The 111,399-nt window shown below is 34.7% G+C and overlaps 6 protein-coding genes, 1 long non-coding RNA gene, 1 other non-coding gene and 1 pseudogene across 10 annotated transcripts; 3 read left to right on the forward strand and 6 right to left on the reverse strand.

Moving 5' to 3' along the window:
• Nucleotides 1-3,411: 3,411 nt before the first annotated feature.
• LOC107643206 (ASI1-immunoprecipitated protein 2) lies at nt 3,412-12,290 on the reverse strand. Of its 3 annotated transcripts, XM_088488141.1 has the most exons (13): nt 11,936-12,245; nt 11,793-11,837; nt 11,251-11,334; nt 9,722-10,722; nt 9,506-9,591; nt 9,308-9,402; nt 8,793-9,095; nt 8,125-8,637; nt 7,206-7,896; nt 6,860-7,090; nt 6,627-6,751; nt 5,697-6,100; nt 3,412-5,122 (listed from the first exon to the last, which is right to left on the reverse strand). In XM_088488141.1, the coding sequence occupies exons 4-13, from the start codon at nt 10,682-10,684 to the stop codon at nt 3,749-3,751; spliced, it is 4,785 nt and encodes a 1,594-aa protein (XP_088344267.1). In that variant the 5' UTR covers nt 10,685-10,722; nt 11,251-11,334; nt 11,793-11,837; nt 11,936-12,245; the 3' UTR covers nt 3,412-3,748. The 3 variants fall into 3 exon arrangements, with proteins under 3 accessions (XP_088344267.1, XP_016202277.1, XP_020978929.1); XM_016346791.3 differs by having other exon boundaries at nt 11,793-12,290; XM_021123270.2 differs by lacking the exons at nt 11,251-11,334; nt 11,936-12,245 and having other exon boundaries at nt 11,793-11,926.
• Nucleotides 12,291-16,390: 4,100 nt separating this feature from the next.
• LOC107643207 (uncharacterized) lies at nt 16,391-19,080 on the reverse strand. Its single transcript, XM_088488953.1, has 7 exons — nt 18,966-19,080; nt 18,155-18,330; nt 17,621-17,974; nt 17,281-17,369; nt 17,107-17,163; nt 16,886-17,020; nt 16,391-16,511 (listed from the first exon to the last, which is right to left on the reverse strand). The coding sequence occupies exons 1-7, from the start codon at nt 19,078-19,080 to the stop codon at nt 16,391-16,393; spliced, it is 1,047 nt and encodes a 348-aa protein (XP_088345079.1).
• A 9,131-nt stretch (nt 19,081-28,211) lies between these two features.
• On the reverse strand, nt 28,212-28,646 carry LOC148563521 (uncharacterized). Its single transcript, XM_088486840.1, has one exon. The coding sequence runs from the start codon at nt 28,644-28,646 to the stop codon at nt 28,212-28,214; it is 435 nt and encodes a 144-aa protein (XP_088342966.1).
• Nucleotides 28,647-37,014: 8,368 nt separating this feature from the next.
• LOC107643208 (GPCR-type G protein 2) lies at nt 37,015-43,453 on the reverse strand. Its single transcript, XM_016346795.3, has 12 exons — nt 42,598-43,453; nt 42,379-42,508; nt 41,667-41,745; nt 41,292-41,380; nt 40,587-40,679; nt 39,968-39,994; nt 39,742-39,828; nt 39,343-39,414; nt 39,051-39,181; nt 38,545-38,696; nt 38,379-38,427; nt 37,015-37,495 (listed from the first exon to the last, which is right to left on the reverse strand). Coding segments are annotated over exons 1-11 (1,407 nt in total). The 5' UTR covers nt 43,143-43,453; the 3' UTR covers nt 37,015-37,495; nt 38,379-38,425.
• A 412-nt stretch (nt 43,454-43,865) lies between these two features.
• LOC107643209 (growth-regulating factor 4) lies at nt 43,866-48,236 on the reverse strand. The gene is made up of 3 exons (XM_016346796.3): nt 47,132-48,236; nt 46,239-46,596; nt 43,866-44,598 (listed from the first exon to the last, which is right to left on the reverse strand). Exons 1-3 carry the CDS (start codon nt 47,424-47,426, stop codon nt 44,214-44,216), a joined length of 1,038 nt encoding a protein of 345 aa, XP_016202282.2. The 5' UTR covers nt 47,427-48,236; the 3' UTR covers nt 43,866-44,213.
• A 10,751-nt stretch (nt 48,237-58,987) lies between these two features.
• On the forward strand, nt 58,988-60,733 carry LOC148563522 (uncharacterized; annotated as a pseudogene).
• Nucleotides 60,734-67,968: 7,235 nt separating this feature from the next.
• Nucleotides 67,969-68,076, reverse strand: LOC148563523 (small nucleolar RNA R71). Its single transcript, XR_015885579.1, has one exon. It is a non-coding gene; the product is annotated as a small nucleolar RNA R71 (small nucleolar RNA).
• A 9,418-nt stretch (nt 68,077-77,494) lies between these two features.
• CDI (Nucleotide-diphospho-sugar transferases superfamily protein) lies at nt 77,495-79,363 on the forward strand. Its single transcript, XM_016346797.3, has 2 exons — nt 77,495-77,952; nt 78,215-79,363. Exon 2 carries the CDS (start codon nt 78,242-78,244, stop codon nt 79,010-79,012), a length of 771 nt encoding a protein of 256 aa, XP_016202283.1. The 5' UTR covers nt 77,495-77,952; nt 78,215-78,241; the 3' UTR covers nt 79,013-79,363.
• A 3,690-nt stretch (nt 79,364-83,053) lies between these two features.
• LOC148563524 (uncharacterized) lies at nt 83,054-84,318 on the forward strand. Its single transcript, XR_015883675.1, has 2 exons — nt 83,054-83,360; nt 83,669-84,318. It is a non-coding gene; the product is annotated as an uncharacterized LOC148563524 (long non-coding RNA).
• The last annotated feature ends 27,081 nt before the right edge of the window (nt 84,319-111,399 follow it).

Below are 111,399 nucleotides of genomic sequence, written 5' to 3' on the forward strand. Positions count from 1 at the left end.
AGGAGGTCGAGAGAATTTCTGGCTGAGAAGGAGTAGGCTCATCGTCCACCTGAGAAGCTCCCTCAGCTCAGACTTCAGGAGCCTTCGGGTCAGGCATAGGAGTGTCCTCCTCATCTTCTGACACAGGAACAATCATCTCATTCACCACAATATTATCAGGACTAATTAAGGAGAGGTTCACCTCAGGAGCTACAACTTGGAACAGGGCCTTCAAATTTTTTACCAACTCGTTCATTCCCTGAGCTATGGTTTCCTCCAAATCTACATACTTCTCCCTTGACTTGGCAACCTCATCCACTAAGTCTAACTTCTTTTCGAAGACTCTAGTATAGCTTTTTTCATCTTTATTTTTCAAGCCCTCCGCCATGGCACAGGCAGCCTCAAATTGTTTCACCTTCTCCCAAGCCCTGGCAAGGTCGGAATCAAGCGCCTCCTTTTTACCCTCCAACTCCTTCTTGGACTCTCTCAAGGACGCCACTTCAGCTTGAAGGTCAGCCAGAGTGCGCCGAGTGGCACGAAGGGGAGTCTTCTCCAACTCTCTCAACATAGCAGAAGCTACTCCAGCCGTCCAAATTCCACCTCGGACAAGTACTTGAAGATGGTTCTTTATGGAAACATCATTCATACTAATAAAGCTGTGTAGAAGGATGTGTTTCTCACAGAACTCTATACCTTCAAAACCAGTTCTCGGGAGGAGGAGGCGCAGAGGGAATTGCTTGATTACCAGGGTTAGAAGGAGGAGTGAGTGGAGGAGGAGTTGCATTGGGAGTAACATTGAGGGAGGCCAATGCACCTGAATCCGATTTGGAAGGAGAAGGGATATCGCCTGATTCGCCGATTTCTTTTAACTGGATAGTTCGGGCAATAACATTCTTTCTAGCAGAACGAAGAGTTTTCATAGCAGCCAACTTGGGAGCCATCTTTTCTGCACGACATCAAAGTCGGACTACATTAGCTAACAAAGCAATCAAGAAAATTATATCTACAAAATGGAAAAAATGCTACCTAACTCGGGTCGGATTTAGCTCGAATTTTCTAAATATTTCTTGGTATCTAGATAAGAAGCTCGGCCCCAGTACTCCTGGAATAAGCCGACTACACTCTCCTCGACCTCATCCAAGTCATCTAAGTCGTACTTAACAACTACAGGGTTTTCCTCCCAATACAAGCTAAAAATAGGCTCATCCCTTTCATTCAAAAAGAAAGGTCGGACACCCTCAACAGACCGGATCTTAAAGAAGTAATTTTTAAAATAATGAAAAGAATCATAAAAAAAGGGCGAAGATCTTCCTCACCTGAATAGCTCGGAAGGAGATCCAACTATGTTTCTTGGAACTAAAAGGTTTAGTGAGAACAAAAAGGTAAAAGAAAATTTTAAGAGAAGGAGGGACGTCGTGTTCACGGCAGAGGAGTGGATAAATCTTTAAGAAATCCCAAGAATTGAGATGAAGCTGGGAAGGAGCAACCTTACATACCCTAAGGACATCGGATTCAAAGTCGGTAAAAGAAAGGCTAACCCCTAATTTCGTGAAAAAACACTCATACACATATATGAAATGGTGTTCCGAGTTACAAAGTCAGGAAAAACAAACTCTCTTCTCAGGATCGGCAATTGAGATCTCATACCTACGCTCATCCTCTCGACTTTCACACAACCTATGGTGCCTACGAAAAGTCTCGGCATACTCTTTATCAATAGGAGTAAGAACGGATATATCTATCCAGGTCAAGTTAGACAGAACTTTAGAGGACATGTTGTGAATAACTGACTGAGACATAAAAGCTATACCTACAATACAATGAAAGAATATCATCACTACAAGTCGGCAGGACAAGGATAATAACATAAGCATTTACACAGTCAAAAGATGTCGGGTCGTCATCAACCAAGAACGTCACAATTCTTACAACCCTTCATACACACAACAAATAGACTACATTTCCAAAATATGGAAATGGCATCACCTTCAGTAAGAAAAATGGCATCATTTGGGGAAAACACAAAATAAAAACCTCACACTCAGATTCACAGCAACAACAAAGAAAGAAGCAACTTTCATAATCGATTTTCATAACACAGAATTGTCAAGCATAAAAAGAATTATTGACGAAAGAAATAAAAAACAAAGTAAAGGCGCATCATCCAGAACGTAAAGAGAAGTTCAAAAGATCAAAGAAACCAACCTTGAGAAAATATGAAGCGGAGTCAATGCACAACAACAGCAAGATCACGTATGATCTAAAACTTCCAACAAACGAACAAAAACTCCCAAACAGAAATTCAAGATAAAGAAATGTGGAAGAAGAAAAGAGGGTTACGAAGAGCCTTGAAGAGGAAATGAAGATGAAATTATTCAGAAGAAGAAACGAAAAAAGAAAAAATGGTTTTTGGTATTTATAACACACTAGGGACAAAAAAGCATTTCACGCTCCTTCATTTATGACGTGCACAGTTCCCAAGATAACCGTAAAAATAACGTGTGCAGTACTATGAAAAGACGCAACGTTTGGAATTTTTGAAAAGCACGTCAAATACCTGACTTATTCCGAAAAGGTGGCATACCCGACGTAGCGCTATGTCCCAAAGATCAAGCGAATCTACAAATACTAGAGTCCGACCTCTTGAAAAGTTCGAACCCGGACAAAGACACTATTCATACCCTAGCTCAAAAACAAAGCCAGACCCAAAATAAATAGAAGCCCACTCAAGGATCCAACCTCTCCCTCTACTGCAGCCGCCATCCATCTCTCGCCATCGTTGTCATGTCTACGATGGTGTTTCACCTCCAGCCACAAGTTCGCGGAGGTCCAAATGGTAACCGTCATTGTTCCTCGTCCAACATTACCGTTCATCGCTAGAACGCCAGAACGTCGTTGCTGCAACACAAGAAATATCCCTCACTGTCGAATACGCTATTCTCACCTCCAACTGTAGCTTCTCACTGCCACAATGCAAGAAACATCCTTTGTCATCGAATACACTGTTCTCACCTCCAGCAACAACAACTCGCATATCTGGATTTTTCACTGCCACAATGCAAGAAACATCCTTCGTCGTCGAATACACTGTTCTCACCTCCAGCAACAACTTCTCACATATCTGGATTTTTTTTTTTTTTTTGAATAACTTTGAATGTTTCTTTTTGTTAGATTTTGAATGTTCTTTTTCAATAATTTTAGTATATTTCTTTTTGTTATAAAATTGACTGATTTGTTAAAGAAATTGCTGGATGAATGAAATGTTGAAATTTTAGTATATTTCTTTTTGTTATAAAATTGACTGATTTGTTAAAGAAATTGCTGGATGAATGAAATGTTGATTACTTAAAGATTTTTTCAACTCCAAATCTTAAAAATTTCATCCAAGAAAAACAAGTATGAAAATAAGGCGAAAACAAAGCACAAGTAGCATTGTCGCAAAGCCACTGCAATTATGACCGGCTTCAAGTTCTCCATCTATTTGCCACTCCATATGCAAGTTCTCCTAGTAGTAGTAGTAGTAGTAGTAGTAGTAGTAGTAATTTCTGAAATTATGACCGGCTTCAATTCTCTCTATATACATACAAACAGCCGTAAACTATGCATTCTGAAAACCAAAAGGCTAAACATAAAAACATGTATTTGACAAAGTTAAAAAGAAAAAAACTTATTGACTCTTGCTGAGGACAATGGCTCCTTTGTTAATACAGGATGATGAGCCATCTGGAACAGGATAATGTACATGATTATATCAGCAAATAGCAGCAGATTATTTGTCTGTGTATCTTCCAAAAAGGAGGAACGAACTATTCACACGATGCTCATCAGGTAAGACCTCTGCTGCTTTTGTAGCAGGTATTTTTGGGTCCTTGTTGGAAGTTGGAAATGATAGAGAAAGTGAAAGAGATGCAGCATCACCATCATCATCTTCCTGCTCGTTTGCCAAGCCATCTGGACAGATTTCTGGGATGTTTTTCCTGTCTACTGCTCCAACAAGGAAAGGAAGCATTCGCTGTCGAGGTGGAGGTGGAGGTGGTATTGTTTCGCCCCTTAAACCAAGCTCTAGATTTGGAATTGCATCATGAAATCGGTCCCTGTACTCATGAGGCCCTTTTAGCAACGTGCTGCTTAGCACCATCCGTGAGTTATCAACGGGAAAGAAGGTTCTTTCGATTGATCCAACATCCTCAGGGATGATTTTCTCCTCACAAGCTTCTTTACACCCTTTTCCCTCAACTGAAGAAGACGAACCGATTTCAAGAGAGTCCCTACCTTCAGAACTGGAACCCCCATAAATCCCACCAAAACCTGCCTTCAGCTTCTTGCTAGAGCTTCCTCCATCTTCCAATTTTCCATTTACCTCGTCCCAAGACCGTTTCTGACAACTGACTACAGGAGCCTGCATAACTGTGTCAGAAAGATCTACATATTGAACTTCCTCCTCATTGTTTGCCTCCAAGTCAATATAATGATAATCTTTTTGTTTCTTTGTTGGCCATTGCTTACCTTCGCCATCCATTCTCCCCAAAACTTCATCCTTACAAATACTGTTTGCAGAATCTTGGTCATGATTGTCTACAGGTGCCTCCAAGTCAATATAATGATAATCTTTCTGCTTCGTCTTAGGCCTTTGCTGATCTTCATCACCATTCATTCTCTCAGAAATTCTATCCTTACTGTCATTGCTTGCAGTCTCTGTTTCTTGATCTCCAACAGTTGCCTCCAAGTCAATAAAGTAAACACCTTTTGGTTTTCTCTTAGGCCTTTGCTGACCTTCTTCATCACTGTTTATCCTCCCTGAAATTTTTTGTTTAATCGAATGGCTTTCGGCACCTTTTCCTTGATCGCAAGAAGTTGTTGCTTCCAAGTCAATATAGTGATCATCTGCTTTCTGTTTCATACTGGGATTTTGCTGATCTTCGTCACTGTTCACTCTCTCTGACATTTTATGATTAACAACACTGCTTGGAGTACCTCTTTCTTGTTTGCCAACAGAGGGAATCTCTGTCAACAAGGCTTTCTCTTGCTTTACAGAAATGTCAAAACCAGTTTTTGTTTCAACAGTTCTTGTATTTACACTAATCCCAATCGCTTCAGGAGGCTTAGACTCTCTGCACTGTCCATGTTCTAGTCCATTAGGTTTCTGCACAACGTTGAGAGCATCTTTTAAAAGACAGTGAGATAATCAGCCAAAAGTAACTAAAGCTACTCTTGATCAAATGCGTTTTTTTTATTAGTGATCTCAAAAGTACACATAATCTACAGCATGATCTGCAAGCAACAACAAATTATACATGTAATGGGCCATCATGTCTGGGACTTCGTTCTACACCTACTAGCTTACCATTACTTTGTTTCTTCCCAACACAAACAGTCAACTGGGTCTCGTACCGACATTACCTCCCCAGATATAATAATCAAGAATTTCTAACACGGTATGTTAAGAAGTATTATCCTCAAAGCTACAATCTTTAAATACCAAAAAATAAGAAGTGGAGAAATGTGACTGTATAATAATCAAAATTAAGGAAATTGTACAAAGCAATGCCCATAAACAATCTAGATCAAAGTGGACTTTCTAAATTCTAACTTAAATAGTGACGGGGATCATGATCAGATCACAATATTGGGAACAAGTGCATGTCGGCAGATTTATATCAAGTAGAAAACGTAATGTTTAGTCTATCAAATTACCCTAATAAGAATAAAGACGTTACCAGTGATGAACCAGTGGATTTCATCTCGTGGCATAAAAATGTACTGTCAATTGGAACCACTGATGTAGATTTGATGTCAACTCCACTATCTTGCTTCTCCAATTTTACTTGCAAACCCAGATGTGTCTGGTCATTGTTATCATTGATCATACTTGCTGTAATCCGAGGTTGGTCTATATAACCAGATGGAGGACGTGCAGCGCATACTTCATCACAGGCAATTGTTTTTTCATCTGTGTATTTTTGGGAGCAATGTGTTTCAGACTTGGTCACAACAGCAGTAGTAGAATCCTCTTCAACTGGCACTGCATTCAGACTGGGAATACAATTTTTTTCTGTAGAATCTGAATGACTGATCCTCCTCCCCCTAAATACGCCCCATAAGAAAAACAACATATTCCAGCCTGCCAAAACATAGGATGATAATCAGCCTTAACAAGCTTGTCAATAGCGAAAATATTCCAGTATGCTACTAATGAAAATATGCCAACTGAAAATACATGGTCAAATTATCATACTTGACTAATGCCAAATTTGACACAAAGCATTATCATTCTTTGCAATCTTATATTTCATCTGTTATATTGGTTTTACACAGCATTCAAACCTCTGATGAAACAATATATATAAATAGAATCATGAATACAAATAAACGAATATCACCAACAATTAGCCATATAATCACCCAATGAACCATCCATTTACAAAAAAGAGAAAGCTAAAGTGAGCTATAGAACAAAAGCATGGTACCCCTTGTAAGAGATTTCCCATTCACTTGGAAAATTCAAAATTTCATACTAACTGAATATCTGCCATCTTTGAAAAACAATCTATGAAGGTATATACTTCAACACAAGCCACAAGCCCAAAATACTCTTTCATAACTAGCTTTCCATATTGGTTTGACAAAAATATGGAACGATTTCTTACGCTGTGAATTTTCAGGAAGTTGACTGGACGGGAATATAAGAAGTTCAACACCATCAAAAGTTCCTTTAAGTGCTAAATCACTTCTAATCATGTGATCCACTAGACCCTTGTAGTGCCTCTCATAACTGTATACAAACATCACTATAAAAGTCAATATCATAACAAATCAAACAAGAAATAAATTTGCACTTCATAGAATAATGTAAAAATATAAGTGATATTCATATGCTTGCCTCTCAATATCTTTGGCAAAGAAGTAAAGAGCAATATGATCTTCTCTTGTGCCAACTTGACGAAATTGTGAAGGCCATGTGCTCAAACGAGGAACTTCATTCAGGGTAACTTTGGGTAGAAACTTGTTCACTTCCTGACGAACCTTTGGGGAAGCACAAGAGGATAAATGTGCTTGGACTCCAGCACAAAAATTAGGAGGCTTTCCATTTCGATGCACTTCAAATACACCCCTGCATGCCAACAACAAAGATCCTGTAAAACATTTCGTTGCAAAACAGGAAAAGTAACGTAGCAAGAAAATTCCAGAATTGAAGACAAACTAGTCCATGAATGAATATTCCATACTGCCAGATATATTCATATTCTGGAATGACCAACATCTTCGAAATGGCAATTGGGATGGCCAAAGCTTTATTAGACAAATCTCTTACTACAGGCTTTCCAGCAGCAAGGCCAACAGAATCTGACTTTACTGGTTGAGAACAAAAACCAGTTGGAGAAACTTTTGGTTGCTTCAAATCATCATCAGACAAACATTTGATCGAATCAGATGTAGAACTCTCAAGGATTTCTTGCTGTTCCCGGGTTTCTACAGCTGATACAATATTCTTTGGCGAGCTCGAAACAATTGGTTGGTCTTGCAAAATGACTTCACCATTCAAGTTTGTGCCTGATGGAGAAACCCCATCAGTTTGATTAGGTGTTTCTTTCTTCTTGTATATTTCAGGCCTTCTAAGTAGGGCAGCCTGGATTGCAGCTTTCAATTTATTACCCTTATGCATATCCTCAATTGAACTACTTGAAGCAGAGAATGATACTTCAGCTCCAGATTCCTGTGTATTACCAGCTGTACAAAATTCCAGAACATGGCCATATTCTTTACATTTTTGACAGATTGGATTTTTTGAAGCATTACTAAAACCTGGCCTCACACGATCATCAGAACCACCTCTGGTTTTCTCAACCTGATTTGCTGTCTCTCGTGGCCGAGGCAGGACGTCCTGTACAGCTTCATCAATATTGGTTGATGTTTTCTCTGTAACAGTCAAAGAATAAATAAATTAGTATGATTCTCAACAGAGAACAGTTCTGACCACAAAATCAATACTGCAAGATGCTAAAAATGGGGGTAAAAACATAGATGATGGCAGATGGCTTTAGTAAAATGAAATGAACGATGTCAAGAGCAGCATATTTACACAGAAAAATAGAAGGCACAAGATACTATATAGCAGGAGTAATATGCTTCCGATTGAGGTCACACCTGAGCAAACTTGAGGCTCCAAAGTTTTCTGACTTACATTACTCACTAACTTATATGATGTATTTGATTTTCCATCCTGGTTAACCCTCAACTCTCGATTGTTGCATACTGCTGAAGGTTTAGTGGTTTCACCACGAGATGTTAGCTTCTGATCACCCTTAGCTGTAGACACAACAGAACTAGCTATTGATGAACTAACAACAGGCCGATCAGTCCTAGCTGGAAATTTCCTGTCAAATGCACCTGATTCTTTCATATGTTTTAGTCCTTTCGGCTCCTGGACAGTTGCAGACTTGGGCGAAAGCATTTTAACTTTTGGTGCAGTTGTACTTGACCTACCCAAACTTGAGGATTTGAATAACGTTGATTTTCCTGTCATGCGCGCAGGCATCTCCATATTCTTGGAAGACTGATCACCAGCCCCTTTCGGTTTCTGGGGAACAACATCATCAACAATTTTGACTCTAGGCTTGGAACTCAAGTTGTTGAAAGAACTACATTTCGATAATGTACCTGCTCATAAGAAGAAGGGGAAAAAACATTAAAATGAATAAACATCTGCAAAACAATGATAGAAAACTATCAAAGAAACTAACTGCTTAAAAGACGCAAAAAGAACAATATAGTGTGTTACAATGAAGCAACCCGTATGAAAGATAAATCCATACTCTTAGGAATTTGACTTCGGGGACCAATGGAAGGAGATCGAGCAACTTCTGTGTCATCACCGCTAGAATGATTATGAATAGGCATCAGATGACCAGGCTTCACCTTTCCTTTATCTAAGTTCTTAAACGAAGATTCACGAGACAGAGGGACTAATCTTTTAGGACTCGATGCCTTTGGTGACCCTGTGCTTGATTCAAGAGCTTGCCTTTTTGCTGCAGAAGCTACTTCAATGTTTTCCAAAAGTCGTTTGTTAGAAACTTGTGAAGTTAAACTACCTTTAAGAATTATTTTCTCCTCAGCTTCTGGATCACAAAATTCAGTTCCACAGATATGTCAGCACATAGCCATAGGCAAGCATGGTTGCTCTACTGCTTTTATAACCCTCAATATCAGATAATGCAAATTTTCAGTTTCTAGAAAGAAATTATTATGATACACAGAGAGCATAAAGGTTCTAAAATGTCAATCCCCAGAACAATTTATTTCTTAGTATGAAACACTACTTGACACTTACCAAGCCCTTGATTTCTAGTCTCCTCTGCATATTTACATTCTTCACATAACCATTCCCCTTCAGGGACCTTCTGAAGCATTTCTCGCATGCAGTAGCTGATTCAAATAAATAATTATAGTAAGATTCATTTTAGGTAAAGGAATCTGTAACAATATGACAAAAGTGATGAAGGAATAAGGGGAAATTTCTTATGCATACGTGTGCTCAGCACCATCACTGCACCTACTGCATATAGCTAGTAGATCCTCCCGACCAGCATCTCCACATATGTCACACACTTTTACCTGTTTCCCAATCAAATGAAAATCAGAAATTGAAGTAGAGGTTAAGCATCTACACATGATATAACATTCCAATCTTCCATTATAATCCTCATCAACTTTAATTTCGGGGGTAAAAGGGAATAATACTCACGTCATGTTCCACAGCATCCAATTCATCACTCTCATCTTCAGATTGAAGTTCCTGCTTAAAAGGGGATTTAACCAACTCCTCAGTCTTCTCATGCTGTCCATCACGGACTGAACCTTTAAAGCTTTCATCTTTAGCATCACCTATGTTATCAGTACCTGCTTCTGACTTTGGACAAACTTCCGATGAAACCTTGGCAATACTGTCATTAGGGCTATCATTACTGGCAATTGATTTCTCACCAGATACAACAGTAGATGCTGCCTCTTTGTTCAATGATGAATTAGGGTTTTCATTAGGGCTTTCTAACAACTTTTCAGGGATACGAGACAATAATTTCCCTTCTGGATGAATTAACCTTGCACTATTTGAGAGAGATTTACCACTTTGAGATTGTCCATTCATGCTTTGTACCTTAGATGTGCTATGCCCACTATCTGCATCTTTAGAGGATGGAATCTCAGACAAACCAGACATATCAACAGATGGAGTACCAACAGATCCTTCTGCGCCTACATGACTAACTGAAGCTGAACTACAAGCATTTATTCTTTCTGCATTTCTTTGATGGCTGGTGTTCTCTAAATTAGAATCACTGGCTCTACTAATACTAGAAATGTTATCATCATGGCCTTCTAAATATTTTGAGCCCTGATACTTATCTGACAAGACCTGCTTACTCTGGGCATTTTCAGATAGAGAATCCTGACTAGAATTAACACTGAGAATGTTACTGGTTTCACTAACAGCATGCTGCAAGTTTTCAGAAGCTTTACTCCTAAGAGAAGATAAATTGCTCTGGTCCATAGAACAGTGATTATTGGCCTCCCCTAAACGACAGTTTTCATCAGAAAATTCTTCAGCCTTTGACCCCATGAGAGAATGGTTATATGTGCAAGATGAACAAGGAGCTGAACACACATTACAAGTCCCTGATTCAAGTCTCATATCAGCAGTCTGAATCATAGAATGTTTGGCAAACTTCTTTCTGATTTGGGTGATACCTACTCAAAACAAAGCATGAGTTAAAGATAGATGGAACATGTTCTCTAATCGGATTTTAGTTATCTGATTAAGGATCCCTCCAGTGTCAAAGATTTACTATGTCACTTTAGAAGAAGAGCACAATATAAATTATTACAAGCACAAAAACAACATCAGCAGGGATCCCAATCCTTAATAGCTATACTTTTCCAGAAATTAAACAGAACGAAAAACAAAGCCAATATTTAATAATAAAACCAAAATAAAATAGTGAGACCACCAGCCATACTTGATGCATCCGTATTCATATTTCGTACTTGCCCATAAATTTCATATAAAAATTTCTACTGTGGCTCGAATAATAATGACAAAATTACTGTTATAGAGAAACATTAGACTGATGGCAACTCGTTGGAATGATGCCAATCATATTTCATTTTCCCATTCTTCCATCAGACAACAATGTGATTTAAATATCGCTGCTACTTGAAATATTCAAAACAGTAACAAGATAAAAAAAAAGGATAGCAATAAAAGAGAAGATGTACCCCAATATCTCAGAACATTCCCCTCAATGTTACCATAACTCAGCTTGATGTCCTAGTGTCCTGCCTTCAGGAAACTACTCAGCACTACAACACATCCAAATATCAAATACTCAATAGCAGATATTTCTTCAACATTTTAAAGAAATATACAATCCAAAAATACTAATCATTACACAAACTTATCCCTAAATCAACAGCATAACAGCAATTGCAAATTTCCAAGAACTATCTTAAGTGAGCTCACAGACCCAAAGCAGGAAAATAAATACTCCAAATACCCAAACCCCTTCCACTGGATGAAATCAAACCCTAAACCAGCAACACACTAAATTAACTCACCATCATCAACAAGCACACAACTTTTCAAACGCATTCACATCACCACCAGTGAAAACAGCACCTCAAAAACAAATCACACAATACTTGTCACAAAAAAACCCCTTAACACTCAAAACAAAAACCCTAAGTGGTAAAAGTTTACATGTCAATACTCAATAGGCTGGGGAACAAAAAAAGAGCCTTGGATGCATTGCAGAGCTTACCTTGCTATGGCGACAAACAACAAAGTGCCCGATGTGATTTTAAATCTGTGGGGTTATAACCAGAACTTTCAGTATTTTGTAGAGACCCACCAAATGGTGATTCAAAGTGAAAGGGGTTTCAGATGAGATGAGCATGCACTCACACATACGCAGATTACATATGATGCAGGACGATCTCTTACAAATTACAATCCCTCCGCATTTTTTATATGTAATAATAATAAATTACAGCTCAATTATATAAATTTTCTTCCTTTTTTTTCCCTCTCACTTTCTCTGTCTGTGATCTGAGAAATTAAAATATAAAATTGGAAATGGGGGCTTTGGTTTCAAGAGAAATTGAGAATCTAAATCCATCTAACCCAGCTGCCTTAAACTTCTCTCTTTCTCTTTCCCTCTCTCTGTCATTCTCTCTCTAAAAATTTTTCTGTGTTCCTAAACTTTTTCTGTTTCGCTCTCTAGATTTTCTAAATGAAATTAATTAATTAATCAATGTACGAAACCTACATAAGAAAATCTTAAATTCTTAGCACTTGTTTGGGTAAATTTTAAAAAAAAAAATTTTTTTTTTGAGTTATCTTTTTTTAAAAGATTTTATAGAGAAGTAAAAGTAATTTTATGTTTAGATATCTTATGTAAAAAGGTCTTTTTATCTATTAATTATGTTTGAGTATAACAGTATAAAAGTACTTTTTTATTCATTTATTATATGGAAAACATCTTTTTTTTAAGAAAAAAAGATCTTTTAAAAAAATATGTAAATTACAGCTTCTCAAAAAAAATCTTTTTTTGATTTTACTAGTACTTTTACTTTTATTACTAGAAATTTGCCAAATACGTTAAAAAATAAAAAAAAAGATCTTTTTTCATTCAAAAAAGATCTTTTTTTAACAAAATAATAGCGCCCAAACATGCACTTAATACTGTAGGTTCTTTTTTTTTTCATTTAAGATCCTTTTTCTCTTTTTATTTTTTGTTTATTTAGGTGAACTATTTTTATTTTGATTTAATTATTTTATTGATTTTTATAATTTTGCGAAATTTTTAATTAAATTTTTATATTTTTTATTTAAATTTTTGTACTAATTTTTTTTAGTTAAGCCCTTATATAATTAAATTAATTATTATTAAAAAATTTAATTGAAAAAAAAATTAATACAAAGACCAAATTACAAAATATATATAAAAATTTAATTAAAAATTTTAAAAATTATAAAAATTAATAGAATAATTAAATTTTTTATTTTTTTTTAGTATTATTATTTTATTATTGTTATTTTTTTCGAATAGACTTTGGGCTGCGGAAATAAACAAGTCAAGGCAAGGTGATGTTCCGCACGTGTAAGATGCGGTAACACGTGTTGTCGTGAATGAACGCGTGGGAAAAGGGCGCGTGAGGATGGCGTGGGCCAGTAGAACCGCCTCAGTGGCATGGGTCCGTGCCTCACATTTTCCTTATATTTTTTCTTCCATGTCTTCTAACTTTATTCGACGGCTACTAGGACTAATAACTAATAAGAGAATACTTTTTAATTTAATTAATTGACCCTAACATTGTTCAGCTAATTTTTTTTTTTTTTTTATCTAGGAGAGTTAGACGAGTGATATATTCCCTTAATGTAATTCTTGGTATTTTTTAAAATGATAGAAGAGATTAAAATTGGAGAATTTAATTTTTGTATTTCATAATTTTTAATTTTTTAAAATAAAAATATAAGAGTTTAAAAGGTCTAATTTTTATACTTTCAGAATTTGATTTATATACTTTTAAAAATTAGAAAATTTGAGTTTAGATTTTTTTTATCTTAAACTAAACCATATCAGATTTGATATTAACATTTTATTCGTCGGTAATTCTAAAAAATATTATTGTATTTACTTTTTTAATTTTATGTTAATATAGTAAATCTTTTATTTATATAATTAATAATTTTAAGAGTTTTACTATATATCCAAGTATTTTTTTTAATTAAGTTGGCTGAAATTTAACAAAAATTACTTATATAAGGTATGCGTGAATTGCACATTTCTTCTTTTTGACGTTCTTATTTTTTTTGCGTGTTTTTTCATTCTTGTCATTTTTCTATTACTGCTACTATTATTACGTTTTTTTATTTCTTGTCCTCTTCTTTTCGATATTACATATTATTGCAGTATTTTTTTATTTTTTTCTCTTTTTTGTTTTTATTCTTTTTAAAAGAGTAAAACTAAAAAAATATGAGAAGGTGAAATAAGAAGAAGATAAAGAAAAAAAAAAGAAGATAATGAAAAAGAAGCAAAGGAGAGTTTTAAATTGTATAAAATTTTTTAGAAAAATAACACAAAAACAAAGTTAGCATCGAAATTTCTTAAAACTATCATCAAAATTTTTCAACTATAACACTGAAATTTTTTCCACCATATCTTTTTCTTCTACTTCTTTTTCTTCATATTTTATATTCTTTTTCTTTCTCCTAATATGTTCTTCTTCTTTTTTTTCATGTTTTGTTATTGATACAAAATTTTTCTATATCATTTTATCATCTTATGTTTTACTTCAAAAATAGAAGATTTTATCTAAACAAAATTATTTTAAAATTAAATTGTATATTCCTAAGTCCTAAACAACAAACTGTCATGGTGTAGAGATAAATTCAAATTTTGTGTATATCGTAATAAAGTTTGTGTGTTTTATATAAAAATTTTCGGTGTCATTATTCTTCTTCTTCATTATCATAGTCATTTTTTGTATTCTGTTTGTTTTATTCTTCTTTTTTATAAAAATTTAAAAGATATACAAAAAAAATAAACAAATAAAAAAGATAAATAAGAACAAAAAAAAGTATAGAAAGAAGAAAAAAAGTGACGACGACGATGATATGATAAAAAAGGAGGGAGAAAAAAAAGATTGAGAAAAAAATTGAAAAAGGAAGAAAGAATGACGAGGAAGAGGAAAAAAACAAACCAACAAAGAAAAAAGTATGTAGTATTGTAATTTAATTACATAAAATGTTTAGTTGTCTAAAATTACATTTTAAATTCATTTATAAGAAAAAGACAAAATAAAATAAACTAACACATGACTAAGTTAGGCATGTTATAAAATAAATAAATAAATAAATAAAAAAGAGAAAATAAATATAAAATAAAGATATGTAAATAAAACACTACAAAAAATGTCGTTAAAATTGACGGCCAAATCGACGGCTAAGCCGTCGATAATATTGAAATTCGACGGTAAAATAGACGGCGCAGTTGGTCACTATAAAGCTTGTTGATTTTTCAAAATGCTAATAAATTTGACGGTTTTCATGGCCGTCGATAATAATTTAATAAAATCAACGTTTGTTCCGTCTGTAATATGGGTGTGAGAATTTTACATTTTTAATAAAATCGACAACATTGCCGTCGATATTATAATTTAAAATCGACGTCTTCTTTGTTGATAATTGATTCAATAAAATCGACAGCCTTTGTGTCGATATTTAACTCAATAAAATCAACAACACTTTTGTCTATAATATGTTTAATAAAATCGACGACAACGCCGTCGATATGTGATTGAATAAAATCGACTCAGTTGTCGTCGATTTAATTATTTAGATTTGTCTATTTTAACTTTTAAAAGCGACAACTTTGCCGTCAATTTTAATAGTTACATGTTTTCATTATTTTTTATTTGAAAAATAGTAAACCTTTAATACAAATAAACTTTTAAATATAAAAATAAAATTTATACAGAATATTAGATAACAAGACAAATAAACTTTTAAATATAAAAATAAAATTTATACTAAATATTAAATAATGAGTTTACAAACTTATCAAAATAATAAATAATCCTTTAACATAAAGATTTAAGATAAGATAAATTTTCACAGTAGCCCTTTTTTATTAGTCAACTTAATTCTTAACGAAAGCACTAAAATATTAAACTACAAAACTTTAAAAGAATCATTATTATAAAAATTAACTATTATAGTTGAAGGATCAAATTCCTCTAAAGTAAAAAGGTTAATAAGATGATAAAATAATACTCTAATTATCTTGAAATACCCTTTGCTGGCATCATTTACTTGTCCAAGTAACTCAAATAGATAACAACGGTAAATCCTATATAATAGACTATAGTCACAGAATACCAGTTACAAACACCAATCCAAAAGTAAGTCAACTAATTAACTGAACTATCAAATTCCAACCATGAAAAACTACCATTCCATTGCAAGAAAATTGGTACAAACTAAGAACTGTTACCCTCCATGAAAATGATCCTATCAAATCATGTTAGGCCTCTGTGGTAGAAGGAGATTATAAAACTTATCATGCAAGAAGAAATTCTTTTCCTTGCTATCAACAGCTTTCTTCCACCCACACCATCCACCATTAACGATCTTTTTCAGCCTTCTTTGCCTAGGGCTCAGCATATGTTGTCCAGTTAGAACAGAAAAACCAAAGGTTAACGTTTAATCAATTAGCGTTTAATTAACCTAAAGGTTAATGTTACAAAATACGGAACATAGTGAAAATTGAGTGGTAAAGGATGACTTGCCTTGTAACCTTGAAGGCCCTCTAAGCTGCTTGGCTTAAGTTTTGCATCATACCAATCACCTTTTTTATTAGCAATGAGTCGCCACATGACACCCCATGAGAGAATTCCACCAATCAGCAGGGATACATTGATTATATAGGCAAATCATCCCAACCCCAACATAAGTAGCGGAAAAATCAAAGTAGAACCTATTATGCACAAGAAAATAACAAATAGATAAGCAAGTGGTTAAAGGAAATGAAAAACAAAGTACAAATCTATTATTATATAACAATAAACAATTAATAAAAAATGGCATTATTTCATTCAGGATCAATAAGTGCTACCCCATCAAGCTAAGACTAACACTAGAAGGTGAAATACTTCATCTTAGTTTTTCTTTTATTGGTTTATTATTATTACAATACAAATTTGGCTAATATTTGACATTCAAAAAGCATATTTTTTAGAGGATAGAGGTTTTACGAATATATTTACATGTCCTTTATTGAAATAAGTGTTTTAAACACTTCTTCTGTTTGATACTTTGATTCATCAACAAGATATAGAGTGAGTCACATACTTGTTCTTATAGGCCTGTAGACCAAATGTAGGAAAGCTTGAAAATCCGCAATCATCACCAGCAGTTAAAAACCATTGGAAGAAACTCCATAAGAAGCTAATGGAGAAAAATCTTCCCAGCTTTGATACTTGCTTCCTAAAAATGAAAAGATCAAGAAGAAATTAGGAGAAAATATGCCAATAAAAGTGAAAATTCTGCTGTTCAAAGCCCTGAATGCTCACTTATCTAGCTCTGCGCCTTCTGGAGTATGGAAACCATTGATAAGATTGGCTGTAAACCTGAAGAGAAAATACAGAAATAAGCTAAGATTAAATTACTTCTAAGAAATATTAAAATAAAATAACATATCCCCTAGTAACAAAATCCATCCTTAAGATGAGGCAAACTGAAAATACCTATGAGAAGGAACCTCTATAGATGAATAGTTTTGAAGTCTGAACCATGAAATGATAGTCTGAAGAGAGCGATAAGCACAACCACATCCCTATAAAATCAAAGTAAATGATTTAATTTGTGATACTACAAAGAAATAGAGTTAAGAGCCATTTTGCTTTAATTATATTCAATTTCAAGAAGTGATTTACAACTGCATAAAACCAGATTATCTTTGTCTGATAATTTAAAACCAGTTACTCAGTAATTGTTTTCTTTAGTGCAAGACATTATTAGTTGTAACTTGTAACAATTGTGTCTGTGTTATGATGTGTTAAGAAGAATAAAAGATGAAGAAACTACCGTTGGAATGACGAACTTTTCAGAGAGAAGGCAAATTGCTGGCAAGGAACAATAAGCAACAAGAGGAAGTGATGTGAAAGGATAGACAATGGTGTTTATGTAAGCTAGTCTCTGAAGCCATCTGAGGCGTCCACCTGCAAATCCATACCACAAAGGGCAGTGTCTGCTAAAGAAGACTTCAACTGATCCAAGGGCCCACCTAAGAACTTGGTGCAACCTATCAGACAAGTTGATTGGTGCTGACCCTTTGAATGCTGGCCTTAATGGTATGCAGTAAATTGATCTCCATCCTCTACAGTGCATCTTGAATCCAGTTAAGATATCCTTTGTCACTGATCTATAAATCCAACCAATCTGAATGAATACACAACAAGAACAACACATTTTAGTTAGTAAACAAGTCAACAACACATGAATGAAACGTTTAAGCCTCATCTCTTTTCCCCATTTAGTCTTCTCTTCATATCCACAGCCAATTACATGAATGGCCTCCTTGATCAATCCATTAACCAATATATGAATGCATTGCCTCACCTGAGGGTGTTGTCTCAAAAGGTTAGGCAACATTGAATTCTGCAATACATTTAACTGATCAGCTAAACCAGGGATGATTAATCTTGAAACTGCATGCCTCAAGGGGAGCTTCTTAGAAGCATAGCAGAGTACATCTAGTTTAATATCCACAACAAGGAGCCTGACTTCATTCTGGGCTGAAGGTAATAATTCAACTTCAGTTAAAAAAATACCCAAAAAAAAATCATGCTAACATATAGGATTTAGGACATTAATATGACCCTAACTCCTGATTTCTGACTTGGAATGTACTCTGCAACAGGCACAGCAGACGCTGATAATGGCTCTAAGCAGTTAAAGAGAACACTAACTTGGATGGTATCTACATTCTAAGAAGAAGAAAATATCACAAAATAGATGATTGAATTCATTTCACAATTCACAATGCGCATGATTCATGGTAGCAGGCCAAAAAAATAAATAACCACTAAAAATAAATCACAAATACTATCATATAACATCAGCAGCAATTAAACAATTAAAACGAAGAATATCATAATTAACAATTTTACTTGGAACTAAAGTTTTCATTGCATCTCATAAGTCCTGTGCTCTATAACTTTCATCATCAAAGTATTATCAATTAATGCTACTAGCTCACAAACCCCAATTTCTAATCTCTAGATTACTTCATTACATGGGAATGCAAAAACAATGAATTGATTGAAGTTAATTTCAAAATACAACCCCAGCAGAACATGCAAAGCAAAATTAACACCAATCCAAACTAACACTTAAAGATTAGAAGAAACAAAAATTGAATAAAACTAACCACTCGTATTCTTGAGAGGATAATATACTGGAAACTTGATCGGAAGCTCACAACGAATCAAGCAACTATTCTCCCACACATTTCTCCGAATGTTATTCTTCAACAACTGAATCATCCTCTTCGAGGCTATTCGATTTTCCACTCTCCGACATGAAAAATTTTAGCACGCCAGAACCGGCGGCGACTGCTCCGATCACCGGTCCATTATCCCCTTCCTCTTCACCATATAAAAGCTTCCTCAGTCTGCGAGTAGCATGAACTGCCGCTTGAGCGTCGGCGCCGGCTCCGTAAGCAAATGCTCCAATTACTTCAAAGCCTTTAGGAATCAATGTCCGAAGCTCCTCTGTTTACAAATTCCAAAACGCGAGACAGAGAAAACAAATTATAGAGTTAAGATTCAATCTAAAACAAAAGAAAACAAATTAAAGTCGCTCAATACAAACAGAATCATTGAAAAAAGTAGTGAATAAAAAAAATTGAGTTTATGCTACAGAATAATTGAAGTGAATATGAGAAATTAGGGATTGAAGAAATTAGATACTAAGTTCTTCTGTGCTTTTTAAGTTGCTTCAGGATCCAAATTAGATTAATGATTAGTACCAAATCAATCTTTGAAGACCTATTCTGTAGTAATGTTGAGCAAATTTTTTATCCAAAAAATTGATGAAAAATCAATGAAGAACAAGAGAGAGAGAGAGAGAGTAAGTGAGTAACTAATTTTGATTGAGCAGCAACAACAACGGCGCAGAGAGACGAAGCGACGGCAGCAGCGGAGCGACGGCGGCGCGGCGGCGATGGAGAAGGAGGGTTGAAGTATGCGAGGTGAATTCAGGGGTAAAATAAGGGTTGATGAAAATTGAAAGGGTGAATTTGGGGAAATGAAGGAAACGCGGGGAGTGAGTGGGGGGAGATTTATTTTATTGATAAAAATCAACAGCATATCCGTCGATTTTAGTTTGAGAAAAAACGACGTCCTAAGCGTCAATTTTAAACATTAAATCTATACCATCCATTTAATTTTAAAAAGTGATCAAGACCGTTTAAATTTATCGACAACAAAATGTGTCGATATTTTAAATATTAAAATAGACGCTATGTTCGTCGATTTTAAAATAAAAGTATTTTCGTGCTCACGCTCCGTCGACAATGTGTCGATAATAAGAAAACGGGTAATGGATTATCAAAGAAATCGACGATTTTGCTGTCGATTTTAATATTTTATTTTTAATTATCTTTTTTAATAATATCAACAGCAAGCCGTCGAAAAATATCGACGGGAGAGATAGCCGTCGATTTTTAGCGTCGAAAAATACACCTTTTCTTGTGGTGAAAGATTCTAATATTAATATTCACCAATATAATTAACTCAATATAATGAAGATTATTCATATACTTATTTAATATATGTAGTAACATAAAGAGAGAAAGATGAATATATAAAGACTGCGTGTTATTGTGCTCCAATCTTTTAAAATCAAAGTATATGGAGGTTTGTGTTATAATTAACAAATGATTTATCCAATAATTTTGTCTTAGAATTTCTAATCTTTGAATTATTTTGTAAAATAAGTTATTGTACTTATATCTTTGTTTTATCTTTGGGTTTCTTATTCAGATGAAGTATGTCTACAAAATGTGTTGAATGTCTCAGATATTCTTATTAATCCAGATTTACAAGAAACTGTTAGATTTCTTGAGAGGTTAGTTATTTGATTTAAATTTTTTCTGTGTTTTAATTCTATCTTTGAAGTTTTTTCTATTAGTATTATAAATTAATGATTTATTGTTGTTATATGTAGGCTTGATGTTGCTTCTTATCATTTCTTTAGCTTTAAGAAAAATATTCACAGTTCTTTAGTTTCCTATATTGATGATGATTCATTCGATTGGAGGCGCATCCGTACAATTCAACTAATTCAACAAAAGATGGAGGTAATTTTTCGTTTGTGTGGTTCATACCGTCATATTTTTAACTTGAATTTATTTTTTAAACTAGTCTTGTTTGTCAAACTTTTATAATTTCATTTTATGTGCTCAATTCTTTCCAAAATGGATTGTTCTTTGTTGCAGGTAAAATTAAAAAAGTTGTTAGTGATGATCATTGGTGGTCTTTCTCATGTGTTTGACAAAATCTGTTCTTGCTTTTTTCTTTTTTTTATACGTTTAAAATATAATATATAACTATTTTTATGCATTTCTTTAGATATAGAGTAAAAATAATTGTGGAAGATAGCACTTCAAGTGAAATCTTTGTTCTCCTTAATGCTGCTGCAACTAAATTATTTGAAAAATCTTGCTCTGTTGCTTTGGATCAGTTTGAGAAAGAGTTGAATGTGAGTTATGTTTATTTTTTTTTAAAAAATCATCTATTTGTCAGTTTCAAGTCTATATTTAGTTCATTATGTAGTTTATATCTTCTTATTTGTGTATGTCAGGATTTTAATCATCCATTGCATCCTGCTTTTTTTGAGGTTGTTGTTGAAAAAGAATTAATTCTCAAAATTGAGAATACAGAGTTGATTAAAGAAAAATTTGGTGGAATGTTCAAAGTTATTACAATACTGGATGACAGATAGACAGATTTAGGATTGAATGTTGATTCACATATAAATGTATGTTTACATTCTATTTGTAACTTTTATATAATGCTTCCTTCATAAATATAAATTTGTCAATTTTTGTTTGCAATGTATTTTTTATTTATTTTTTTATGTAAATGTACTCATTTGGTATTTTATCTTTATACTATAGGATACTTTTCAAGCACTTGCGTACACTCTAATATGTGAAGCTCATTTACATTATTCTGAAATAGAAAAATATATAAGTCGAATTCCATTTGATGCTTCTATTGATGCTAACAATATTGATGAGATGTTGCTGGATTCTATTTCAGCTAGTTTCAATAGTGCAACTCCCGATCCAGTATATTCTAATATTTATTATGTGAATTTTTTTTATTTATTAAAGAATTAAGAATGTTAATTGTTTTTTGTTACTGCCATAAAAAATGAAATATTCTTTACAAAAATTATCTATTGAGCAATTTTGTCATATTTATTGTTATTAATCATATGTTTATCTTTTCTTAAAATGGACTCTGTAACACCCTAATACACAGAGTTTTATGTTTAAGTCATAGAGCAGAGGTAATGTGATATTACGGACCTCTAAACAGCAAAATAAATACATAATAGAGAAGAAGATAATATACTAGGAGTCTTGAAACAAAACGGGTAAACAAAAATCGCAAAATGAAAAGCGCAACGCTCAAAAGAAAGGATTACATGTGTGCTAAGAAACCTAATAGGAAATGATAAAGGTAAACCAGAGAGTAAAGGAAAGCCAAGGAAACAGTATAACTAGCTCCTGACTCAGCATGCGAAGCTAAGGCTGGCCGGAGGATATATATATATACATATAAACATACATAGGCATCCCCAAAATACACCAAAATACCAAAATAAACTCCTATCTCCCCCTCAACCTCTAAGAGGAGCAGCATACACAAGTTACTTGGAGAGTAAGCTAAATACATATAGACGCCTAGCAAGGAGCCTCCCGACCTGCATCTGAAAAATAGCAACACAGTATGGAATGAGAACCGGAGGTTCTCAACATGGTAAAAGTGCCACGCGTATAATAAATAAGATCCTGAGAATGCCATAGGCAATCCTAGAACTTCGTTATCCAATTATCCAACTTAATTACTAAACAGAAGCCATAAACATGGATAGGTATTCTAAATCTGCCTAACTTACTCAATTTCAAACCTAACCTAACACAAAACCATTTCACCTTTTCCTTCATCCCTCCATCATCCATAATGCAACAGAAACAAGTAACCAAACAAGTTCACGCACAAGTAATGAGCAGATAGTACAAGTAGCAAGTATAACAGGTAGCAGGTGGTATATATCAATTAGGCAAACCCAGGAAATGCATAGCAATCAAAACAAACAAATGCATATGATGCATGCCTGTCCTATGGCTGATGGGGCCCATCTGTCGGTTATCCAGCCAACCCGACAAGTCCGAAAACCTTAGACTATCCCCCGTCGCGTATCCCCAAGAGTCTATGCATAGAGTTCACATTCATTCATCATATAATCACTCAATGAGGATTATCCATACCTGAAAATTTATACGTGCCCGGTCACCCTTACGACGTAGGGTCAACAGAGTATCGAGATTCAACCTGGAACACGTGGTGGTGAGCCACGGTTCTGTTACCCAGGAAAACTCATATCTCAGATATCACTCATAAGCCATTCCATATTTATAATCAATATATCATCATTTATCAAGCCTTGGCATTAAACTTCTTTAATATTCTTATCTTCTTCATATAAGTCATCATTTACCTCTTACTTCACCTTCAAGTTATCTTATTTTCCTAGCTTCTTTTATCTATTGGACCTAGAACCATACTTTAAGCCTTAAAGGGGAGGAAGTGGAGGTTTAGAAGTGGCAAAATTGGTTTAAAACAATCAAAACCAGTTTTTGCAACAGGCAGCAGCCACGCATACGCGTAGGCCAAGCGCACGCGTGGAGCATACAGTAAGTCACGCGTACGCGTAGAGCATACAGCAAGTCACGCGTACGCATGCTTCTCGCGCATGCGTCGCCAAAATTCCACACCCCGCGTACGCGTGAGCCATACGTACGCGTGGATGGACGTTTTTTCAAAAATGGGCAGAATGCCTAGAAAGCTTGCTGCAACCAGTTTTAGCCATCCTGAACATAGATTATTGCACCAAACTTTCAACGTCCATAACTTTCTCTAGAAAGTTCCATTTTTCACAAAATTGATATCAATCAAAAGCTCATGAAACCATCTTTTATTTGCAACAAATCACAACTCAATCCAAAATTTGAGGAGAAAATTATGGACCTTCAAAGTTCACCCAAAATCACTTTTTACCAAAATATTTCCAAACCTCATTTTTACCACATTCATAAATCTTTACCTATAAAACCTGCATATAGCTAACATATCCAATCCCAACTCATCAACAACCACTTCTAGCTACCTTTAACCAATCCAATGAGCCATAACCACAACTTTGCATTAGCATATATCATATATACATATATGAGCAACCCTTCACATATACCATTCTATTAATACAATCATCAACCCTTCACACACAGTATTCCATTGACACATTTATCAACCCTTCATATATTAATCCATCAACTCATATAACAACTCTTTATTATCAAACACGAACCATAATCCATCAATACATATACCAACATCAACATAACCCATCATAAGTAAATCCAAGAGCATACAATTAATAAATTCAACACCTCATAATTCCAATACATATTTACCAACAATTTATTCTAACAACATTACAAGACTAATCATTACATGCAATTAACCAATTCAACTTATCATATGGTTCCTCTAACCTAAGTTTTCACAACACCGTAAATATTAAACGTGCGAAACTTAAACCATACCTTGGTCGCTTTTCTTTATTGTCCAAAGCAACCCTTAAACCATACTCACAGCTCCTCAATTCATAAGATCACCAAGACTTAACACCAATCCAAGGCCTCGAATGTCCACAACATCAAATTCCACTTACAAACACACCACTTAATACAAATATACAACATATATGTATACCCAACTCAATATCTTTTACCCAAATTTAGAAATTAGATAGAGCTATGGTTTTCTCACCTTACGCATTGATGATTGGAGTATAATCCAACAATTATCCAATGTTAGATTGCACCTAAACCACCAAAATCATCAAAATTACTCAAAGCTCAAGCCAATTTCGCACATAAAGGGGAAACAGAATTCTGGGCACTAGTTAGAGAGAGACATACCTTTTTGTTTAGATAAAATTGAAGAGGACTCCAAGACGAACGCATGGTCGCAAATGGCTCGTCAATCGGAGCTTCGGATTGAAAGTTACGGAGGATTGAAGCTATGCCAAGGGTTTTGAACCCTCTTCCCCCATTGTTTGCATGCTGCACGATTCTTCTTTGAAGAAGAAGAAGAAGAATGAGCTGGGCTCATTTCATTTAAATGGAACGGTTGGGCCCACGAGCCCGATTCAATCGGTTCGACCGGTTCGGTCCGTTCGGCCCAATCTTGGACCGAATTCTTTGAAATTAGTGTCGAAATTCTCGTTTTAACGAGCTCTATTCTATTTTGATATTAGTTTTGCATTTTTTATTTTCCTAATTAAAATTCAATTTATTGACTAATTATTTACCGATTTTAGCGGAGTTTACATCCTACTCACCTAATTAGGAATTTTGTCCTCAAAATTCAGAGTGAGTTATCTGAAAAGAGGTGTGGGTAGTCCTTCCGCATATCTGACTCAAGCTCCCAGGTATACTCTTCAATACCAGCTCGACTCCAAGCTATTTCCATCAAAGAAACTTCTTTTCCGCGTAAGCGCTTGATGCTAGTGTTATTAATCCTAACTGGAGTTACCGGAAGCGTAAGATCTTCTTTTACTTTAATCGTTTCTGGTTCTAGAACATGACTAGGATCGAAAGTGTATTTACGAAGCTATGATACGTGAAACACGTCATGCTGGTTCGATAAATGTGGTGGTAAAGCAATCCTATACACCATTGGTCCAATTTCCTTTAGGATTTCTAACGGCCCAATGTAACGGGGGTTTTACTTTCTAGTTTTTTATTGCTCACCTGATTCTAGTTCGTTGAAGCAATTTTCAGAGATAGATGTCCTTTTCCTTCCAACTTGAGAAGTCTCCTTCTTAGATCTGCCTAACTCTTTTGTCGGCTTTCATCATGAGAATCCTAACTCAAATTTACATAGCTTTTTCTATGTTGTCTCGGCTATCAAATGCAGGAATAAAGACGTTCGATATTTCAGTTTTTGATCGATACAGAGGTGTTTAGCGTACTATGAAGTCTCACCTTCTCCCTGATGTATAGTCTTATTACTATCTCCAATAAGTAATTTTCTCCGAGAGGCAAACTGGACTTGCTCACTTGATCCATGATTTTCTAACAGCATCCCCTTTTGTCCTAGACTTCGGCAACCTATTACGAGATCGATAGTTATTCTCTTTTACCTTTAATGTAGAATTCTCGACGGTTGTAGCCTTTCACACGTCTTCTGGTAGTCTCTCTTTTCTTTCTTATGCGTCGAACATGTAATCACATAGATTGTCACTTCGTTCTTCACTTCTGGAGGCTCAAAATATCTTCTTGGATTTGCGATACATTTTAGAAATCTCAAAGTAACTTCGAAAATCCTCTTTTGTAAGCTTCGGACAACAGTTTCTTGTTTCAACCTCCGATTTTTGCATATATCCCTCTCTTGGCATCTTTTTGATTCAACCGGCTTCAGTACTCATAGTAACTCCTTATCACCAGTATTGCACTCCCTAAGTTCTTGACTCTACGATCTCTATTTCGGCATTTGCATTAGGCATATAAATCTCTTTTTAATTCTCCTTTGTTTACCAAACTTCAATATCTTTGGTGGCTCCTTTTTGTCTCGTTACGCGTCCGGTATCTCATCGTTACCATGTTGTAAACTAGCAATGGATTTAGACCGATACTTCCAATCTCACTCTCACTCTTCCAACTTAGAACTTTAACTCATCTAAAATTTTCTCCTTTGGAATTAACGTCCAAGAATCCCTTAGAAACTTCTGGCTTAGGGCATCTACTTTGATCTCATAATGTTGTTTTAGCTCGCATCTTAAGTCCTCCAATAATGCATCGTAGTCATTCCCTAAATGGTTCATTAGGCTCAAGTGATACAAGCATTGGCATGAAGATCAATCTTCTTTCCATGGCTCGAAGGCTTCCATCGCATCCTGGTATTTCAATCACACGGTGCACCTCATTGCATCTATTTAGTCACGAGCGATACGATCAGCGAGGATTAAGGCTCTAAATTCCCTAGTAATGTCGCTTGTTCATTTTCATGTTCAATAGTCTTGCCCTAAAGGATTGACACTCTAATAATTTCATCTAAGAATTATGTGCGACACAAAATCCAATACGAGTCGATTTTTTAAAGAAATGTTATGTTCAAAGGGACGAACGAGTAACACGAACGGTGTTCACGAGAATTCAAAAAGAAAGTCTTGCATACAGTTAACTGGAGTTGTACAGAACTAATAGAATGCACAAGAAGAGAAACCTAGTTGCATCTCAGGGAAGAAGTTCGGATCAAGCTTGAATGGAAAGAATAAGATATGTCGAATTGAATAGGTTCTAGTTGGCTTTAAAGGAATGCAAGTTTCCACAAGAGAGCAACTCCACGCACCACAGGTTTCCAGGATTCAAGGATTATATGATTATATCAGGATGAGTTTAGGATTATTTCAAAAGAGACAAACTTTATACAAGTAAGGAATAAATTTGGAAGAACGATGAATTGGGCTTTTACAGAAAAAGATTCAAGATAGAGCTTTCAATGTAAACTATAAGAGAAAGGTTAGATTAAGTCATGAAGATCAGTTGGCACTCTCACAAAGAAACACTTAATTGGATGATTCTCTCTTTCAGTACTCCCTCCAACTCGGTCCCGAGTTTTACTGATTATAATGACATCTTCACTTGTGATGCAATCAACACTGATCCGGCTTTCACCACTAAGTCTATCACAAACTTATGTTCTCTCTATGGTGGAAATTCTGGTACATCTTCAAGAACGGTCTCGAGAACTCTCTCGTGTAGGAATCTAGTCTTACTTTGACTCGTCTCTTAATTAATTCGCAACTAAAGGTTGAATCCGCTCTATTCCTCTTCCTCGAAGTCTTAACGTCACTAGATTTCAAACAGTAACTCCGCATAGCTCTCGACAGTTCCAATTCCTTAGGCATAATCCACCCTACTTCCACTGTGTCATTCTGATTCTCATCCTTTAAGTCACTCATCTAAGTTAGCTAAGTATCGCTCCATCTTAACAACTAATTAATAGTCTTCGACTAACCATCGGCTCGGACTCCATGATCATCAAAACTTGTCATGCTTCACAAATTGATACTATACATTAATGATATGCAAGGTAACTAAAAATCCAACTGCTATTTCATTGTTACCTCGGGTCTAAGAATTGGATTCGGCTGCATCCCGGTGTTTCCTATCTGGAGCTGTCTCTCCATAGCCTTCCTGTAGCATTGCCCTCTTCATGGAGTAATCTTCCGCGAATTGACTTTTCTTAACCAATTCAGTGAATTTTGTTAACCTTTGCGGATACATGTAGTTGAAGATGTCTCTCCTAAGTCATTTCTCATACTGAGCACACTTCCACGCCTCATAGTCGGCTGGATTTCCTTGACAAACTTTTGAGAGATGACACAGGTTATCGAATTCATGAGTATAGTCAGCAACAAACATATTCTCTTGCTTCAGCTGCATTAACTCTAACTCCTTTGCAATGCGAAGTGCATGTAAGAAATATTTCTCGTAAAATTCCGTCTTGAATTTATTCCAAGGGATATCTGTTAACTTCATCTGCAAGGTATGATATAGCTCCTGCCACCATTTTCGAGCATCTCCCTCAAATATGTAAGTCACTATTTCCACCGACTGTACTTCCGGTATGTGCTGAGTGTATAAAAACCTCTCCACATTTCGAAACCGCCGATCAGCCTCTAACGCATTGGCATTTCCATTAAACCGAGGTGGACCACTCTTGAGGAAATCAGTGAGGGTCATAGACCTATAGTGTCAACCTATGTTGTTTGTACCAGCACCCGAGCTTCCATCTCGGGGTCCTCGCATCGGTTCGATCCTAGGATTTTTCCTCCAGTTACCTCGCTCGGATCCGCGAGTTGACATTTGGTCCCTGTTCACACCAAACCATTGATATTAAGGTGATCAGTCTCAATATCTCAAGTTTAGTGCTTAAGAGTCCCAAATGCATGCTCACAAGCATGTATGCTACTTATATCAGTTATATATCCTAATAGCACATAGACACATACACAGAGGATGCAAGAAGCATAATCAGTCCGTCCTCAGGCTTTATAGAAACAAATTGCTCTGATACCATAATGTAACACCCTACTACACAGAGTTTTACGCTTAAGTCGTAGAACAGAGGTAATGTGATGTTACAGACCTCTAAACAGCAAAATAAATACATAATAGAGAAGAAGATAATATACTAGGAGCCTTGAAACAAAACGGGTAAACAAAAATCGCAAAATGAAAAGTGCAACGCTCAAAAGAAAGGATTACATCTGTGCTAAGAAACCTAATAGGAAATTATAAAGGTAAACCAGAGCGTAAAGGAAAGCCAAGGAAACAGTATAACTAGCTCCTGACTCAACCTGCGAAGCTAAGGCTGGCCGGAGGATATATATATATATATATATATATATATATATATATATATATACATATAAACATACATAGGCATCCCCAAAATACACCAAAATACCAAAATAAACTCATATCTCTCCCTCAACCTCTAAGAGGAGCAGCATACACAAGTTACTTGGAGAGTAAGCTAAATACATATATACATATATACAAACAGAAATCCAAAATACACCCCAGAACTACTTCGCTTCAAGGATCCAGATGCCTAGCGAGGAGCCTCCCGACCTGCATCTGAAAAACAGCAACACAGTATAGAATGAGAACCGGAGGTTCTCAGTATAGTAAAAGTGTCACGCGTTTAATAAATAAGATCCTGAGAATGCCATAGGCAATCCTAGAACTCCGTTATCCAATTATCCAACTTAATTACTAAACAGAAGCCATAAACAGGGGTAGGTATTCTAAATCTGCCTAACTTACTCAATCGGTAGCATTCCTGGGATCCGGAAAGTCTAAACCTTCTCTGTGGTATTCCGAGTAGGATCTGGGAATGGATGACTGTGACGAGCTTCAAACTAGCGAATGTTGGGCGCAGTGACAGTGTGCAAAAGGATAGAGAGATCCTATTCTGACGCTAGTGAGAACCGACAGATGATTAGCCGTGCGGTAGCTGTACCTAGTATTTTTCATCCGAGACGAGAAATCCGACAGTTGATTAGCCGTGTAGACATCGTACCTGGTATTTTTCATCCGAGAGGATCATGCAGCTTGCCATTGAAGGAAGCCATGCGTGTTTGGAGAAGAAGATAGTAGGAAAGCAGAGATTCAGACGACAGAGCATCTCCGGAACCTCAATCTGTTCCTCATTACTGAATCACAAGTAACATTCAATTCATGCTATTTACTTTTCATAAACAAAATCAATTATATCATTTGAATCTCCTGACTAAGAATTGCAAGATAACCATAGCTTGCTTCAAGCCGACAATCTCCGTGGGATCGACCCTTACTCACGTAAGGTATTACTTGGACGACCCAGTGCACTTGCTGGTTAGTTGTGCGGATTTGTGAAAAGTGTGATCACAATTTCATGCACCAATGAGTGAAGAAGAATTTGTGAGAAATATGTTTTGTTCTATCACCTTTGATATATCCACCTTTAAGTTGCGCAATGCATGCTGTATTATCTTCAAACAGGACAGTTAGAGCTATCTTATGATGACAGAATATATTGGATCAAACTCTTGAGCCAAAAACATTCACGACTCTTTTCATGTATTGCTAGTATTTCAGCATGATTAGAGGAGGTTGCTGCTATCATCTCTTTCGTGGACCTCTATGATATAGCTGTATCACCACATGTGAATAAGTATCCTATTTGAAATCTTCCTTTGTGTGGATCAGACAAGTATCCAGCATCTGCATAGCCAACTAATTGTGACTTAGATCCATATGGATAAAACAATCTCATATCAACTGTTCTGTGAAGATATTGAAAGATTTGTTTGATTCCATTCCAATGTCTTCTGGTTGTCTTTTCCTATGCATGCTAATCAATTCATAGCAAATGATATATTGGGTCGTGTATTATTAGCAAGATACATTAGCGCTCCAATGGCACTAAAATATGATACTTCAAGACTAAGGATATCTTCATTTTCTTCTTTAGGACGGAATTGATCATTTTCCACATCCAAAGACTGTATGATCATAGGGGTACTTAATGGATGTGACATATCCATATAAAATCTATTCAAGATCTTTTCTATGTATATTGTTTGATGAATAAAGATCCCATTTTTTGTATGCTCGATCTGCTGGTCGAGACAAAATTTAGTCTTTTCAAGATCTTTCATCTCAAACTCTTCTTTTAGAGCTTCTATAATTGTTGGAATCTATTCAGGAGTTCCAATGATATTTAAATCATCAATGTACACAGCAATTATAATGAATTCAAATACAGATTTCTTTATGAAAATACATGGACAGATATCATCATTCTTAAATCCGCTTTTGGCTAGATATTCAGTAAGACGATTATACCACATTCGTTCCAATTGCTTTAGATCATATAAAGATCTTTGCAATTTGATTGAGTATAACCCCTATGAATATTCATTGGATGATTTAGATATCTTTAATCCTTCAGAGACTTTCATATAGATATCACAATCTAATGAGCCGCATAAGTAGGCTATTACCACATCTATTAAATGCATATGTAGTTTATGATATGCAGATAAACTGACCAAATAATACAATATTATTGCATCCACTACAGGGGAATATGTTTCTTTATAATCTATACTAGACTTCTGTGAAAAACCTTGTGCCACAAGTCGAGTTTTGTAGCGTATAAGTACAACTTCATTTTTCTCATTTCGTTTTCTCACAAATACCCATCTGTATCCAACAGGTTTTACATCTTCTGGTGTACGGACTACAAGTCCAAAGACTTCACATTTTGCAAGTGAGTTTAACTCAGCCTTCATAGCTTCACATTATATGCAAATATTTCATTGACAATTGTCTTATTCTGGTCCCATTTTTCTCCTGTTAAGACATAATTTATCGAGATCTCATCATTTTCACAATTTTCAAGTACCTGAACGTCTTCTGGCGTCAAAACTATATCAAAATTTTGGACAACTGCAGGTGTCTTTACTATGTCTTTATCTTTTTCAACAGAAATAGTATTTACCGCTTTTCTTTTTCGAAGATTTTTGTCTTTGGAACCGACAGACCTACCACCTTTTTTACGTGAATTTGTTTCAGTGGTCATTTATCCGACTGAGACATCAATTCGGATTGGAGCATTCCCAACTGGTATATAGGATTTAGTAATCATTTTCGTATCAGAAAATGCATCAGGTAATTCATTTGCTATTCTTTGCAAATGTATAATCTTTTGAACTTTTAGTTCACATTGCCCTAATCGAGGATCTAAATGCATCAAGAATGATGCATTCCAATTAAGTTTTTTTTTTAGGAAGCATATTCTCTCTCCCTAAAGTTGGAAATTTTGATTCATCAAAATGACAATAAGCAAATCGAGCTTTAAATACATCTCTAGTTTATATCTCAAGATACCTCATTATAGAGGGAGAATCATATCTAACATATATCCCCAATTTTCTTTGGGGTCCTATTTTGGTGTGAGAAGGTGGTGCAATGGGAACATATACTGCACACCCGAATACTCTTAAATGGGAAACATTTGACTGCTGGCTAAAAGCTAATTGCATAGGAGAGAACTGATAGTAACTTATTGGCCTCAAATGAATAAATACTGTAGCACGTAGAATTGCATGCCCCCAAACAGAGGTTGGGAGATTTGTTCTCATAAATAAGGGTCTAGCAATTAATTGGAAGTGTTTAATAAGTGATTCTACTAACCCATTTTGTGTGTGAACATGAGCTACTAGATGTTCAACGCTTATTTCGTTAGCCATACAATAAGCATCAAAGGCTTGGGAAGTAAATTCACCAGCATTATCAAAACGAATTGTTTTGATTGGATTTTCTAGAAACTGTACTTTTAATTGAATAATTTGAGCAAGTAATCTTGCAAACGCCAGGTTGCGAAATGACAATAAGCACACATGTGACCATCTCGAAGATGCGTCTATTAGGACCATAAAATATCTAAAAGATCCACATGGTAGATGAATAGGTACACATATATCACCTTGAATCCTTTCTAGGAATTCAGGGGACTCAAATCCAATCTTTACTGGTGATGTCCTTAAAATTAGCTTTCCTTGAGAACATTCAGCACAACAAAATTCATTGGTTTTAAAAATCTTCTGGTTCTTCAGTGAATGTCCATGGGAGTTTCAATAATTCACCGCATCATGGTTGTTCCCGGATGACCCAATCGGTCATGCCATATTATAAATTCATTTGGGCTAGTAAACTTCAGATTTACAATGACATGTGATTCAATTGCACTAGAGTAAACTACCATTTCTATCAATAAAAATTGAAAACGCTGACATATCTACCCATAGAAAACGAAAATTACCATTTGTACCCATAAAAAATAGTTTTTACAAGCAAAATCATCCAAACCCTAAAAAATTAAATAAAATTCATAAACTATCCTTCTCTCCACCACTACCACTATCATCTCCTCCCCCCTCCTCTCTCTCTCAATGTTCTCAGTGACCCAATCCCAACATCAATCACATTACACCGTCTCACCCTCCTCCTCAACCATCACCCTAACCCTTCGGCCGCACACTCCCCCATCGGTGTCGATCACAACTCAACAGCACCACCACCACCATCACCATCAGCCATCACTGCCATTAACTTCACCACCTGAATGGATTAGGTTTTCTCTGCACACACATTCAAAGGCTGCGACTTTTTTAAGGGTAAATCGAAAACACTCATCAACAAACTTAAGATCTATGACTCGAACCCTGAATCCTCCAAGCTTTCTCCAACACCGCCATTGATTTCATTGTTTCCCTCGAGAACTCCCGCGTCGCCAACATCAGCTCCGACATCTCCACTACACACTCTTGGCTCTCCATCCGCATCCTCCCCTTCCTGCCCGCCATCACCGTCGTCGCCATCACCGTCGGCAACGAGTACCTCACCACGACCGTTGACACGAGTATGGCGGCGCCGGCGCTAACGGAGCGTTTGAGTGGCTGCACAAAGTGAGGATCGTCGATGGGGTCCATGGAGGCACACTTTGCGTTTGAGGGTGGAGTTCCAGTGGTTCTTAATGGCATTGTCGGTTCTGCCGAAAAGGAGTCGGGCTATGGTGGCCCACTTGTTGCCGAATTGAGCGTGAGCTCTGATTATGGTGTCGTCCTCTTCGGGGTGAAAGCCCGATGCTCCACTTGTGGGGAGAGCTGTTTGCACCATCGGAGCCTGCAAGACTTACTCTAGCGGAACATTGAGAGAGAGAGAGAGAGAGAGAGAGAGAGAGAGAGAGAGAGAGAGAGAGAGAGAGAGAGAGAGAGAGAGAGAGAGAGAGGGGGGAGGAGTTGATAGTAGTAGTGGTGGAGAGAAAGGTAGTTTAGGAATTTTATTTAATTTTTTAGGGTTTGGATAATTTTGTTTGTAAAAACCATTTTTTTATGGGTATAAATGGTCATTTTTGTTTTCTATGGGTAGATATGTCAGCGTTTTCAACATTTATGGGTAGAAATGGTAGTTTACTCTACAAATTTTAGTGTAATATAACCCATATGAAAGTGAGGGTAACTTTTCTATTAATATAACCTTTTTATTTAAATCATGAGTTGTGATACATAAGTACTCATAATTTCCCTCATTCATTGTTTTAATATGATATATATTTTGCCAAATATCTTTGAAATTCAATAAGTTCCTTAGAGACTTAGTAGACAATAGTGTATTATTTATTAAGAATTATGTTACTCCAGGAAACAAAATTATAGATCTTCCGGAACCTTCTATCACATTGCCTGAGTCAAAAATAGTATTAACATATTTTTCTTTTGGTACAAGATGTGTAAAATATATATTACTTTTGAGAATGGTATGGGAACTTATACTATCTGCAAGGCAAACATCTTCACTATATGTTCTTGCCATTTTTTTCAAGACAAACAATAATAATAAAATGAGTAAAAGTATATGCGCAGTAAAATTATTTTCTTGATTATTTTTTTAAGAAGTACTGTATATAGTATCATATACTAAAAATTTTATTATTATTATTTTAGAACTTGGCACGTTTAGTAATTTTAAAATTCATAAACATAAATATTTTATTAAATATTATTTATATACATCATACTTGAAATTCAAATGCATAAAAAATAAAATTTAACAAAAAGTTTCTTACATTATTTATTTACATGAGTACTTAATAAACTTACATATTAACTTTTCCATCATTGATCAAATGACCAATATTTTTTTCATGATCCTCAAAGAAATCAGATACACCATAATGAGTGGTGTAATTTTTAGCAACATCATTTGAAACAAAATTTGTCTCCTTTCCTTTGTCATCCTTTTTCAATGATACTTGACAAAGATCAACTAGGTGCCTCGGGGTACGACAGGTACGCAACCAATGGCCAGTTCCACCACAACAGAAATATTTGTCCCCTGTTGATTTATTTTGCCAATTTTTTCTTTCTTTATCCCATTTTTTGTTAGATCCTTTCTTGTGAACATAATTTTTCTTCCTTCCATAATTTTTCTTGTCACCAAAACTTTACCATTTACCTCTTCTGGGGTTATGATTTGCTGCATTTGTTTTAGAAAATGGGGCAGCGCCAGTTGGGCGCGCTTCATGATTTCTTAAAAATAATTCATTGTTACGTTCAGCAACAAGAAGGCAAGAAATTAGCTCATAATATTTTTTAAATTCTTTTTCTCGATACTACTGCTGCAGGAGCACATTCGAGGCATGGAAGGTCGAGAAAATTTTCTCTAACATGTCATTATCAGTTATCTTTTCCCCATATAATTTTATTCATGAGGTAATTTGGAACATTGCTGAATTATATTTATTTATGGATTTAAAATCATGTAGACGTAATTGCGTCCACTCATATCGAGTTTGAGGAAGTATCACTGTCTTTTGATGATTATACCTTTCTTCAAGGTTTTTCCAAAAATCTGCAGGATCTTTTAGTGTGAAATATTCATTTTTCAATCCTTCGTCAAGATGACGACGAAGGAAGATCATGACTTTAGCTTTATCTTTTTGGGATGCATTATTTTCAACTTTAATGGTATCTCTAAGATCCATTGAATCAAGATGGATTTCAGCATCTAGTATCCATGATAAGTAGTTATTTCCAGATATATCAAGAGCATTAAATTCAAGATGAAAGAGTTTTGACATAATAAAAATTTATTACCTGAGTTTTCTTAAATTTTAATTAGAGTCTCGTGCTGATAACGTGTTGTAAAATAAATAAATAAGGAAGAGAAAATAAATATAAAATAAAAATATGTAAATAAAAGATTCTAGTATTAATATTCACCAATATAATTAACTCAATATAATAGAGATGATTTATATATTTATTTAATATATGTAGTGACGTATATTAACTCAATATAATAGAGATGATTTATATATTTATTTAATATATGTAGTGACGTAAAGAAAAAAAGAGGAATATATAAAGAAAGAAGAATTATTATTATTACTACTGTGTGTCTCAAATACTTCCGCCTATGTCCCTATTTATACATGTGTAAGGTTTAATTTTTTCAAATGTTAGAAATCTTTGACAGTTTATTCTTTAATGATTCTACTGCCAAAAGTGCTCGATTGAAGGAATAAATCATGATGAGTAGACACTCAATGAACATTCATATTGTAACAAGGCAGTCCAATTCTCTCATTTATATGTTAGGTAAAAAAAATTAACTACTTTATTTGTAGATAATAATATAGAACTTTTTTTTAAATTTCCCATTTGGATCAAGGCCTCAAAAGCATATTTCAATTTGGTCTACGTCATTTTGAAAGAACCCAGACAAATTTCCTCGTGTCTTACCCCACTAGCTAGATAGTAAATGCTTAACTCAATGGCTTCCATATCTTGCCCGATCTTATATCTTATCATTGCTTCTTACACATTAACTTTCATAATCTGACCAATAATTAAATAAAGAACTTTGTTAATAACTTAATATACGGTACCTAATCAACGAACTAATAACTACAATTGGTTGCAAAACAAAACATAATAATATGTAAAAATGAATCTACAGAAATCGAATATAAGAGAAAAGGGAACCCTGAAGAACACAAGAAATACAACACTTGAAATAACATTGTAGTAGTTGAGTTTGTTGATGAGTACAATCAATATCACTCGCGTATAAGGCTTGATCTAGAAGTCAAACTACTCGTTGACTTGATTACACACCGCATCTTCCAGTAGATCAAACCATACGAAAAAAAATCAAGGGATTAGTTCAGTTCCCACCATAGAATAAAGCAACAGGTGATCAATCATTATCCTTGTCTCGCACAGTGCTGGCAAACTATCCAGTATTGACTCACTGAAGCAGCCTCCATACTCCATATGCAATGCTCTTTTCCTATATGAGCATTGAGTGATCAATTTCCATGGGGCCTAAACACTCTTTACTACTCATGACAGCAAATAATGGATGCTGCATTCCTCAGGCGCCACCATAAGCTGATGAACAATCTTAATGTATTGTATCGTCCTACCGGAAGTCAGAAGAGAGTGCCATTTCATTTCAACATAGTGTAACATCTGGCCATTAAAAATAAGTGTGTTATAAATTTAAAGTCATACCACAAGTAAATTGAAAATTTTAACAAACTCTAAAAGCAAACGTACTTGTCAAATTAACTGAGAGTAAAAAATTATTATAGATAACTAGTTGAAAGTTGAAACCATAAAAATGAATTACAATTTAAGGTCATTTGAGTCTCGTCCATTTTTATTTTAGCAATAAGGCAATGAGATTGGCTGTTTCGTGGATATGGTGTCCATTTCTAGTTCATGAAATTGAAACAAAACCTAGCAGCAAGTAAAGATAAAATAAAGTAGGACGAGATATAACAAAAATAGCAGAGGGTTTTGTTTTTCGAAGCCCATGCCAATGCAAAAGATGTTGCTGCATTACTTATTTATTAATCACGTGGAAAACATCCTACCCAATTCTTTCAAATAAAAACAAAAACAAAAAAAAATTAAAAGAACCCATCCAGGATCCAGCCATGCTTTTATAAGATATCTTCAAATCATATCATACATCAGTAGTAGACAATATACCTATTAAGTAATCTGAATTGAAATGTTAAGAGCATTTAATTCAAATTATATAATCAAAGCATAAGTATAAGTAAATCAACATATTTTTTGGTTCAGAAGGTTCCATTCCCAAAAAAGATTAATTGGAAAAACTGTTTTCCAATTTCGGCAGTATAAATAAGTCCCATCTTTTGGCTACTACTGATACAATATAAATTACCCTTTCCCAGTCTCCCCAATTATCAACTTTATGATCAGATGATAATCTGCTATGCACTGGCATATAGAAAGATTGAATAAGAATTATGAATATCAAGTACATTTAAATGCACCCATATAAAGGATATGATCCTAAAATATTAGTTTCATGATATCATACCTTTTTTCACGGACTTGGAAACTATACATGCATCTAGGTAGTATGTTTCCTGTTCCACGAACAAATAAAAGAGTGAAAACATTAATTAATTTCTTTAACAACTAGATCCACAATTCAAGGTTGATAGAAGACTAACTATCAGACATAAATGAAAAAGTATACTCACAATCAATAGGGTGTTTGTCAGTTTGACGAGATGTATAATGTGCTGATAGTAAAAGCAGTGAAAGGAATGCACTAGCCACAAAAATTGCATCAAACCACCGGTGATAAAAGTCAAACTGAATATCTCCACCCAACACCTCTGTTATAATAATCCTGCCAAGTGATTTAGATTTGAAATCATCTGGACATGCATTTATGATTTATCATGCAAGAATTTCAGTGACATAGGAAATACCTTGAAGAATGCTACCTATGCATTAGTCAACACAAGAAAAGAAAACCATGCTGTCTATGAATACATTTGAACAAAAATTTTCAGATGATTGTATGCTCCAAATACATGATCAAATGTTCATCTTACTATTACCAGCTTTGAATTAAGATCAATTTTTTTATTAAAATAAATAAATAAAAAAATCACATAGTTTCATAATTCAAGATCCACATGACACAAAAACAACTGACAAATTATCTAGAACATTTCCAAAGTACGCACTGCTACTTTACCTGTATTCAGTTGCTAAGCTTTTCCTAATCAAAAGAATAGAAGATAAAAAATACATTCCCATTATCTCTGATAGAAAGAGAACGACATTGCTTGAAGATCCACTTCCAACTCTTGAAACAGCGAAAAAGAACTGCATGCAGAAAATAGGGAGACAAAAGGTTGAAACTTGATTTACAACAAGTTAACAAGATGAAAATGCAATTGTAGGCTCATATATATATGCTTTCTGGTCCAAGCTATGGCCCTAAAACACCTCATCGGGAAAAATGCAATCAAAATCTGCTGCAATACCTTCATTAGATTTGTCAAGAATCCACGGACCGATATCACAACCAACATTCCGATGAATAGCAATGAAATGTACTGTAAAAATAAATACATAACTAATCAATAAAATGCAACATCAAATATAATCACAGGATTACACTAAAATTTATTGTTATTCATGTTTATAAATAGCGAAATAGAGGTCCACCAAAATATAATAATCTACGCAAACACTTAAACCTGAAAAACAACAGTAGACAGGTCCACTGCAAATAATTGAATTGTATATCAACAAAGAAACTTAATTAACTGCTCTCTTACAAATTTAAAGATAAGAATCCATCAGCTTTGGAGCCAGATTTGAAGAAAAACACTAATCCACTCTATAAAAGCTATACAATTGGCAAGAAACTAGATTCTAACCTGTGATAATAAGGCCGCATCTATTCCAATATCAAAGAACTGTAAGGATATTTTAATTATCATTGTCACAGGATCAACTGAACCAGCCTGCACAATATAACAAATACATTACCAAAGAAACACATTAGCAAAATAAAAATGTCAGCCTAATAGCTGGGATGATGCTATTCTTTTCCAAAAGCATGATCAACAGCAAAAAGATGAACTCGTTGAGGAATGAAATTACCTGTTTGAACACAACACTTTGCAATGACTGCAAGGAAAGATTGAATCAATTAGCCACATTAGCTAGAACATATTCCAAAGTATCACGAGCTCTTACATTATTGCTAAAAAAAAGTTATACTATTACTGTGGTCAAAACATATTTTATCAACCATTCAACCTAAAAGAATAAATGTAATGTCTTTCTTTCAGAGGATTGTGGTGCTATTCGGAAAAATAAAATTAATTAATTAATTAAGAGTCCAACATTGTTGCTTTCAAATGTAACGTGAAGTTCAATATATTGCTTACAACCCATCTGCACCCTAACGCCTACTATTATACTTGCTATATATAATGAAGATATGGGAGAGGTTAGGTGCACAACTTTCTTTCCTAAAATTCCCTTCGTCATATATAATTCATAAAAAGATATTTGTTGCTATTTTTAAGACTTAAATCCAAAATCTCTTAGTTAAAGTGTAAGCTACTGACCAATCTCATATTTATTATTATCACACACATTTCATAAACTAGTGTCTATCAAGTGGCAAACCTTCAGTTCAGCACTTCTGGTATCTTTTATCCACTAAAATTCTAATTTCAACTTATATAATTCTAGCTGCCCTACATTACAATACCTTGATCATTTTATACACACAATATGCAGAACAAGCATAGCCAAGCAGGTTCTGCATGTGCCCTCTCCAAGTTCGAGAATAAGCAGCTGCTTCCTGCAACATCAGAACCAAATAACACTCGGTCGAGTCTGTAATTTCTGGAGACAAACAAGTCATATGCACACGCATAAACACACATGTATTTTGATAGGAAGTCAACTCCTAATTTGTTCATTCCATACAAAATATGCATTCCTCAAATTCACAATGCCAAAAGCCTAGATTCAGAGAGTGCATTGTCAAAAACCAACCAAACATAAGAATTTTGGCCATTGGAATAAGACCTATGATTGGTTTTTGAGGGTGGATGAATTCTGAGGATTTGATATAACATATTAAAAGAGACAAAGAGAAAGAAGGGAACAATATGAAACATATGTAATGGATAATACTTAGATTGCCTGCGATACAGGACACATATTATAACCTCTATCCGAACAGGGAATTGTCATTAAAAATTTAACAAATCCAATTGAGAATAGAATGCCCCAAGACACATATATTAAAATCATAGCCACAACAGTTCCTAGCATACAACAACAACAAGAACAGTATATAACACACTAAAACTGACATGGCCAATACAAGCTTAATTATAAGCTCTAACAAGAAAACAGACCCCATAAATGCCTAGTGAAAGAAGGAATCCTGTCAAATAAAATAAACCTTTGCTTGTCGAAGCTCATAGATCTCCAAGAACATTTGCTTTGAAAGCTCCTCCAAAGCATTTACCTCTGCTTCCATGTCTTTGATATCTTCACGTGACAAAAAAATATAATATATTACATTTTCTTTATTTATGTCTAAATTAAAACTAAATAAGATTATCATATTATACATACATTTTAAAAGTAATCACACAAGTATATTAGACAGAGTTAAAATATCCTAAAAGTCCCACTTTCCTTAGCAAAGTGGACCTCTTTCAATTCTAAATGTTAGGAAACATGACTAACTTGAGAAAGATGTAAGAAGGACACCACAGTCACAAAGAATTACTTTAAACCTTGAAAGGCATTTTAGGAGTGAAATAAAACTTACCTTGCACCTTTTGGTCCTCTTGCACAGATCGAACAACAGTTCCAACAATACGTTTGAATAAAGATCTGGCGCTTAACTTCTGCAGCAACATAAAAAGTATAAATGGCATGCAAAGGCTGTACCAAAACACAGAAGAACTAAATTCTAAGCATATTACCTAATACAAAATTAATCCACATCAACCATCCATTGCAAATCTTTTATTTTTTTTTTCTCAGGTGTTGTTAACATGAGCCCTATATGAAATCAGAAGAATAAACTTCGCTTGAAACAAATAAGATGAAATTATTTAGGAGTATTTGGTTGTATGAAACGTGCTGAAACCTTCATATGCGACTCTTTCCCCTACTATTTCTTATGGGATAGAAATGTGTATAACTCTGCTCATAGGTGCTTTGCTAAATTGGTAGCTACAAAAGAAACCCTATAACATGTAACATAGCAAAATCATTTTTGAACTTTCCCTTTCCTTTCTAAGATATGCAGATCAAACAATGTCATTATTCTCTTCTATAAAGCAGAAATGCAAATGAAAATAACAGGTTTTAACTCATACTCAATACACTTTAGCTCACTGTTGTCTGTTCTCTATTGTTACTTTACAGGACTTATTATCTTTTCCCAGATGCATTTTGATTAAAATGAATAAATAAGGTGCAATTCAAATGAAAACAAAATAATAATAGTAAATAAATAAATAAATAACAGTAACCTCATCAGCTCCTTGAGTTTGGTCAATCTCAATTTGGGAAAGAATAATCTTCTTCTTCTTTGCTATGCAAGTCTCAATGGACTGCATTAGTTGTCTTTCCAAGGACTTGATCTCAGACTCCTCAATCTCTCTAAACAGCAACATAAATACAGGGTTTAGTTTAACAGACAGAAGAGAATAACCATGACACGATGTTAAACGAATGAATGAAAGGCTAACCTGATGAAAAGGGACAAATAACTGAAGGGCAAGTTAACGGCACCGAAACCGGAGAGAACAGCCATGACGGTGACACCAATGACCCCAATTCGACTCACAAGCTGTGGCATAGTGAAGAAGCCTTTGTCAGGTGAAGGCATAGGGAAGTGAATCCCCATTCGCCAGAAGGCATAGAGGAAAGCGAAGAGGAAGATAAGGGCTCCGAGTGCGGCCCTCTCGTTCCTAACGGCGTTGTTCTTCAGCATGAGGTAACAGTGGTAATAAGGGAGCATGAACACGAGAAGGAGAATCAAGCACAATAGATCGAGCTTCCAGTTGAGGACACGTGCCTGTTTGGACAGAATGGGAATGATCTCGAAGAGAACGAGTTGGAGGAGATTGCAGGAGAAAGCGAACACGACGGAGAAGATGATCTGAACGAGTGCGCGCTTCTCTTCGTACTCTTTGTAGAGACGGCGGTTCAGGAACCACAGCCCCGCCCAGCCGAGCAGGCACAGCGATCCAACCACCACCACCCCTTCGTACATCGTTCTTCCCCATCCCATCGTTACGTTAATCTCTATTGCTGTTATCAGTATTGTTATCTCAGATTTCTAATTCAAGAAGAGCTACTTCTGATTTCTGAATTGGATCTTCTTCGTCTTCTTCTCTCTGGATCTAGTTCTGAAGTTCACGTTAGAGTATCGTCCAGCGAAGATGGGAGATATGGCGGATACAGAATACGACACCGTTTTTGAAAGCCATGTATTGACATACAAATTGTAATTTTCATTTCTACGTTTTTAACTGCTTTCTCTTTCTTATTTTCTAGCTGACAGGCATGCTACTTCATTTATGATTTATCCATTAATAATTTAATATAAATGTAGGCGGACACTGATATAAATTTGTTTTAGTTACTGTAAATATATTATTTAGATGTATATATAAAATAATTAAATTATTAAATGAGTATATTTGATTAAACCGCTTAATGCAAAATATATCAATATCTTAATTATTATCTTCATTCTTCCAATAAAACATCTTTACATGAATAATAACTACTAATAATTTTCATGTCTTTCCAACTTTTTGGAACAAACACTAGGAGGAAGAGAGTGTTTGGATGAGAAGCGACATGTAAGATGTAACCCTAGACATTCCCATATACTGGGAGCATTCTTATTAGATAAATGTCAACTTGTAAAGTGGCTCTAATAATAGTCCAGTCCCAATTTTGAAGGTTTCTCCATCCCAAATGCAAAAAAGGAAATAGTATGCATTCATTCACGACAAACAGCAGCAAATTCATACGACATACATTAAATCATTACATGCAAATTGTTGAAGGAATATATAAAATCCACCCACTAGATGAGGTTCCATACAGTTGTAGACAATTCCTCAGCATAAAGGGCACAAACCTCAAAGCTAAAGAGACTAAAGAAAATACAAGGAAAACCAGACATAACTGGAGCAAGCATAACTGATTAACTTGTTTTGTGTTCGGTCCTGACAAAACATTGATGCGGCAGTACTGAGAAACAAGGACAGTTGCTGAAAAACATGAATACATAGTTCTTAGTTTTCTGCAACAATATGCTGTTGGTGGCTACGTGCCGAAACACTTGAGCTTATTTAGTCTCGCCATGCGAGGATTGAGAGCTGGCTGTAGAGAAGTTCGACGCCGACATAGGAATGGACATGGACAGCTGAGTTGCTTCCAGACCAGACCATGAATCCCTGCTCCTAGGCCATTCATCAAAGAAAGGTCGAAGAGACTGACCCTCATGCTTCACAGATTCACCCGATGCATGCTCGTCGGATAAATATGAATTCTGCAGATAATCACCCTGCAAAATGGAGTTGTTGTTTGATCTTGATGTTGAGAAGGAGGCAACTCTGGTTGGCATCAAAGTGTTTTCCAGCTGCGTTTCGATCCGAAGTTCCTTGTTGCTTCCTAAAGCTTTGGAAAAGAAACTCTGTTCGCCACCCTCTGATTTATTTCCCTGAAGATACCTGCTTGTTTCAAATAAGACTAGCCACAATTTAATGGGAGAAGAATGCTGATACTTCTTGAAGATTCTTCAATCTCCTTTACTTAAAACCAGAACTTATAGCAGGAAGAAAAAGGTGTACCATTGACCATATTGAATAGTAGAAGAAAATAATCACAATGATGATAAGCAAATACAACCAAAATATGAATGATGCAATGAAGCAATAACCTTGAAATACATAACCTTAAGATTATATCATTTATATGATGAAAATTACTAAGTGGAGATCCCATTTAAAAGGAATGATTTAGCATCATTGAAATTTCGAACACAGAGAGGGGAAGTGTCAAAGCGGCCGTGTTGAAACCAACAGAAGTTCAGTCTTCTCAAATTACAAAGCCATCTTTAAATCAAAGCATTTCTATAACAAACTTACAAACCCAGCTATAGTAAGAGAAAGTTAAACAGGAATTCCAAGCTTTAATTCCGGCATGAGCTTCAATTGCCCATTTAATAATGACCTTGTACAAGATCAATACCATTAATTTTTAAGAAAATAAGAGGTACTTTATATTGTGTAATCAGCCCATTATGTTAGAAACTTAGAGTGCAAATTCTGTTGTTACAATCCTCTAAAGTATATGCACTTTGCTCTGACAAATTTAAATTAGGGAAAAAAATGAACAACCTACACTTCAACTTAAATGTGCCATATCCTTATCTTCATGCATTAATAAAAGCATAACCAACATAAACGCACCAATACCATTATATCCATTAGATATCATATGATAGCAATTGATAAAAAGCAATCAAAAGTGATTGCAAAAGAATAAAGGAGAATGCAACACATCCTTTTTACCAAAAAAAAAAAAAAAAAAGTTGAACATTACTTTTCCATTATCCCCACGTGACAGATATTGCAGCAAGCTAGCAGAGCCACATGTTAGGCTCTTAGCATCTTGGGACGTTTAGAATGTAATTCATATATTCATATATCAGGAATAAAGCAAGGAAGGGATAAAATGGAAGGCAATTAAATGACCATATTTCTCACTTGTAAAATTTGGACAGAAGTTTAGGATCAGAAATAGAGTGATTAGTTCCACTTCGAAATGAGGGGGAAAAAAACATACACACACAAAACTCTGACAGAAGATGAAGAAAATCCAGGTAGCTGACACCTCTTTTCTTCCTTTGATAAGTTGCAAAATAAATGTGATTAAATACATAAATTATATGTACTTCAATCTTCTGAAGTGATATCATTGTAATGAATTCTAATGCTTTTGCATCTTTGCAGCAAATTCAGCAGATGAAATAGACAAGTGAATAGAACAACACAACCCCACCATTCTCAGAAATTGCCAAAAGAATTCAAACTCTGCATGAAGACATCAGGGCCCATAACAGCTATTAGAATAAAATAACCATTGAAAAGGCTGCCATTCCAACATCAAATGCTTAGAAAAAGCTACCAAGTATGGCAAGGAATTAGGGTAAAAAAACAAAGCATATCATGATCTACATAACAAAATTTCATCTGCACGGAGATAGAAATCAAAGAACTACATCAAATTCAGATAACAGCATTGGAACTCAATAAAGATGTTTGATGTATTCCTCTTCCAAGCAAACAACTAATAAAAGTGTCCATACCTGTACTCTCTGCTTGGAATCCCATAGGGGATAGAATCCAAATGATAATGTGTCTGTTCAGCTCCAGAACCAGTGCCTTGAGGATTAGCAAAGGTAATTGTGTTAAGGTTCTGGTAACTTCCAGTTCCACTGCTGCCACCAGTTGTAGCAGTCAGTGATGTCACAGTGGATGATGACTGTGTCATAGATTGTGATTCCACAGGCTTTCTTGAACGGTTGCGGCCACGGTGCATGTGTCGCTCACAGTACTTGGAGTCCGGGTATGCTTCCTTAGAGCACCTCCACTTTTTCCCATCAGTTCTCCTGCATCGTCCTGGCTCCGGGTCCACCTTCTTCCCATAGAAAGAACAATAACTCACTGCAAAATTACATGCACTGTTAGTTATGCATGCTTCTTTATCACCATTTTCTAGAAAAGCCTAAGGTCACAAATAGTCACACTGCTGGCAGCATAGCAACATAGACAAAACCTAAGTACAAATCTACATTTTATAAAGTCCAGATTTATCAAGATAATTTACCAGCAAGATTGTTACAACAGCAGAAAGCTGCATACAGGGAAATAAAAAACAAATCACAAATCCGTGTTTCTTTCTCTCAATAATCCAATTAATCCATGCCACTAAGAAAGTATGTTTAGTTACAATCAAATACTATACCATACCCTACAGCAAATAGTATAGGTCTTTAAGGTACAAAGGGGGCAATACCGGAATACCCATCCTTGTTCAGTGTTCAAGGGTGGAGAACAAAGTCAGTGATGTCAGTAACAAACAACAAAAATGGCATGAAATTTATCATTTAGATATTTAAGAAGGGCCTAATAAAACAAAGATTGAGAATATTATAAGGGAAAAAAAAGGAGTGAGATTTAGAGAGAAGAGAGGACTCACGGGCAGGGTGGTGGAAGAAGGAATGGGAAATGGAGTCAAAGCTCTTCTGAATGGGGATAACAAGATCAGGAGGAACAGGAAGACCAGCCACCATGTACTTGTAAATCAGAGCTTGGTGCTCCAGTTCCTGCCACTGAGACACTGTGAATGGCGACCTGCTAGTACTACTCATCATCCCTGCCCCACTACCACTACAACCACCACCACCACCACCACCAACACCAACTCCAACTCCACCGCCTCCACCAGTGCTATTTAAGGCTTCCAGACCAAAAATCAAACACGTGGGGTGCATACACAGATCCAACTCTGTCTTGTCGGAAGCATATAAATATATATATATAAAAGAAAGTGCGGTGTGAGAAGGTGTACTTGTTACTTGTGTTAGGGAAGGAAGGGAGGGAAGGGAAGGGAAGGGAAGGGAAGGATTAGTGTTTAGGCAATGCAATACAAAAGCTATTTGGCTATTTGCTATGTATGTATGTATGTGTTGGTCCAAGAACCAAGAAGAAGAAGAAGAACAAAGACCAAGTTGAAGTGTTCAAGTTTTGTTTTTGCTTTGTCCTTTTTATTTTTTGTTTGTGTGAGATGAGATGAGTACTTTTGGTTTGGGTTCCTTCCTTACTCACTTTTATTGCAAGCAAGCCTCTTCCCAAAATTTCTCATCTACATCTACTCTTCTATTATTACCATCATCACTCTTCACCTAATTACTCTTTTCTTTTCCCCCTCTCTCTCTCTACTTTTTCACTCTTAAGGCACCATCTTTTTACTTTGCTACCTTAATACCATCAACCATCTCAGAGTTCTAGTTGTCTTGTTTCCAAGGAGCAAAAAGGTTGTTATATGAGCCAATTTATGTTAGTTGGTAAAGGGAAATACTGTTGATTAATTAATGCTATATGAACTCATTAAGAAAAATGTAAACATTATTGTTCTTAAGAGATACTATTTCTTTATTTATTGATTAGTACTAGCATTTTGATAATGTAACAATTAAGAATTAACACAAATTTAATGGACAGTGAAAGTTAGATGAAGTGAAGTGGTGCCTTCCATTCTCTCACCGGTCCTTCCACTCTTGTATTTTTCTTTTCTTACCTTACATACATTGGTTCCTTCCATGTGTCTATTTTCCGTATGTACTACATATATTTATTTATTTTTATCTCAAATTATTTTAATATATATATTTTATTCGAACATAATTTTATATATACACGTAATAATAAAAAGAAAAAAGCAAAAGTTTTCTTGTATGTATGTATGTATGTATGTATGTATGCATGTGTGATCACATTACATATTCACATGTGCCCCCTCACCCACCACTTGCTGCCACCCCTTTAGCTGACAGCAACCACACGTGATGGGCCGGAAGAGGGCCGGGCCCAGCGGCCCAAAGCACCAAGTGATAATGATATTTGGGCAATGGGCACCGCTGGAGGAAACCACCCTTTGGTTGCCGGAATCCAGGTAACATTCGATGTGGGACCTCAACACAGTGTGAAAAAGCCGAAAATCACACACAAAATTGTGGTCCAAAATCAATGGCCTAATGTTAAATGCTCAAGATTCTAGTTTTTGGGGTTCTGTATCAAATATCACTCACCACATTACACTGCCTATGTACCATGTACCCGCTCCTGTAGCGTGTAGGGACTCCATTATTATAGATAAATAAATGAATGAATGAGTGACATACTTGGTCATGGATGGGTTAAATTATTCGTTGCTAGCTAGGGAACCCATGCTTTATTGTTCATTCAAGGATGGACCACACCTATCTTGAATTTAGCACCTACCATTTTTTCTCTGTGTGTCTTGTGCTGTGCTTGGATTTAAGTGTCTCTTAGGAGATGAAATTGAAAGTTGAAACCCTGCATAGCCGACAGCTCCCACGTTCAGAGCAATACTAAGAGGTTGAGAAAACACACCATCATCAAGAAATGAATACTTACGTTTGTTTTCGTTAAGGAAGCTCACCAAGAGAATAACACAAAACAAGTCACCCCGATAGCAAGCAACTCATCGCTTTTTGTCCTCTCAGACACAAGTTGCAATAATTGTTTTTTTTAGTACGAATACATTTTCCTAATTGTTTTGCAAATTTACTCTCTTTTTTTAAAGGGGAAAAAAAAAAACACCCTCCAGTCTTTGCTACATCTTAATCTTGGAAAAGATTTGTATGATGTTCATGTGTTGAGGTTTTGGATATAGCACAAGCGATAAGATGAGATTTTCTTAAACTATACATTTGTACATTAAAAATTAATTATCAGATATTTATATCTATAAATATATAATTATTTAAAATTTTTAAATATAAATTTTTTATTCTAATATATATTAACTACAAATAACTACTTTAATTTTAAATTTACACGTGATATGGTTGTTAACAGGTACACGTAATGTCATAATGTAAATTGTGAATCACCCTCTTTGCTTGGGCTTTCTTTATCCATAGTTTTTATATGGTGGACTAGTTTGGTCTTGCTTACTTGGGCTTAAGCCCCATTAAAATAACGAAAACTTTCAAGAGGCACATCTCTATTTTGTAGGAATTATGCTAGCAAATGGCCCAACCCAATAGAGACTATGGAGTATGAGAAGCATAAGCATGATAATATGGGCCACATTTTCTTTAATTTTGGTATAACCATGATGGCATTGTATTTGCATTTCCAAGAAATTTTGTTCTGCTCAACATTTTTAAGAATTTAAAGGATGTTGGTTTGGTCGATACAAAATACAGTTTTCCAAAGGCCCAAACTCCATATGATTTTATTAATTTACTCACATGTTCGCAGTATTTATTTGCATTTGACCCGCATTTTGCAGATATTATTTGATCCGCAGAGTCATCGGATCGGATCTGTTCCGATCCGCACTCGGATAGCGGATATTGTCATGATATATGCAGATTCAATCTGCAGATCTGCGGATCCGCACCCATAATATAAACACTATAGTTGGCAATCCTAATTCCGTAACCTAGACACCTAGTAACGGCGCTGCTCTCCCTCTCCTCTCTCACCCAGACCCAGTCTCATTCACTATCCTAGACTCGCCGTTCACATCATCCATCACCATTGTTCACCTCCATCACCGAGAAGTCGTTCATCGTCGTGTCTCTTCCGTCGTCAGCTCAGACCACTGAGACTACATCAACTTCTCCATCTCCATCGTCGCATCATCGTCTCCTCTTTCAGCGCAGTGGTCGTCTACTCCATCGGCGCGGTCGTAATCTTTGTTCATCGTCTTTGTTCATTGTCGCCTGCTTGTCTCTGCTCTTTCGTCGCTTGCATCCTTTCTTCATTCTATTTGTGTTTCTCTAATGTAGATTTGTTTCTGCTCAATTAGGGTTCAAAATCTATTTTTATTTTGTTGATCTTTGATTTTTGAAATGCATATCTATTTCTGTTTGTTGTTTTTTGATCTAATTCTAATCATTTCACATTTGATTCATTGTTTCTGTTTCTACTGTTAAAAAGAATATGTTTCATTTTTGAAATGTATATCTTTGTTACTGTTATGGTGTCTATAATTGATATATTGTAGTATAAATATTGATGCTAAATTAGGGATTTAGGGTTTCAGTTTCTATTTTTTTTTATTTTGTTGATTCTTTTAAAATTAACAATATTTTTTATTTTTGCGGATATATCTAAAATCTGATCCGATCCTATCCGCAAATGTGCGGATATTGGATCCGATCTGATCTGATCCGTGTGCAGCCTTATTTTTAAGTGTCCTAGTTTAATGACCGGTGTGTTGCACGAGAAAGTTGAATCAACCCATTCGTATCAGATACTAATAAGGAGAGGACTCAAAATGGTACTTATATTCATTTGAGTGAATACCCAATTCGGCCCCTGATAATTTTTTCGTTTATGCAGATCCGATCTAATGAAATTAGTGCGGATGAGATTTCAGCCATATCCGATCTGATCTGGTCCGTGTGCAGCCCTATTTTTAAGTGTCTTAGTTTAATGACCCGTGTGTTGCACGAGAAAGTTGAATCAACCCATTCGAATCACATACTGATAAGGAGAGAGACTCAAAATGGTACTTATATCTATTTGAGTGAATATCCAATCCGGCCCCTGATAATTTTTTGAAGGACTATGAGGTCTTCAAACAAAAAAAATACCCTTTCTGCCCTTGATATTTAACTTTGTGAGACTAGTTAGTCCCTCTGTCAATGATCTCTCTTCAAAACATACTTATGTGACATGTAAATCACTAATATATCTTCTATTTAATTTTATAAGTAAAAATAATTTAAATTCACTAATATTTTTTAGTTTTACACAGTAAATTTAGCTAATGTATTTGAAAAAGGTAATAAAAAAATAAAAATAAAAACTAAACGGCTTTGACAATTATTCTTAAAAGACAACGAAACTCCCAACAAAAAAGAATTTGTTAATCTTGGTTAGTTCTTAATGGATAAATCAACAGTTTAACATGTTATGTAGGCTTATTTCGTTAATACAGAGAGAAAATATTGACAGAGGGGCTAATTAGTCTTATAAAAATAAAGATCAAGGGCCAAAAATGATTTTTTTTTTTGTTGACGGTCTCGTTGTCTTTCGAGGTAATTGTCAAGGACTGCTTAAATTTTTTTCTCTATCCATTTTCATTGAAGATAGAGGGGTAACATTAATTATGTATTTGAAAATAAAAGATATAAAAGATATGTTTAACTTCAATGGTAAACCTTAAACCTTAAACATGATACAATAAATCAGTAAGCCATCAATCCCAAATTATAAATTATAAAAAAAATCTTAACCTAAAAATTCTAATTCATAAACCATTAATACTAAATCTTAAACGATAGACCCTAAACCCATAAATTACTAAGTATTAAATTATAAAACAAAAATTACAAAATTTAAAAAGTCTGAAAAAAAAAAACCTAATAAACCCAAACATAAGAGTTCATACCTAAAAAAACCCAACTTATCATACAAGGGTGAGTTAACTATTGACAATGCAATTGAAATAGAATTATTCATCTCCACCTCCATCGATGCTTCTAGGAAAAAGAGAAATTTAAAACAGGACAAGAGAAAGCATATGTCTTAAGGATTTAGGCATATCTCATTATTTCCTACCAAATATAAAGATGACAAATTTATATTATACTTCTCTGTATTTTGTTCAATCAACAATTTATGGTTCTAAACAACTAACAAAGTTATTATTATTTTTTTCTAATTCATATTATTAGGTTTATTAATATGAACATTTTAGTTATTTTTACTTATAGGGTGAATGCAATATACGTTACACTGACACACTCATAACATTATGCTAAAATTTTTTAAGAATTGAATAACCAATGATTTGGTATATCATGAAACACATCATAAGTAGATAATATAATATTCTAATTAGAAACGACGAAAATCTGATACTCATAGTGCCAGAACACAATAAGAATAAAATGCACTAATGATTACTTCTTTACTTAATTGAAGAGAAATGTCATCCAGTTTGATAGACCACTTCAAGCAATTGTTAGATAGAATAAATAATAGAAATTAAGACATAATTCAATGTTGAAAAACTTTAATTTTGAATTTCAATTTCTATCGAACGAACTATTATTGAGCCTAATAACATCATGAATATTAATTTGTGTGTAAGGCCACATTCAATATTTATGGATTCACGGAATAAGTGGCCAGTCAGAAAGTACCTTACTAGATGGAGAGTACGAAAAGGTAAATATACACCGCTCTCTTTAATAATTAAAATGGCTAGTTTATAGACTTTTTGTAATAATTTCAAAATTATATTTCACATCATATACATATGTATCTAGGAAAGCTTCGTATTACCAAAATTCATTTTTAACAAATACCATCAACAATATAGTAATGTTTTATTTGGAATAGATCATTCTAACAATGTCATTGACATCATAGTGGAAGTGGAAAGTCAGGGAGAATACATAACCAAAACAATGACCGATCAAGTAAAATCATTTTATTCAAAGGGAGAAGGGATAATTCTACAGCTGAGATACGTTGCACAACAACTGTTCTTCCTCTCATTATTAGATGAGCAAGATAGATTTTACTTTTGCAAACCATGGGCTACCTTTAATGTGACGATCAAATTACCATCACATTTACTGGAGTATATTCAAAGAGAGTTTGGCCTGGATTATTCTAGCGATAACTATGAGTCTCAGCGATGAAGAATCTGAGAAAACAGAGGCGAATAATAAAAATGAAGATGAAATTAAATAAGCTATCTGATTGGGCAGTGATTTACCTATTTGTGAATTAATAACATTGGTAATTTTGTCAATGTTCTGTGTATGTATATTTAAATCCTATTTTTCTTTTATATTCTCGCAGTTCTGATATTGTTATCGGTAGGCAATACAAAAAAGAACATTGACTTCCAGTGAGGTAAAGGGATCATATATGGTAAGTTGTTTATCTCTACATATTGGATGTATCTAATATTTTTATTTTTTTTTAAAACTTGACACCAAATTAAAAGATATTTTTACTCATGAAAATTCAAAATGCTGACAAATCTATCCACGAATAAACAAAACTACTATTTCTACTTGTGAAAAATGGACTTTTGCTAACAAAATTACCCAAACCTTAAAAAAATTATTCAAAATTCTCAAAATACCCTCTAATATAACTTAACTCCAACTTCTCTTATTACTCCACACCACCACACCCTCAATCACAAACCCTACCACCATCCAAATCCTTCCTCACCACTACTCTCATCCCTAACGACCACTATCAATGCTGCCATCACCACCACTGCCATCATCGCCTCCTTCTCTAATACCACGGCAAAGACAGAAATAGAGTGACAACAGTGGTGGTTTGGAAGTAGCGATTCCAGCAACCTTCAGTAGCAGTGACGACAAGATCTGCTCTTCATCGCCACCTTTGCCCAAAGTTCTTGTTCGCCACCATTGCTGCTCTATCAACGAGGGCCATGAATGTTCTTTGCCTTCCCTTCACAAGCATGCATGAGATCCTACATGGCGGTGGCACTCTCGATTCCCTTGAGCTCCGCTTCGATGACCTAATCATTAATCTTTGTGTTATCTTTCACAAGAATGTTGTGAACTCTGATTGGGACTATCTCCGACGACAGCCTCCGCTCCAGCGTTCCAACCTTGAAGCGCTGCTCACGGAGCTTTGAGGTTGGGGACTGAGGAGTTTGAAGATTCGGCAATATGTCGTCGTCATGGCCTTTTTTAATTTTCTATTTTTAATTTTTTTGTTTCATTCTCTAATTTTGCATCTCTATAATCTAACTTATTATTGAATTGTAGATCTGTGATTGTTGAATTTGGATGTTCCACTTCAGTTGGAATTTGAATTTGTGTTTGCAGTTCTGTTGGTTCTATTGCTGAATCTGTAATAATATGATTCTGTTGAGGCATTGTTGTTTGAATTCTGAATTTGAATACTCCTCCTCTTTAAAATAAATTTTCTAGCAGTGATGAGTAACTTCTCTTTTTAGTCATTCTTTCACTCTATCTGTTTTGGCTTTTTCTCTCACTCTTCCTCCCATGCTCGATGGTGGTGGTAAAGAGAAGGATTTGGGGATGGTGATAAAAGCAATGGTAGTGGTGGTTGGAGATGAGAGTGGTGGTGAAGAAGGATTTGGGTGGGAGTGATGGTGTGGAGTAAAAAAAAGAAGTTAGTGTTACATTATATTAGAGGAAATTTTGGGGATTTCAAATAATTTTTTAGGTTTCAGATAGTTTTGTTAGTAAAAGTCCATCTTTCATGGGTAAAAATAGTAGTTTTATTTATTTGTGGCTAGATTTGTTAGCATTCTAAACTTCCATGGATAGAAATGGTAGTTTACTCTTTTTTTTGTTCGAAGCATTTACCAAGTGATTTAAGAGATACATTGTTAGAGTTTGGACTGAACAGAATATGATCCGTAGCAGACCCCATAAGCAGAAAGGATAACATATTTTATTTTAAGGTTATCCAATATGGATCAAGACCAAGTGAATGTAGACTTGGTCTTGAATGGTACAAATTCTGTAGACATTATAAACTGAAAAAGGATGATCCATGTCTTTCACTTGAAGGTTAAGATTGAGAGGAAGAAGAATTAGTTGTGTTAAATCGCTCCTATTTCATATGCTGAAATTCGACTGACAACTAAGTTGTTACTTCTAAGGGCGAGAATGGGTAAGGTAGGGTAGGGTTCGGAGCCAACCCTAACCCTACCCGCGGGTTGAAAATATACCAACCCTAACCCTACCCGTGGGTATCTAACCCTACCCGCGAGTTACAAAAAAGATGCAACATTATTATATAACTTGATGATAATTTAAAATTGAACTGACTTTTATATAAAAAAAAAAGTATTAAATTATCAATTAATGATCTTCTTTTAGTGGCTAAGGATCTTTTGCATTTAGTGAGAGTTCTTTAGTTCAACATCTACTTGAAACATATTTTTATATAAGTATATAACATATTACATATACATATATAGGGTGCGGGTTGGTCGGGTAAGGTTGAGGCTCAACCTGTACCTTACCCGATCGGGTGGGATCGGGTTGAATACCCACGGATAGAGTGCATGTTGCCACCCTAATTACTTCTTAGTTATCTTTGAAGAAAAGCAGTTAAGAAAAAACATGTAATAAAACTTTTGATCAATTGGCTTTATACTATTTTCGGTATTCATATGCAAAATGTACAAACTTCATCAAACATACTGATTAATTAAAATTTTATCTGATTTAAAGTAATTTTTTATTTAAAGTTTTATCTGTAAATTTTCAAATTTTAAATTTTTTAACCCAGGTCAGACAGTTTAAACCCTCTTAACGTACTTTTAATTAATTAATTAACTAGTTAATATTTTTTCGTGTCTTACAACTTATAGAGGTTGAAGAGCGCTTTGGCGTAGGAGCACTGCTCGTTGGAGGAAGACATCAGGTACAAGATTAGGGTCTTGAATGGGGATGGTGGTTGGCAGTGGAGGAAGAAAAAGAGTAAGAATTGTAAAAGTTTGGAATTTGTAAAAGAAGATAAGTAGGGGTTGTTACATTGAACCCATGCATCTTTCATAGATACAATGTTAATTTTTTTGTTTAATGGGTATTTTTGTCAATATTTACAAAATTTATGAGTACAAATGATAGTTTATTCATCACAAAATTTAATATGTGATTCAAAGAGAATCAATACATTCAATTCAGAACCATAATATTCAATAACACATGGATTGATAATAAATTGAGGTTTTTTTCTTAATATTGAAGAAAATAAATAAAGTAAATTTAAATAATATAGAACACTGAATAAAAGTGATTTAATTTAAAATATTCATAGTCAAATAACACAAATATTAAAAGTATGAATATAATAAAATAAAAAAAAATGAAAACATCAATAAAAAATATAAAAAAAAAAACTCAAAAATAAAGAAAAGGATGCCACATCAACAGTCAAATGTCTTATTTTAAGATTTAACTTATGATTATGATTTGTTAAAGTTATGACTAGTAATGCAACAATTTTTTTTTTTTAAGTTCTTAATATTTTTTTTTGTAATAAATACATTACAAATGTATTGAATATAACTGAAAAATAACTTATGAATTGTGATCCATCACTAAAATGTTAATTATCGTGATTGTCTTAATTAAAAGAATTTCTTATAGTCACCTAAATTTTCATATTTATACTTACAAATAAATTTATTTTAACAAATACAATATATAAGTGAACCTATCATATGTATCATCATATAAAGTAACTACTCATATAAAAATATTTTTGTATAAAAATAAGAGTTAAAAAATATTAAATAATTTAGAGAAAAGGATAAATCGATCTTTAATTTTTTGGTCTATAGACATTTAAGTTCATGACCTCTTTAAAATATGGACACATTGATTCCTGGGTCTAATTTATTCAATTTTAAAAATTCTCTCATGTTTGCGTCCATAATATCAACCAGGTCAGTATAATAGGAGTCATGTTTAATTTTTTCACTGGATTTTGAAAAAGGTCAAGAATTTAAATGTATTTTCAAATTTTCGAGAACTTAAATATCTGCAAATCAAAAGGTTAAGGACATATTTTTTTCAATAATTTAATATATTTAATTAAATTATTTAATATAACACGTATTAACATGTTGATAATATTTTCGTATAAAAATATCCACGCCTAATTGAAATGCATGTAACAAATTATTAGCAATGCAGGTGAAGAAAAGAAATTAAACAAATCTTCAAGAATTTAAATGTCTGCGAATCAAAAGAATAAAGACCTATTTATCTTTTTCTCAATAATTTAATATATTTAATTAAATTATTTAATATAACACATATATATTAACATGATAATATTTTCATATAAAAATATCCACACCTAATTGAAATGCATGTAACAAATTACGAGTAAATACCCATAGTTAGGGGTGTTCAAATTCAAACCGATCCAAATTAAACCACTCATCCAATCCGATCCAAACCGAAAATCGATTAAAACTGCACTAATTCGGATTTGATTGGATTTTATTTTTTACAAACCGCTGGATTGGATCGGATTTCGAATCTACTTTTCATAACCGATTCAATCCAATCCAAACCGCACAATGTGCTATAATATTATTATTTTATTATTATATTTACAATTATACTTATAACATGTTCAATTTGTTATACATTTTTCTATTATTCATGTATTATTATTATTATTTAATAACTATTTTATGTTCAAAATGTTATTTATTTATTTATTTATTTTAACTAATCTATAATTTTATTTCTATTGTTATGTTATCGTTGGCTTTTTAAGATATTGTTAAGATTGTTATGTCATTGTTGATTATTTAAAATTTGATATTGAGACTTGTTATATGTATTTAATTTTTTTTATTTTAAAAATCGCAAATCCAAACCGATCCAAACCGCTTGTAATCGGATCGGATCGGATCGGATTTCCAAAAAAATTCATCCAATCCAAACCGCACCGCACATAGATTAAGCGTTCGGATCGGATGACTTTTTTTCTTAAAACCGAACCAAACCGCACCGCGAACACCCCTACCCATAGTAGTATCTGAGATTCGTGCAAATACCCAATGTACTCCTTAAGATCCCGATTTTCCCATTATAGTCCTCCAGATAGAGCTCCGAGCACTCAAAATGGTCCCTGGGCATATTTCTGGTGATGAGTCATCATCGGAGCGCTGGCGTGGACTAAGTTTGCTACGCTGGAGGGGCCCCAAATGTCGTCGTTTTGGTTTGGCGCCCTTGATAGCCAAAAACGACGCTGTTTTGATGTTATTTAGCGTGAAAAACAGTTTTCTCTACAATACAGACTTCACTCGTCTTTTTCTTCTTCCACCCTCTGACTTCATCTTCGTCTCCTCATCAATGGCGTAACCGTAGGGTTCTAATTGCTAGGTTGAAAAAGTTGAGAGAAGAAGAAGCAAGAAGTTTTCGTTCTTCTCCTTCATCACCAGAAGCAAGAGGTTCTGACTTTGTGATCGGATTCAAGGTAATCCTCCTCCCTTTTTTTTCTTTGTATTTTTAATCAGTGTTGGTTGATGATATGCAAGTTGTTAGTGTGTTTGAGGTTCGGAAGTTTTGGTGTCGTTGTAGTGTCTAGGGTTTGAAGGTTGGCTGGGGTTTGTGGGGTTGCTCTATTTAACCTGAATGAAACAGGGATGAAACAGGGATATGGTAAATGATGTATGCAGGACTGGTTCAAAATGTGTTCCTGAGGTGTTGATGTTATTTTTTTTATAATGCATTAGTAGGCTTTCAAATTCTGCCTGTATTAAGTAAAAGCTTTAAATTTCTTGCAGATGGAAGAGAGGTTGGACATCATATTTCATCATGGGGGTGACTTCAAAAAGAATGCAGAAGGGATTATGATTTATTCTCCGAACAACAAGGCCTGTTTAGGTTATCTAAATATTGACACTCTATATGTCTTCTTCATACGGAATTACCATAAGGAGCTTGGGTACAATAACATAAAGCATTACTGGTGGCATGTTCCTGGAAAAGGCTTGGATAATGGGTTGAGAAATGTAAACAGTGACAAAGAGATAAGAGAGATGGTGAATTATGCCAGGACAAATGAGGGGATGATTGATGTATATTCCGAGCATGGAGTGTCAGTGACGGAGGTGTTAGACGGAGGTAACACAGTTGTATACCTGGATGAAGATGGTGGAGAGGGGTGTAATGCTAAAGATGCTGATATCAGTCCCTAACTGATTGAGACTCATGCACTCATAGTTTCTCCCATCCCGAAGGTTGTACCATCACACTCCAAAACCAAAGTTCACACTACATCTGAAGTCACACAGCCACCACCAGTGTCAATGACTCCTACCCATCCCAAGGTGCCAACAAAAAACACTAATCCTCCTAAGACAACCAACCCCCCCAAGGCAACAAAGCCCAATAGATTACACCAGCCCACCAAGCCTACCAAACCCACTAGATCCAGCCAGCCCACAAAGCCCAAGAGATCAAGTATTTCCAAGAGACCTTGTACACCGTCTGCTGCTAGAGGATTCAGGAGCAAAGTGTTTAACAATGAAGTTCCATTTGATGTGTCTTCTGACTCCTCTGACAGTGAAGATGATAGCCTATTTAAGCCAAGACCGGATGAGGGTAGTTCCTCTAATTCTGAGTCTGCAGGGAATGATCATAAAACTGGGAGTAGGATTAGGAGAAACAAGGTACAATCAGATGTGGGATCCAGAAATGTTAATCTAGTATGGAAAGGGAAGGAGAAGATATTGCATGAAGACGACGGTTTGGTGCAGGAGGTGAGCGACGCTGAAGTTAATATTGGGTTCGTGGGTTGTGTTGATGAAGGTACATAGAATAGACTAGACCCAGGTGTTGACTCAGATGGCACCAATTTCTGGCACTCAGAGGAGATGAAAATGCCTCTAAACTCAGAAGATGAGCTGGAGGAAGGAAATGATTCTGAGGAGGCATGTCCTCTGTTTAGGGAGGGTGCAAGGTTTGGAGAGTTGCATCTTGAGGTTGGCATGAAGTTCAGAACGAAATGGAAATTTAGAGAAGCTGTGAAGAAATACACAATCCAAGAGGGTAGAAGTATAAAGCTAGTGAAAAATGACAACATAAGATGCAGGGCTGTTTGTAAGGTCAGTGATTGTCCATGGGTGACTTATGCATCAAGAGACCATGAGGACACGTGTTGGCAAATTAAGACCTTCAACGATGACCACACTTGTCCAAGAGAGGACAAGAATAGGACTGCCAACAGAAACTGGGTATGCAGCAAGCTTGTAAAGAAGGTGAGAAAGTATCTGAATTTTAGACACTACGAGGCTACAACTTACTTCAAGACACGGTTTGATTTGACACTGAATAAGAATTCAATCTCGAGGGCATTAATGGATGCTAGAAGTGTGGTGTATGGTGATGAGAAAGAGAAATATAGGATGGTTCGGGATTATGGTATGACGCTGCTGAAGACCAATTCCGGTTCCACTATAGAGATATGTACCACCCCACAGCTAGGGGTGTTCAAAACCGATCCGGACCGAACTAAACCGATGAACTGAACCGAAAAAATTGAAAACCGAATTAACCAAAAATCGAAAAAACCGAAAAAAGTGATATTTTACGGTTCGGTTCGGTTTTCGGTTCTTGCCACCAAAATCCTAACCGAACCGAACCGAACCGGTTCTTCCCAAAACCCTAAAAATTAAAAACTACCTACCCCACCCCCCCAAACGCGTTACCTTCCTTACTGGTTACTGCTGCGCGAGTCCCTCCCCAAATCCCCTATGGAAACTTAAGTACCTAACCCCCGAATCCCAGATCGGAGCCAGCCTACCTGAGCCACCACATCTCGCCCTCTGCGGCTTGCACAATGCACACCCACTCACCCAGACCCAGCCACGGAGCCAGCCTGAGCCACCCACCTCCTTGAGACTTGAAGCCACGAAGACGAAGATCCCCCACCGCCAGTGCACCACGAAGACGAAGATCCCTCAACACAGCACCTTGCCTGGCTCGCCAGCACCATCCAGCGGCACCCCAGCACCACCAATAGGACCGATCTGGCCACTTGCAGCACCGTTTGCGGCCACCCATAGCAGTACTGCTGTGTTTCTGGCCTGGCCACCCACAACACAGCAGCCACCGGTTGGCCTTCTTCCAATGCTCTTCCTCCTTCCCATCCACTTGACTTCAGGTTTGATTTTCTCTCCTTCTATGTATCTGAAGCAATTAGACATATTGGGTTTATAATTATGAAATAGTTAGGGTTTGATTTTGTTAATTATAATTTCTATGATTCTGAGTTGCTGGATTTGTTTAGGGTTTTGTTAATTTCTTGTTAATAACTCTGATTCTGTGCTTCTGAGTTGCTGGGTTCAAATTTGCTTGTTTTGCTTAGTTCAAGTTCTGTGATTCTCTGATTCTGTGATTTTGATTCTGTGATTATGTGTTTCTGAATTGATTTTTGGTTTTCTGCACTTATTTTGCTTGTTTTGAAATTTTGTTAATAATACTAATGATTACTGTGTTTGTTTAATGATTTTGTTAATTTAAGTTGTTTATTTTGAGTTGATTTTGTGATTTAATTTATTAGTAATTCTGATTCTGTGATTCTGAGCTGCTGGGTTTAATTTATTTTTGCTTGTTTTGAGTTGATTTTGTGATTTATTTATATTCAATTTCTGTTGAATCTATTTGTTCATTATTGCTGATTGTTGTTCATTGTTGTTCATTATTTGTTCATTGTTGCTGATTGTTGTTCATTGTTCATTATTGCTAAATGCTAGTAATTTTTTATTTTGTTGTGTTTCTGCTTTTGTTTTCTTAATTATTTGTTCATTGTTGTTCATTGTTCATTGTTGTTGATTCCTAGTATTTATTTTTCATTATCTGGTACTGGTCTTTGGAAGGATATAAGAAGAGAATTTGGAATCAATATAATTGATGAACAGAAGGTGCAATTGTCTAAGGTAATTAGTCTTTCTACATATGTCTCAGTTGCGGCTTTTAGTTTCAAGAGAACTAGGTGGGCACAATGTATTTATGTATTGCCTGCATTTTTTGTGAGAAAGTGCATTTCAATTGCAAGTTATGAGGTTCTTTGTACTATAAAAGATGTCTTCAACATTCTAAATATATTGATATAATGGTATTAAAAATAGAAAGAAAGAATTTTATTGTTTGTAATATACCTTTAGATGTGTTATTTTCTTGCATAATGTAATGACACTTCTGTTAGTCTTCTGTTAGACTTCCTTCCAAGTCAATATGGAACCCGAGCCACCAATTCAGGTAATTTGAAGCATTTGCTGTTTACTGGTGCATTGTTGATTTGTTGCTACTTGCTGTTTACTGGTGGGTGCATTATTGATTTGATGAGTTTTTTTGTTGGTTTTGTTGCTGGCTTGCTGCCTTACTGGTTGCTATTTATTGCTGATTTGATGAATTATTTGGTAATTTCTTTTGTTGCTGGTTATTGAATTGCTGGTTTATTGAATTGTTGGATTGCTGCCTTGCTGGTTTATTGAATTGCTGCCTTGCTGGTTTATTGCTGCCTTGCTTGCTTGTTGTTGTTGTTCTTATTATGTAACTGTTTTTTTTTTATTTCAGGTTGGTTTGCATTAAGAAGTTTAGCTATTTTGTTGGAGAAGGCACCATAACTTTGCTATCAGTTTAATGACAATTTATTTTTATTTTCAGTTGTGTTGACTATTGAACTATTGAACTTCTTTAATTGTCGTATTTGAATTTTGTTGTCGTTAAATTTCATTAGATCAAGACTTTGTTAGTTATTGTGTATATCAGTTTGTCGATTTCAATGTTATGACTTTGCATAATAGTATGGTAGAATTTTTTTTTATTTGATTGAAAAAACCGAACAAACCGAACCAAACCAAACCGATTTTAATTGTTTTGGTTTGGTTCGGATGACCTTTACAAAAAAACCGAACCGTACTTTAATTAGACGATCGGATCGGATGACTTTTCCCTCAAAAACCGAACCAAACCGCACCGCGAACACCCCTACCCACAGCCATACGGTGAAGTTACCTTTGATAGGATGTATGTATACTTAAGCGGCCGTAAAAACGGGTTCAAGGCTAGTTGTCGTCCTTTGATAGGGCTGGATGGTGCATTCCTGAAGACAAGGTTTGATGACCAGATTTTGTCAGCCAAGGGGTTAGATGCAAATCACCATATCTATGTAATAGCTTGGGCTATTGTCAGAGTGGAGAATACAGAGACATGGAGATGGTTTCTTGAGCTACTTTATCAGGACTTGGGTTACTATAAAGATCATGACTAGTGCTTCATATCAGATATGTAAAAGGTATGGAGCACTTGTAATTATTGCCTTGCTTTGAATCTATTAGACATTGATGGTTAAATGCTTATCTGTTATATGCTCATATGCTTATCTATTTGAATCTATATGCTCATATGCTTATATGCATATATGTTATACTGCTAGATGTGACAAATAGGAATTGGTTGTCTGATTAATCAGGGTGTCCTATAAACTTTTATATACTTAATTTCCTGAATCATTGTGTATATATTTGATAAAGGTTAGAGACTTTTATGGGGCTCGATTGTAAAGTTTAAGGACCATTATGGGGATAATCATTAAACGCCGGGGACTTTTATGGGTCACAAATATAATGTCAGGGTCATATATGTGTACATTTTGTTGTAGCTATATATGTATAATTGATGAGCGGATAATTTATACGCTTTTTGGCATTGTTTTTAGTATGTTTTTAGTAGAATCTAGTTACTTTTAGGGATGTTTTCATTAGTTTTTATGTTAAATTCACATTTCTGAACTTTACTATGAGTTTGTGTGTTTTTCTGTGATTTCAGGTATTTTCTGGCTGAAATTGAGGGACTTGAGCAAAAATCATATTCAGAGGTTGAAGAAGGACTGTTGATGCTGTTGGATTCTGACCTCCCTGCATTCAAAGTGGATTTTCTGGAGCTACAGAACTCCAAATGGCGCGCTTCCAATTGCGTTGGAAAGTAGACATATAGGGCTTTCCAGCAATATATAATAGTCCATACTTTGGGTGAGTTTAGACGATGTAAAAGGGCGTTGAACGCCAGTTCTACGCTGCTGTCTGGAGTTAAACGCCAGAAACATGTCACAAACCAGAGTTGAACGCCAGAAATACGTTACAACCTGGCGTTCAACTCCAGAAAGAGCCTCTGCACGTGTAACATTCAAGCTCAGCCCAAGCACACACCAAGTGGGCCCCGGAAGTGGATTTATGCATCAATTACTTACTTCTGTAAACCTTAGTAGCTAGTTTATTATAAATAGGACTTTTTACTATTGTATTAGACATCTTGGGACGTCTGGTTCTTAGATCATGGGGGCTGGCCATTCGGCCATGCCTGAACCTTTCACTTATGTATTTTCAATGGTAGAGTTTCTGCACTCCATATATTAAGGTATGGAGCTCTGCTGTTCCTCAAAGATTAATGCAAAGTACTACTGTTTTTCTATTCAATTCAACTTATTCCGCTTCTAAGATACTCATTCGCACTTCAACCTGAATGTGATGAACGTGACAATCATCATCATTCCCCCACGAACGCGTGCCTGACAACCACTTCCGTTCCACCTTAGATTGAATGAGTATCTCTTGGATTTCTTAATCAGAATCTTCGTGGTATAAGCTAGATTGATGGCGGCATTCATGAGAATCCGGAAAGTCTAAACCTTGTCTGTGGTATTTCGAGTAGGATTCCGGGATTGAATGACTGTGACGAACTTCAAACTCGCGAGTGCTGGGCGTAGTGACAGACGCAAAAGGAGGGTGAATCCTATTCTAGTATGATCGAGAACCTCAGATGATTAGCCGTGCTGTGACAGAGCATTTGGACCATTTTCACAAGAGGATAGGATGCAGCCATTGACCACGGTGATGCCTCCAGACGATTAGCCATGCAATGACAGCGCATCGGACCATTTTCCAGAGAGGATTAAAAGTAGCCATTGACAATGGTGATGTCCTTACATAAAGCCAGCCATAGAAAGGAGTATGACTGATTGGATGAAGACAACAGGAAAGCAGAAGTTCAGATGGACGAATGCATCTCTATACCTTTATCTGAAATTCTCACCAATGATATACATAAGTATTTCTATCTTTATTTTATGTTTAATTATTATATATTTTCGAAAACTTCATAACTATTTTATATCCGCCTGACTGAGATTTACAAGGTGACCATAGCTTGCTTCATACCAACAATCTCCGTGGGATCGACCCTTACTCACGTAAGGTTTATTACTTGGACGACCCAGTGCACTTGCTGGTTAGTTGTATCGAAGTTGTGAATGAAAAACGATTTATTAAGACGTGCGTACAGAGTTTTTGGCGCCGTTTCCTGAGATCACAATTTCGTGCACCAAGTTTTTGGCGCCGTTGCTGGGGATTGTTCGAGTTTGGACAACTGACGGTTCATCTTGTTGCTCAGATTAGGTAATTTTCTTTTTGTTTTATTTTCAAAAATTTTTTAAAAATCTTTCAAAAATTTCTCTTTTGTTTTCGAAAAATTTTTTAAAATAAAAATGTTTTCAAAAATATATTTTTCTTCAGAATTTTTAAGAATGAATTCTAGTGTTTCATGAAGCATGATGAAGCCTGGCTGGCTGTAAAGCCATGTCTAATTCTTTTCGATAGGGAATGTCAGGCGTGTCATGTCTGAGTTACATACTAAAGCTTGGCTGGTTATTAAGCCATGCCTGACCCTTTGATTGGAGCTTTAGACTAAAGAGCATGAGATTCCTGGAATTCATATTAAAAATTTTGGAATCCTTATTTTTTCTTTTTCAAAATGATTTTTGAAAAAATTAAAATAAAATACAAAAAAAAATCATAAAATCATAAAAATAAAAAATATTTCATGTTTCTTGTTTGAGTCTTGAGTCAGATTTTAAGTTTGGTGTCAATTGCATGTTCATCTTGCATTTTTCGAAAAAAATTCATGCATTCATAGTGTTCTTCATGATCTTCAAGTTGTTCTTGGTAAGTCTTCTTGTTTGATCTTGATGTTTTCATGTTTTGTGTCTTTTCTTGTTTTTCATATGCATTCTTGCATTCATAGTGTCTATACATGAAAAATTTTTAAGTTTGGTGTCTTGCATGTTTTCTTTGCATTAAAAATTTTTCAAAAATAAGTTCTTGATGTTCATCTTGACATTCAAAGTGTTCTTGGTGTTCATCTTGATATTCATAGCATTCTTGCATGCATTCAATACTTTGATCCAAAATTTTCATGCATTGAGTCTCTTTCATGTTTTTCTCTCTCATCATTGAAAATTCAAAAAATAAAAAAAAATATCTTCCCCTTTTTCTCTCTAAAAATTTCGAAAATTAGATTTGACTTTTTCAAAAATTTTTAAAATCTAGTTGTTTTTATGAGTCAAATCAAATTTTCAATTTAAAAATCCTTTTTCAAAATCTTTTTCAAAAATCAAATCTTTTACATTTTTCTTAGTTATTTTCGAAAATTTTTAAAATATTTTTCAAAAATCTTTTTCTTATCTTTATCACATAATTTTCGAAAATAACATTATCAATTAATGTTTTGATTCAAAAATTTCAAGTTTGTTACTTACTTGTTAAGAAAGATTCAAACTTTAAGTTCTAGAATCACATCTTGTTATTTCTTGTGAATCAAGTCATTAATTGTGATTTTAAAAATCAAATCTTTTTCAAAACTAATTTCAATCATATCTTTTCAAAAATATCTCTCTATCTTATCTTTTTCAAAATTTGATTTTAAAATATCTTCTCTAACTTCTTATCTTCTTATCTTTTCAAAATTGATTTTCAAATTTGTTTCAACTAACTAACTAACTTTTTGTTTGTTTCTTATCTTTTTCAAAACCACCTAACTAACTCTCTCTCTCTCTCTCTAATTTTCAAAAATATCTTCCCTCTTTTTCAAAATTTCTTTTTAATTAACTAATTATTTTAATTTTCAATTCTAATTTTCGAAAAATTACTAACCTTTTTCAAAAACTATTTTCGAAAATCACTAACTCTTTTTCAAAAATTATTTTCGAAAATTCTCTCTCTCTCATCTCCTTCTGTTTATTTATTCATCTATTAACACTTCATCTCACCAAAAATCCGAAGCCTCTCTTTCTCTGAGTTCAGATTTTCTCTTCTTCTTTTCTTCTACTCACACAGGGACCTCTATACTGTGGTAAAAAGGACCCCTATTATTATTATTTTTCTGTCCCTCTTTTTCATATGAGCAGGAGCAAGGACAAGAATATTCTTGTTGAAGCAGATCCAGAACCTGAAAGGACTCTGAAGAGGAAACTAAGAGAAGCTAAATTACAACAATCCAGCAAGCACCTTTCAGAAATTTTTGAACAAGAAGAGGAGATGGCAGCCAAAAATAATAATAATGCAAGGAGGATGCTTGGTGACTTTACTGCACCTAATTCCAATTTACATGGAAGAAGCATCTCCATTCCTGCCATTGGAGCAAACAATTTTGAGTTGAAACCTCTGCCATTCCTGATGAAAACTGCAAGTTTCATGGACTTCCATCTGAAGATCCTTTTCAGTTCTTAACTGAATTCTTGCAGATCTGTGATACTGTTAAGACTAATGGAGTAGATCCTGAAGTCTACAGGCTCATGCTTTTCCCTTTTGCTGTAAGAGACAGAGCTAGAGTATGGTTGGACTCTCAACCTAAAGATAGCCTGAACTCTTGGGATAAGCTGGTCAATGCTTTCTTAGCCAAGTTCTTTCCTCCTCAAAAGCTGAGTAAGCTTAGAGTAGATGTTCAGACCTTCAGACAGAAAGAAAGTGAATCCCTCTATGAAGCTTGGGAGAGATACAAAGGACTGACCAAAAAGTGTCCTTCTGACATGCTTTCAGAATGGACCATCCTAGATATATTCTATGATGGTCTGTCTGAATTAGCTAAGATGTCATTGGACACTTCTGCAGGTGGATCCATTCACCTAAAGAAAATGCCTGCAGAAGCTCAAGAACTCATTGACATGGTTGCTAATAACCAGTTCATGTACACTTTTGAAAGGAATCCTGTGAATAATGGGACGCCTATGAAGAAGGGAGTTCTTGAAATTGATACTATGAATGCTATATTGGCTCAGAATAAAATATTGACTCAGCAAGTCAATATGATTTCTCAGAGTCTGAATGGAATGCAAGCTGCATCCAACAGTACTCAAGAGGCATCTTCTGAAGAAGAAGCTTATGATCTTGAAAACCCTGCTATAGCAGAGGTAAATTATATGGGTGAACCTTATGGAAACACATATAACTCGTCATGGAGAAATCATCCAAATTTCTCATGGAAGGATCAACAAAAGCCTCAACAAGGCTTTAATAATGGTGGAAGAAACAGGTTTAGCAATAGCAAGCCTTTTCCATCATCCACTCAGCAACAAACAGAGAACTCTGAACAAAATACTTCTAATTTAGCAAATTTAGTCTCTGATCTATCAAAGGCCACTGTGAGTTTCATGAATGAAACAAGGTCCTCCATTAGAAATTTGGAAGCACAAGTGGGCCAGTTGAGTAAAAGGATCACTGAAATCCCTCATAGTACTCTCCCAAGCAATACAGAAGAAAATCCAAAAGGAGAGTGCAAGGCCATTGACATAACCACCATGGCCGAACCTGTAAGGGAGGTTGAGGACGTGAATCCCAGTGAGGAAGACCTCCTGGGACGTCCAGTGATCAATAAGGAGTTTTCTTCTGAGGAACCAAAGGAATCTGAGACTCATCTAGAGACCATAGAGATTCTATTGAACCTCCTTATGCCATTCATGAGCTCTGATGAGTATTCCTCTTCTGAAGATAATGAGGATGTTACTGAAGAGCAAACTGCCAAGTTTCTTGGTGCAATCATGAAGCTGAATGCCAAATTATTTGGTATTGAGACTTGGGAAGATGAACCTCCCTTGTTCACTAATGAACTGAGTGATCTGGATCAACTGACATTGCCTCAGAAGAAACAAGATCCTGGAAAGTTCTTAATACCTTGTACCATAGGCACCATGACCTTTGAGAAGGCTCTATGTGACCTTGGGTCAGGGATAAACCTCATGCCCCTCTCTGTAATAGAGAAACTGGGAATCTATGGGGTACAAGCTGCTAAAATCTCATTAGAGATGGCAGACAATTCAAAAAAACAGGCTTATGGACAAGTAGAGGACGTGTTAGTAAAGGTTGAAGGCCTTTACATCCCTGCTGATTTCATAGTCCTAGATACTGGGAAGAATGAGGATGAATCCATTATCCTTGGAAGACCCTTCCTAGCCACAGCAAGAGCTGTGATTGATGTTGACAGAGGTGAATTAGTCCTTCAATTGAATGGGGACTCCCTTGTGTTTACAACTCAAGGTTATCCTTATGTAAACATGGAGAGGAAGCATAAAAAGCTTCTCTCAAAACAGAGTCAACCAGAGCCCCCACAGTCAAACTCTAAGTTTGGTGTTGGGAGGCCACAACCAAACTCTAAGTTTGGTGTTGAACTCCCATATCCAAACTCTAAGTTTGGTGTTGGGAAGTTTCAACAATGCTCTGAACATCTGTGAGACTCCATGAGAGCCCACTGTCAAGCTATTGACATTAAAGAAGCGCTTGTTGGGAGGCAACCCAATTTTTATTTATCTAATTTTATTTTTCTTGTTCTTTCATGTTTTATTAGGTTCATGATCATGTGGAGTCACAAAATAAATATAAAAATTGAAAACGGAATCAAAAACAGCAGAAGAAAAATCACACCCTGAAGGAAGACCTTACTGGCGTTTAAACGCCAGTAAGAAGCATCTGGCTGGCGTTCAACGCCAGAACAGAGCATGGTTCTGGCACTGAACGCCCAAAATGGGTAGCATCTGGGCGTTTGAACGCCAGAATTACACCCTGGAGAAGAGCTGGCGCTGAACGCCCAGAACAAGCATGGTTCTGGCGTTCAACGCCAGAAATGGGCAACAAATGGGCGTTCAACGCCCAGAACAAGCACCAATCTGGTGCTGAACGCCCAGAGTTGTGTGCAAGGGCATTTTGCATGCCTAATTTGGTGCAAGGTTGTAAATCCTTGAACACCTCAGGATCTGTGGACCCCACAGGATCCCCACCTACCTCCACTCACTTCTTCTCACCCCTCTTTCACACAATCCCATAAACACTCTTCCCCAAAACTCTTCACCAATCACCTCAATCTCTCTTCCCTATCACCACTTCACCACTCACATCCATCCACTCTTCCCCATAAACCTACCTCATAAACTCCACCTACCTTCAAAATCAATTTCCCACCCTATATGGCCGAACCTTACCCCCCCTTCCCTATATATAGCCTTCCATTCTTCCTCATTTTCACACAACACAACCCTCTCTTCTCTTCTTGGCCGAATACACCCCTCCCCCCTCACTTCCATTTCTTCTTCTTCTTCTTCATCTCCTCTTTCTTCTCTTGCTTAAGGGCGAGCAATATTCTAAGTTTGGTGTGGTAAAAGCATAAGCTTTTTATTTTTCCATTACCATTGATGGCACCCAAGACCGGAGAATCCTCTAGAAAAGGGAAAGGGAAGACAAAAGCTTCCACCTCCGAGTCATGGGAGATGGAAAGATTCATCTCCAAAGCTCATCAAGACCACTTCTATGATGTTGTGGCCAAGAAGAAGGTGATCCCCGAGGTCCCTTTCAAGCTCAAGAAGAATGAGTATCCGGAGATCCGACATGAAATCCAAAGAAGAGGTTGGGAAGTTCTAACAAATTCCATCCAACAAGTCGGCATCCTAATGGTTCAAGAGTTCTATGCCAATGCATGGATCACTAGGAACCATGATCAAAGTAAGAACCCAAACCCAAAGAATTATATTACAATGGTTCAGGGGAAATACTTAGATTTTAGTCCGAAAAATGTAAGGTTGGCGTTTAACTTGCCTATGATGCAAGGAGATGCACGCCCCTACACTAGAAGGGTCAACTTTAATCAAAGGTTGGACCAAGTCCTCATGGACATATGTGTGGAAGGAGCTCAATGGAAGATTGACTCCAAAGGCAAGCCGGTTCAACTAAGAAGACTGGACCTCAAGCCTGTAGCTAGAGGATGGTTAGAGTTTATCCAACGCTCCATCATCCCCACTAGCAACCGATCTGAAGTTACTGTAGATCGGGCCATCATGATCCATAGCATCATGATTGGAGAAGAAGTAGAAGTTCATGAAGTCATCTCCCTTGAACTCTACAAAATAGCCGAAAAGCCCTCTCCTGGGGCAAGGCTAGCTTTTCCTCATCTTATTTGCCATCTATGTTACTCAGCTGGAGCTTTCATAGAAGGAGACATTCCCATTGAGGAAGAGAAGCCCATCACTAAGAAAAGGATAGAGCAAGCAAGAGAGCCCATTCATGGATCTCAAGAGACGCATGAAGCTCATCACCATGAGATCCCGGAGATGCCTCAAATGCATTTTTCTCCACAAAACTATTGGGAGCAAATCAACACCTCCCTAGGAGAATTAAGTTCCAACATGGGACAATTAAGGGTGGAACATCAAGAGCACTCCATCATCCTTCATGAAATAAGAGAAGATCAAAAAGCAATGAGGGAGGAGCAACAAAGACAAGGAAGAGACATAGAAGAGCTCAAGGACATCATTGGTTCCTCAAGAAGGAAACGCCACCATCACTAAGGTGGACTCACTCCTTGTTCTTACATTCTCTGTTTTTCGTTTTCTCTATGTTAAGTGCTTATCCATGTTTGTGTCTTCATTACATGATCCTTAGTATTTAGTAACTTTGTCTTAAAGTTATGAATGTCCTATGAATCCATCACCTCTCTTAAATGAAAACTGTTTTAATTCAAAAGAACAAGAAGTACATGAGTTTCGAATTTATCCTTGAACTTAGTTTAATTATATTGAAGTGGTGACAATGCTTCTTGTTTTCTGAATGAATGCTTGAACAGTGCATATGTCTTTTGAAGTTGTTGTTTAAGAATGTTAAATATGTTGGCTCTTGAAAGAATGATGATAAGGAGACATGTTATTTGATAATCTGAAAAATCATAAAAATTATTCTTGAAGCAAGAAAAAGCAGCAAAGAACAAAGCTTGCAGAAAAAAAAATAGCTCAAAAAAAAGAGAGAAAAAGCAAGCAGAAAAAGCCAAAAGCTCTTAAAACCAAGAGGCAAGAGCAAAAATCCAATAACCCTTAAAACCAAAAGGCAAGGGTAAATAAAAAGGATCCCAAGGCTTTGAGCATCAGTGGATAGGAGGGCCTAAATGAATAAAATCCTGGCCTAAGCGGCTAAACCAAGCTGTCCCTAACCATGTGCTTGTGGCGTGTAGGTGTCAAGTGAAAACTTGAGACTGAGCGGTTAAAGTCAAGGTCTAAAGCAAAAAAAGAGTGTGCTTAAGAAACCTGGACACCTCTAATTGGGGACTTTAGCAAAGCTGAGTCACAATCTGAAAAGGTTCACCCAATTATGTGTCTGTGGCATTTATGTATCCGGTGGTAATACTGGAAAATAAAGTGCTTAGGGCCAAGGCCAAGACTCATAAAATAGCTGTGTTCAAGAATCATCATAATGAATTAGGAGAATCAATAACATTATCTGAACTCTGAGTTCCTATAGATGCCAATCATTCTGAACTTCAATGAATAAAGCGAGATGCCAAAACTATTCAAGAGGCAAAAAAGCTACAAGTCCCGCTCATCTGATTGGAGCTATGTTTCATTGATAGTTTGGAATTTATAGTATATTCTCTTCTTTTTATCCTATTTGATTTTCAGTTGCTTGGGGACAAGCAACAATTTAAGTTTGGTGTTGTGATGAGCGGATAATTTATACGCTTTTTGGCATTGTTTTTAGTATGTTTTTAGTAGAATCTAGTTACTTTTAGGGATGTTTTCATTAGTTTTTATGTTAAATTCACATTTCTGGACTTTACTATGAGTTTGTGTGTTTTTCTGTGATTTCAGGTATTTTCTGGCTGAAATTGAGGGACTTCAGCAAAAATCAGATTTAGAGGTTGAAGAAGGACTGCTGATGCTGTTGGATTCTGACCTTCCTGCACTCAAAGTGAATTTTCTGGAGCTACAGAACTCAAAATGGCGCGCTTTCAATTGCGTTGGAAAGTAGACATCCAGGGCTTTCCAGGAATATATAATAGTTTATACTTTGGCCGAGTTTAGACGACGTAAAAGGACATTGAACGCCAGTTCTACGCTGCTGTCTGAAGTTAAACGCCAGAAACATGTCACAAACCAGAATTGAACGCCAGAAATACGTTACAACCTGGCATTTAACTCCAGAAAGAGCCTCTGCACGTGTAACATTCAAGCTCAGCCCAAGCACACACCAAATGGGCCCCGGAAGTGGATTTATGCATCAATTACTTACTTCTGTAAACCCTAGTAGCTAGTTTATTATAAATAGGACTTTTTACTATTGTATTAGACATCTTGGGACGTCTGGTTCTTAGATCATGGGGGCTGGCCATTCGGCCATGCCTGAACCTTTCACTTATGTATTTTCAACGGTAGAGTTTCTGCATTCCATAGATTAAGGTGTGGAGCTCTGCTGTTCCTCAAAGATTAATGCAAAGTACTACTGTTTTTCTATTCAATTCAACTTATTCCGCTTCTAAGATACTCATTCGCACTTCAACCTGAATGTGATGAACGTGACAATCATCATCATTCCCCCACAAACGCGTGCTTGACAACCACTTCCGTTCCACCTTAGATTGAATGAGTATCTCTTGGATTTCTTAATCAGAATCTTCGTGGTATAAGCTAGATTGATGGCGGCAATCATGAGAATCCGAAAAGTCTAAACCTTGTCTGTGGTATTCCGAGTAGGATTCTGGGATTGAATGACTGTGATGAACTTCAAACTCGCGAGTGCTGGGCGTAGTGACAGACGCAAAAGGAGGGTGAATCCTATTCCAGTATGATCGAGAACCTCAGATGATTAGCCGTGCTGTGACAGAGCATTTGGACCATTTTCACAAGAGGATAGGATGCAGCCATTGACCACGGTGATGCCTCCAGACGATTAGCCATGCAGTGACAGCGCATCGGACCATTTTCCAGAGAGGATTAAAAGTAGCCATTGACAATGGTGATGTCCTTACATAAAGCCAGCCATGGAAAGGAGTAGGACTGATTGGATGAAGACAGCAAGAAAGCAGAAGTTTAGATGGACGAATGCATCTCTATACCTTTATCTGAAATTCTCACCAATGATATACATAAGTATTTCTATCTTTATTTTATGTTTAATTATTATATATTTTCGAAAACTCCATAACTATTTTATATCCGTCTGACTGAGATTTACAAGGTGACCATAGCTTGCTTCATAACAATAATCTCCGTGGGATCGACCCTTACTCACGTAAGGTTTATTACTTGGACGACCCAGTGCACTTGCTGGTTAGTTGTATCGAAGTTGTGAATGAAAAACGATTTATTAAGACGTGCGTACAGAGTTTTTGGCGCCGTTGCCTGAGATCACAATTTCGTGCACCAATAATATTTCATGAATCTGACAGGGATTGATATCAGCAGTGAAAGAGGTGATGCCTGACATGCATCACCGTTTTTGCGTCTGGCATTTATGAAAAAATTTCAATAAGAATTGGAAGGACTTACAGCTACGGGGACTTTTGTGGAAATGTGCAAGGGCAACAACTTACCAAGAATTTAGGGATGGAATGGACAAGATCAAAAGGTTAAATGAGGATGCTTGGGCATATTTAGAGAAGTGGCCGATGGATGTTTGGACCAGAAGCTTATTCAGTCATAAACCAAAGTTGGATAGCATCTGTAACAACACGCGCGAGGTGTTCAATTCTAAGATCAAGGATGCATGAGTCAAACCCATCATAACATTGCTGGAGGAAATAAGGATGTTTGTTATGCACACCATAGCGAAGAATAAGGTAAAACTGAAAAATCACACTGGGAAGCTAACACCGGTTATAAAGAGCAGGCTGGAAAAGGTTAGGAAAGAATCCAAGCATTGGAAGCCTATTTGGACTGGGGATAACGAATACGAAAAATTTGAGATGCATGGACATCCAACTAACCATGTTGTGGACATAGGAAAAAGATTGTGCACCTGCCAATTTTGGATGCTAACGGATAAGTTGCTTGTGTATAACAATTGTCTTTATGCATAGTAGTTACTTCAACCATAACAATTATCATGGTTCATGTCACTGTTTGGCACTTGCAGGTATTCTGTGTGTGCACGCTTGTGCTACCCTCTCTCGTGTGAATAAGCAGTCAGAGGACTTCTGTCACAGATGGTTGACCATGGAATCATACAAGGAAACTTATAACTACCACATTAATCCAATTCCGGGGCAACCACTATGGGAGCAAGCAGAGGACTGTAACAGGCCACATGCCCCTAAAATCAAGACAAAACCTGGAAAATTAAAGATGAAGAGGAGGATGGATGTGGATGAGAAGAGTGGTTTTGGAACTAAGAAGCCTAAAGTTGACCCAAAATTGTTGGGCAACACTGGAGACGGTGTGCACCTAAAAGATAGCTGGGGACCTTTACATGCAGTTTCTATGGTGAAAAGGAGCATACGAAGAGAGGCTGCAAAAAGAAGAGGGATGATGATGCTGCCGCCGAGGTGGCTGAGAAGAAGAAAAAGGATGAAGGACATCTTGCGCCTGAGCAGCATGTTGAGCAGCCCCAAGACGATTGTGGCCAAGCAGATGTGGAAAGAAATCCCGTGGAGATCGAGATAACTTAGCCTATTGCTTCTGAGCAAGAGGAGTCAAAAAGGTAACTAAAATTTTACATATTTAGGCTTTTATTATTTCCGTTGATCAATTATACTTAATGTCAACTTTTTCTCTTATAGGATCCTGGACTGAAAAGACCTTCGAAGCTGTCACCAAGAAGAAGATCCTCTCTGCCGCCAACCTCACCAACAGTGAACCCCTTGCAGGGTGCATCTTCAGCAATAGCTACAAAGTTTGCTAACTTGATGAAGTTCATCCCAACGCCAGGATTTAAGCCACCAAAAAAGAAGAACTGAAGACTTTAGATAAATCTACTTAGGAGTTTCTGTTTTGTGTAATTAGTCTTTTCCATCGTACAATGACTAGATGGTGAATTGTGATCCAAAGGCCTTTTTGAGATGCCTTTCTTTTGATGAAACTACAGATAGCAGTATTCATGTTCCTTGGCTGCCTTTTGTCTTTGTCTTTTGTTGTTTTTTGATAAACAATGGAATTTATCTTAATACACTATGCTTTGTGGTTTACCAATCACTTTTCTTGCCTTATTCGGCCTTTACTGATTACGGTTCATTTCATGCACAAACATAAATAACAATAGTTTCATAGTTAACAGCATTTTCATTCCATCAACAAGCAGTTTTTTTATATCTGTTGCTAACAGGGAACCCTAAACCACCAACTCATTCATCATTTACAATACAGGATCACCAACAACACTATCAATACAAACACAGCTAACACTAACAACTGGGTAATCACTTTTTGGATACAGACATCCTCCTCCAACCTCTGAAGCCTCCAATCAAAGTTCATCTTCACTTCATAATCATCACCACAAGATTCTGACTTATCAACCTGTTCCTCATTCACAGAATCTATCCACACAAAAAGCCCGTACCATCTCTTCCCACTTGTCTGTAACCAAGAAGCGATCAAAATTCAGAGAGGAACAACAGAAGAACAGTGAGGGGAGGACAATCATAACAACACAAGTAATTATTCTAACCCACATTATAATTGGGACAGCCATAAAATGGTTTGTTCGGATTCAAATATGTGCCAGACCATCTGAGAACCGGCCGGCAGCCACAGCCGCACCATTCTGGCGGGATCCAATCTTCTACTCTTTATTTGCATTCTCGTCCAGTTCTAGCTAGATGGGGAACGAATAGAGCTTCCACCTGCAGTGCTACCACCACCCATTATCGACATAAGTAGCGGCCCAGATAGAAGTGTATGAACAGGAAGAAGTGTATGAAAAAGAAGAAGAAGAGATGAACAAAAAGAGATGAAGTGTATGAAAATTTGGGGATTTAGGGTTACATATAATAGGAGGGACCAACGTGGGTACAAATTAGAAATTAGCCCAGCGTGATAAACCGAGTCCATGTTAGCGCTCCGGTGATGACTCATCACCAAAAATATGCTCAGGAACCACTTTAAGTTCTCGAAGCTCTATCTAAAGGACTACAATAAAAAAGTCGAAATCTTAAAGATTATATTGGTTATTTGCGTGAATCTCAAGTACGACTATAGATATTTACTCAACAAATTACTAGCAATGCAGGTGAAGAAAAGAAATTACACAAATAATGTAATCCATTGATTTGAATCCCTAGATTTAGGTTGCTAACTTAGGAAGCAAAAGAAAGAACAGAGGTGGCGGCAAATCAGTGGATTTGGGATCGCTGAATTGGGTGAATCTAATTCCACAGTAATCACTAATTAACGTGTTATGCAGCTCTGGCATCAACACGCGTCATCTCAATCCAACGCACAAAATTGCGTCTCTTTCTCTTATCAAGTTGGAATCTTGCTCCCTTCTTTTCCTCTCGTTCTTCCTTTCTCTATATATTAGCACCCCAACCCTGTCGGTGTTCATGTGCGTCCCTGCTTAATCCTCGCTCTAACGCTCGATCTTTGACTCTCTTCCCATTCAAACAACCGATTCCTCAAGACCCATTTCTCCATCCGAGTCCAACAACACTTGTCTGCTACCTCCTGGTACTCTCTCTTTCCATTTCATTTCGGATTTGATTTGATTTCCCTTTTTCTCATGCTGCATTCAAGTTTGGATATTTTTTTAAATAAGGATTTGTAATGATATGAGGGAATGCTGGGTAATTGACTAGCTTACTTGACATTATTATAGCAATTGGGTTTTAAAAAATGTTGGATTTTGGATTTGTTTTTGTTCTCTGTTCTTCTGTGCAGCCCATGTGTTTGATGTTTTGATTGTGATTAAATTGTGTTGCGGTGTGGACAGGGAAATCCATTGATCATTTGGTGAGACATGAGTTTGAGTAATGGCAAGATTCACCCAGCAAATGGTGCTTCTGATGAGAAGGAGAAGCCCTTCAAGATCTTTGTAGGGTATGATCCAAAAGAAGACATTGCCTATCAGGTATGCCGCCACTCAATCTTGAAAAGGTCTTCAATCCCCGTTGAGATCATCCCAATTAAGCAATCAGATCTGAGAAAGAGTGGCTTGTATTGGCGTGAGAGAGGCCAATTTGAGAGCACAGAGTTCTCCTTTTCAAGATTCTTGACTCCTTGTTTGGCCAATTATCAAGGTTGGGCCATGTTTGTGGATTGTGATTTCCTCTACTTAACAGATATTAAGGAATTAAGGGACTTGATTCAGGATAAGTATGCCATCATGTGTGTTCAGCATGATTATGCTCCAAAAGAGACCACAAAGATGGATGGGGCAGTGCAAACTGTGTATCCAAGGAAGAATTGGTCTTCAATGGTGTTATACAATTGTGGCCATCCCAAGAACAGTGTTCTAACTCCTGAAACTGTTAATTCACAGACTGGTGCTTACCTTCACAGGTTTCAGTGGCTTGAGGATGATGAAATTGGTTCAATCCCATTTGTTTGGAACTTTCTTGAAGGGCATAACAAGGTTGTTGAGAATGATGCAACCACTAAGCCAAAGGCAATCCATTACACTCGTGGAGGGCCATGGTTTGAAGCATGGAAGCATTGTGAATTTGCTGATCTATGGCTGAATGAAATGGAAGAGTACCTCAAGGAAGCCAAGAAAGAGAATACCAATTAGATTTGGTTGAACCTTGCTGATGGTATAATAGAATGCATATGTCATTTGTTAAGATTCAGTTGTCGCTTGTGTATTATTCTTTTATGTCAAATTCCTTTATGCAAAAATCTTAAGAGAGTAGGAGTATAACCACTGCTAGTCCATAATATGTTGTCTTGTAGTTAAGTATTCTTTATTGTATTACATTACATTTAAGTTGGCATTTCAGAGTAAATGCTTTTCATGGGGTATTTCAATTTTTTATTTGTTTGATGATGATGACCTTTGATGGCTCTTTTAGAGATATAAGTATCACTACTGATTCACTATGTAATGAGTATTTTAATGAAGCCTTCACTATTATTAGTCGTACTATTGTTCCAGTTTGATTTGCTGTTAATTGTTTAGAAATTCCTAATTCTTCTAACTATTACTGTCAATTGTATAGTTGATTGTTTCTTTTTTTAATGATGATGTCAGGCAATAAGACTCACATCTAAGAGACTGAGAGTAGTCCCCCACACGGCCACACACACTCAAAAAAGTGTGGAAACTGGAAACAACTGATTTTGTAATAATTTTCTTCAACTATATTGCAGCTCATTGTTTTCAATAACTTATATCTGGAGATTACTAAATTTTAAGTAATTTAAGTCGCGTCCGTTTAAGTCTAATTCACTGTCTAGTTCAATTCAATGGAATCCAAATTGTGAAATGTACCTGTACTAATTAAGTTACCCTTATCTAACAGATCGCATGAATCATGCAAGGAATAGTATATATAAGCTCATGAACTATCATTCTATCAAACTACCCATTAAATAATATTCCGAATCTTGATTGGTATCAACTCATTGGCCTTGTTTTGATGCCTGACCTGGGAAAGAGATGGATTCAATTCAATTCCATTCTATTAACATAGTACCAAGTTTGGATGATGGTTCAATTGGGTGTGTTATCTATTGCTAACAAATTGTGTACTATTGACTAACTTTATCTATAAAGGATCACATCACTATTATTTACAGCAATGATCACGTGGACAAAGTGAGGTATAGAAGTAAAGCAAAAGCATGTTATTGATATCACACGGTACTGTAACTTTTTGAGTTAAGAGACTACAAGTTTTTTTTTTTTTTTCTTTTTTTTCTTATATATCTCTTAATTCGACAAATTAAAGATTAATTCGTCACGAATTTGAGTTTTATTTAAAAATTTTTCCTTAAATTTTAACTAGTGTATATACCCGTGTGATATACGAAAAATATTTATTTTCTTATATTTATGTTTGAAATGTTTTTAAACGAAATTAATCATGCATATATTAATTTATATAAAATAATTGTATATTTTTTGTTATTTATGCAAATATCAAACAATGATATAAAATAAAAAATTCATAATAACAATAATAATAGTAATATATTAATGGTACCTTTAATGTCTTATATGTGTTACAAAACTTTATCCTAATTATAACAATTCAACTAATATATGTTCTATTCAATAATTATTCTATCATATTTTCTTTTATTATTTGTACCCTATTGAGAAGTTATTCTATTTGAAATTTTGTATAAAATAAATTTTAAAAATATTTAATTTCTTTTTGTAATAGTTGTATGTTCTCAAAATACCCATACGAAAGTAGAGAAAAAAAAGACCATCAAAATAAAATCATACCTAATACTTCACAAAATAAAATCTCAAAATAATCATGAGATTAACATATTTATCTTTAAGGTGAGTCTATGCATTTAATTACTTTTAAGATTAATTTAAAACATTATTAATTAATAATTAATAATTTAATTTTCTAATTTAATAACAAATAATTATGTATGATTGTAGTATAATTTATATTTAGTATAAGTAGCAATAAATTAGAATATTATATTTCTCCTAATAATATATTCAAATACATTCCTACCATTAATTGATTTAAAGCATTATTACACGCATTATAACTACTAATATATAAATACATAGGCACTAAAGCAATTCTCTTCTGACTCGTGATCCATGTCTAGTGATAGCTCTGCTATGGTTTCACCTCAAGAAGAAGACTTAGTTCTTAGAAGCACAAAAAAAAAGTAAAAACCTGAGAAGAGATGGATCTCAATCAGCCCAGTGAGGACATTGACATTGCTAACGTGGTTCTTGAGAATTCTCCTACGAATGCTAAGATCTCTTACAAGGACTCTCTCCTTGTGGTGCCCGAGTCCATTTTAGAGGAAGATAATTTATCTCATCAGGATATTTATGAGGATGAACCAAACCCAAAGGACCATTGTTATCAAGATGATGGTGAAAAAGAGAGTGAAAACAAGCCGTTTGACCCCTGTCCAGAGATTAAAATCTCGAAGGAGAAATTAGACGAATGGTGCAAGCCGGGTACACAGCCCTCATAGTGAAAGTTATGGGGAAACATGTTCATCTTGGCTTCATGGAACAATGCCTTCATAGAGATTGGGTTAAGAAAGGTAGTATTCATGTTATTGATATGGATCGGACTATTTTTTGGTTCATTTTTTCAATAAAGAGGACTATGCTCATGCACTCATGGGAGGACCTTGGATGGTGGTCGGACATTATTTGATTGTTTAAAGATGACATCCTTTCTTCCTTTAGTCACCAGATAAGGTCAAGAAGATTGCTACGTGGATTCGTCTTCCTAACCCACCTATTAAGCTCTATAATCAAACATTTATGTGAAGAGTTGGCTCAGATATTGGAACCATGCTAAAAATTGATAAAACTACGTCTATTCACTCTCGTGAAAAATTTGTTAAAATTTGTATGGAGATTGATCTTTCAAAGAAGCTTGTTCCAAGAATCTCAATGTTGGATAATGCTCTTAAAGTGGAATATAAAGGCCTGCACTTCATATGCTTTAATTGTGCAATGAGGGAAACCAGGTGGAAGATGACGGCCAAGAGATGGTGGCGGTTGGGGGTGACAGTGAACTGGAAGGTGTGGATACCCTGTAGTTAATGATAATAATGAAGGGAATCATAAAATTTCTAATCCTTCGCGTGAATCACGAAGCAATCAAGACCCCTGATATGGGTTTCAAATATTGGTGATATGGAGAGTTTAAGAGTTATTTAGAAGATATTTTAGTTTATATTTTTAAAATATCTTATTTAATGTATTTTTATTTTGTTTATTTAATTATTAGATTAGACCTTATGTTATGGGTTTTAGGTTTTTTCTTTGTTTTAACCTAATAAGAGGTTATAAATACCTCCTTAGCTATTGTAGTCGGAATATAGAATTTTTAGAGGTTTTAAAATCCCTTTTTGATTTCGTGATGAAACCATGGTGTGGACAATTGAGGTTGAAGAGTCCCTCTCTTGTTACATCAGGGAATTGGGTAGAAGGTTGAGGAGTCCCTTCGAATCAATTCCCAAACTATGGCGTTGACAAGTTAGGTCCCTTTCTTGTTGCATCAAGAAATTGGGTAGAAGTAGAGTGATTCTCTTTGTACTCAATTTCAATCTATCATTTTGTTTCTATTTCAATTATAATTTATCTTTGTTTTATTCAATTTCAATTCTTGTCTTGTTTATCCTTTTATTTCTTTATCAACCCCCGACATTTAGTCGTTGGATGATGGTTAAGCGATATAATAGGAAGAAACTTGACAAATATATTATCCAGAATAGAGCCACTTATTTTGGAAAAGATGCTAAACTGGAAAAGGAGGGTGTGAAGGTCACGAGCAATCAAATCCTAGAGGAAAGATCAAGATACAATATCCTTTATGAAGATGAGAGTGATGATGATATTGAGAATGCTCCACATGAAGAGGTGATGCAAAATGATACCATACAATCTGGGCCGGAATGGGCCTCAGTGCAAAACAAAGATGGACCAAGTAGGAAGACCCAAGTGAGGGTTCTCAAGCTTGGTGCTGGAAAAAATCCACAAAAAGCTCATAAGAGTCATCCCTATCAAAATGGGCCAAGGAAGTCTGATAAGGCCCTAAAAAAGCCCAATCGAAGGATACTGAAAAGAAGAAAGGCCCCATGGCTGCCCCCACATGTTCTCCAACCTGAGCATGGTGCCATTATTCTTCAAAGTAGAGATGATATGGAGTGTGAGGTTCATGAATATATGAAAAAGGTTCCAACAGAGTGAGAGGATGAGTTTCGAAGCCTCTAAATCATCTAACGCCATCTTTGATAGCCATGTTAATACAAAAAATTTCCTTAGTCTCTCCCGTGCGCTCCCCTTGGGTTCCGGTGTGAAATAGAAAAGTAAAATTGACGGAACTCCACTGGAGAGACCCTTTGACTCGGCCATGGAGGATGACGACAACATTGCGTCTGGAATACCTAACTCAGGAGCGAATGACTTCATGCAGGTCTGATTTTGGTCTTTGAACCTCATCCCTCTATCGTTTTGTTATCCATAAATATTATTACTTTGAAATTATTGTGGGGCTGGTGGGAGAAGGTTTACTGATGAATCCATATTTAACATATATTTTGGTTTTATTTGAGTGGATTTCATCACATAAATTTACATTTATTCATCTAAATAGCATATTTTTATGTTTTCTCCGTAAATTAAGCTTAATTGTGAAAACATGTTATTTTGGGCTTAATTTAATCAATTTTATCCCACTTTCATTCTATTGGATGTCTTGATGGTTTTGATGAGTGATTTCAGGTGTAATAGGTTAGAATGACTTGATAAGAGTGGAAGAAAAGCATGGAATTGAGAGAAAACATGAAGAAATCAAAGGAAAGAAGCATTTCAGCCTGTGCCCACGCACATCTTCTGTGCCCATGCACAAGGGTCAAAATCAGCATCTGTACCCACGCACAGAATAAAAATCAGCAAGTGTGCTCATGCACAGCTTCGCTGTGCATACGCATAGGAGGAAAATCAGCATGTGTACGTACGCACAAGTCTCAGCACGTGACTCACTTAATGCAAATTGTTGGGGGCGATTTCTGAGCCTCTAGAGCCCAATTTTGGGACTCTCTAAAGCTAATTCTTGCTATATCAAAGGAGGCCTCATTCCATGTGAAGGAGGGGGAGGGGGAGAAATTAGGGTTAGTTTAGCATTATGTAGGTTGTTTTCTAGAGAGAGAAGCTCCTCCTTCTCTCTAGAATTAGAGTTTCTTAGTTTAATTTCCTTGTAATTTCTACTTTTAATTCTTGTTTTCATCTAATTTCTTCTACCTTTCTTTATTTTATTGTCTTAATTTCCTTATGTTATCTTGTCAATTTCTCATTTTCCCTACTTTTTATATTTATGAGCACTCTTGTTATTTTAATTTATATTTAATGCAATTTATGTTTCATGTCCTTTATTGCTTAATTGAGTTGCTATTTTTGCTTTTCTTGCTTAATAGTTGTAGCATTTATTATTTCTTGTCATTTTATCATGCTTTCTTTTCATGCCCACTAAGTGTTTGACAAAATGTTTGGTTGAATTTTTACCTAGTTTTTCACACTCTTGGTTGAGAAATTGGGTGAAATTGAGTTGTGGATGTCCATTCCACATTGTGTGAAGATTGTTAATTGATTTGATTTCACTAACACTAATCCTTCCATTAATAGCGTTGGTAAGGACTTGTGCATTGGGATCAATTATGCCCTTTTGACAAATTCTCGTTGTAGGATTGACTAATTGGGATTAATTCCACACAATTACCATGTTTGTGGTCCATAACTAGGATAGGAATCCTTAGTTCTCCAATTCCTACCAAGAGCTATTTTTAGTATTTAATTCCCTTTTTATTTCTTTACTTGCTTTCATTTAATTTCTTGCATGCATCTTTATTTTATTGTCATTTATATTTCTTGCCTCTTATAATTAAAAATCTCAAAATTTCCTATAGCCAATAATATGTACATTTCATTGCAACTCCTAGGGAAGACGACCCGGAAGTTAAATACTCTCGGTTTATATTTGCTTTGGATTGTGACATCTTTGAATTAAAATTTGATTGGGAGTTAATTGTTGATTTAGACTATACTAGCAACGAAGAGATTCTATTTTGTGAAAATCTAGATCAACAATAAATTCCTTTTGTTAAATTTTTGGCGCCGTTGCCGGAGAGTTGCAATAGTTTTGTGTTATTGGCTATTGTTCATATTGTGAATAGTGTGAATAGCTTATTTTTAGTTGATTGTACATATGTTGCTTTTTCGATTATTGTGAATATGTTGATATGTGAATATATTGCTTTTTTTGTTGCTATTGTGAATATGTTGATATTGTGAATTTGTTTTTCTTGTTTGCTTTATGTTTTTCTTGTTGGGAGCTCATAGTTTGTTGGACACTCCATCCAAGTTTGGTACAATCAATTGGGAGTTTTGGAGATTCAAGCATTGTTGGAAGCTCCAAGATGAATATAAGCACAAGTTTCTATTAGAGCTCTCCATAAGTCCAAATTAAGGACTCTAAACAGAAGTGTTTAGGTGGGAGACACCCCACCATGGTAACATTGTTCTTACCCTTTCCTTGTTTATAGTTTTGGTTTATTGCATGCTTGCTTGTCTTGGTTAGCTTAGGATTAGTTTAATTTTGAGTTTAGATAGGTTAATTTGTGTATGGATCATGATTTGGTGAAGTTTTGAATGTTTGGGGTTGAGCTTTTGTTGAGTTAAGGCATAAAATATTAGATTTTGAAGAATTTTTTTTTGAAAAAACAGGACACCTGTGCGTACGCACATACTTGTGCGAGTGCACAAAACGTCTATTTTCAGCACTCTGTGCGTGCACACCAACCTGTGCGCACGCACACTCATGGTATTGCCCCCTATTCGCAGTGCTAGCACAGCCTGTGCGCATGCACCCATACCCCTTTTTCGCCTCTGTGAGTGCGCACGGACCTGTGTGCGCACGCATAGATGATCCTTCACACAAAAAAAAAATTCGCCTTCCTGTGCGTGGGCACAAGCTTGTGCCCACGCACACCTCAAAACAAGGGCTCTGTTCGCGACGTTTGCACACATAGTGCGAACGCACAACCCTTTTCAGTCTGCCATCGACGCATACGCGTCACCTTCCATTTTCTCTTTTCTACGCGGACGCGTCTCTCACGCATACGCGTCAAGTCCCTTTTTTTCGCCGCACCAAGCGCACGCGTCCCATACGCGTACGCATGACCCTTTGTGCGTGCGCATGACCCTCTATGCGTACGCACACCCCTGTTTTCTCACTACTACACTTTTTTTCTTCTCTTCTCTCTACTTCTTCTCTTCTTTTCTTTTCTCTTCTCTTCTTCTTCCTTCCACCCCTCTCTTCTCTTGCTTTTGACATCTTCTCTACTTGCTCAACTTTGTTTTGTTTGCATTTCATTTCTATTTTAGTAACTATATTAGTTTTAGTTTAGTTGTTTGTTAATTCAATAATTTGCAAGTGTTTGATCGATGTTGATTGGGTTGCTTCTTGCTTGAATCTTGGCTTCATTATGATGAATATGTGCACTGAACATTAAGTCTTTGTTTGGTTGCCTAAATGAATTGTGAGTTTGATTCATTTGATTGGTTGCATTATCTTATTTTATTTTTGGTTGCTTGGGGACAAGCAACAATTTAAGTTTGGTGTTGTGATAAGCGGATAATTTATACGCTTTTTGGTATTGTTTTTAGGTAGTTTTTAGTATGTTTTAGTTACTTTTTATTATATTTTTATTAGTTTTTATGCAAAAATCATATTTCTGGACTTTACTATGAGTTTGTGTATTTTTCTGTAATTTCAGGTATTTTCTGGCTGAAATTGAGGGATCGGAGAGAAAATCTGATTCAGAGGCTGAGAAAGGACTGCAGATGCTGCTAGATTATGACCTCCCTGCACTCAAATGCATTTTTTTGGAGCTATAGAAGTCCAATTGGTGCGTTCTCAATTGGGCTGGAAAGCTAACATCTTGGGCTTTCCAACAATGTATAATAGTTCATACTTTGCCTGAGATTTGATGGTCCAAACTGGAGTTCAACGCCAGCCAGAGACCGTTTTTTGGCGTAAAATGCCGGAACTGGCACCAGAACTGGAGTTAAACGCCCAAACTGGCATCCAAGCTAGCGTTTAACTCTAGAAAAGGCCTATGCACGTGTAAAGCTCAATGCTCAGCCCAAGCACACACCAAGTGAGCCCCGGAAGTAGATTTTTGCACTATCTGCACTTAGATACTTATTTTCTGTAATCCTTAGTAACTAGTTTAATATAAATAGCACTTTTTACTATTATATTCGTATCTTATGCCATTTTTCACATTGGGAGGCTGGCCACACGGCCATGCCAAGACATTTTTCTCTTATGTATTTTCTACGGTGGAGTTTCTACACCTCATAGATTAAGGTGCGGAGCTCTGCTGTTCTTCATGAATTAATGAAAGTACTATTGTTTCTCTTTCAATTCACGCATGTCTCTTCTCCAAGATATACTCTCGTTCTTAATTCAGTTAAGTCAGAATGAAGGGGTGACCCGTGACAATCACCCACTATCTTCATTACTCGCTTAGCCAAGATCCGCGTGCCTAACAACCACAAGCGGTCTATATGATGTTCAACGTAGTCATTGGACGACAGCTGGTGTATAATCTCTTAGACCTCTGGTTCGTGACTTTGACTTGCATCTCCTGACAACAGAGCAGTTGAACTCACAGAGATCAGAACCTTCGTGGTAAAGGCTAGAACAAACGAGCTTCAAACTCACGAATGTTAGGCGCAGTGATAGTGTGCAAAAGGACAGAGAGATCCTATTCCGACACAAGTGAGAACCGACAGATGATTAGCCGTGTTTTAGTTGTGCCTGGTATTCTTCATCCGAGACGAGAGATTCGACAGATGATTAGTCGTACAGAAGCCGTGCCTGGACCATTTTCACTGAGAGGACGGATGGTAGCCATTGACAACGGTGATCCACCAACTTACAGCTTGCCATGGAAGGGAGCACGCATGATTGGATGAAGACAATAGGAAAGCAGAGGTTCAGAAGCAACAAAGCATCTCAAAATGCTTATCTAAAATTTCCACCAATGAATTACATAAGTAACTTTATTTTAATTTCCGTTTTATTTATCTTTCAATTATCAAAACTCATAACCAATTGAATCCGCCTGACAAGATTTACAAGATGACCATAGCTTGCTTCAAGCCGGCAATCTCCGTGGGATCGACCCTTACTCGCGTAAGGTTTTATTACTTGGACGTCCCAGTGCACTTGCTGGTTAGTTGTACCGGGGTTGTGAAAAGTGTGATCACAATTCCGTGCACCAAGTTTTTGGCGTTGTTGCCAGGGATTGTTTGAGTTTGGACAACTGATGGTTCATCTTGTTGCTTAGATTAGGAACCTTCTTTCTTGTTTCAACCTTTATTTTCTTTTCAAAAAGTTTTTAAAAATATTTCAAAAAAAAAGTTTTTGAAAAAAATGTTCTTCAAAAATTTTAAGAATGAATTCCACCTTAGAGCTCCATGATGATATGTTAAAGCTTGGCTAGCTATTAAGCCATGTCTAATTCTTTTGGACCAAATCTTTCACTTATCATTGCAGCTATTAGAGGAGCCTTAGGATTCTCATTTATAATTCTGTGCTAAAGCTTGGCTGGCCATTTGGCCATGTCTAATTCTTTTGGATCGAAGCTGTAGACTAACATTGCGTGAATCCTGAAATTCTTATTAAAAATTTTGAATTTCTTTATTTTATTTTTCCAAAATAATTTCGAAAAAATACAAAAATTTTAATAAAATCATAAAAACCAAAAAAATTTTGTGTTTCTTATTTAAGTCTTGTGTCAAATTTTAAGTTTGATGTCAACTGCATTTTTTTAATTTAATTTTTTTTAAATTTTCAAAAATTCATGCATTATGTTCTTCATGATCTTCAAGTTGTTCTTGATGATTTTCTTTGTTTGATCTTTACATTTTCTTGTTTTGTGTCTTTTCTTGTTTTTCATATGCATTTTCAAATTGTTAGTGTCCCTAGTACAAAAGTTCTTAAGTTTGGTGTCTTGCATGTCTTTCTTTTCTTAAAAATTTTCAAAAATATGTTCTTGATGTTCATCATGATCTTCAAAGTGTTCTTGGTGTTCATCTTGACATTCAAAGTGTTCTTGCATGCATTATTTATTTTGATCTTAAATTTTTATGTTTTGTTTCATTTTGTTATTTTTCTCTCTCCTCATTGAAAATTCAAAAGTAAAAAAAAATATATCTTTTCCTTATTCTTCTCATAATTTTCGAAATTTTGAGTTGACTTGGTCAAAAATTTTTAAAATTTAGTTGTTTCTTGTTAGTCAAGTCAAGAATTTTAATTAAAAACTTTATCTTTTCAAATCTTTTTTAAAATCAATTCTTTTTCATTTTTTTTATGATTTTTGAATTTCATTTTTAAAAATTTTCAAAATCTTTTTCATTTTTCTTTTAATGTTTTCGAAAATTTTAAAACTAATTTTTCAAAATCTTTTTCTTAATTTTATTTCATATTTTCGAAAATCCTTGCTAACAATTAATGTTTTGATTCAAAAATTTCAAGTTGTTACTTTCTTGTTAAGAAAGGTTCAATCTTTAAATTTTAGAATCATATCTTTTAGTTTCTTGTTAGTCAAGTCATCAACTTTAATTTTAAAAATAAAATCTTTTTAATTTCTTTTTCAATTCTTTTTCAAAATAATTTCAATCATATCCTTTTAAAATTTTAATTTCAAAATCTTTTTCTAACTTCTTATCTTTTCAAAATTTATTTTCAAATCTTTTTTAACTAACTACTTGACTTGTTTGTTTTAATTTTAAAAAGTTTACTATTTTTTATCTTTTTCAAAACCACCTAACTACTTTTTCACTTCTAATTTTCGAAAATCACTAACCACTTTTTCAAAAATCTTTTTAATTAACTAATTGTTTTAGTGTTTAATTTTCTTGTATTTTTTTTTCAAATTTTCGAAACTAACTTAATTAATGAAATAAAAATAAAAATATTTTTCTTTTCCCTCTTCTTAAAATTCGAATACTCCCTCTCTCATCTCTTTCTATTTATTTTATTTATTTACTAACATTTATCTTCTACTCATCTAATAATTCGAACCCTCTCCCTCTCTTTGTGTTCAAATTCTTCTTATTCTCTCTACCTCATTCTTCTATTCTTCTTTTTCTCTGACACATAAAAGAATCTCTATACTGTGACATAGAGGGTTCTTCTTTTCTCTTTGTTCTCTTCTTTTTCATATGAGCAGGAACAAGGATAAAGATATTCTTGTTGAAGCTGATCCTGAACCTGAAAGGACTCTGAAGAGAAAGCTAAGAGAAGCTAAAGCACAACACTCCGGAGAGGATCTTACAGCAAATTTCAAAAAAAGAGGCAGACATGGCAGCCAAACCTGAGAATAATGGTGGAGATGCAAGAAAGATGCTTGGTGACTTTACTGCACCAACTTTCAACTTCTATGGAAGAAGAATCTCAATTCCTGCAATTGGAGCAAACAACTTTAAGCTTAAAGCCTCAATTAGTTTCTCTAATGCAGCAGAATTGCAAGTTTCATAGACTTTCATTGGAAGATCCCCATCAGTTCTTAGCTGAATTCTTGCAAATCTGTAACATTGTTAAGACCAATGGGGTTGATCCCAAGGTCTACAGACTTATACTTTTTTCCTTTGCTGTAAGAGATAGAGCTAGGATATGGTTGGACTCACAACCTAGAGAAAGTCTGAACTCTTGGAAAAAGTTGGTCAATGCTTTCTTTGCTAAATTATTTCCACCTCAAAAGATGAGCAAGCTTAGAGTAGAAGTTCAAACCTTCAGGCAGAAGGAAGGTGAGTCCCTCTATGAAGCTTGGAAAAGATAAAAGTAATTGATCAGAAGGTGTCCTTCTGACATGCTTTCAGAATGGAGCATCTTAGGTATATTCTATGATGGTCTGTCTGAATTGTCCAAGATGTCATTGGACCACTCTGCTGATGGATCTCTTCATATAAAGAAAACACCTGTAGAAGCCCAGAAACTCATTGAAATGGTTGCAAATAACAAGTTCATATATACTTCTGAAAGAAATCCTGTGAATAATGGGATGACTCAGAAGAAAGGAGTTCTTGAGATTGATACTCTGAATGCCATATTGGATCAGAATAAAATATTGACTCAGCAAGTCAATATGATTTCTCAAAATCTGACTGGAATACAAGCTACATTCGGCAGTACTAAAGAAGCTTCCTCTGAAGGAGAAGCTTATGACCTTGAGAATCCTGCAATGGAAGAGGTGAATTACATGGGAGAATCCCATGGAAACACCTATAATCCTTCATGGAGAAATCATCCAAATTTCTCATGGAATGATCAACAGAAGCCTCAACAAGAATAATAATAATAATAATAATAATAATAATAATAATAATAATAATAATAATAATAATAATAATAATAATAATAATAATAATAATAATAATAATAATAATAATAATAATAATAATAATAATAATAATAATAATAATAATAATAATAATAATAATAATAATAATAATAATAATAATAATAATAATAATAATAATAATAATAATAATAATAATAATAATAATAATAATAATAATAATAATAATAATAATAATAATAATAATAATAATAATAATAATAATAATAATAATAATAATAATAATAATAATAATAATAATAATAATAATAATAATAATAATAATAATAATAATAATAATAATAATAATAATAATAATAATAATAATAATAATAATAATAATAATAATAATAATAATAATAATAATAATAATAATAATAATAATAATAATAATAATAATAATAATAATAATAATAATAATAATAATAATAATAATAATAATAATAATAATAATAATAATAATAATAATAATAATAATAATAATAATAATAATAATAATAATAATAATAATAATAATAATAATAATAATAATAATAATAATAATAATAATAATAATAATAATAATAATAATAATAATAATAATAATAATAATAATAATAATAATAATAATAATAATAATAATAATAATAATAATAATAATAATAATAATAATAATAATAATAATAATAATAATAATAATAATAATAATAATAATAATAATAATAATAATAATAATAATAATAATAATAATAATAATAATAATAATAATAATAATAATAATAATAATAATAATAATAATAATAATAATAATAATAATAATAATAATAATAATAATAATAATAATAATAATAATAATAATAATAATAATAATAATAATGGTGGGAGAAATAGGTTTGACAATAGCAAGCCTTTTCCATCATATTCTCAGCAACAGATAGAGAATTTTAAGCAGAGCCTCTCTGACTTAGCAACCATAGTCTCTGATTTATCTAAGATCACTCTCAGTTTCATGATTGAAACAAGATCCTCCATCAGAAATTTGGAGGCACAAGTGGGTCAACTGAGTAAAAGAGTTACTGAAATCCCTCATAGTACTCTCCCAAGCAATACAGAAGAGAATCCAAAGAGAGAGTGCAAGGCCACCAATATATCCAAAGTGACTGAACCTATAGAGGAGGAAGAGGCAGTGATTTACAGTGAGAAAGACCTCAATGGACGTCCACTAACCACTAAGGAGTTCCCTAATGAGGAACCAAAAGAATCTGAGGCTCATACAGAGACCATAGAGATTCTACTGAACTTACTGTTGCCATTCATGAGCTCTGATAAGTATTCTTCCTCTGAAGAGGATGAAGATATTGTTGAAGAGTAAGTTGCTCGGTATCTAGGAGCAATCATGAAGCTGAATGCCAAGTTATTTGGTAATGATATTTGGGAGGATGAACCTCCATTGCTCATCAATAAACTGAATGCCTTGGTTCAGCAGAAATTACCTCAGAAGAAACCGGATCCCGGAAGGTTTTTAATACCTTGTACCATAGGCACCATGACCTTTGAGAAGGCTCTGTGTGACTTGAGGTCAGGTATAAACCTCATGTCACTCTCTGTAATGGAGAAACTAGGGATTTTTGAGGTACAAGCTGCAAGAATCTCACTAGAGATGGCAGACAAATCAATGAAACAGGCTTATGAACCTGTAGAGGATGTCTTAGTGAAGGTTGAAGGCCCTTACATCCCTGCTGACTTCATAATCCTAGACACTGGGAAGGATGAGGATGAATAAATCATCCTTGGAAGACCCTTCCTAGCCACAGCAAGGGCTGTGATTGATGTGGACAGAGGAGAGTTAGTCCTTCAATTGAATGAGGACTACCTTGTGTTTAAGGCTCAAAGATCTTCTTTTGTAAACATGGAGAAGAAGTATGAAAAGCTTCATCCAATTCTCTCCATACAGAGTCAAGCAGAGCCCCCACATTCAAACTCTAAGTTTGGTGTTGGGAGGCCACAATCATGCTCTGAGTATCTGTGAAGCTCTGTAAGAGCTTACTGTCAAGCTATTGACATTAAAGAAGTGCTTATTGGGAGGCAACCCAATCTTATTTATCTATGTTAATTACTTTTTCATTTCATTTTCCACTGTTAGTTTATATTTTCTTTAGGTTGATGATCATGTGGAGTCATAAAAATAGCTACAGAATTAAAGCGGAATAAAAAATAGCACACCCTGGAGGACAGGCTTACTGGCGTTTAAACGCCAGTAAGGATAGCAGAATAGGCGTTTAACGCCCAGTCTAGCAGTATTCTGGGCGTTTAAATGCCAGAATTGGCAAACAGACCGGTGTTTAACGCCAGAATAGGGTGTCTGGCTGGCGTTAAACGCCAGAAAGGGGCATCAGCCTGGCGTTCAACGCCAGGAAAGGCAGCAGACTCGCGTTTAAATGATAGAAAGGGCTGTCCAGGGGCGTTTAAACGCCAGAAAGGTGCAGGGACCAAAATTCCTTGACACCTCAGGATCTGTGGACCCCACAGAATCCTCACCTACCCCAACTCACTCTCTCTCCTCTTCACACCTTTCCATAACACTCTTCCTCAAAAACCCATCATAAAACCCCACTTACCTCACCATTCAAATTCAAAACATTTTCCTCCCAAACCCAACCCTTCTTACACGAATTCCTTCTCTCTTTTACCCTATAAATACCCCTCCTTACCACCTTCAATTTTACACATCATAAACACTTAAACCCCCCCTTTGGCCGAATTCAAAACACCCTTCTATCTCCTCCATTTCTTCTTCTTCTCCTCCTTTCTTTCTTCTTTTGCTCGAGGACGAGCAAATTTTTTAAGTTTGGTGTGGGAAAAAGCTCTGCTTTTTGTTTTTTCATAACCATTAATGGCACCTAAGGCCGGAGAAATCTCTAGAAAGAGGAAAGGGAAGGCAGTTGCTTCCACCTCCAAGTCATGGGAGATGAAGAGATTCATCTCAAAGGTCCATCAAAACCACTTCTATAAAGTTGTGGCCAAGAAAAGGGTGATCCCCGAGGTCCCCTTCATGCTCAAAAAGAGTGAATATCCGGAGATCCGACGTGAGGTTCGGAGAAGAGGTTGGGAAGCTCTCACCAACCCCATCCAACAAGTCGAAATCTTAATGGTTCAAGAGTTCTATGCTAATGCATGGATCACTAAGAACCATAATCAAAGTATGAACCCGAACCCAAAGAATTGGCTCACAATGGTTCGAGGGAAATACTTGGATTTCAGTCCGGAAATCGTGAGGTTGGCATTCAACTTGCCAATGATGCAAGGAGATCCTTATCCTTTCACTAGAAGGGTCAACTTTGATCAAAGGTTGGACCAAGTCCTCACAGACATTTGTGTGAAAGGAGTATAATGGAAGAGAGACTCAAAAAGCAAGCCAGTTCAATTGAGAAGGCATGACCTCAAACCCGTGGCTAGAGGATGATTGGAGTTCATCCAACTCTCTATCATTCCTACTAACAACTGGTCCGAAGTAACTGTGGATCAGGCTATCATGATCCATAGTATCATTATTGGAGAGAAAGTGGAAGTTCATGAGATTATACCTCTAGAACTATACAAGGTGGCTGACAAGCCCTCCACTTTAGCAAGGTTAGCCTTTCCTCATCTCATTTGTCACCTATGCAATTCAGCCGGAATTGTCATAGAGGAAGATATCCTCATTGAAGAGGACAAGGCCATCACTAAAAAGAGGATGGAGCAAACAAGAGAGCCCGCTCATGGACCTCAACAAGAGCATGCATGAGGAAATTCCTCATCAAGAAACTCCTGAGATGCCTCAAGGGATACACTTTCCTCCACAAAGCTATTGGGAGCAACTCAACACCTCTTTAGGAGATTTGAGTTTCAACATGGAGCAACTAAGGATGGAGCACCAAGAGCACTCCATTATCCTCCATGAAATTAGAGAGGACCAAAAAGAGCCATGAGGGAAGAGCAACAAAGGCAAGGAAGAGATATTGAGGAGCTCAAGCACTCCATAGGATCTTCAAGAGGAAGAACTAGCCGCCGTCACTAAGGTGGACCCGTTCTTTAATTTTCTTGTTCTTATTTTTCTGTTTTTTGTTTCTATGCTTTATGTTTTGTCTATGTTTGTGTCTTTATTACATGATCATTAGTGTCTAGTGTCTATGTCTTAAAGCTATGAATAATTCCATGAATCACTCACCTCTTTTAAATGAAAAAATGCTTTTATTTGAAAAAGAACAAAAAGTATATGAATTTCAAATTTTATCTTGAAATTAGTTTAATTATTTTGATGTAGTGAAAATACTTTCTGTTTTCTGAATGTATGCATAAACAGTGCATGTTTGAAGTTGGAATTAAGAAAAGTTGGCTCTTGAAAGAATAATGAAAAAAGAGACATGTTATCAGTAATATGAAAAATCATAAAATTGATTCTTGAAGCAAGAAAAAGCAGTGAAAAAAAAGCTTGCAAAAAAAAAGAGAGAGAAAAAGAAAAAGCAAGCAGAAAAAGCCAATAGCTCTTTAAACCAAAAGGCAAGAGCAAAAAGCCAATAAATCTTTAAACTAAAAGGCAGGGGTAAATTGGATCCAAGGCTTTGAGCATCAATAGATAGGAGGGCTCAAAGGAATAAAATCCTGGCCTAAGCGGCTAAATCAAGCTGTCCCTAACCATGTGCTTGTGTCATGAAGGTCCAAGTGAAAAGTTTGGGACTGAGTGGTAAAAGTCGTGATCCAAAGCAAAAGAGTGTGCTTAAGAACTCTGGGCACCTCTAACTGGGGACTCTAGCAAAGCTGAGTCACAATCTGAAAAGGTTCACCCAGTTATATGTCCGTGGCATTTATGTATCCGGTGGTAATACTGGAAAACAAAATGCTAAGGGTCACCGCCAAGACTCATAAAGTAGCTGTGTTCAAGAATAAAAAAGAACTTAACTAGGAAAATCAATAACATTATCGGTATTTCTGAGTTCCTAAGGAGGCCAACAATTCTGAACTCCAATGGATAGAGAGATGCCAAAACTATTCAGAGGCAAAAAGCTACTAGTCCCGTTCATCTAATTAAAACTAATCTTCATTGATATTTTTGAAGTTTATTGTATTTTCTCTTCTTTTTATCTTATTTTGTTTTTGGTTGCTTGGGGACAAGCAACAATTTAAGTTTGGTGTTATGATGAGCGGATAATTTATACGTTTTTTGGTATTGTTTTTAGGTAGTTTTTAGTATGTTTTAGTTACTTTTTATTATATTTTTATTAGTTTTTATGCAAAAAATACATTTTTGGACTTTACTATGAGTTTGTGTGTTTTTCTGTAATTTCAGGTATTTTTTGGATGAAATTGAGGGATCGGAGCAAAAATCTTATTCAGAGGCTGAGAAAGGACTGCAGATGCTGCTGGATTCTGACCTCCCTGCACTCAAACGCGTTTTTCTAGAGCTATAGAAGTCCAATTGGCATGTTCTCAATTGGGCTGGAAAGCTAACATCTTAGGCTTTCCAGCAATGTATAATAGTTTATACTTTGCCCGAGATTTGATGGCCCAAACTGACGTTCAACGCCAGTTAGAGACCTTTTTGGCGTAAAACGCCGAAACTGGCACCAGAACTGGAGTTAAACGCCCAAACTGGCATCCAAACTAGCGTTTAACTCTAGAAAAGGCCTATGCACGTATAAATCTCAATGCTCAGCCCAAGCACACACCAAGTGGGCCCCAAAAGTGGATTTCTGCACTATCTGCACTTAGATACTTATTTTCTGTAATCCTTAGTAACTAGTTTAGTATAAATAACACTTTTTACTATTATATTCGTATCTTATGCCATTTTTCACATTGGGAGGCTGGCCACACGGCCATGCCAAGACATTTTTCTCTTATGTATTTTCTACGGTGGAGTTTCTACACCTCATAGATTAAGGTGCGGAGCTCTTCTGTTCTTCATAAATTAATGAAAGTACTATTGTTTCTCTTTCAATTCACGCATGTCTCTTATCCAAGATATACTCTCATTCTTAATTCAGTTAAGTCAGAATGAAGGGGTGACCCGTGACAATCACCCACTATCTTCATTACTCGCTTAGCCAAGATCCGCGTTCCTGACAACCACAAGCGGTCTATATGATGTTCAACGTAGTCATTGGACGACAGCTGGTGTATAATCTCTTAGGCCTCTAGTTCGTGACTTTGACTTGCATCTCCTGACAACAGAGCAGTCGAACTCACAGAGATCAGAACCTTCATGGTAAAGGCTAGAACAAACGAGCTTCAAACTCACGAATGTTGGACGCAGTGACAGTGTGCAAAAGGATAGAGAGATCCTATTCCGACACAAGTGAGAACCGACAGATGATTAGCCGTGTGGTAGCTGTGCCTGGTATTCTTCATCCGAGACGAGAGATCTGACAGTTGATTAGCCGTACAGAAGTCGTGCCTGGACCATTTTCACTGAGAGGACGGATGGTCACCATTGACAACGGTGATCCACCAACATACAGCTTGCCATGGAAGGGAGCACGCATGATTGGATGAAGACAATAGAAAAACAGAGGTTCAGAAGTAACAAAGCATCTCCAAACGCTTATCTGAAATTCTCACCAATGAATTACATAAGTATCTTTATTTTAATTTACGTTTTATTTATCTTTCGATTATCAAAACTCATAACCAATTGAATCCGTCTGACTAAGATTTACAGGATGACCATAGCTTGCTTCAAGCCGGCAATCTCCGTGGGATTGACCCTTACTCGCGTAAGGTTTTATTACTTGGACGACCCAGTGCACTTGCTGGTTAGTTGTACCGGAGTTGTGAAAAGTGTGATCACAATTCCGTGCACCACTTATATATTCAATTCACTTTAGTTGTGGCTATCTAGGTTTGTTTGTGTCCTATCTCTTGTTTTTCTTCACTTGTAACCTAGGCCACTTAATTAAGGAATACATGCTTTTTTTGTTGATTGTGTGGTTTCTGTTTTTAACTGACCAATGTGTTGTGTTCTAAACCATGCGCATTTAGAATACACAAATTGTCTTCTATCATACCACACACATCTTACTTTTCCTCAATTCTTGTTTATTTGTTTTCTACAGCATCCCAAGCCCCAGTACCCACCAGCTGAAGGTGGAGCCTCATATCTCTTCACCCCCAGATTGAGTGCATGTACGGAGGACCGTGCAACATTTAAGTGTGGGGGAGGATCCGCAATTTCGGGGCGTAAATTTTTTTTCTCAACACTTTGCATTAAATTCTAGTTTTTAGTAGTTATGTTATTTTGTGAATATTTGTTGGTATTTCATTGCATTTTGCTTAGTTTACTTGTATATATCATAGTTTACTTATAGTTTTATATTAGTAAATATTTGCATGTTGCCTAGTATAGGAAATAAGTTTGGTAAAACAACAAAGAATTTTCAAGAAATTCCTTTTAGGGAGTTTCATTGATTAGATTTGAAAACTTGCGTTGACCTTGCTTGAAGTATCTTCTTATAGAACATAGAAAGAGCTTGAATAAAACACTTAGTGAGATTTGAGCCTTAATTGTATGGTTGCACATTTTTCAACCATAAATTTTGTTCTTGTGTGATAAACTCCTTTTATGATTGTGATCTTAGAATTGCTTGAATCTTTATGTCCTATATTTGGTGTTTTGAATACATTTAGTATGATTGAGGCTATTTTTTTTAATTGAACTCACTTAACGCATATGGCCAACTCTTACATCTATCTTTTGTAATCATTTTTGAGCCTTTTAATTTCCTTTTTGTTCTAATATTAAGCACATCTTTTGTCCTAAGTGAAAAACCATTTATGTCCATAAATTGTATCTTTGATTAGCTTGGGTTTGAGTGTGTGTGTGTTAATCAAGTGTGTGTGTGGGGGGGGGATTTGTGGAAAACATTGGTAGTTAGTTGTCTTTGGGTGTTCATTGATAAAATTTGGGAAAATGGGTAAACACTCACGCATCTATTAATTAAAACATATGCATCTCTTTTTAGTGAGAAAAAAAATTTGGTGTACATACTTTGTTTATAAAAAAAGAAAGAAAAAGAAAAAGAAAAGAAAATAACAATGTAAATAAAGGATGTATATGTGTGTGAATTGGAAAGAAGATGCATGAGTGAATGAGAAAAAGAGGATAAATGGGTAGTTAGGTTGTTTTGTTATGTATATATATTGGATGATATAGGATTAGGTGGGATACTTGAGCTAATCAAAGATCCAATCTATTAGCCCACTTAACCATATTAATCCTACCCTTATCCTAGCCCCATTACAACCCTCAAAAGACCTCTTGATATTTGTATTCATTCATCAAATATTAGTTGATTAGATGACTAGCAAATCCTAGAAAATATTATTAAAGGAGAACTGAGTGATTAAGCCCTACACACTGAGCGACTAGAGTGTATACACATCCGGTGAGTGGTTCGATCACTTAATTCTATGTTTCCTTCTACTCTCTTGTATTTTCTTGCAAGTTGTTGAAATGAAAATTGAAAATTTCAAATCAAATCTTTGGACATTGATTATATTGCATTGATTTCTTGTCTTGGCCCTAAGTACTTACTTTGGATTGATTGAGATTCTTTTGTTTGTTTTTGCCAAACTCAATAGGAACCATAGTGTAGATATAGATAGATAGTATTTAGTATAGTTGCATGCATATAAGTAGTGCATTTAATAAATTGCTTCTCGCTTTATCCTTCTCCTTTGATTGTGATTAGCATGAGGACATGCTATTGTTTAAGTGTGGGAGAATTGATGAATCCATATTTGACGATATATTTTGGTTTGATTTGAGTGGATTTCATCACATAAACCTACATTTATTTATCTAAATAGCATACTTTTGTGTTTTCTCCCTAAATTGAGCTTAATTGTGAAAACATGCTATTTTGTGCTTAATTTAATCAATTTTATCCCATTTTCATTCCATTCAATACCTTGATAGTTTTGATGAGTGATTTCAGGTGTAATAGGATAGAATGGCTTGATAAGAGTGGAAGAAAAGCATGGAATTGGGAGAAAACATGAAGAAATCAAAGGAGAGAAGCATTTCAGCCTGTGCCCAAGCACACCTTTTGTGCCCACGCACAAGGGTCAAAATCAGCACCTGTGCCCACGCACAGAATGGAAATCAGCAAGTGTGCCCATGCATAGCTTCTGTGTGTACGCATAGGAGGAAAATCAGCATGTGTGCGTACGCACACACCTATGCGTACGCACAAGTCCCAGTACGTGACTCACTTAATGCAAATCGCTGGGGGCGATTTCTGGGCCTCCAGAGCCCAGTTTTGGGACTCTTTGAAACTGATTCTTGCTATATCAAAGGAGGCCTCATTCCATGTGAAGGGGGGAGAAATTAGGGTTAGTTTAGCATTATGTAGGTTGTTTTCTAGAGAGAGAAGCTCCCCATTCTCTTTAGAATTAGGGTTTCTTAGTTTAATTTCCTTGTAATTTCTACTTTTAATTCTTTTTTTCATATAGTTTCTTCTACCTTTCTTTATTTTATTGTCTTAATTTCCTTATGTTATTTTGTCAATTTCTCATTTTTCTTGCTTTTTATATTTATGAACACTCTTGTTATTTTAATTTACATTTAATACAATTTATGTTTCATGTCCCTTATTGCTTAATTGAGTTGCTATTTTTAATTTCCTTGCTTAGTAGTTGTAACATTTATTATTTCTTGTCATTTTATCATGCTTTCTTTTCATGCCCACCAAGTGTTTGACAAAATGCTTGGTTGGGTTTTTACCTAGTTTTTCACACTCTTGGTTGGGAAATTGGGTGATTGGGTGAAATTGAGTTGTGGATGTCCATTCCACATTGTGTGAGGATTATTAATTGATTTGGTTTCCACTAACACTAAGCCTTCCATTAATAGAGTTGGTAAGGACTTGTAGATTGGGATCAATTATGCCCTTTTGACTAATTCTCGATGTAGGATTGACTAATTGGGATTAATTCCACACAATTACTATGTTTGTGGTCCATAACTAAGATAGGAATCCTTAGTTCTCCAATTCCTACCAAGAGCTCTTTTTAGTATTTAATTCCTTTTTTATTTCTTTACTTGCTTTCATTTAATTTCTTGCATGCCTCTTTATTTTATTGTCATTTACATTTCTTGCCTCTTATAATCAAAAACCCCAAAATCCCCAGAGCCAATAATATGTACATTTCATTGCAACTCCTAGGGAAGACAACCCGGGAGTTAAATACTCTCGGTTTATATTTGCTTTGGATTGTGACATCTTTGAATTAAAATTTGATTGGGAGTTGATTGTTGATTTAGACTATACTAGCAATGAAGAGATTCTATTTTGTGAAAATCTAGATCAACAATAAATTCCTTTTGTCATTTACCAACCTTATTAGATATCTGAGGAAAGAATATAATGCAGGTCTTTCGATTTTATTGTAAACTCATATAAGTGGTGCTAGGGGGAAGTTGTTTGGGAGAATATGGATTTTGATAGTAGCTTTATCGTGGATGCTCGTGGCCAATCTGGGGGTATCCAGTGCCTGTGGGACTTAATAAGTTGGAAAGGCATTGGTATTTGTTTGCTGTCTATGGTAGCCCCCAAAGGATCAATAGAAAGAGCGTTTGGGACAACATCCGTGATCTTAGCAGTGAGATTAACCATCCTTGGTGTCTTCTGGGTGATTTTAATGTGATTTTACATAACCATGAACGTTTAGGGGGCATTTCAAATTATAGCAGGGGTGCGTGCAATGAATTCCTGGCTTGTGTCTTTGATTTTGGTCTGTTAGATCTTGGGTATATTAGATGCCCCTTTACCTAGAAGAGAGGGGATCTGATAGAAAGATTAGATAGATGTCTTTGTAATATGGAGTGGCAAGTGGCTCTTCCTAATTCTAAAATCAAACATCTTCCCATGTTTAAGTCTGATCATTCCCTCTTTGTTTGCACTTGAATTCTACTATTCCAGTTAATAGAGGGAAACGACCTTTTCAATTCTTTGCTGCATGGTTGTAACATCCTGATTTTATTGATGTTGTAAATAGCTGTTGGAATAAACAGGATTCTTGGACTAATTACATTAACAATTTCACAGATTTCCTCAAATCTTGGAATGTAAATGTCTTCATATTCACTAATAAAAAGAAAAACAAGCTCATTAGAATGCTACATGGGATTACAGCTAGAATGAATCTCTGTAACAATCCTTTCCTTTGGAATCTTCAGATCTCTATGTAGAAAGAATATGAAGATATTCTCAAGCAAGAGGAAGTTATTTGGTTCCAAAAGTCTCGGTGTAAATAGATTGAATTTGGAGACAAAAATACCAAATATTTCCTTGGTACAACGATGGTTAGAAGGAGGAGAAACAAGATCGAGGCCTTTCAGGATGATAATGGTGTTTGGATTTCGAACAGACAAGTTTTGGAGAATATGGAAACTTCTTTCTATTCCAATTTTTTTTTATGTCAATATACCTGATCAACAGTACATCCTTGGTAACTCTTTTCCTAATCTTAGTTTTGATGAATTAACTATGATTGGGGGTTCTATAACTCATGAGGAGGTTAAGGATGCTATCTTCAATACGGACAGCCTCAAAGCCCCAGGTATTAATGGGTTACAAGCTATTTTTTATCAGAATCAATGGGACAAAGTTGGATCGGATCTTTGCAACCTCATTTCTAATATCTCGGCTGACCTTCTTCAGGTGAGAAATATTAATGAGACCCTAATCATGCTTATTCCAAAAGTTGAACCAGTTACCAACCTCAAGCAAATGCGCCCCATAAGATTTTGCAATGTCTCTTATAAAGCGATCACTAAAGTCCTGGCTAACCGTTTAAGGAGAGTGATGAATAAGCTTGTTAGCCCCAATCAGTGTAGTTTTGTTCCTAGGCGACAAAGCTCTGATAACATAATTATTACGCAGGAAGTAATTCATTCTATGAGATTAAGGAAAGGTGCTAAGGGTTGGATGCTATCAAGATTGACTTAGAGAAGGCTTATGACAGGCTTAAGTGGAATTTTATCAAGATCACTCTCAAGGACATCGACCTTCCAGATCATTTTATTAATATTGTTTACTCCTGCATCTCTACCTCTAGGATGAGAGTTCTTTGGAATAGTGACATACAAGATGAGTTTCTCCCTTCTAGAGGCATTTAGCAAGGAGATCCTATCTCCTCTTATCTTTTCGTCTGTGTATGGAGAGATTGCCCATTTGATCCAAGCCACTTTCGATCATGGTTTCTGAAAACCTATCCCGCTCAATAAAGAAGCACCTCTCCTTTCTCACCTTGTTTTGCGGATGATCTTATTCTCTTTGTGGAGGCAAGTACCAATCAGGTGGTGATTATCAACAAAGTGTTGAAGACCTTTTGTAGTAGCTCTGGGCAGAAAGTTAGTAAAGAGAAAATCCACATTTTCTTCTTTAAAAATGTGGGCCACAACTTGAGAGTTGAGATCAGTGATGAACTTCAATTAGCAAGAACTGAGGATCTTGGGAAGTATCTTGGTGCCCTTCTCCTCCATTCCAGAGCCACTAAGGCAACTTACAAAGAGATTAAAGCAACGCTTAACGTGAGATTAAATAACTGGAAAGTGTCATCCTTGTCATTGGCAAGGAGAAAGACCCTAGTAAAATCTGTCATTTCTTCTATTTCTTCTTATATTATGCAAACCGCTATGCTACCTGTGATATTATTGATCGTAAATATAGGAACCTTGTTTGGGGATATTCTAATCAGAATAAGAAAGTCTATCTAATGAACTGGAGGATTATTAGTGAACCTAAGAGAAATGGTGGGATGGGGATTCGTCACGCTTGAGAATTAACCATGCTTACATGATGAAGCTCAGTTAGGGATTTATTGAGAAGAAGGACGTGCTTTGGGCCAAGGTGTTGAGAGCTAAGTATAGATGTGGAGATGACATTATTCCTACTATTGCTAGGAAGAGGAGTGACTCCAATCTATGGAAAGGGATCTGTTCTTCGTGGAATAATGTCAAGGACAATTCGATTTGGCAAATTGGAGATGGATCTCGTATTAGATTTCGGGAGCATAATTGGATTTCGAAGATAGGAAACTTAGACCGTCAATTTGGTCATGTAAGTAATAATGCGAATTTGGATATCAGCCTAAATAAGTTCCTTACTGTTTTAGAATCACGGGACTTCGAGAGTTGAAGGATTGCATCCCTAATCAAGTGATGGACAAAATTGCTGCTCTTGCCCCGCCATCATCGTGAAAGGAACCTAACCATATTACTTGGGAGCCATCTCAAGACGGTTGTTTTAACCTCAAATCGGCATATAATGCTGTTAGACCCCCTCATAATGTAGAGGACAGAGTTTCTAATCTTGTTTGGATCTAGAAATGACCAGAGAGAATCAGATCCTTTCTTTGGCTGGCTGTTGACAATGCCTTTCTTACCAATTTAGAGAGGAAAAGAAGGCATTTAACCCTAGATCCCAGTGTGTCAAGTGCAATAATGCTGATGAATCCTCCATCTGTATCTTCTGAGATAGTCCTTTGCAGTTGCTGTTTGGAACCAAATCAAACCTTCAAGTAGTATTGGTAATTTCTTTAGCTTAAACAAAAAAGATTGACTCCTACAAAACCTGTCAGGGATTGATTGATTTTTTGTGTGTGACTATCTCCTCACTCTGGTACTTTCGGAACAAGCGTGTCTTTGAAGGGAACCTCACTAATCCTACAACTGGGGAAGCCTCTATCAAACCTAGAAGTCTGGAGATCATTGGAGCTCTATCTTCCACTCTTTGCTGTAACAGAACCCCTGCTGCTAGTGGCTTCTTGATTCACTTGTATGTCCTTTCTGAGGGGTTTATCAAACTCATTGTTGATGGATCCTTCCTTAACCACAGAAGGAGTGTAACGTGTGGTGGTGTCTTTTGTGATAATTTGAGACATTATATCAAAAGTTTTTCTTTCTGTCTAGGAGATTGTTCTGCCATGCATGCAGAGTTATGGAGTATTGTAAAAGGTTTACATATTGTAACTCAGAATGGTTTCATGAACCTCATTATTGAATCGGATTCATGGACTGTAATTAATTTCATCAAAAAAGGTTGCCCTCCCCTTCACCCGCATGTAACTTTGTTGAAAGAGATAAGAATTCTTGTTGGTCGTATTAACCATATTGTTTGGACACATGTGTTTTGTGAAGCCAATTTTATGGCTGACCATCTAGCCAAGAAAAGTCATGAACTTCTTGATGGTCTTCATCTCTTTGATATGACCTTGTCTGATACTATCCAAATTTTACTGTTTGATCATGTTGGCTCTTATAAATTAAGAGAATACTATTTTATCTTTGTTTTTTTCTTTTAGGTTTTCTTTCGGGTCTCTGACCCTATGCTCACAAAAAAAAAAAAACTAATAATATATAAATATTTTTTAGCTCATAATTATATATTAATATGTACGTTCCTTCTATAAGTATAATGCCTTTAAGATTAGAAAAGAAATTATTCATTAATGATATAATAAAAAATATCAAAATAAAATCATACCCAATATATCATAAAATAAAATCTCGAAGTATCTACTTTAAACAAACTAATCACAGAATTTATAACAATAACAAATTTTAAATATTATTTTATTCTCAAAATTCAATTTGAAAATTAGGGTAATTGACACCACTAAATCAATTGCTCTTTAATATTACATGATTGTCCTAAAAGCAAAAATGCTATATAGATGTCCAAATTTATATTAAAACTATGTAAATCGAATGAACTAGCTTCGATTTATCAAGAGAGGAGCGTAGTGGCAAGTAAATCGAAGCTATTAGGGTCGATTACTTGAATACATTAGCAATATAAATCGAAATATATATATGTGGACAATGTGATAAATCGAATTTAGTATGTTCGATTTACCTATGTGCATCACTTATATAAATATGATGTTAAACCTTTATTAAAGTGGGACTCACAATGGCTAGTAAAGATGGTTTTCTAGTTCTTGTGCACTACAGAGAGACGAGTAAATTTAAAATTAGAACAATCTAAGAATATTAGAAGCCAATTAATTTAAAAACATGATTTAAAAAATAAATTCTTCTCATAATTATTTAATTATGAATTTATGATATGAAAAATACTTTTTAAAAAACTATTCTAATGGTTGACTTTTAAATACCGAATTATTCATTTAAATAGTTAATATTTATCTAACCTAATGTAATAATGGAATAATGCAACACATCTAAGTTTTTTTATTAATCAAGTCCAACTAAGTTAGTCTAATATCAATAAAAATTAGCTATGGATAGCATTATATTTCAAGTTTTATTATTTAACTTGGTTAGACTTGGTTTATAAAAAGAGTTGGATGTACTCTATAATAAAGTAGGTTTAAACCTTATTATTATAATTATTACTATTATTATTATTATTATTATTATTATATATATATATATATATATATATTCTTTTATTGTAAATAATTTTATAAAATTTAAAAATTCTTTAGGAGATAGTATGAGTGTTATAAAAATTTGTAAATCAATTTATACAAACCGGTTTACTAGGAGAATTTTTATAGTACTCATAATATCTTCTAAGAAAATTTTAAAATTTAAAAAATTATTTAAGTTAGTTGTACCATACTAAATTGTTCATTTATTTTATATTTCTATATTGTTATAATTTTTAAAAAAATTTATTTGTAATTATTTATTTTGTAATGAAAACAACTAAAATTTTTAATAACAATATTAAATTAAATAATTTTATAAAGTTTTGAAAATTTTTATTGTAAGCATTTTTTGTAATTATTGTAAATAATTTTATAAAATTTAAAAATTATTCTCCCATATAAGTAATGCACATAGATAAATCGAACTTACTAAATTCGATTTATCACATTATCCATATATATATCAAAATATTAATATACATATTTTAACTTTAATAATATATAAATATTATTCTTTTTATGATGGTATATTAATATTCGCATTCTTTTCGTAAGTATAATACTTTTAAAATTAGGAAAGAAATTAATTACTGATATAATAAAAAAATTAAAATAAAATCATATTCAATATATTAAAAAACAAAATCTCAAAATAACTTACCTAAAACAAACTAATTAATCATGAAATTTTTAACCATAAAAAATTTAAAATATTATTTTATTTTCAAAATTTAATTTAATAGACTAATGTAATTAATTATCCGTTAATTAGAACATATGTATTTAACTATTTTTAAAATTAAAAAATAAATTATTAATTAATGATATAATAATTTTAACAATAGTGTATATGCATTTATTATTTTTGACAAAAAAAATACTATTATTATTTTAAATAAATTAATTTTTAATTATTGATAGATTAAAAATATATCAAAATTATATGACACACTATCATATTAGTAACATTTTTTACCAAGTTACTTGGATATATTACTGATAAAATAAATTCATAAATAATAAAAAATAAAATTAATAAATTAAATATCACATATCTAAATTAAATAGAATTAACTAATAAAGTGATATCAATTTTTAAATTCTTTTGAAACTAACTAATTAAATTATTTAAATAATATCTATGTATTCAATTCTAAAACTTAGATACATATACATTAGAATAATTTTCATAATGATAACTAATGAACATAATTTGACTAAATTGAATATATAGAATTCATAAAAATTCAGACCATCCTCTTATTAAATAAGCTATCCATATAATGCGGCAAGGTAAAAATAACCACATTTATCTCAATGATAAATTCAGCTTTCATACGGAAGATAACTTCACCCACGTTCTATTAAATTGGTTATAGTATATAAGAAAGTTTAACCATCCTTTAACAAAATGAAATTCATTTCCTCTGCTGTGCAGAACTCTTATATTCATATAATTAGCACCCGAATCAGCAAAATAACTCTGAAATGAAACATGATGTCTGCAAGGTTTTATAAATAATTGTGGTAAAAGACAATTTTGTTGTAAGGACAAAATAAAATAAATTGAGTAAGAACACTCATTATATAATTATATAATTAAAGAAATAAAAATAAGGTTGGCTTTATAAAAGAATGATGAAATTATAATTTATACCTTAAAAAAATTAATTTTGATAAAAAAAACAAAGAATGCATTATTATTATTGAAATAAATAAGAAAAAAAATTAAAAAACAAAACAAAAAATTTTGGCTCTAGAATTTACATTCATAAATGGTAAATAAAACACTCTATATATAGTACTTATGGAGATATATGAAAGAAATATTACAATTATTAAAAAAATATAATATAAAATATTATGATTATTGACAAATCTTATCATAATTAATTATTAAATACTAACAAATATAATTATTTAAAATTGATTCTTTCCAAAAAAAAAGAAATAGAAGTGAGAGGCAAGCATACCGACACCAGAATATGTTACGTCAATATACTTGGTGCTAACGTCAGTATACCTGGTGTAAATATCATATAAATGCTAATTATGTATAATTTATAATCTATTCTATCTATTCTATTATATAAAAATTGGATTTTTACATTTAATGATGGAGCTGACGTGGCATGCTTTTGAAAGTGTTTTTTGATTTATTTCTTTTAATTCTGTAAAGCAAATCAATTATAACTAATTAATGATATCAATTAATTAATTTGAGTAGATATTCAAATTTCACAATTAATTATACAAATTAATTAATTTAGTTAATTATTTTAATTATTTGACTTGATTTGATTGGAGTAAATATCAAATTATTTTAGTAAATAATAAATATAATAATGAAATACATGAACTAATTTAATTAGTTTATTTTTTTTAATGTCATCTATTTATACGAAATCTAATCTGTTTTTTATTCATTCCTTCTCTTTTCTCTCTTTCTTTCCCTCTCTTATGTTTAGGATACAATTTTTGTAATTTATTTAATTTTTATTTTTTTTATCACTACTTATACATTTTATTTTTTTTATATTTTTTAAAGATTTTTATCTATTTTAGTTGTTCATTATTAGGCACATATTTTTTTCCTTTTAACTTTTGATTAACAAAAGATATGTGTCTTTTTTACAGTATTTTTAAATAATCTTACTATAATTTTGTTTTGTAATATTCTCTTTTATCATGTGTACTTTATGTGTTTAAGGAGCTGACTTAAAGTTATAATATGATATATAAAATTATAGTATGATTTACAGTATGCTAAAATATTAGGACATTATCGTATAGATATTTTTGAATTTGTCCATTAAATTCAATCATATAGGATCTTAAAAATTATGTAATTATATAATTATTTATTTTTTCATATAATTATTGTATTGGTCATTTACATTAGTGATACTATTTTTATTATTAATATTTATAAATATACTATTATTTGTATAATTAATTAAATCATCTTATTCATTTAAATTTAATTCTATTGAATTAATTATTCAAAGTGTCATCGTTATTTCTATTTTTAAAGATTTTTTTCTAATATTATTTAACAATTATAATAACATGATAATAGTTAAAAAAGGACATAACAAAAATTTTTTTAATATAAAAATAGGGTAAAAAGAATAAATTTATTTAATAACTTTTTCAGAATATATATGTTTCTTCTTTATAGATAATTATTGTAAGACATCAAAAACTCTAACAATTATTAAGAATAAATGATCGTTATAAAAACAATGCCAATTTAAATGATATACAAATAAATGCCAAACATAACCTACAACTTAAAAGGGTTACTTATGAAAGAATATAGTTTATAACATTTATTTCTTTTTTACTATTTATTTCAAAAAAAATCTTAATTACTTAACAATTTTTTTTTAAATTCACTATATATATATATATATGTAAATGCGGATAATTATATTTTTACTTTTTGATATAATTGATATATTATTAATAATGAATAGTAATTAATCCCTCATATTTTTAATCAAAGTATTTTGACGATAGTTTTTATTTATTGATGTTAATGGTTGATTGTTTCTTTAAAATAAAATGCATTATAATTTTAGAATGTTTCATAATTAACAATAATGTTTGATTAATTTTTTAAAAATAAATTACATTATGATTTTAGGTTATTTTATGATACATAATTAATGTTCATAATACTAAATTACTCTAAATTGTCTATTTTCTATGGTTAGTAGTTAATTTCAAATTGAAAAAATTTTGTTGAATTGTTGAATAGTCCAAGTATAATTGAGGTAGTTAATTTAGTTTATTTGTTTATTAATATATTTGATCGAAAGCATGAATAATAAATAAGACAAAAAAATAATTAAAAAAATAAAATGTTAGTAATTACTTAAAATAAATAAATAAATAAATTATAGTGTATTATTTTATTTAAATTATTAATAATTAGAAGAATAAAAGGTCAGTAATTATTTTAAATAGACATTGAATTTATTTTTATGGTACTAATTTATTTGAATTGTTAATAAATTTTATAATTTTCAGATTTATATCTATTCAATTTATGTATTTTATTTTATTTTACTTTAACAAAAAATTAAAACGTGCCTTTTTAATTATTTTTTTAGAAAATATAGTAAAAATGAGTTATATCAATTATAATTAATTATCTATAATTAAATAATTGATTGTGTTAATTTGTAAGATGAATAACACATAATAAATGATGTGAAATTAATTATAATAATTTAATAATTAATAAATAAAAAAATACTTTTTTTATTGTCTTTTGATAACTACACATTTTTATTCGTTTACTTTTTCTTTATCTCTTCCTTTCACATTTATTTCTTTTAATTTATTGAACCAAATCAAGTATACTAATTATTTGTATTAATTAATTAAGTATTTTTTTATGGGCTCTGCTAACTGTGCCCTTAGAGCATAGGCTAAAAACATTATAAAAAGAAATATTTTATAAAAATTATCGAAAAATAAATATTTTTAAAATATGTCCTTAAGAGACAACTTAGCTAAATTATTTTTTAATTTAATATGTTTGATTCATTCAACAGTATTAATTATAACTAATTAATTATATTTAATTTAATTTTATTAAAATAAATAATATTTCAACAT

The sequence above is a fragment of the Arachis ipaensis genome, chromosome B5, assembly GCF_059453495.1.
Source record: "Arachis ipaensis isolate K30076 ecotype BB chromosome B5, ASM5945349v1, whole genome shotgun sequence".
NCBI classification, from domain to species: Eukaryota; Viridiplantae; Streptophyta; class Magnoliopsida; order Fabales; family Fabaceae; genus Arachis; species Arachis ipaensis.

Coding starts and splice junctions, on each gene's coding strand:
- LOC107643206 (XM_016346791.3), bottom strand. CDS start 10,684: ATGATTCAGACTGCTGATATGAGACTTGAATCAGGGACTTGTAATGTG. Junction 9,403..9,505: donor AGTGATGGTGCTGAGCACAC/GTATGCATAAGA, acceptor TATTTGAATCAG/CTACTGCATGCGAGAAATGC. Junction 6,752..6,859: donor TTTGCCAAAGATATTGAGAG/GCAAGCATATGA, acceptor GTTTGTATACAG/TTATGAGAGGCACTACAAGG.
- LOC107643207 (XM_088488953.1), bottom strand. CDS start 19,080: ATGATTCAGTTGTTGAAGAATAACATTCGGAGAAATGTGTGGGAGAAT. Junction 17,021..17,106: donor GAAGGCGCAGAGCTAGATAA/GTGAGCATTCAG, acceptor TTTCATTTTTAG/GAAGCAAGTATCAAAGCTGG. Junction 16,512..16,885: donor CTACAGGCCTATAAGAACAA/GTATGTGACTCA, acceptor TGTGCATAATAG/GTTCTACTTTGATTTTTCCG.
- LOC148563521 (XM_088486840.1), bottom strand. CDS start 28,646: ATGACCCTCACTGATTTCCTCAAGAGTGGTCCACCTCGGTTTAATGGA.
- LOC107643208 (XM_016346795.3), bottom strand. CDS start 43,142: ATGGGATGGGGAAGAACGATGTACGAAGGGGTGGTGGTGGTTGGATCG. Junction 41,746..42,378: donor AAACTCAAGGAGCTGATGAG/GTTACTGTTATT, acceptor ATGTTGCTGCAG/AAGTTAAGCGCCAGATCTTT. Junction 38,697..39,050: donor AGCTTAGCAACTGAATACAG/GTAAAGTAGCAG, acceptor ATCACTTGGCAG/GATTATTATAACAGAGGTGT.
- LOC107643209 (XM_016346796.3), bottom strand. CDS start 47,426: ATGCACCCCACGTGTTTGATTTTTGGTCTGGAAGCCTTAAATAGCACT. Junction 46,597..47,131: donor CTTCTTCCACCACCCTGCCC/GTGAGTCCTCTC, acceptor GTAATTTTGCAG/TGAGTTATTGTTCTTTCTAT. Junction 44,599..46,238: donor ATTCCAAGCAGAGAGTACAG/GTATGGACACTT, acceptor TGAAACAAGCAG/GTATCTTCAGGGAAATAAAT.
- CDI (XM_016346797.3), top strand. CDS start 78,242: ATGAGTTTGAGTAATGGCAAGATTCACCCAGCAAATGGTGCTTCTGAT.